This window comes from Vulpes vulpes, chromosome 8 (genome assembly GCF_048418805.1).
Source record: "Vulpes vulpes isolate BD-2025 chromosome 8, VulVul3, whole genome shotgun sequence".
Lineage (NCBI taxonomy): Eukaryota > Metazoa > Chordata > Mammalia > Carnivora > Canidae > Vulpes > Vulpes vulpes.
This window is the reverse complement of record NC_132787.1, coordinates 961,371-1,099,575: the sequence shown is the minus strand read 5'-3', so window position 1 is coordinate 1,099,575 and position 138,205 is coordinate 961,371. Positions and strand designations below refer to the sequence as shown.

The following is a 138,205-nucleotide window of genomic DNA, read 5'->3' as shown; positions in this document are numbered from 1 at the left end:
ATCCCCTCCCCTCCTGTCCCATCCCCTCCCCTCCTCTCCTCTCCCCTCCCCTCCCCCTCCTCTCCCCTCCCCTCCCCTCCTGCCCCATCCCCTCCCCTCCTCTCCTCTCCCCTCCCCTCCCCCTCCTCTCCCCTCCCCTCCCTCCCCTCCCCCTCCTCCCCTCCGCGGCTGCATCTCCGGACCCATTTAGAATTGCTGACATTTTATCTGCATTACATACATCACTCCGTCCCCAGCAGCCATCTCTCATGGATGGGGGGGTCCTGCGCTCGGGAACCGGTGGGAAGTAGGGCGGAGGTGGGGCGAGGAGCACTTCCCCCGCACCCCTGTCCCTGGGGGTCCCCGGGGGCTCCCCGCAGCCGCCTGGAGGTCAAGCCGGTGGGGACCCAGGGCAGGGGCCGGCAGGCCGGGTGGGCCAGGCTCCCAGGCTCCCAGGCAAGGCCCTGCTCCCTTACAGCATCGCAAGACATTTTCTGAGACCACACGGCCCTGAAAGGTCAGGTTGCCCGCCCCCCCTGCTTCCATGGGGCTCCCCCACAGCACACCCTGGAGGTGCTGCTACATCTGTCAGCCTGCGCTCTGATGTTCCCTTCTGGGAAGTCCCTCTGAATATCTAACCGCGGTGCCTCGTGCTGCAGTCATTATTTTCTTCCCGCTTGGTCCTTACAGGTTGAAAAGCAGTATTGCCTCTCAGATGAATTAAACCCTTTGTTCCAGTGCCCTGAGCCACCTAAATACCCTAAATACGGCCGCCCGCCCACACCCTCATTCTTATAAATGGGATAGGACGCAGAAGATGGGGCCACCCCAGAAAGGAGGGAACCGACACCCAAATCCCAGAAGGGGCAAAGGAAGAACCTGTCCGAGACCAGGAGGCCAGGACCCAGGGTCCCACAAGCCCCAGCGAGCCGTTTTGTCTCGCTGGAGAGATGGACAGGGCGGCCGCGATGACAGACGGAGCGGTCAGGACCAACAGACAGACGGCAGAGGGGGCGGGAAGGAGAAGCCGGAGAGAGACGGGCAAACAAAGAGACAAACAAACAAAGAGCTAGACAGACAAAGGGACTGTCGGCCAGGGACAGGCAGACAGGCCAGGGAAGCTGACCGCGGTGTCTCAGGCTGGACACACGAGGACGGCTCCGGCTGTCTGTCCGTCAGTCAGGGTCTCTGCTGGATGGCGTCTCTCAGGATCTCTGGGGCGCTGTGCTCACGGGCTCCAGGACCCCCAGTCCCCCACTGTCTGTGGTCCCAGCAGCCCCTTCGGCCTCGGGCCATCCTCCTGACCTGCCCCCCACGCCGCTCGCTCGGGGAAGCAGACAACTGCCCGAGGTGTGGGGGCTCCCGGGGGACTGGGCCAGTCCTGCAGGGATGGGCGGGGGGCAGGGCTCCGCTCCAGGGGGGCTCCTGGGCCTGCGGGAGGGACCCAGAGAGCCGGGAAGGTCAGGCCTAGCCGCTGCGGCAGGAGGGCCCTCGCAGGAGGGGGAAGACAGGGAGGTGACAGGACCCTCGGGTGCCCCCACCCTCCCCTAGCTCACCCCCCACAAACAGACCTCAGGCAGGGGTGTAGCGGGGAGTGGCTGGCTTGCATGCTGTTTGCATCTCATCTGCATGTCCCTGGTCCCCAGTCATCCCACACACCTTGTCCTCCAGTTCCAGGCTCCCTCTAGCTCAGTCTGGCCCCAGAGGGCTGGGGGCCGAGGGGGCTGGGAGTGCGGTGAGTCTTCCTCAGGCACCTCCTGCCAGCACAAGACACTTCCCTGCCCGCCCGGGGCACCTCCTCTCCTCCCAGCGTCCCACCCCCACGCACCAGCCATGCAGTGTCCTCCGGACTCTCACTGTCCCCCTCTGACCTTGTCCCCGCGGTTCCCCAGCCCTCGCCACCCTTCTCTGGTTCAACGTCAGCCATTCTTTAAGGGCAGGGCTCCAGGCCTTCCTCCCCCACGAAGACTTCCTTGGGCACCCAGTCCACAGTGGTCACCAAACTCCGGCTCTCAATCCTGGAAGGCACCTTAAGAATCCACACTCTTGGGATCCCTGGGGGGCTCAGCGGTTGAGCGGCTGCCTTCGGCCCAGGTCGCGACCCCGGGGTCCCGGGATCGAGTCCCACATTGGGCTCCCTGCATGGAGCCTGCTTCTCCCTCTGCCTGTGTCTCTGGCTCTGTGTGTGTGTGTGTGTCTCTTTTTTTTTTTAGAAAAAAAAATCCACACTGTTTTGTCTTGCGTACCTTCGGGTAAGTGATGCATCACTCTCCCCATTTTACGGATGAGGCAGCCGAGGCCCAGGGTCAGTTAGATAAGCTTCCCAGGGCAAGAGAGGCAGCAAGTAGGGAGAAAAATGGGAGTGCAGGCCACTCCTCTCAATGTCCCCTGTCCTACCCTGTCCTTGTCATTCATTTGGTCCTGAGCAAGACCCTGTTCTGCCCCCCCAGGTCTTGCTATCCGGCGGGCCAACCATTACATATCGTTGCTTAACTTCTCCTGGATTGGGGTTTCCGTCTCCCACAGGCTCCCCAGGATCCAACCCCACAAAATCACTGGCAGTTCCCTGCATTCTGTGCCCTTTCTTAGCAACAAGCCTGTGCCCAGGGGGGTCCTCCAGCAAGAGCACCTTTCTTCCCACCACCTCATGAACTGGGAAGGTTTCAGCCCATTCCTCAAAACCCAGCTCAACTGTGGCCTCCTCCGTGAAGCCTTCCCTGCCGTTCCTGTGAGCGCCCCCAACACACACCACACTTAAGCCTTGAGGGCAGGACTTGTCACGCTGCTCCTCGCAGCCCAGCCGCCCTGTTGGGCGCTTTCCCCAGAGCCCACATTGTTGAATCGGACCCAGTTTCATCACCACCTTTTTTTTTCTTTTTAAAATTTAATTTATTTATTCACGAGAGACACACACACATAGAGAGAGAGAGAGGCAGAGAGAGAAGCAGGCTCCATGCAGGGAGCCCGACGTGGGACTCGATCCCAGGACCCGGGGTCACGCCCTGGACTCAAGGCGGTGCTAAACCGCGGAGCCACCTGCGCTGCCCGCAGCTTGGTTTTCTAACAATCCCCTCCACCTAGCAATACTGAACGGAGGAAGGACGAGAAGAAGGCAGAGGAACAGAGGAACAGAACTGAAGGGGAGCAGAGGAGGAAGGAAGGAAGGGAGAGCAAAACCAGGAACGAGAGAGGTGGGGCAGGCAGCGGGGAGGAGGAGGGATCCTCCAGCAGAGACCCTGGCCTTGGGCCTTCCCAACACCCCTGCACCCCTGGCCCTGCTTTCCCGTCTGGGAAATGGGCGCACGGCTCCTTCTCCAAGGACGAGTGAGGCTGGGGAGGGCGGCAGAGGACGGAAGCCCCCGCTGGGCACGCTGTGCCACCCGAGGCCCTGCAACACGCTGCCTCGGGACACCTACCTGGGAGGCAGGGACCATCCTCCCCCACAGACGCAGGGGCCACGCCCCTCCTGGAGGTGGGGCTCAGTCCAAGACACCGGCCCCGGGCCCTCTCCGTTGAGGACAGACAAGAGGCAGACGACATCTGGGCCCTGCGCCCACTGAGCCCTGCCTCACGGGCTGGGGATGCTCAGCCTGACCCTGAGGACTTCCCGGGGCTCCGGAGCCGCTGGAGCGACGCGCCCGCCGCTGTTGGGTCGCCCTTCCCTCTGCCCCGTCCGCAGCCCGGGAGGGGGGCTCAGGGCTCCTTTTGAAAGGTCACACGGGCCTCTTCCTCATCCCCAGAACCCACAGGCCCGGAACATCCTCGGGCCCCTGAGGCTCGGCGCCGCGGCCGCAGGTGAATGTAGCGCCCTCCCCCCCCCCCAGGATGGGAGCCCTAGGGTGCTGGATCACAGGCGCCCCCACAGAGCCGAGCTCCACCCCGGAAACAGGCAAGTGCCCTGTGTGCAGCCGCTGTCAGAAGCTCAAGCCCCTCCTCTGTCGGGAAGTCCCTCCTGACGTCTAGCTCACATCTGTCCCGCTGCCATCAGTCCAGGCCTGAGCTGTGAGGCCGAGCAGCATGTGAGCTCTACGGGTTAGAGGATGGGGAGCGGGACAAATACTTTAGGCCTGGGGGTCAGGAGAAGGGGTCCTGGAGCCCCAGCCCTCCCCTGGTAGCAGGAGGAATGGAGGGGAGACTCCCCGACACAGAAGAGAGGTCCGTCTGGGCGGGAGTGTGACAGGCAGCGGCTGTGTCCCCGCCGGGGGGCCCCCATCAGGCCGGGGCGCTGGAGCCTTGGTGGCAGCAGCAGGGGCACCTCCGAAGCTCAGCTCCGCTGGCGGCTGGCGGCTGGGAACCCGCAGCTCCCCCGGGAGAAGGAAGCGCCTGGGCCCGGAGCCCCCTTGTGGCCGCGGGCAGGCTGAGCAGGGGGGGCGCGGGGCACCCAGGGCACAGGCCCAGCCTGCAGCCCGAGCTCAGGCGCCCCGGCAGGAACGGCCGCTGTCACCCCCAGCCCCGCGGACGCCGTCCCTGCGACCCGGATGGCTGGGGGCCGGGCACAAGGCCCAGAGCAGGAACAGGGCTGAGCCGCGGGAGGAGGGCGCCCCAGCATCGGGGGCCCAGGGCCCAGCCCTGCCCCAGCGGCCACGATGACCTCAGGGAACCCTGCAGTCACCCCAGACCCTACAGGGACTTGGAGTGTGTGGAGCAGCACCCAGAGAGGCGGAAAGGGTCAACACGGTGGACCGAGGCCAGGCCCCCAGCCCACGGCCTCCCTCCTGGCTCTTCCCTTTGGCCCTTTGGAAGTTCTTCCCAGCAGCTAACCTTAGTCCTTCCTGCTGGGACTGAGAGGACTCCTCCCTGGGGATTATTCTGGCTTTTTTGCCTCTGTTATAAACCGAACAAATCGATCTGAAACCCGACTGGGGATGGAAGAGAGGGAGGAGCCAGGTAAGACAGGTGATGACCAGAAAGGGGCCGTGTCCACCCTCTTTCCTCGCACCTGTGCGCAAGGAGCGGGGTGCGTTGGGCTGCCCTGGGGGGGCCGGGGCGCCTCACTGGGGACACTTCTCAGAGGAAGGCGGACGCTGTGGAGGTACGTCAGAGCTCCAGGACCCGGAGATGAGCGCCAGAGAGAGGAAGGCAAACCGGGGAGACACGGGAACGGACGTGTGTTGTCCCCAAAAAGCAGAGCAAGTGCACGGAGGGTGGGGCGAGGGGCCGGGCCTGCCGCGGGCTCCTGAGCAGCTCAGGGTTGTTCCAGGGGCCGCTCCGGGGCAACGGGGCCTGCGTGGGGGCTCAGGGAGTGCAGCCCCACGGCCGCCCCCCCAGTGCAGGGGCGAGTGAGCAGAGCGGGGCAGCAGGAGCCCAGGCGGCCCCAGCCCTCTGGCTAGCGGCTGCGCTCGGAGCCCCGGGCTGGGGAACGGGTCCGGGCTGACCCCGGGGGCTCCTGGATCAGGGGGGCCTGGGAACCCGGGCTCTGGCCAGCACCCCCACTGGCCCCCTAATGACTCGGAGTCCACGCCTGACAACTGCTGGCTTAGTCTCAAGCTATCATTTTTCGGGGGAGAGAAATGAGGCCCGGAGAAGCAGAGCCCCCGCCCAGGTCGCCGGCTGCACGCTGGACCCACGCGACTCCGAACCCCATCGCCCGACTCAGGAAATAGCTCTGGCCGCTCCCCCCAGGCGTTGGGGCCTGGCCCCCCCTCGGCGCAGGCACCGCCGCCTCCTCCTCGTGCCCGGGGCCCTGAGCCGCCCGTGTTCGCTGTCCATGCCCGCGGCGCCCGAGGCGGGAAGGGTTCGCGGCATCTGTAGGATGAAGGACCCCGTCCGCCCGTCCCTCCTGGCCCCTGACCGCGGGCAGCAGGTTCGGGTGAGTCCCTGGGGAGAGGCCGGAGCGGCCCGCTTGCTGCCTCCAGTGTGAGGCCCGCAGGAGGGGGGCCCGGACGCCCTGGCCTCGCTCAGCGCCCGGGAGCGGAGGACCCAGCTCTGCGCTGGGGCCCCGTGGACAGGCAGCTGGGCCGCTCGTCCTCCAGGTGCACGCGGGGTCAGCAAACTCCTCCGAGAGCAGGCAGTGGCCGTGCCATGGAGACACTGACAGGTGTGGGTGCCTCGCTGCACCCCCGCCGAGGGCCGGAGACACATGGAGCTGAATGTCGCCACCGAACGCAGGGTGACGCTCTGGGGCCCCCACCCAGCCTGGCTTCTGCGGAAGGCCCCTCCCCAGCCTGGAGGGGACTCACCTTCCTGCTCTGGACCCTCCCAGACACGCGGGTCCCCCGCCGGCAGCCTCGGGGTCCCTTCAGGTCTGCGGGAGGGAAGACGAGACTGAGCCCGGGAAACGGAGGCTGCAGCTCCGTGCAGGTCGGTCAGTGACCTTCCAAAGCCACACCTGTACCCGGTGCTGGCCGGCGGCCACGGGCATAGAGCAAGCGGACAGACAGCGCGGACGGAAAGAAGCAGCGAGGCGGGAGCGAAGGCGAGAACCGAGGCTCGCGGGGTGAGAGGAGGGCAGCCTGCTTCCAGGGGCCTCAGCTTCCCCTTTGAAGCTATTGCCCTTTTTTAAGATTTATTTAAAGAAAGAAAAAAAAAAAGATTTATTTAAAGATTATCATTTATGGGGATCCCTGGGTGGCTCAGTGGTTTAGCGCCTGCCTTTGGCCCAGGGCGCAGTCCTGGGGTCCCAGGATCGAGTCCCGCGTCGGGCTCCCTGCATGGAGCCTGCTTCTCCCTCTGCCTGTGTCTCTGCCTCTCTCTCTCGCTCTGTGTGTGTGTGTGTGTATCATGAATAAATAAATAAAATCTTTAAAAAAGATTATCACTTATTTGAGAGAGACAGTGTGTGGAGGGGCAAAGGGAGAGGGACAGAGAATCTTTTTTGTTTTTAAAGATTTTATTTATTCATGAGAGAGAGAGAGAGAGAGAGAGGCAGAGACCCAGGCAGAGGGAGAAGCAGGCTCCATGCGGGGAGCCCGACGCGGGACTCGATCCCTGGACCTTGGGGTCATGCCTTGAGCCAAAGGCAGACGCTGACCCGCTGAGCCCCCAGGTGTCCCGGGACACACAGAATCTTAAGCGGACTCTGCCGTGGGCGTGGAACCTGACGCAGGCCTGGATCTCTTGACCCTGAGATGGTGACCAGATCGCGACTCTCACTGAAAGACTCAGACGCCTAACCCACGGGCCACCCAGGCCTTAGTGAGAGCCCATGCAGAGCTTCGTGGGAGCCCCCCCCCCAGCTCTTCCACTACCCAGTGGTTCCGGCTCCCTGCGGATTCCTGGAGCACCCCAGGCCCCTTCAGGAGGAGCACAGAGCAGCTGGGGGGGGGGGGGTGGCAGGAGAGGGAGTTCCAGTTCCGCATCTGCCACCAATGTGCTTTGTGATTTGGAGAAAGGACCCACCCTCCAGGGCCTCGGCTGTTCCAGCTGTGAGAGCGCAGGGCCCAGCGCTCTCTGATCCCCTCCTCCTGCTGCCCCCCACCCCCGACCCCCGTGCCAGCGCTCAGGGCTAGTGTAAGTGGTGGAGGGGTGTGCGTGGAGAGACGCTGGACCAGGCTCTGCCGGTGGATCTTCCTCTTTTACAGAGGGGGACCCCGAGGCCCAGAGAGGGCCGGTCCTGCCAGGACAGGGGGGAGCCACAGCCCCCGGCGCTCTGAGAATGACCCAGGCACCAGGAGCAGCAGCATCAGGGGAAGGCCTGACGGGAAGGTGGCCTCCCAGCCTCCCCCCGCCCCCCCCCGGGTGGCCTACTGGACCCCAAGATCCGCAGGGGGCGGGAGGCTGGAGAGCCCTGTGCCAGCAGATGGCCGAGTGTGTGGGTTGCACGGGGAGCTGCAGCTCCCCGGAGCTCACGCAAAGGCTGGACTCACCCGCTTACTAGCTGAACTTCTGGCCCCGCATGGTGCAGGCCGCGTAACCCCCATCCCGGGGTTCTCGGAGGGGGAAGCCCCTGCCCGATGGGACGCGCTTGGCGCGTGGCGGGCGCAGGGCCAGCGGCCAGAGGAGCGGGGCTGGGCCTGCCCCGTAGGGCACACGGGGCTCAGCGCTCGGAGCCTCCTCGGGACCCCCTGCACAGCGGGCCACCCTGGGCGAGGCCTCGCGTCCTCCGGGGTAGGAGGCTGAGCAGTCCAGGGTGCCTCCCTTGGAAGGTTGTGGAAGGGTTCAGTGATGAAACGATCGGAGGCACGTGGCAATAACCACTCCACAAATGTTTTAACTGTTGTTATGATTATAAGAGCTCCAATCTCCAGAGACCCAGATTCTAGGGCAGAAGGCCAACCTTCGCCGAGCGGAGCCGGCGTGGAAGAGGGGGCGGCCGCAGAGCTTCGGGGCGGGGGAGCACGGGCCGCCTCCCACAGGCACCCCGGGGCCCTGGGAGCTGCGCAGGCCCTCGCTCTGGAGCCCAAGCTTGTGGGTTGGTTTGCTTTTAACTTATTTATTCATGAGACACACAGAGAGGCAGAGACACAGGCAGAGGGAGAAGCAGGCTCCCCGCTGGCACCCGATGCGGGACTCGATCCCGGGACGCGGGGGTCATGACCTGAGCCCCCAGGGCCCTGCAGCCCAAGCGCTGAACAGAACAGCACACAGGCCGCGGTCAGGCCGACACGTGTGCACAGTGAGGAGCCCGGGAGCCCCCCTCCCCGCCGCACCCCGCAGGCTGCTTGCCCCCTGGGGCCTGAGCCTCCTCCTCTGCAGAAGGGGATGGGTCTCCGAGGGCCCCCTCCGGCCGGGGCGCGGATTCCCTGGTTCCGGTGCATCCTGACCCCCGCCCTGCCCAGCCCTCCCCATCCCACCCCACCCGCACTCGCAGGGAGGCCCAGGGGCAGGAGGGGAGCGCCCCAAGCCCCCTCCCCGCGGGCCCAGGTGGCCGGGGCGCCCCTTCCCGCAGCTCAGAGCCGGGCGTCTGCTGCCCCCTGCCGGCCAGAGGCGGGACGGCGGCGCGGCCTGCGCGGCGGGGGCTGCACCGGTGGCCGGGCCGCACCTCCCTGTCCTTGTCCTCGGAGCCACCCCTCCGCCCCGCTTCCCTTCCAGGGCCCTCCGGAGCCCATGACGGGAAATGGGTAGAAAGCCCATTGGCCCCGGCTCCCAGGCAGGGGAGACAGCTGCGAGCAACACGCCATCCCCACTGTGCCTGCGGGGCAAGCCTTGCTGGAGCCAGGCCCCACCAGGCCCCTCCAGGCCCCTCCAGGCCCCACCAGGCCCCTCCAGGCCCCTCCAGGCCCCTCCAGGCCTTACACCCCCCATGAGCACCACTCCCCACTTCACGGGAGTCACACAGACACAGGGGTGGGTACCAATGCTCAGCCGGGCCCAGAGGCACAGGTAGAGGTGGAGACGCAGGGACACAGCTACGGAAGCGGGAGGAGGGGCAGGGCGGCCAGAAGAGGGAGGAGAGGGAGGCGGCTCCCCTTTGACCCCGGGGCCCCAAAGATGCTATCAGGCCAGACCCAGGCCGGAAAATCCTTCCTGGATCCCTCGCATTCCAGCCTCCGCCCGGCGGCTTTTACAGCCTCGGTGGCCGGACGCTGTTTATGGCAGCCCCATTCTGCAGCTCTTGTCTCCAGGCCCCAAAGGCATCTGGCCGGGCTGAGGGAGGCTTGTGGGGGCAGGGGTCCCCCGCCCAGCCTCCCAGCCTCCCAGCCCCTCCTTTGAACCCTGCTGGGTGCCGGAAGGAGGGGGCTGGGTGGGCGCCACAGGGCCCCTTGCAGGCTCCTCACCGCCTGTCTGGGGGCGGAGGCTGACCCGGGCTGCGGCCACCTCCCTCCCGAGGACCCCTGAGTCCTCACTCGGCACTTCCTTGCTTGTGACCTTGGGCACAGGCCTTGACGTGGTTTAACCTTCCCAAGCCTCAGTTTACTCTTCTGTAAAATGAAAATAATAGTACCTCATGCTTTTTTTTTTTGAAAAATTTTACATATCATAAAGTGCCAGCCCTTGGGATCCAGCAGTTTAGCGCCTGCCTTTAGCCCAGGGTGTGATCCTGGAGTCCCAGGATCGAGACCCACTTCTGGCTCCCTGCATAGAGCCTGCTTCTCCCTCTGCCTGGGTCTCTGCCTCTCTTTCTCCCTGTGTGTGTGTGTCTCTCATGAATAAATAAAATCTTTTTTTTTTGGAATAAATAAAATCTTAAAAAAAAAAAGTGCCAGCCCCAAACTGTAGCCAATATCATTAGCTATCATAGAGTATAGTAAATAAGGCATAAACTAAAGATTTCCACCCCATGTAATGCCCTAGAACCTTCCCGCCAGTTCCACTCCCGCTGGTGTGTGGCTGCGAGCTGCTCTGGGCCCAGGCTCCTCGCAGCCAGCACCTGGGACCCTGCAGCCCCGCAGCCCTATACCCCACAGCGCTGCAGCCCCACGCCCTGCAGCTCAGCGCCCGGCGTCCTGCAGCCCTACACCCCGCAACCCCACAGCTCTGCCACCCCAGACCCCCCTGTGCCCCGCACCCTGCAGCCCCGCAGCCCCGCCGCCCAGGACCCTGCAGCCCCGCAGCCCTGCACCCTGCAGCCCCGCAGCCCCGCAGCCCCGCCGCCCGGGACCCTGCAGCCCCGCAGCCCTGCACCCCGCACCCTGCAGCCCCGCAGCCGTGCACCCCGCACCCTGCAGCCCCGCCGCCCAGGACCCTGCAGCCCCGCAGCCCTGCACCCCGCACCCTGCAGCCCCGCTGCCCCGCCGCCCGGGACCCTGCAGCCCCGCAGCCCTGCACCCCGCACCCTGCAGCCCCGCAGCCCTGCACCCCGCACCCTGCAGCCCCGCAGCCCTGCACCCCGCACCCTGCAGCCCCGCAGCCCTGCACCCCGCACCCTGCAGCCCCGCCGCCCAGGACCCTGCAGCCCCGCAGCCCTGCACCCCGCACCCTGCAGCCCCGCAGCCCCGCCGCCCGGGACCCTGCAGCCCCGCAGCCCTGCACCCCGCACCCTGCAGCCCCGCAGCCCCGCCGCCCGGGACCCTGCAGCCCCGCAGCCCTGCACCCCGCACCCTGCAGCCCCGCAGCCCTGCACCCCGCACCCTGCAGCCCCGCAGCCCTGCACCCCGCACCCTGCAGCCCCGCAGCCCTGCACCCCGCACCCTGCAGCCCCGCCGCCCAGGACCCTGCAGCCCCGCAGCCCTGCACCCCGCACCCTGCAGCCCCGCTGCCCCGCCGCCTGGGACCCTGCAGCCCCGCAGCCCTGCACCCCGCACCCTGCAGCCCCGCTGCCCCGCCGCCTGGGACCCCGCCTTCCCGCGCCCCGCAGCCCCGCGCCCAGCCCCGCCGCCCGGGCGTGTGCGTGTTGCCCTCTGCTGGCCGCCGGGAGCACTGCATGCCCCGCTCCCCTCTGCCCCGAGGGACCCAGGGGGACCCACGCGAGGTCCCCTCCAGCTTTCCAGGGAGCTGGGCCGAGACGCCTCCTTTGGGCAGGGTCCCAGCCCGACAAAGACCGGGGACAAGGGCAGCCCCGGTGGCCCAGTGGTTTAGCGCCGCCTTCAGCCCAGGGCGTGATCCTGGAGTCACGCGTCGGGATCCCTGCGTGGAGCCTGCTTCTCCCTCTGCCTGTGTCTCTGCCTCTCTCTCTCTCTCTCTCTCTGTGTCTCTCATGAATAAATAAATAAAATCTTAAAAAAAAGACCAGGGACAGCGAGAACAGCATCAATGATGCTCCCCAAGACATAGGGAAGGGGGGCTGCTGAGGGTGGGAGGAGGGTCCCCCCACGGGCCACAAGGGTGTCGGTGAGTCTGTCTGCAGGAGGACAAAGATGCTGGCGGGGCTGGAGCTGGTTCCGGAGCGTGTTCCAGAGACCGCTCAGGACCTGAGATGGACCCCTCCAGGCCGGTGGGCAGGGACGGGCAAGGAGCTGCCTCCTCCTGTCCTCGCCGCCCAGGCCCTGCAGCCCCCGGGCCGAGGGCAGACAAGAGCAAGAACCCGGAACCTAGCCTGGGCTGCGATCCCCTTCCTGGCCCGAGGTGCCCAGAAGCCCCAGACCCCCCAGTCACCCCCCGCGCCCACCACTGAGCGGTTCCCTGCGAAGGTTCGTCAGTCCTTGGATGCTGGGCCTTCCCTCAAAGTCACCGGCAACGGGTCCTCGAGCAATGTCAAGGGCTGCGGGGCTGTGGTCCCCCTTTCTGCCCCCCAACTCCCTCCCCACCGCCAGCCCCTCCCCAGCACCACCACCCCCAGCCACCAAGAATTTCCAGCAGGAGGCTGGTTCCAGGCCCATGTTTGTGTTTATCTGAGGACAGGCCCTGTCCTGCCAGCAGCTGCCCCTGCGCCTGACCCCCTGCCCTGCCCCCGGGCTCTGCTGCGCCGACACTGAGCAGGGCCGGCTGGGGGCCGGGCAGCCTGCGCCCCGACGGCGTGGGCCGGGGCCTGAGGCCTCCCCTCGGGGAGCCAGGTGGCCCCTCGAGCTGCTTGTCCTCGCTCGAGTCCCTGCGTTGCGCCTCCGCAGGCCCGGTCAGAGCCCCCCTCAGCCGGTGTCCCCCCAAGCGGCAGGCGCCAGGGTCTGGACCCCGCCCCCTGCACCCTCTCCGAGCGGGGTCTGGGGAGACGGCGGGCGGCAGGGCCAAGGCATAAACACCCGGCGCGTGGGAAAGAGGCTGGAGGCCCGGCAGGGAAAGCGACCGGCAGGTCATAAACAGAGCAGGGGCTTCTGTAAACAGAGGGGAGCGCGGCATAAACACCCCGAGTGAGCGGCTGCCACGCAGGACGCAGACAAACAGCTCGGCTGACCCCCTTCCCACGCAGCGCTGACCGAAGGGCCCGGAGCCCCTGACCCGGGAGGAAGAGGCCTTGGGAGCGGGGGGGGGGGGGGGGGGGGGGGGGGGGGGGGGGACCGCAGGAACACGAGCCTGTGGCTGTGGGAAGGGGCCCCGCACCCGGGTGGGAGTGGATGGGTCTCTGAGCGGCAAGCAGATGGAGGTGACACTGCCAGGGTGACTCCCGGTGTCAAGGGCCAGTGTAACCTGCCGCCACCTCGCCTTTGCCTCATTCTCCCACCCCCTTCGCCAACCCCATGGAGTGGACCGAGGCCGGGCCACAGCCAAGGGGAGCGATCAGAGCCGGCCGCTCCGAAGGCCAGGGGAGGGGAGGTCCCGAGGGCAGGAGCATGCCCCAGCCGGAAAGCAGCGGGAGGGCCCGACCCAGCACCCAGCCGCACAGAGCCACTTCCTCCCCCCTTGTCCTCTGACTCCTCTTACCCTGCCCTTCCTCCCCGCTCTGCTTCCCCTCCCTGCAGGCGGCCACACCTCCCAAAGCATCAGGTTCAAAGGCGAGACTGTCACCCCCAGCACTGCTCCTCCAGGTCACCTGGGCAGTCACACTGAGATCCTTGGACACCCGGCCACTCAGCACCGGGCCCTGCCTCGTCTCCCGCCACGCCCGGCCCGTTCTCGCCCCGGCCACACGCACACGCACGCCAAGTGCAAGTTCTCACGTCCCTTCCACCTGCGTCTGGACCCGGAAGCCAGGGGAGAGGCATGAAGCGGGTGCCCCCCTGCCAGGGCTCCAGGTGGACCCTGGTCTGTTCCTGACCCCTAAGCGCGGGCGGGCGGGCGGGCCGGGAGGGCGAGAGCCGCAGCCTGTAAACCGTCACCCACCTCCCCAGGACCGGGGCAAGGTCCGGATGCCGCCAGGCCTAGAGCCATAACCTGCTCCACCTGCCCCTGCCACCGCCACGCAATTACTATTCATAGTGCACAGCTGGGTGATTAATGACCTGATTAATAATTACTCAGGCTAATAAAATAATTAATTAATTTGGCAAGCCATTATTTATCTGTTCATCCTCAGCCTGAAACTCTGCAACTAGGAGTTTGGGAATCTCCCCTCCAGGCTCTTTCAGAAATGTGATCATTAATATGGGTGGGGTGGGGGCGGGGTGGCGGTGGGGGTGGCGGTGGGGTGGGGATGTGTCTTCTCCATCCTGAGACCCTCGCAAGGTAGGCGCTGGGACGGCCCCAGGGCTTCCTGAGGATGCAGCTGGAAGGGCTGCAGCAGACTGACCCGGCAACCTCAAGCCCTGGAAGGAGCCGACCAGGGAGGTCTGGGGGGTGGGAGTGGGCTGCATGGGGGGGGGCACACCACAAGGAGATTGGGGGGATGGCTGAGCACCCAGGTTTGGGGAATTCATGGATGCCTTCTCTATGGCAAATGATTGATGACACCATTTTCAACAAATGATCTTTATCTCGCCTCTTGTCTCCCAAATTTATGATTTTGCCCCCAAGCCCCAGGCTAGACAAGCAAGGACCTGGTGAGTTCTGCAGTGGGGGTGGGCTGACTTGGGGTGGGGCCCAAGGGTGAGTGGGGGGATCCCTGGGTGGCGCAGCGGTTTAGCGCCTGCCTTTGGCCCAGGGCGCGATCCTGGAGACCCCAGATCGAGTCCCACGTCGGGCTCCGGGTGCATGGAGCCTGCTTCTCCCTCTGCCTGTGTCTCTGCCTCTCTCTCTGCGTGTCACTATCATAAATAAATTAATTAATTAAAAAAAACAAACAAACAAAGGTGAGTGGGGTGTCTGGGGTCTTCTGCAGGGGGGAGAAGCCTCCCCCGACCACTGGTTTCTGGGCTCTTGAGAAGCAGAGCTCTGCCCAGAACTTGGGTTTGAGTCTCCACGACCTAGAGGGCCTGGACGCCCCCCCCCCCAGTAGGGAGGGGAGCAAATAACAGGAGGAAAGAAGGGACAGCTGGTCCCCTGGGGTTGGGACAGGAAGCCGAGGCCCACCCGGTGGTGAGGGCAGGACGACGGGCATGTCCAGTCTGTGTAAACACGCGAGCGACCTCTGCTGTGTTCCAGGCCCCGGGGGCAGGGGACCGGGCCTTCCAGGGTCTGCAGGAGCCGGGGCGCCCCGGCCAGTCCCCAGGCCCGCCTGTTTGGGGGTCCCCGGCGTGCACCAGAAACCAGACCTTGCCCCGGAGGAGCTCAAGTACCTGCGGGGGGAAGAGAGACTTGCAAGTCCCCAGGATCAGGGCTAGAAAACAGAAGAGTGTGGAAAACTCATGGGGGCACAGCAACACCCGGCCGGGAGGGGAAGGGGGGTCGCAGGAAAAAGTCCAGGGAGCGGGGGGCATTTGAGCCGGGCTTTGAGGAATGCGTAGGAGCTCGCCGAGAGACAGTAGGTCTGTGCGGGGTGCGGAGGGCAGGGGTGTCGGGACCGGCGGGGCGGGGTGGGGGGCCCGGGGCGGGCGAGGCTCCCAGCGTCGGCAGGGGAGGGCCCCGCGCCCCTCCACGTTTTAGAAGATTCTGGAAGGTGCCGCGGGCAGGAGGCCGGCCCAGCGGCAGGTGCTCCCCGAGACCCGGAGCGGCGGCCGGTGGGGGCTGTCGGGCCGCGCCGCGGGGCCCAGGGTGCGGGACGGCCCCGGGGCGCGACTTCCACGGCCGCCCCACGGGAGGGGTCGCGCGGCGCGAGGTCGCGAAGTCGGCGGCCGGCAGAGGGCGCGCGGGAGGCGGCCCGGCCCGGGGAGGCGGCGGCGGGGCGGAGCGGGCCCGGGCGCCCCCTGCTGGCCGCGGGGTCTCCCGCGTGGGCTTCCGCGGCGCCCGAGCCGAGCCGGAGCCCGCGGCGGAGGGAGGCCCCAGGGTGCGCGGCAGCGGGTGCCCGGGGCCTCGGGGGTGGCGGGCGTCGCCCACGCGCGCCCCCCGCTGTGTGTCCTCGCCGCCGGGACCTCGCTCCTGCAGGAGCCAACGCGCGTGCATGTGTGTGTGTGTGCATGTGTGCGTGTGTGTGCATGTGTGTGCGTGTGCATGTGTGCGTGTGTGCATGTGTGTGCATGTGTGCGCGTGTGCATGTGTGTGCATGTGTGCATGTGTGTGCATGTGTGCATGTGTGCGTGTGTGTGCGCGTGTGTGCATTGAGTGTGCATGTGTGTGCACGTGCGTGTGCATGTGTGCGTGCATGTGCGTGTGCATGTGTGTGCATGTGCGTGTGCATGTGTGTGTGCATGTGTGTGTGCATGTGTGCGTGTGCGTGTGACCACGGGTGCCCATGCCCGCCCGGCGCGCCCTGTGCGTGGCTTGGTCCCCCCCAGCTCACAGCTTGCATACAGCCAAGTGCCATCGCGTCGTCGCCTCCGCCGCCGGGAAGCGGGTGATGCGGCGGGTGCACGGTCCCCTTCACCGGGGGCGGGGGGCGGGGGTGCCCCGCGGGCGAGGTCACGCGTCAGGAAGCGCAGGACCCACAGCCAGCGCCTCCCCGCCAGGCTGTACGTGGGGTCCCTGCTGGCCTGCTGGGTGCCCACCACGCTGTGGTCCCCGCTCTCAGACGAAGGCTCACCCAGGGGATTCAAGGCAGAGGAGCCAGGGAACCCGCAGGCCGGCCGGCGCCTCGGGGTGCGGAGTGGACGGGAGCCCCTCGGGGTGCAGGGGCCACAGGAGCCCCTCGGGGTGTGGAGTGGACGGGAGCCCCTCGGGGTGCAGGGGGCACGGGAGCCCGCCGGGGTGCGGAGTGGACGGGAGCCCCTCGGGGTGCAGGGGCCACGGAGCCCCTCGGGGTGCGGAGTGGACGGGAGCCCCTCGGGGTGCAGGGGGCACGGGAGCCCCTCGGGGTGCGGAGTGGATGGGAGCCCCTCGGGGTGCAGGGGGCACGGGAGCCCGCCGGGGTGCAGAGTGGACAGGAGCCCCTCGGGGTGCAGGGGCCACGGGAGCCCCTCGGGGTGCGGAGTGGACGGGAGCCCCTCGGGGAGCAGGGGGCACGGGAGCCCCTCGGGGTGCGGAGTGGACGGGAGCCCCTCGGGGTGCAGGGGGCACGGGAGCCCGCCGGGGTGCAGAGTGGACGGGAGCCCCTGGGGTGCAGGGGGCACGGGAGCCCCTCGGGGTGCGGAGTGGACGGGAGCCCCTCGGGGTGCAGGGGGCACGGGAGCCCCTCGGGGTGCGGAGTGGACGGGAGCCCCTCGGGGTGCAGGGGGCACGGGAGCCCGCCGGGGTGGCGGGCGGGGTGAGGTGCCCGGGGCCGCGGGCGGGCTCACGCAGACACCGGTGGCCGCACCCGGCGGGGACGCCCGGGTGGGGGGCCGAGGCCACCCGCGGGTGGGTCCCTGGGGGCGCGACGGGGTGGGAGCACCGGGCCGGCCGCCCGCGCCCGCAGCCCTCCCGCGGGGACGGCGGTCGCCTCACCTCGGCGGCTGCCTGCGTGCGTCCCCCTGTAAGTCCCCGTACTGGGCCCTGCCCCCACCGGCCCTGGCCGGGGTCTCGCCCCGGAGAACGACGCCGTCGTCCCCTTGCGCCGCCAGTTGGGCGCCTGACTGCAGCCGGGAAGTCCTTCTCGGCGTCTGACCACTCTCCCTCCTGCTGCAGGTGTGGCGAAACCAAGCAGCTCCGGCCTGCGGGAGAGCGCGGACGCGTCGCCGTCCCCCCTCCCCCCCCCCCCCCCCCCCCGGCCGCGCGCTGCCCCCTCCGCAGCCGGCAGGTCGCCCTCGCCCTGGGGCAGGGCCCTTCCTTCCCGGCCTTCCGCTGTCCAGGGCGCCCAGGGGTTGCTGACCCGCTGCCCGCCCCTTCCAGGCCCCCGCCTCGGCGCGCAGGGCCAGTCCCACGCGCCACGGCCACGCACGGCCTCAGTTTCCCTGGCGGGACGCCCCGCCTCGGTGGAGCCCTCCCGCTCCGTGGGGTCCCCCCGCCGCTGCGGAACAGGGCGGCCACATTCGGGCAGCTCAAAGCACTTATTGAGCGCCTACTGTGTGCGCGGCCGAGCTCGTCGCCTCCGTCCCAGACCTGGGGCGCGCGGGGCCCACCTCCGGGCGGGGCCCACCCCGGGAGGCCGCGCTGCGGGTGCGGGGACCGCCCGCGCCCGCCCGCTCGCGCCGCCGCAGCCTCCGATCCGCAGCGCGAGGCAGACCCCTTGTGGCCGCCGAGGGAAGGGCGGCCACGGCCCCGCGGTCCCTCCGTGCAGCCCTGCGCCCGGCACCCCGCGCCCCGCACCCCGCGCCCCGCACCCCAGAACCCAAGCCTGGGATCCCCGGAAGGAGCTTCTGTGCGAATCACGGGACAACCAGGAGCCGTGGGCCGGCGGCTGGGGCTGGGGCTCTGGAAGGGGCTCCCTGGACGGCTGGGAAGCAGGGGACAGGTGGCAAAGGCCGGGCAGGTCGCCGCGGGGACCGGGAGGGGCCTGTCGCGGTCCCAGCCGCCGTGGGGCTGGGCACACGCCCCCCACCCGGGCCTGGGGAGCCGAGGGCGCTGGCGGCATTTGCACCGGGCTGCACACCCAGCTGTGCACAGCTGCATCCGCCTTGGGGCCATAAATCCGGGCAGGGGGGCCCCACGCGGGGCGGGTGCCCTGCCCTTGCCCTCGCCCCCCACCCCGGTTCTCACAGCTCCGGGAGCAGCGGCCTGCGCAGCCCTGCCCTCCACCCCCCAGCTCGGGCCACCTCCCGGGCCTGAGAGCCCAGTTCCAGGTCCCTCCGGTGTGCGTCTGTCTCCCTCTGTCTCCCTGTCTCCCTCTGTTTCCCTCTGTCTCCCTCTGTCTCTGTCTCTGTCTCTCTGTCCGTCTCTGTCTCTCTCTGTCTCGGTCTCCCTCTCTGTCTCTGTTCGTGTCTCCCTCTCTCTGTCTCTCTCTGTCTATGTCTCTCTGTCTCCCTCTGTCTCTCTGTCTCTGTCTCCCTCTCTCTGTCTCTCTGTCTCTGTCTCCCTCTGTCTCTGTCTCCCTCTGTCTCTCTGTCTCTGTCTCTGTCTCCCTCTGTCTCGGTCTCCCTCTGTCTCTGTCTCTGTCTCTCTGTCTCTGTCTCCCTCTCTCTGTCTCTCTGTCTCTGTCTCTCTGTCTCTGTCTCCCTCTCTCTGTCTCTGTCTCTCTCTGTCTCTGTCTCTCACGCGGTCCTCCTCTCCTGAACGTACCCCCCTTTCCCTGAAGCCTGGGCCCAGAGTTTCCTGCGGAGCCCAGGGAGCGGCCTGGGTGGTGGTCCTGCCTGGGGCGGGGGGGGTCTCCTGCTGGTCACGGGCAACAGCGTGCAGCTCCGTGGACTCCCTCGGTTTGCCGAAGACACCTGATAGGGTTCACTCTTGCGCGTGAAAACCTCAGCCTCGCCGGCGCGTCTTCAGCTGCAGCCCGGGCCCCTGCCCTGCACACCCGGCGCCTCGGTTACCCCGCGCAGAAGGCCCCGGGTGCCCAGGAGCTCCGCGTCCACGCGGCCCTCCCCGGGCGGACTGCCCTTGCCTGTGGCTGGCTGCATCGGCGCCTGGGTGGGTGCTGCGAGCGCCGTCCTGGAGGTGAGGCCGGCTGAGGCCGTCAGCCGCGGGACCCCTGACGTCTACCTGCAGGTGTCTGGGCACTGCACCCCCAGGGGGGGCTAGGACAGGGCCGTGGGGCTCCCCGCTGTTTCCAGGTCCCAAGTGCAGAGTCTGGTGCCTGGGAGATGCTTGGAAACCCTGGGTGACAAGGGGGTGAGGCTTGCGGGGGCAGCACAGTGACCAGGGCGACACGGTAGGACGACGCAGGTGTGAGCCCACGCTCGGGTGGCCCCTGCTTCCAGCGCTCCTAGGGCGGTGGGCCGGCCCTGCGGGGCTGCGGCAGAGGGCACCCAGAGGGCACCCAGAGGGCACCCAGAGGGCACCGGGCCCCAGAGGCTCAGGGTCAAACTCTAGAGCCCGCCCTTGGACAGCGGCTTCCTCGGGGACGGAGGCGGACACTAGCACCCGCAGGGCCTTCCCAGGTGCTGGGGAGCTCGGGGACACCCGCCCGGCCACTGCAGCTCCAGCGCCCGTCCCCGGGGACAGCACCTCCCCAATGACCCACGCGAGGAGCGGGAAGGACGGAGCCAGCCGCCTCCCGCAGGCCGCTCATCCCCGCGTGGGGGCCCAGCCGCCGCCCCGCTCTTCCCTGAGCGGCTACCAGGGGGCAGCACAGAACCCCAGATCCCGGCTGCCAGCAGCTGGAGGCAGGCGGCCTCAGGGCCATCCTGGAACCTGAGCGGGTCGGGGTTCCCAGTCTCCCCACGGCCTCCCGCCAGGGCGCGGTGCCTCCCCGGGCCTCAGTTGGCCCGCCTGCCCTGGGCCCGAGCGGGCCGCCCCGAGCAGCACCCCAGCGCTGGGGGGTGGAGAGGGGACACTGGGGGCCCGGGTGCCAGGCCTGCTCTGCCGCCGGTGGTCGCCTGTCTCCCGGGCACATGGCCAGGGGCGCACCCCGAGCTGGGGAGCAGTGGTGCGCCGGGTGCTCGCAGGAGCTCCGCCGGCCGGGCCTGGCCCAACACGGCCATCGGACCCTGCGGACCAGAGCCTGCCTTCTCTTTATTATTATTATTATTATTATTATTATTATTATTATTATTATTTTGTATTCTAGAGCGAGAGTGAGCAGGGGAGGAGCAGAGGGAGAGGGGCGAGCAAAGGCCTCTCGGGGCACAGCAGAGCGCAGCTCGCGGCTGGACCCCAGGAGCCCGAGACCCCGACGGAGCTGGAGCCAGGACTCGGCCGAGACCCTTCGCTCCAGACGCTGACTGTATCCCCTCGGGGGCACAGTACGGATGCAGCGTCAGCCCCCCAACATGGGGGCCGCATAGGGTAGCAGCGCACCCCCCAGCCCCGGCAGCTTAGAGGCTGCAGCCCTGCGCCACAGCGGTTGTGCCCCTCACGCCCCCCTCCACTCCTTTACGTGGGAGCATTTGCTGCAACTGTCCCTGCTAAGACTCCTATCACCGTTTTGGGTGGTGGGGTGCTGTCCAGGGGGCCCCGGCACAACCAGGGCACCCCTCCTTTACGCAGTGGCCTGCCCCCCAGCTCACCTGTCTTGTTTCCTCTTTCCTTCTCCTCTCCCTTTATGCGCCCCACCCTTTCCACTTTCCTCCGAGCTCAGTCCCTTCTTCCTGACCCTCCAGAAATCCTATCCTTTGTCCGCCTCCAGTTCTTTCCTCCGCTCTCCCCCGGGAGCTCTCCATCACCTTCCTCCAATTCCCCGGCTGCGGCCTCTGTGTTCCCCCACCCGAGCCCGAGTGATTTGTGAGCCACTTTTTTGGAGATCCCAAACTCGGAAGGAGCCTTCCGGTGCTTCAAGGGATGTGATGCATAAACTCCACTGGGGGGACACCCTCGGCGATAAGGGTATTAGACCAGGGCAGGGGTGCAGGCCGGGGCCAGAGGTGGCCAGAGAGCCTGGGCAGCGAAGGTCTCGCCAACCGCTGTTGGCGTTCTCGGTGAGCTTCACCCCTGTTGGTGATGATGAAGACAAATCTAGTCTCCCCGGATGTCATATCATTCTTTAAATTATGTTCACATCCTTTTTTTTTTTTTAAGATTTTATTTATTTATTCATGAGAGATACACACAGAGAGAGAGAGACAGAGACCCAGGCAGAGGGAGAAGCAAGCTCCTCGCAGGAGCCCAACGTGGGGCCCTGGGCCCAAGGCAGACGTTCACCCGCTGAGCCCCCCCCCCCCCCCGCCCCGGGCTGCCCTGTAATGACCGCCCCCCCCCCAGTACCAACGTGTCTTAGACCACGAGCTCCGGAAGGCGGCAGGATGGGAAGTACCATCGCTAAAGCTCTGGGCTTGGAGAACTCTCCAGGAGCCTCCGGAGGCGGCGACAGGCCAGTGGATACGGGGAGACGGAGAAACAGCGGGGGTGCAGACGCAGATGGGGGGTCACGAGCCTTAGCACAGGCAGCAGCGGCCCGAGGAGAGCGGATGAGCTGCGGCGGGAGGGCGCGGCGCAGTGAGAGCGAGAAGTGGGAAGGGGAGCCTTGGACCTCCCCTGTGGGCAGAAGGGGGCCTCTGGGCCCTGCTAGAGCCTGCACCTCGGGCCTTCACCATCATTTTATTTATTTATTTATTTATTTTATTTTATTTTATTTTATTTTTATTTTATTTTATTTTATTTTATTTTATTTTATTTTTAAAAGATTTGTTTATTCACGAGAGACACAGGGAGAGAGGCAGAGACACAGGCAGAGGGAGAAGCAGGCTCCATGCAGGGAGCCCGATGCGGGACTCGATCCGGGGACCCCAGGGTCACGCCCTGGGCCGAAGGCAGGCGCTCAACCGCTGAGCCACCCAGGTGTCCCCTTCATGATCATTTTAAACAGTGACTGTTACAAATAAACGTGCTATGGGACTACTTCATGATGTTAAGTGGAAAAAAATACAAAATGGGGGGTGCCTGGGTGTCTTCCTTGGGCTGGGGTCATCATCTCAGAGTCCTGGGATGGACCCCACCTCGGGCTCCCTACTCAGCAGTGAGCCTGCTTCTCCCTCTTCCTCTGCCCCTCTGCTCTCTCTCTCTCAAAACAAATAAAATCTTTTTTAAAAATACAAAATGGGGGCAGCCCGGGTGGCTCAGCGGTTTAGCGCCGCCTTCGGCCCAGGGCGTGATCCTGGAGGCGCAGGATCGAGTCCCACGTCGGGCTCCTGCGTGGAGCCTGCTTCTCCCTCCGCCTGTGTCTCTGCCTCTTTCTGTGACTCATGCATAAATAAAATCTTTTTGAGCGTCTCTGGCTTCCCAACCCCTCTCAGGGCGCTTCCCTGCCGGTCTCTGAGCTCCCGGCCTCCCAGCAGCAGGCGCCCCAGGCGTCCTCGGGCTCCCTGCGTCCCCACCCGCACACGCGGCCTGCACGGTCTGCCTCGGCCCGCGCGGCTGCTTCGGTTTGCCTCGATTAGCGACCTCTTCCTCGGCCGGAGAAGCTCAGAGCACTGCAGGGGCCCGCGTGCCAGGCGAAGCCGCCTTCAGCCCCACGCCTAAGTGACGGGAGGATTCTCCGCTGCCCTGGTTACCTGGGCCGCCGCTTCTCCTCCATCAGGCTCAGCGTGGACTCAGCGGGTTTAATCCATACGAGCACAAAGGTCTATCGAGGGTCACTCTCAAATTCTCACCTGCACACAGACCTGCCATTTCTTCGGGAGGAAGGGGAGCTGCTTGTCCCGCCTCCCGTGGTGACAGCAGCAGCCAGTCCGCGGGGCAGCTCTAGTGCGCCTTGGGGGCCGTGCTGCCAGCCCCCCGGCTGCCCTCCCCTGCACGTCACTGAGACCACCTGAGGCAGGGCTGGGGACCGAGGAGAGAAAACAGGAGGATTCCAGGCCCTTCACCCGCCCCCCCAACGCCAGGGGAGAAATCTAAGCCGGTCAGGAGGCCGCAGAGGGCCCCGTGAAGTCATCAGAAATATATTTTGGAGTTTCAGGGCGCTCATCCAGTTCAGGGCAGAGACTACCCTAACTCAGAACACATGAGGGTAAATGCTAAGTTGATTCATGGCCCAGAGCTCTTCAGAGGTGCAGGGCAGCCGTCTGCGTCGGGGTGAGGGAGACGCGGTGCCTGCGGTCCCTGTGAGCCTCCGCACGCCCAGCGTCTGGGCTCGCGGACACACGTGCCCCGCGCAGCATCTGGTTGTCCGAGCCTCTCGCCTCCCACCCTTCCTCACTTCACTCCATTCTCCTGGCTTCTCAGGGTCGACCGCGTACCTCCTCCTTCCACGTCCTCTCTCCAACTGTCCTCCCGAGCCACACCTGACCCCGCGCCTTCACCCAAACTGGAAACCCTCTTCTCTGCTTTGAGAGAAAAGCAAGGTGGGGATAACCGGCCCGAGCCGCTCCTCGCCTCCCTCCATCAGCGGGCTGGGCCTGCCCTTCAGGGGTGGCGGAGGGAAAGCCGGGAAATGGTTCCTGCCTCGCGATCCCTTTGGTGGATGAACGGGGCAACGAGCCCCCCCCCCCCCCACCCAAGAAAGGAGTTTTTCTTCCTATGCTGAAAGGGAGCAACAAATTCGGACAGAAATAAGGTTTAGCTGGACAGTAACACCCCACACTCCAGTTGCCTCAGGAGGGTTATGAGATTATCCAACGGGATCATCTTAATTTTTACCAGAAAAATACCACGGAGAACTGACTCTGCTTTTGTGGGGACAAGGCTCTCTCTGATAGACAAAATCACGAAGAACCCAATTGAAAACAGAAGCTGTGTTTTTGAGCCCCCGTTCAGGAGTCCCTCCCTGCTGTAGACATCACTGCTGAGACCGATCGGGAGGGCCAGGGTGGAGAGACGCTCCGACCCCCAAGGACGGAAAGGGAAGGAGGGAAAAAGCACCTGTACTCTCCCTTCCCTCTCCATTCCTTCCCGTGAGCCCTCTTATTAGCTGCCTACTCCTAGAAACATGGACATAAAAACGGGGAGAGAAAATAAGGGGAAAAGGGACTGAGAAAGGACACGAACAGGAGAAAAAAAGGCAGGAAGGGGCAGAGAAAAGATGGAAAGAGGGAGCATCCTCTGTGTCCCGGTCTCAAAGAGGAAGAGATTCCCCGTCCTGGGCAGCACCTGCCAGCAGCAGGTAGGCCGGCCTTGCCCTCTGCTGGGAGCATCCCTGCGGCTCGGTCCCTCCACCTCCCAGCTCCTGGAGCACATAGACTCAACTAGAGGCGCTGGGGGGACCGGAGGAGTGGGGTGCGCGGCAGAGGGGCAGAGTCAGGCCCGTCCCCGGAGTTGCAAGTCGAGGCAGCAGAGGGCTCGCGGGCGCCGGGAATGGGCCCAGGCCCCCCAGGCCGTAGGGAGGCACCGCGCTGCGGGAACTGCAGGAAGGCGCGGGGTCCAGCGCTTCCGCAGCGCAGGCCTGGGCTTCAGCTCGCCGCCCTCCCCCGCGCTGCAGAGCTCACCTGCACCCCCGCCCCCTGCCCCTGCAGGCACAGCCGCAGAATTTCCTCGCTGCAGCCGCGGCAGCTGGGGCCCATCCCCCAGCTCACCGCCAGCTCCTTCCCAGAAGACAGCAGCCCCAGGAAGGGGGAAGAAAGGAGGGGTGCAATGATAACCCCAAACCTTTTATCTCAGCAGCCCCCAGATTTATCAGGCAGCACAATTCTCAGCCTCTCTTCCTCCCTCCCTGGCTCACAACCAAATGATCACACAAGGCTTTGCTGAGAAAAGGCAGGAGGCATCGCCTCTCCCCATCTGGGAGGGAGCATCACGCTACACACAGAAAGAGACGCACCTGTTTCCAGAGGTGGCATGGGGTAGAAAGAGCTCGTAAAGAGTCCCAGGTTGTTGCAAGAAAGATAATAATTTGATGGGGTTGAAATTAAATGTCCAAATTGAGGCTGCTTATGAAATTTAAACGGGGTGGAGAGAACATGGGGTGGAGGGACCAGAAATGAGAAGAAAAAAGACAAAGAAAGAGAAAAAAAAAACAATATAGTAGACAAAGGGGAGAAACCATAAAAAATACAGACACACAAATAAAGACAGAAGCTGAGAGAGGAGGGAGCTGGCACCTGGAAAGCAAGATGTTCCAGCTGCGGGGGGGGGGGGGGGGGGGGGGAGGCAGGAGGCAGGAGGCAGGAGGCAGAGGCCGGGAGGAGGAAACAAAGGCCGAGGAGCCCAGGGCCAGGCCCTTCCCCGCGCCCTCAGCCCTCAGCCGTCCCAACCTTGAGCAGAAGCGGCAGGCTCGGGAGGGTCGCACCGTCCTCACCTCCCCCATCCCCGCAGAGCAGCAGAGCACCCCAGCTCTGCCCCACGCTCCTCCAGTCGCCCTCAGGCTCGGGGCAGCTCGGGGTGTCCTGGGCCCCCTCTGCACACGCCCGCGGGCAGCAGCCCTCACGCCGGGGCTCCCGCTTCCCCCAGGTGCAGGCTGCGCGCCGGCAAGCCACCGAACCCCCACACCGGGCCCCGCTGCCCCCAGGCTGTCCGTGCCGCACCGATGGCACCAGCTCCTCTGCAGCTCCGCGGCCCTCAGGCGGAGACAAAGGGGAGGCAACAGCCCGGCTCGGACGCGCAGCAGAGGCAGCATCGCCCAGCATCGCCGGGAGAGGACTCGGGAGCGCCGATGAGCTCATCGGACGAGGGCCATGGGCGCGAGCCCCGACACACCGGAGGGCAACACAACCCACGGCACCGTCGTTCAGGGGTGGCTGTGCGGGGGTCAAACCCCGGCGCCTGGCCTTGCGCAGGGTGGCGTGAGGGTGAGAACCGGGAAAGGGAAGGAAGGGGCAAGCGGTCCCAGGCTTCGGCGGGGGAAATAAATAATGTCCAGAAGGGGCTGGCTCTGAAGTGGACCAAATGGCTCTCCTGTCCCATGTTTATGGGGTCATGGACCATTAAACCAGCCAACCTACAGATGTCTTCATAAGACTTTACGAGATTAGGCTGGGGAGACCCTATAACTCAGCAGCAAGAAGGGAAAACAAGAGGGGAGAATTGCAGATAAGAGATGTGGAAAAGAGGCTCGGCCTCCGGGGTGTTATCGACCGTGGGAGGAGGTCTGGGCTCTCGGCGCCTCTGCCTTCCTCACTGCTCTTCTCTGAGTTTCTGTCTCCACTAGATTCAAAACTGCACCAGGCTTTTTAATTAATTAATAAATTTACACATCTCCCTCCTCATCCAGCTTCCAATTGCTCCCCCCGCAACCCCGAGACACACCATGTTCCTGACCCACAATCATCAGGTCGTCAAAGACATGGTTTCTTTGGTATTTGTGAAGCAAATTGTTAAAGATAATTAAAAAAGCCATATTTGCAAGCCCACATATATTGGGATTTTTAAGCCTGATTTAGATTGTCAATGTGGTTTCCTGCAAATTCTAATAACCAGGGGCTGACTCCTCTGGGTCCCGGGGTTGCTGAAGGCTAACATTTATTCTCTGAGCCACTGGCAGCAGAGAGGAGTGCAGAGACCAGGAAGGCACAGTCTGAACAGGTTAAGGGAATGGAGTAGGGAACAGGATACGTGGGGTCTTAGTCCCTAGGCTTGCGCCACCCCGTGGCAAATCAGAGACCAGCAACTGTTAGAAAAAAAGCCCTTGTTCTGGAAGGCTCGCTGCTCTTTTCTTTCAGAAAGGCATGTGTGACAACTGGCTGACATTCCAGGGACCAAACTAAGGAAGAGGGTCAGACCCAGATCTTCAAACCACCACTCAGGATCCATATTTGAAAAGCAACCATTTATTAGAACCAATACAAGAGTATGAAAAGAGGGAAAAGAGGAGGGTGGAAGAGGGGGAGAGAATGAGGTCTGCATCAATGTCAGTTGTGGAAACACATAAATTGCCTACTTTTAAACATTTACATTTAAAAGGCGAACATATATATATCACTTATCCTAAAAAAATAAAAAAATGAAAAGCCGACATGTTTGGCTGAACTAAAACCAAGAAACACAACCAAAACTCCCCCACAAACCAAAAGGTCCATAGAGAATTCAATTTCCCATTTTTCCACTTAGAAATCTGGCTACCAAGTGTGATGTGTTTTCCTACACAGGATGAGACAGTGTGGAGAGCCCAGCCTCTTGAGTCCTTCACGTCCCATCCTGTGGGACGGGGCGGCAGAGCGGCCGGGCCACGGGTGAGTCAACTCCTGGCTACCTGGCAGGAGGCAGACTGCTCTCTCCATCCCCCACAACTCCACAGGACCACCTGGCGCTGCCCGAGCTGGGTGAATAGAGCAAAGTCCACAAAGCACGGAGAACCGGAATGTGACCACAGCAAGGGGCCAGAACCTTGTGCTTTTCCATGGGTTACACGTCTAGGGCCAAGGAGAGGGAAAGGACAAAGAGCCCTGTTGGGAAGAGGAGCTGGCTAAGCCCACATCTGGGCAAATAGAAACCGTGTCCAAAGTTTTCCCAAACTGGAGGGAAAACAGGTCAAAGTCAGGTTCAGACTGCGGACACAGAAAAAGATGACAAATGAGTACAGTAAAGTCGGATGAAGCTTAAAGAGTGTTAAACATATCTCTAAAAAAATTTTTTTTCCCAAGATGGCTCTTTTTTTGGTAGGGGATGGGGAAAGTGGTTATGTTTATTGAACCAGCTGGTTCCTGTAGGGAGGCAAGAGGGGGTGCGGTGACTCAGTTGGGGGGGCGCGCGATAAAAGCAACGATATAAATTAAGCCCACTGTGTTCACTTTGCTCCCGAGACAGCTGGAGTCTGTCCCAATCCCTTGGGGAATGGGACCTTGATTCCCAACCTGCAGAGAGAAACAAGCAGTAGCATCCCTGCCTCATAGTTCCCTAATCCAATGCTCCTGGGTCTGAGACAGCCTCTCTTTGTGGATGCAAGACATAGAAAATACTAAGTGCCTTCCCCCCATAACATCCTACGTCTGGACTATTAAGACTCCAACATTCACAAAAACACTGTCAACATCTGAACTAGCAGCTTTGAGGAGGGGTGGGGGGCAGAGAACTTGCCGAGGTCACTAGTAGTTCCAACCTTGGGACAGCTCAGTGAGGACTGAAGCCTATGTCAGGCCTAGACTTTAGACTTCGGCTCAAGGCATCCTCCGTCGAGGACCCTAAAGTGTTCTACCAACTTTGATTTGCAATGCCTCACAACACCCCTGTGAGGTAGGTCAGTATCATTAACCCCATTTGACAGATGGGGAACTGAGGCATTGAAAGGAGTGACTTGCCCAAGGTCAGCCATTATGAACCAGTTGAGGAGGTTGGCACACAGTCAGCATCCACTCACGTCTTGTTTCACTCCCTAGGGCACCTTACCTCTTAAGAGCGCATTTGCTCGCTAAAGGAAGTCAGCAGGTACGCTTCACTCTGCAAACTAGATGAACTTAGCCAACCCACAACTATTAACAGAGGGCCCATTCTTTATCCAGCATAACGCAATGAACCTTGGAGACACAAACTGCTTCTGAAAGTCATGTGTTAGTGATGTTTTGCAAATAAAATTACATTTTAAGCATTAAGGGCATGATTCTTTTGTAAAGAAATACACACTTTCTCTTAAAGAGGTGAAAGTTCTATACTGAGTAACCCCTATCCCTAAATCCTAAGACCCAAGAGCAAGACCTCATTCGAACAAGAACACAAGAACCCTATCCCCAGGGCCAGTCTCGGTGGTGTCCCGAGATGCAAGGCCGGGGGAGGGGGCGCAGGTCTAGCAGCAGCAGTGGCACCAATGGGAGGCACTCTCCCCAGGCTAAGCCAGGCCAGGTGGCAGGACGCGGCCCCCTCCTGCTGCCGCTCATCCCTCCCCTCAATGCCCACAAGGCAGCATCTTTCCAACCATTCTGCACCAGTCTAACTTCAGGAGTTGCCAGGATCTTCATGAATGGCTCTCGAGATTAAGGATACAAATGGTGACCCCTCCTTTTCCATTCAGAGAGGGGAATGAAGTGTTCTCTAGGACTAGCTGTAAGACTCTTGTAATATTCTTTAATACCCTGACAGGAGCATAACTCTTTGATGAAAGCTTGAAAGAAAGAAAACCTTCCCCCCTCTCTGGACTTACAACTGGATTCTGGTGGTAATCATTATGACCCTTATCCTAAAACTGGGGGAAAAAAACTAAAACCACAGTCAGCCCTAGTTTAGAATCAAATTCTAAAGCTACTAGAAACTGTAAAACACAGACTTTAAAAGTGCTGTGACATGACCGAACTCTATCTTCTTGGGTCTCCTTGAAGACTCTCCAGGCAGAAAGCCCCTCTTTTCCTCTGCACCCCCTTGCAATAGCCAGAGCAGCAGGACTCTCCATACATCAGAAGCTCAAAGAATGATCTACCAACACACGGTATAATGTCCACCAGGGATGCTCTCATTCCAGGAAGGACCAACCATCACAAGACCTAAATATTAACCTTTTTCCATTGATTGCTGATCACACTGGACAAGCCCGGGTGATGATAATGTTCAAGACATTAAAATGACAGTTTAGTCTGTTTGGAATTCCTCAAAAAGTGTGATGAACTGGCCACCGGCACCTAGGATCAACTATGAGGGTCACACCTGCCAATGCCAAGGGACATCGCTCGCCCGCTCTCACACACACAAACAGAATGGCAAGATAAAAAGTTCACTGCATTCAATTTAGCCTAATTTCTTGATAATAGTTTCCTATTAGATTTTCCGATTAATACTGATGGCTCTTACCTAGGCTGTGATAATTAGGTTTTGATCTATTGTGACATTAATGATCACAATCAGTTGACTTGGAAATTGTCTTAATTAATGGCTCTTCCCTCCTCAGCTGCCTCCAGTGCAGGTTCTGTCCCCTGCCCTCACCACCTTGTTTTAACTCTTTCCTACTGATCCCAGAGACAAACAGCATTGGAGGACCACTTCCCATAAGCCAAGATTTCTAACTATTTTAAAACAGTTCTCTGACGGAAGAACAATATGAGATGATGAGGATCAGGATGAGAAGAGAACATGCTGTCGAGGCATAGAAAAAAATTCCATGTTAGGAAACAATCAAAGTCAAGCATGATGTGAGAGTGGCAATGACAAGCCGAAGTAACTTCTAAAAAGACAAGATGAGGTAGTTTAAAATTCAAGAAATCCAGCGCAAGCACAAAGAAATTAGAATTATTTTTATGAAGCTATCCAAAGAACCTTCACATTTCAATTTTCCAGAACACTTACTCTTCATTCCTGGGAATTCTGACTTCTGAAGTTAGTCAACTCTCAATGATCCAGACAGAGAAAAGTACCTTTTTCTTGTAGTTACACAGTTCAGAATTAAGACATTTCTTAGACCGTTTCTTACTTAGCAGGGCTAAGGCCTCACCCTTGCAGATTAAATCTGCAACTCCAGGTATGTGCGCTTCCTAGAGAGGTTTCCACATAATTGACACACGTCTGCTTAGAAATCACCACGCTGCAGTGTTGAATGAAACTACACTGCACACAGTAGACGCTCATGTGTTAACAGGTGTGCCCGACGCCTTCTTTTTAGCAAACCTCTCATCATTGAAAAGTATGTCCTTGTTTTAAACTTAAAGCCAACCTCACGATAATTCTTCCAAAAGTGATGAGAAACTGAAAAAGGTGTGAGAGACTCTGATAAAATGTCCGTGAGGAATAAACGTCACAGAACCCATAGTAATGTAACAACACAAAGGTGGGTCTGCAACATAGATAATACATTCCACAAGCAAGGATTAACTAGACCATAAGTACTTTGGCAAAGAGCCCAAAACAGGGATCAACACGAGGGGCTTCTCAATCCACACTCATCAATCCCCACTCACCTGTTGTTTTCTCTCTCAGCAACAGCACGGCTAACCAACCTTCAGCTATCCTTATTTTCTGGAATAAAACAAGCCCTCGTTGTAGTCCACCTATGGCCAGTTAGCTAAGTTCATCCAAGGTCACAGGTCTATCCCCCTATGAACCATCACCCACCTACTGTCCCCAAATCAGAAATGTGTACCTATTTGTAGCACTTATTACATTGCACTATTAACACTCAGTTCATCCCACAACAGTATGAAAGTTCTTTGAAATCAGAAGAGTGTATCTTCTTGAACCGTGTACCCCTAAGGCCAAAAAAATGCTTGTGGAATAAAATGAGTGCTGCTGCACACTAATATGGTTGGAACATGCACAGCTCAATATAAATCCACTACTATTAATTGGATGAGAACATTGAATTCTAAGCATATCATGTACCCCTGGGTGCAAGGCTGGTGACATCTGTTTTTGAAAATATAACTTTTATGATTAGTGATAAAGCCAGCATGAAACTAGAATACACTGGATCCAAACCATTCCTCTTTCCACCTTGCCACAGGTAGGCTTGCTTGACAACTGCTCCCCAGCCCAGACACAAGATAGATCCCTCTGACCCCTTACTGTACTTTAGGTGAGCTGGACCAAACACAGATCCAACAAAATCACAAGATGAAAATCCCAAGCACCTTCCCAAAAGCCCTAGGCTCTGACCTGAACAGAAGGATAATGGACTGCAGGACAGCTACAGAACAGGAACAAAGAGAGTTAAGAAGAACCTAACTGCCCTAGCTACGGAAACAGGACTAACTAACCTTTCATCACCAACAAAAAGCAGTACACGGCCATGGCTGGGGGACAGCCAAGGACCGCCTAGATTCATATTAAGGAACACCAGAGGCCCAAGCGCTTCCTTGAACAGACCAAAACTGGACTGTGGGAGGAAAAATGATATGGCTCTCTCCAGGTTAAAAACAGGGGCTTCCATCAAGGCTGATGTTCCTAACAGCTAATCCTAACATGAGGGCTTTGGCCCAGTGCAGAGCTCAGAAAAGCAGCTACACTGACCTTGGTCAACTTTGCCGGGCAGGGCTCTGTGGCAGGGCTCTGTTACCTACGGTGGAAAGTGAGATCCTTGAATGGTGATTACTAAAAGAAATTCAGCATTAGAAAGATGTTTTGAAAGAAGACTACGTAAAAACAGGGAAAGCATGCTTGAGCACCAGAGACCTAGATGTTTAGGAGTGCTTATTTAGCCCAGGGCTACTAACTCTTCTGAGGAGAAAGCCCCATGAAAATAGGTTTCCTTCTGAGGCTGCAATTCTGCAAGGGCCAGGATAGCTACTCAGCACTAACAAATGCCAGAGGCACAGGCCAGTATGTGGTTTCCTTTTGCTGAGGGCTCAAGTCAGAATTCTGGCCTCTGGCTCCCTACATTCCTATAGAATGTAGGAATTCCTATAGAATGTGGGTAGGCAGGGAGAAAACAACAATTGTTCTGGCAGCATTCAGTACAAGACCATGATTCAATAAACTGTGAACAGAAAAGATGGAGTGAAGAGTAAGGTATTAAACAGCTGATGAGTAGTAGATGGTAACTCCTTTGTTAAAAGAAAATCAGATTTTGATAAATGTCTTATATATCACCTATAACCATGGCAACCACGTGCCCCAGGTTTCTCAGAACCAATCTCAGCATAAACTAATTCTTCTGTGTTCTTTGTCCACATGTTGATTTTGGTCTGAAAAATAGTCTCACTGTAGTTTATAGGCCCACTGCTCCTGGGAGACACACACCGGCTCCATGGATAAGCTGTCATTTTCTCCACCTGCAAATCAACAGGCCCAGATCCCCTCCTCAGGGGCTCTGGCCTACTTCTGACTTATTCTTGTCTACCCTAATTATATCCTTGGCTACTTGTATGACAAATCCGTTTCCTGACCATCCTTTCTTTCTTTCAGATGCCCATCAGATTAAGTACTAATCAACTGTCAATTATCTAGGCCTTGAATTCTTCCAGAGTAAAGAAAGAGATAAAAACTCCTACCCACTTGAGGTATGGGTTAGGAGTTCTCACCCAATCACATTACCATTCAGAAGGATTTTCCTGGATGACTTAAACCAAAAGCTTCATTGTTCCAGTCTGTCATGTCACTGCAGCAACAGCTGTCTTCTCAACTGTGCAGTATAATTTTTGACATAATTTATACAAGCACACAGAATTCAATCAGCAGCTGAGCAGGAAAGCAATGGTAACAAATGCTATGAATGGGTATATGATTTGCATATTATTCAGCTCATCTGTGGACTGGAGCAATCTATCCATTCCCCTGATTACTCTGAATAATCTAGAAATAGTTGAATGCTCCTGGCCAGACAGCTATATGTTTTAAAAATCAAAAGCACAACAAAAACCACCTCAGTGGCTAGTGACCTCTAGAGTTAAGGCTATTTCAAGCATTTATTCTTAATTCCTCAGCTTTGGACCGGGACACAGAGGCTCATGACCCTGCTATTTCCTTACTCTTTAGTCTTGATTCTCTAGCCCCCTCGTCAACTAAAAGGAAATGGCTAAAGAGAAGTAGGGCATTTCTTGGGGTCACGGATGGAAACAGAAGATCAGATAATGATCTCTCAATACAATGGCAAAGCAGGAGAAAGCCAAAAGGGAAATATTCTGAATAGGGACAAAAGGTTGTGTCAACATGCTAATGCCAGGGTCTGTATCTCTGAGGTGATAGTCTTCCACAAAAATGTATTTTGAAAAATAAAATACAACTGTGAGTTTGAGGGTGGAAAAAGGGAAGAGCAATAATACTTTGGAGCCTCTTGGTGGCAAATCCAGGAGTCAACAAAGCAGAAAATTTATGACTATAAATGCTATGAATACTTAAAATTGATACTGCGGCCAAGGGCTCCCCTCCAAGAATTCCCCACTGAAAATAATGGCATGGAGGGGAAACTTGGGTCCACTGAGAAGTGAGGGTCAGGTCTGAAGCCTCTTTGGTACCAGGAATGCTTTGGGAGGCCACAAAAGCTGGCAGGGCAGGAGGGTGCCTAGCACCTTGGCACAAGCAAGCACCAGGCAGTCACTCACACCTACATAAATATAGAGTCCAAATGTGAGGGATGGAAAGAAAAAATTCATATATACCATATGTGATCATAAAGACAACTGTATCCTACCCCATCATCCTCATGTACGAATAGCTAAAAAATCTCCGCAGTTCATAATCTTGTCATTTTATGACAGACTATACCACCTTGCAGAAGCAGAATCAGGGATTGCTAACAAACAAGGCCAAAAGTCCTGGGGCTAAGAGCGCCTTAACAAATATGAGTGTAAAATTTCAAGTCCTCCAAGGGATGGAGCTATTCTGGGAGGATGAGTGGGGATAAACAACAGAGGGTGGCCCAGAGGACCACACCAGGAACCCTGTATTCTACTGGGTAGAGCTGAATGAGGTTGGGAAAGCCCCAACAGGTAGGCAGTTGCTATTGGCTTTTTTAAAAGATGGGAACATCTTTTCCATCCCAACATCTCAAAACAAAAGCTAACTGGTCATCAACATGTTCTAAGAACCAAAGCAAGAAACCAAAATTCATCATCATTACAACAAAATCCCCCAATCTAAAAAGGAACCAACCCTGAAAAGATCAAGACTCTAAGGTGATTAAAAAGTTAAAACTCATCTTGAGGTCACAGGGGAGCAGAAGGAAGAGATCAGGGCAAAGGAAAAAAGTGTGGGAATTACACACAGTATGTAAATGCCTGGTCTTCACAGAGAGACACTTATCATGAATCAGACCATCAGTTATGTTACAAGAGAACCAATACCAACATTTCTCCTGTGGAGCACAGTGATAAGCACATTTTTTATGGATGTGTTTAGGATAGAAGGGGGTGGGCAGAAGGAAGAGGAGGCAGGGAGGTGAATGTATTATATACAAAGAGAAATGACAGAGACCACCCCCTCCTTTAGCTCTTTGCTGTTTCTTTCTCTTTGTTTTCCGCATCCTCAGGATATGCATGCCATGTCAGTCTCTCTTCATAAAATGCTATCACAATCTGTGGACATTTTACATTAGCTTCTTTTGCAAGAACCAGGTCTGCTTCATCTGTGTCTTTCCTGGAGAGAGAAAATATGAGACTTAGAAGGAGAGGAAGTAAGAGTGAGAGAGAATCTATCTAAACCAAGGTTTAGGGGATCCCTGAGTGGCTGAGCGGTTTAGCACGTGCCTTCGGCCCAGGGCGTGATCCTGGAGTTAGGGGATTGAGTCCCACATCAGGCTCCCTGCGTGGAGCCTGCTTCTCCCTCTGCCTGTGTCTCTGCCTCTCTCTCTCTGTGTCTTTCATGAATAAATAAAATATTAAAAATAAATACACCAAGGTTTATATTATATGGATTTAACCAACTTGATTTCCTCCTCTCCATCTCGATTTCAAGGTGAGGACGACCCTAACAGCTCCATATTTTCAAGGAGAAATTCAAGTAAATAAATTATCAGTGAGTATCATTTAACTGCTGCTACATCAGACAGAAGCGGAAGTCTTCAGCTAGAACTTAGATGGAAAACATAGCAGGCTTAATCAAAAGGCTGAAAATGAAGTTATATAAATTTTGCTCCTATAATTTTGATTTATATGTATTGAGTGAACATGATCAAATCTACATTCAGTCCTATTGATGATGCACAGAATGATCAATCCAGTTTCTGGATCATCTCAGTGAAAGGGTTAACCTTTCTCATCTTGTGGCCTTTTAAACACTCACTATCCTTTTGGTGAGAACTATGGACTAGAATAGTAAGAAAACAGAAATTTAAGTCTGCAACAGTACTTATACAAGGAAGAATAAGAGAATGTAAAATCCAGTCACTAAAATGAAATGTAGGAATTAGCTGCAAATTTCAATTGTCCAAGTTACAAGAGCTCTACCAACGTGTATAAATAAAATTTTAGCCCTGGGTGGCTCAGTGGTTTAGCGCCTGCCTTCAGTCCAGGGAGTGATCCCAGAGTCCTGGGATCGAGTCCCACATCGGGCTCCCTGCAGGGAGCCTGCTTCTCCCTCTGCCTGCGTCTCTGCCTCTCCCTGTGTCTCTTGTGAATAAATAAAACATACATACATACATACAAACATAAATAAATAAAAATCTAGCAAGTCCCTCAACCAGCATTCCAAATGGAGAAAGTATTATGGGTGAGGAAAGGAGGGGAAAACACACAGCTCAGAGCAGACACTCAAATTTGGACTGTGGTGGGAAAAAAAAGCTAGTTAATGTATGATTATAAATCATACGTAACACATATGGCTGAGTGGGGAAAATAGTCAATACAGTTCCTTACTTCTGACAGAGTATAATGATTCTTCAAATCTAGGCTTCTGGGTAATTTACCAGCAAAATTTCGATCAGATAAAATATTAAACCTTTTGATTCTACAACTTCAAGGTAAATAAGCTTCCTCAGTGGCAATGCAGCATGAAGCCTCTCTTTAGAAACCAAACTTAAATCACAAGCCCAGAACACTGGAAACAGAGAGGTAGTGAGGGCCACACCATAAATCACCCTGTCTTTACGAAACCCAATTGAGGGGAAGTAACTACACTTTCCTCTAAGAGACACTCCCTCCACCGGATGAAATAACTTATGCTTATTTACACTTTGGCTAGTATTAGTAAATGCTTTCTGTTGAGATTATTTTTCGCTTTTAGACATTATTCAGTTGTTTTGATCCTTTGTGATGCCAGAAAGCCTCACTCAACTCCTATCTCATGGCCACAGGCTCATGGTCTAACGGTAAATGATTCAGAACTGTGTAAATAAATGGTTAGGTCATGTCTATACATTTCCTGCCTCAAAGCTACCTTAGGTATTTGGGCTAAAATAATTTGGCTTAATACCAAGGCTTGAGAATGTCTTAAATCCACTTCCAACTGTAATTTCCATTAATACTAATGGGTGATAAACCAAAGATTCTTGACAATCAAAATTCTTAGTCGGGATATACTCTGCCTTCCTTCCCTATCTTCTATACAAATTCAAGCCACTGGCAAAGAAACACAACTGTACAGTGAAGCCCAATCTCTCTCACCATTTCATTAGGAACATTAAATCACCACAGGAATCTGTCGCCCCAATGATCTTTTCTGGTTCCAGTCCTCTCTCAAAGCCCCGAGCGATATCATTGCTCTGCTATAAATAGAAGATAAAGAAAAGGTTACAGTCTGGAGAAGAGTTAAAAAAAAAAAAAAAGTTTCACAGCTCAACAAAGCCCAACCTAAGTTCATTTATGTCACAAATTCAAAGAATTCTTAGAACTTAAGAAATACAATACTGGGCCAGCCAGTGACAATGACGCCAAGAAGTATTTTTGTTAGATGCAGTTGTCCTTCCACTACACTTCCACAGGATTATAAGCAGCCCCTAAAACTCTTTCATATTCCTTAAGATATTCTGGAGGCATCACCTAGGAACTCATCTAACCTTCTAATCTAATCTCCTTGATATTATGAATTGACTACTTCTCAATTGTTGCTTCCGAGATGATAAACAAGTCCATGCTTACCCGAACTAAACCCTTTTTCATTTTATAAACTCAAACGTACCACTTCTCCATCTTAATTTTTTAGACATTTAGTTTACCTTAACACTGACCAATATTTTTAATATTTTTCACAGTCGTTTATATTTATGAAAGAACAGAGATAAGAATGATTCAAGGCAGTATCATAAAATAGCAAATTTCTTTCAGAGCTCACATACTGCACAATACCCACACACTTGGAGAAGAGGCCCTGGTCTGTGCCTAACCCCTCCTGATATGCATGAGTTGTTAGCACTAGAAAACAGAACTGGAGAGTGATTTAAAACAAACCAGTAATTTTCTAGGAGATTATTCAAACTTGGTCAAAATGCAATCATGCAATCAAGACAAGGAGCACAGAGTCCTATTCAGGTGTGATGGCACTGATGAGAGCAAAACAGTGAAATTTTAGACAAACCAGGTAATTTTAAAAACCTTATTATGGAAGATAATGCAAGCTTATCTAGTGGCAACATAAAAAAGATTTAAAAAGACTGCCCAAATGAACCAGATCTCTGATATCTGATTTTCATAATAAAATCTCTTTGATCTGACATTTACTCTGCCCTTTTTTTTGAGAGAGAGATACAAAGTATTCAGGATCCAGGTGGTCCCCAAAGATACCAAAACCAACACTGGGAAGGAAATTCCATGCACGGATCAGGGGAGATACTGACTTAAAAACACTGCCTCTTTTGGGGGCGCTTAAGGGGAGGAGGTTCCCAGATGTGCACACAGCTGCTCACAGCTGGAATGCTGGCACACAAACTGAGTTGTAAATCATAGCTGGCGGCTGAAAACAGTTTGCCACATAGAGAGGGAAGGGAAGAAAAATGTTCAAGCTGCTGAAAAGGAGCCGAGGCGAGGAAAATGCTAAAATCATCACACAGGCAGTAATCTTAAATCAGGCATAATGCCGACTAACAAATTTCTTCTGCAGTGGTCTAAAGAAAGAAACGCAATCCCCTCCTGTACCTTTAAAACATACAATCACCTATCTTCCTGGCTGCCTACCTGACAGCCGCCAGCACTGCTGAGAATGCTGTCAGGGACCCCAGATGAACATTACAAGGGACGTGTGGGGGTTGTTTTCAAGGTCAGCAGCATCAGAACCTGGCCCAGGAAAGAAACTCTCTATGCCGGCCAGTAGGTCTAAGCCAGACTGCTCCTTTTTGAAAGGAGAGAAACCCTAGGTTGAGGAAATACACACCGTATGTCACAAATGGCTAGTCCCAAGTCTTCTGCTATGCTGTTTTTTGGTCTCTTTACTTAGCTAGAAAATGAATCAAACAACAAAAGCCAGAATACAAAGGACTAATAAAAAAGAAAGAGGAAACCAGGTCTTAGCTCCTTAGAGAAGGCATTCTCAAATTCCTTATCAGTACAGTATATCATAATGATATACATACCTCACCAAAACAAAGTAGTTTTAAAAATATGGTTGCAAAAAATAAAATTAACCAGGGAAACAAAGAGATAGACACAAACCTAGAGTGCACTTTCACTTTTAGCCTCCAATCTTTCACTCTTATTTCAATTCTTTTTGGAAAGCTGATCTCCCATTTTCTCTATCACTTGTGTAAGTCTTTTAAAATACTGATGTCTAGGGTCCAACCCAGAGAAGTCTGAATTTAACTAGTCTGAGGTGTATCTTGGGTACTTGGTCTTTTTTTTTTTTTTTTAAGCCCCTCACCCACCCCTAGCAATTCTAATGTACAGCTAGGGTTGAGAACTAATGTTCTAGAAAGATGGGTATCAAGTAGAATGAAGATAAATAGAGATGCTTATGGTAGGGACACTAGAAAATTCTGAAGTGGACTTATGCTTTTATTTTATTAAATGTTAAGGGTATGATACATCCTTCATCACAAAAGGCTTCATAACCTTGAAATAAATGAAAGGATTGGAAGCTGGGGGGGTGGGTAATATGTGTGTCTGTGTGTGTGTACAGATGGAAAATATACACATGAAAAAAAGAGAAGCAGGAACAGGATTTATGCTAGTTATTGAGAGCTAAAGATCAGAAGAATTAAAGTAACTAAATCAAACCAAACTTTCATAAATACACGTTTTAAACTTAACAATAGGGATGCCTGGGTGGCTTAGCAGTTGAGCGTCTGCCTTCAGCTCAGGGCATGATCCTGGGTCTAGGGATCAAGTCCCACAGCAGGTTCCCCGTAGGGAGTCTGCTTCTCCCTCTGCCTGTGTCTCTGCCTCTCTTTCTGCCTCTCATGAATAAATAAATAAAATATTAAAAAAAATAAACTGAACAATTCAAAAAAAAAGATGAAAATTATTTGGAGTATGTAGAAATAATAGACTCAAAAGAGAATATACATGCCACTGAACTGTACAACTTAAAATGGTTAATTGCGTCTAGGCTCAGTCAGTTGAGCATCTTGGTTTCAGCTCAGGTTGTGATCTCAGGGTCTTGAGATCAAGCTCCAGGTCAGGCTCCCTGTTCAGCAGAGTCTGCTTGTGATTCTCTCCCTTCTCCCTCTGCCCTTCTCCAACAATGTATGCATACGTGCTCACTCTCTCTCAAATAAATCCTTAATAATAAAATGAAATGGTTTATTGCATGCTATGTGAATTTCACTTCAATTTATAAAAGATAATTTTAAAGTTTGAAAAGAAGTGCTATCTTTGAAACAAAAAAAATCAGTAAATATTTTATTTTTTACTTTTTTAAAAAAAGATTGTATTTATTTATTCATGAGAGACAGACAGAGAGAGAGGCAGAGACACAGGCAGAGGGAGAAGCAGGATCCCTGCAGAGAGCCCAATGTGGGACTTGATCCCAGGATTCCAGGATCATGCCCTGGACCAAAGCAGACGCTCAACCGCTGAGCCATCCAGGCGTCCCATTAGTAAACACTTTAAAGCCCCTTTTCTACACTTAAAAACTTCACCAAGTCCCTCGCTCACTAAGATAACTTTGCCTATTTATGGAGAAGACAGGAAGTGGTTACCTGTTTTACAGGGATTTAATTTTGCCACTCTACTACAATTCAGTGGAATATATAGTATATTTCTCAATCAGCCAGGAGAGGGAGCTGTAGTTAATCAACCTACCTCCTTGGAAGCTCTTTTGTTCAACAATTTACCTTGCAAGCCACCCTTAGAACAGAAACCACCAAAATATTGCTTAGGAGGTTGGGGAGGTGGGGAAGAGGCAAAACAAATGTTTGTGGGGAAAAAGGGGGAAAGAAGCTTACCTCTCTCTTTTTTTTGGATTTGATATCATCAGCATTGTTCGAGAAATTGGATTTCCTCTTGTTACTTTCTGATTTCTCCCTGGGTTTGTTATTTTCACCCTCCTTCATCTTCTTATACTTTTTCATAAACTCAGAAATTAGCTCAGGACAATCCAAATTTTTCTCGGGTTCCCAAGTATTGTGCTCCCTGGGCACAAAGAATGGGGTGGGGGGGGAAGGAAAAGAATGAGGGGGGAAAAATCCAGTGCTTTCTTTCAAAGAAGACAAGTAGGCAAAAAGAAATAAGCCTTACACTTAAGAGATAACAAATTTGACCTTAGGAATCTATCTAAGAGAAATGAAAAAAATACATATCCACAAAGAAACTTGCACACAAGTACTCAGAGCAGCATTTTAATAGCTAAAGACAGAAAACAATTCAAATGCCCATCAACTTGTGAATGGATGAATAAATGTGGTGTATCTATACAGGAGAATACTATTCAGCAAAAAAGGGAACACAATACTAATTAATACATGTCACAACATGAAAGAATCTCAAAAATAATATGCTAAAAACCAGATGCAAAAGACCATATATTGTCTGATTCCATTTATATGAAATATAAGAAAGACACATTTAGAGACAAAAAGCAGACCAGTGGTTTGTTGGGTTTGGGATTAAATACAGATGAGCTCAAGAGAATCTGGGGAAATTATGGAAATATTCTAAAACTGGAATGTGGATTATAATGGTTGACAACTCTATGAATTTACTAAAATTCACTGAATGAATTTACTAAAACTCAACAAATGAATTTTATGGTATGTAAATTACACCTCAATCAAGTTTTCTGAAACTCAAAATAGGAATTCTGCTTTATAAAATAATGTGATTTCATACATATAATCATCTATGCAAATCCTGAGGAAAGAATACGTAATAAATTGTGCACTCCCAGTTTTCACTATCTTAAGCATGTTACTTATATTTTGAAAAAATGTCGGGATCCCTGGGTGGCGCAGCGGTTTGGCGCCTGCCTTTGGCCCAGGGCGCGATCCTGGAGACCCGGGATCGAATCCCACATCAGGCTCCCTGCATGGAGCCTGCTTCTCCCTCCGCCTGTGTCTCTGCCTCTCTCTCTCTCTGTGACTATCATAAATAAATACAAAATTAAAAAAAAAAAAAAAAGTCAATAAATTTTTGGAGGACTGGAAGTAATTATTAAGAAAAAAGGTAGTCGTAAGGGCTTAAATCATTAGAATATAGGCAAAATGTTAAAAAGACGACCCAGAAGTGGGGCTTCAATGCTGTGGATTCAAGTCTACTGTTACTAGTCAAAATATGTTTTCATATTAATTAAAAAAACCCAGGCTGAATAAACGAGTCTAATTAAGCTTGGATCAAGGGAGTTCTATTATGAGGAAAACAGTTATTATTCACAAAGTTGTTGTCTATTCCTGGCATGGGGTTTAGAAAACCAAACCACCAACTACATCATAAACTTATGCAACCAAAGCATGAAATGTACCTAACATGGGAAAAATCAGACCAGGAATGCTCTTCAGTCCTAGCCAGTGGCAAAAGTTCTTTTGGTTATTTGGTAATGGACTAATCTATATTAAAGTACATCTGAAAATATGTCATAGAAATGGTTTCTACAATCCTTTCATAGACTTGAGAAAAAATTATTTCATGTATGCACTATCCATTTTAAAAATTTTGTTTTTTAAACAAGGTATCTTTAGATGGGCATAGTTTGAACACACACCATAATAACTTGACTCAAATAAAAAGTAGAATAATGGAAAAATCTGATTTTACTCTAGATTTAAAACTTTCTGCAAAAAGAGCTTGAGAATGAGACAAAATTTATACTGAAATAATCTGAGCTAAAACTAGAAAATGCTTGCCTTCATAGCTCTTCTTTCAGCAAGACAGAAAAAACAAACAAAAAAAAACCCCACCTCATACAGTAACTTTCCCCCAAATCCACAAACCATATAGTTTACTATCCCAGAAGAAATTAAGACACCAAAAGCAAGAGGCTTGCCAACACTGTAAAACACAAGCAAGCAAACATACATTGGGGGGGCGGGGGGTCTCAAATGATAAGGAAAGCCAGTACTATAATGGCTTTATCTCTTTTCCTACCATATTGGTATGGCTGCTTTTACAATCAATTTTTACCCAAAAGATAGCATGGTATAATTTTAAAAGAGCCTGGGAATTAGGGCCAAAGAAATCTGATACTAGATCCTTGTGCCAGCACTTACCAGTTATGCTATCTTCAGCAAATAGCTTTGTTAAACCTCCTCATCTGTACATTCAAAATACCTCTAAAGGCTGTTATGAGAATTAAAGAGAATCCATGAGGTAGAAGAATCTGATCACTGCCTAGCAAGCAGCAGGTACAATGCTAATGGGGCAAAATTCGTTCCAGTCTGTAATGAATTCCCGGGCATTTCCAACACAGTAAGGACAAGTGCTTTTAATTCATCTGCCCCAAACTTTCTTTCCCTCTTTAATCAATGTAAGTTACCAGTTACTGTAACTCAAATACAGATATAGTCCTAAGTACCTTCAAAATGACCAACAACTTCCAATGGTAATTCAATGGGCCTAATAAACATCCTTAAAACCTTTTGGTGTTATTTTAAATTCTTATTTCTAGGTCTCTCAAACTCGTAATTTCTCATCTCTAAAGAATGCCGTGATACGATTCCTCTTTGGAATATAAAGGGCATATTCTGATTGCTGTGCTACCCATATTTAGTGCTGTGTGCTAGAGATGCTAAGCATCTTGTAGTGCATGGACTATCCCATCTAAAATGTCAAAAGTGCTCCAAATGAGAAACGTTGATTTCCGTAATGAAAGAACTTTATGTTCCAAAGGCTCCTGATTCAGACCTTTGTCCAAAGGTACTATCAACACTTGAATCTTTTACTACATTTAATAAGTCCTATACTTTAAAGCTGTGATATTCAATATGTTAACATATTGTGTGGCTACTGAACACTTGAAATGTGACTACTATGAACTGAGATGTGCTATAGAATGTAAAATATACATGAGATTTCTAAGATATTAAAAAAAGTAAGATATCTTAATTTTATATTGGTTAATGTTAAAACAGCACTTTGATATACTGTGTTAGATAAATTAAAATTAATTTCACTTTTCTTTAATGTGGCCAACAAAAATGTAGAATTATAGACATGCTTTGCATTATATTTCTATTGCACAGCCACTCCAAGAAGCCTACAACAGTTTCTACCACTGCACTAGGATTCTAGAAAATCCATTCTTTGTTATCAGGCATCCTGGGAAGATAATTAATCAGAAATTGAGGCAAAATGTCTAATGATTACACAGATTTCACCTTTCAAATTACCTCTTCTGTGCTTCAATGTGTCTAGTTCTATTTACTCCAAGGAAAAAGAATAATCACCTCTAGCACTTCAGCATAAAGCCAGTTACTTCCTAAGAGACATTCTAGTCAATACTCAGTATCATTCTTAAAGCTGACTTTTAAAAAACGGGTTTCTGAGGTTTTCAAAAACAAAAACAAAAAGCTAGACTATCTTAGTGTTGACTGCAGAAACTAGGTTGTGTGTATCTCAGTGTTTACTCAATTTCTTTTGCCTCGGCTGTAGATTTGAAATTAAAAAAATAAATACTAGGGGGAAAAATGTGGCCTCAGATTTAAGTTTCTCATTAAGATGAGTCCTTCATCCTAGGTCACTTGTAAGATCCAAAGATCATTTTAGAGAGGTATAGGCTATGGAATAGACAACTTCTGCTTAAATGTATATAATTTTAGCTTAGTTATATGCAAAAGAATATTAACAGTAAAAGTTTATGCTTTTAAAGATTTTGTTTTTAAGTAATCTCCACCCAGTGTAGGTCTCCAACTCACAACCCGGACATCAAGAATCACATGCTATACTGACTGGGCCAGCCAGGTGCTCCAGTAACAGTTTATACTTACACTAAGCTTACCTGTCAGGCTCTACATATACCCAACATCTCTATGACAAGTACCATTTCCTATTCCTGTTTTTTTGAGGAGGAAAAAGATGAAGGAACTAAACCAAGGTCACCCAGATCACAAGTGGTGGAACAAAATCCGGACCTAGGCCATCTGGCTCCACGTCTATGCACCTAGCCAATTCATTATACTCTCTCTCAAAAGCGTTATCATTAAAACACCAGCTCCAAGGGAGAGGAGACTCTTTAATTTATTGCTACGTCTTCAAACTCTCAGGAGGAGTGCAAGTGAGGAGGGAAAAAGACAAAGACGGCAGTGGCTCATGGGGAAGGAAAAAAGGTGTCCACCTCTACAGAGTCCTAAGGCCTAAAGGAAGGCACTTACTCAGAAAAGCCTTTCCACTTCAGTAGATATTCCACTTGCCCCTTAACTACACGCCTGTCTAGCACCTTCTCCACAACATACTCCTCCTCATCCTCTGAAGAAGAACTGTCAGCTGTCCGCTTGGTTTTCTTTCCCATGTCGCAAGCTGTTCCACCTGAAGGACTAAGGCCACCGGGTTCCTGCAAATAGGAAGGACAGTATGGTCAGAATCCATGCAAGAAGTTAAAACTCTGTCTCTTCTTGATGGAATGCAGGGGGTATAACACAAAGTTGCCATGTACCCTTCTCTTGGGTCTTGATGCATTCTAGATGAGTCCTAAGAATATAAGCAAAAAATGGGTCAATCACCACTTTCCCAACCACAACTTTCTTATCAGCTCACAAGGCCAACATCATTATTATAGACACAACTGTGTAACTTCTCTAATTTCAGATTCCAAAGACAAGTGGTGTGGTATATTACTCCTGAGTACTTCTATAACTGTCTTACAAGCCAGGAGCTCAAATAAATGCAGAAAACTATTAGTTAAAATAACAGTGATAGAATTAAAACCTTTCCCTATAAGGTGAATAAGGTTCTTCATAAAAATGAAAAAAGAGGGGCACCTGGATGGCTCAGTTGGTTTCAGCTCAGGTCATGATCCCAGGACTTCTTGTAGTCAGGCTCCCTGCACAGCAGGTAGACTGCCCCTCCCCCTGCTTCTCTTATGTTGCCTCCCAAATAAATAAATAAAATCTTCAAAAGAAAAAAAAAAAGCTCCAAAATGTAACCTCAGCCCGGAGAATCTTGTCTAGTCTCTTAGCAAGCTCAGGTATCTTTTACCACTGTCTTCAGTGACTTGGTATATCTCTCTCCCCCTTAAACAAACTGAGCTTGTCCCTACAGAGCACCCATCAGTTCACAAAAGCAAGGCTGGCATCTCAGATACACTAAGCCACCTTTTTCACTTGGGGATGGGAGGCAGAGAGAAAAAAAAATTTTTTAGTCCAAAAAATAAAAATTAGTTACTGGATTGTTCAGTAATTCTCATGGCTCAACTAATCCAAATAGTTGAGGAGGTACCTCTCTTAACTGGAGTTGACTTTGGGCCAAAGGAAGAAGAGGAGGAAAAAGAAAGAAGTCTGGCCCCAAACTCACATCAACATGAAGCCTCAAAGCACAGAGGAACCATTCATAGGCCCAAGGAAAGCTGAAGCAAGGCAACACAAATGGAAATTGAGTTAAGCTCAGAAATATGCACAACCAGGGGGTACTCAACACAGAATCTAGTTTTTTTAAATTCCCACATTGTTGTCTCCATAATCATTTTTAAGAATTCTTCTTTAACCATGTTAAATGGTGCCTACAGTCTGGAATATAGAGTAGCAGGAATTGTTTTCTTAGCTGAACTCCATTTTTATTTTTCTGTAAGCTTAAAGGATTTTTTTCAGCACTCTCTAAAAATATTTCCATCCTGACTAGAAGACGACTCCCAGGAACAGGAAAGGCCACCACTACTAATCTCAGAACTGTGTTCAAGTAACATAAAAAGTTGCATTTATCAATTTACTTCAAGTTAGCAAAATTTAAGGAATTATTCCAAGAACATCTAGTTGGAAACCACATCTCTAGAACCTACTAGCAATAGGTCTGCCCACCCAAAATACTGTCTGTATCCACTACTGCCCTGTAAAAAAAAACTTAAGTTTTTATTAAAGTACTTTACTTGGAAAAGGGGGTGGAGGGGGAGAATGTAGACAGGAGTTTCAAAATATTTTTTCCATGAATTTAGAAGAGAGTCCTAAGCTTCAAGAAAAAAAAAAATCTTATTTATTTAAAATAAAAACAGCCTCTAACCTCACCAGAGACAGGAAATGTCATATTCCAGGGAGAGTACCCCACCCCCACCCCCACTCACCTTGGAATTTCCGGGAGCTGAGCAGTTTAGGTCAGAGCGCTGGGGTTAAAACCAGCCCCGGGTTAGATGCATGCAGTTAAGCATTGTGGCTATGGCCTCCCCTGCCTCACGAGGAAAAACAAGGATTTACATATGTGTTCTTCAGTTTGAGGGAGGAAAGAGGAAAATCTCCCTTTATACCTTCATGCAGAAGAGGAACCCCAAAGGTAGAAGATGAATGGGGGGTTCCCTCCTTTACCTACCGGATCGCCCCAGTTCTTTCTTTCCCTCTGGGCTAACAGGAGGGGCCTCCCCTCCCAGGTCTGGGGCTTGGCGGGCTGGCAGCTCCCCCGCCCCCACCCAGCTGCCTGGGAGCCACTGCGCAGCTGTCCCAGCCCGTTGCCATGGCAACTGGCAGCAGTACTAGACTAAGGGGGGGGAGAGGCAAACGGAAAAGTTAAAAGGCTTAACTTTCCTTTTCAGTGAAGACTGGGTGGAGAAGTTGGAAGGTACTCCCTTGGTCTCAAAGCAAAGGCATTCAGAGCTCAAGGGAATTGGTTCTTGCGTTTTAAACCCAAAACCTGTGCTTATTCCTCTAAGAGCACTGGGAATTAATCAATAGCATTTTAAGATCATCTAACAGGATTATAGCTCAACTGGAAGGGGGAGGGGAAAAGCTAGGCCCTTCTACAACAGGATCAGTACAAACCACTCACCCCTAACCCAGCCCACCAGAAGCACTTTAAATAAGGCCTTTTTTGCCATCTGTCACTGAACAGTTAATTAAAATTGCTTGGGGGATGAGGGGATAGCAGGAAAGGGGGGAAGGGAAATATTTCAGGATACTATACAACTTTCCTTCTTTGGGGGATTACTAGATACAGAAACACAATCCAGACACTTGAAGCACTATTAAAGAACCTATCCACCGAAATTAACAGGTAGGAAAAAAAATGTAATCCTTATGTAGTTCTTAAAAAAAGAGGGGAGAACAGTTCAGCCACAACTGTTATTGAGTTAAAACCACTTTTCATTAATTGTGACTGTAACATTATGAAACAAATTTTCACATAACTACTACCCACCTGAAGCATTAAGATATAATAGTTTAAAACTCCGTATCAATAATCCCTAATACCTGAAATAAAGGATGATAAAGAAAAAGAGCTACTTAGAGACCTGCAGTCCCATAAAGTTTCTTCTCTCTTGACCCTAAAGAACATTTTCAAGAGCTCTAGAGCCTTCTGCTTTACGGTTCAGGTCTTTAGAGCCAGAGGTTGCTGCCACAGGAGAGTAAGAACAAGGGATAATCAAAAGCAAAGAACCCAACTGAGGAAAAAGCAGAAAATAGTGATTAATAACAAATTATCAAATAGAAGAAATTTTAGGGTATAAAAGTAAAGTAGACAGTTCTTAGCTACAGAAGGTTTCCTCAAATTTGAGTGGAACTGTCAGAAAATGTTTGGGTAAAAACTGCCTTTTTGGACTTTTTCCTATAACTTTTTAATACTTTTTGTAATTAAAGGATATAAAAACAATGCCAACGGGATTAGATCAGGGTTCTAACTCTGTGATTAACTTGCCATGTGTGATCTTGAGTAAATAATTTGAGATTTAATCCCAGAATCACTAAAATGGGCCAAATCCCCATGGCCTACCTCCTAGGGAAGTTTATAAAGAGACGAAAGAGCTGGTAAGTCCCCCAAAGAGAAGCTTTTATAAAAATATAGGGCCAAATACATCAGCAGCAGGAAATACTTGACCTTCCAAATTCCTAAGCCGTTAAACCCTATCACATGCAGTAACTCCTGCAGCTCAACATGTTAGTAGATAGCAAGAAAGAAGTAGCTGTTAAACTAGGCACTAGTAAACTAATAAGGCTTCAGAGAATAAGCAGCAGGTACATTCTCTCTTAAGGGTAAAAATACTTATTCTTACTCCTTAAAACTCAAAAGCACTGGAGATAGCAGAATGAAAAGACTAACAGTAATTCTGTGAAGAGATAAAGGACAGGAAAGGATGACAGCAACATTAATATTTTGGTGAAACCTTTCAGAAAAAAAGAAAAGTAAAACCCACAAAGAAAAGGACAAAAATACTCTGGTGTCTACCCCTTCCCTAAAGCATCCGGAAATAATGTCAGATCAATTTCCTCCTTCCCACTCCTTAAGAACTACCTAAAGGGCACCCGGCTAAGGTCCCTTTCTCTTTGGGAAATGGGTTTTGTAACAGCTGACAAATCAAATTGGGCCTGATGCCAGGAGTCAGAGTCCAACCATAATATTCTGTAAAGAATGGCACGCAACTGTCTTGTAAATCTCCTGGACAGTCACAGATCAGAAGCTGGCAAGGATGACGACATAGTTCTGATGGAATGTGTCTTATCTTAACCTTGAAGTTACAGATCTGCTCAGGAGCAGCAGTAAGAAATGAGAAATGCACTCAGACATTGGAGGGGATATAATTCTCTTTTAGACACTGCGACCCAGAGTATTAGGGTCAAATGAAACACAAAGCCAGACGGACAATTTAAGACCAGCGCCTGGACCAGATAAAGCATCAAGAATGGTGGTTCACGCTGGGCTTGAGAGGAGGGAGCGCTCAAGTAGGAGAAATGAGACATGGCTGGCAGGATGATGGAGTGATTAAGGTAGAATCCCGATACCATGACGAAGGAAGAGAGGATGAGCCTCTGAGCGCAACCCTATCCTTGTGGAAATCTCCATAGGAAGGGGTAAAGCAGCTTCTCAGGTTTCTAGAGTCTCTCAGGCAAAACAGCTCTCAGCCCTTTCTTGACTACACACAGTAACTGGTAAAGGCATCAACAACTATAGACAGATGCCAGCAATTCAACTGCCCATCAGGACATGAGAAAAGAACAGGCCCCACCAACTGTTCGTATCAATGATACAAGGCAAATTCACCTTACAGGCCTCCGATGGCTGGGCAAAAAAAAACCTAAACCAGGGATCTGGTGAGAAGTCAGCATTGGAAAAACATCAAAGAGCTTTGTGGTCAGGCACAGTCAGAACCCACATTCCAAGTCGATGACAGGAGACTTCTTTAACAGATAAATCTTCCAGGAAAAAAAAAGGGGGGAAGAGGTGAGGCAGCAAAGCAGAAAGAGACCAGAAAATCCCACTCAGTATAAGGGGGGAGGGGGAACCATTAAAATCAGTCCCCCGAACTTAGGCCATTAGAGAAAACTGGGGCAATCCAGAACAACAGAGGTAATGGATTGCATTTATCAATCCTGGAATCACAGAATCACCCACACAGGGTTTCTGGGATCTGTTTGTCCAGTTCAGGCTCTGCTCTAGTCCCTCCAGTCACTACTTTGCAATGCCAGCTGTCTTGGTGTCTTTTCTTAGATCTTGGTGTAGCACATTTTATTTTCATCACTACTTACGAGAAAAAGTATATATACAACATAATTCTAAATCTTTCTCTGAGCTTGCTTTGTATTTTTAAAAAAGTAATGAAAACCAACTGGTAAACTGCTTCACTGAACCACCCACTGAACTATTTGGAAGTGGTAGTCAGACCAAATGTCAAAACACATAATCAGTGAGCTCTCTCTTCATTTTAGAGTTTCTTTTTTTTCCCCAAAGATTTTGGGTTTCTTTTTTTAAGATTGTATGTATGTATGTATGTATGTATTTGAGAGAGAACAAACATGAGCAGGGGGAGGAGGGGGTGCAGAGGGAGAGGGAGAAACAGACTCCCTGCTGAGCGGGGAATCCAATGGGGTGGGAGGGGAGAACTCCATCCCAAGACCCTGAGATTATGACCTGAGCCAAAGGCAGATGCTTGACCAACTGGGGCACTGAGACACCCCCCCCCCAAAGATTTTATATTTAAGTAATCTCTACCCCATTGTGGGGCTCAAACTTAAAACCTCAAGATCAAGAGACACATGCTCTACCAACTGAGCCAGCCAGGCACCCCTATTTTAGAGTTTCAGTATAAAATCTATAAGCCCAGTAAGAAGGCAAAATTCTCCAGGAAGAAAGGCATTCTAAAGACGGGAAAGGTGTGAGGGCATATGCAAAGCTCCCTGTCACATGTATTAATTAAATATTCTGCTGATGAGTGACTTCAGTTGGCCCAGGCTTGAGACATTCCCATTTCTCCCCCAAGGAGCTTTGGGAAAGTTAGTGGCTTAAGTGAAGATTAGCTTGTCAGCTACAGCACCGTCTTCTGGGCGTCCTCTATATAGCCTTATTGTAATAAATAAAACAGATGAAAAGAAACCAAATTTACAGAACCATTTTAATCTGGTCTATATTCTTTGTTCTTTATGGATCTAGCAGCACCAATGATTTTAAGTTTGCAACACACATAGCATAAAACTAAAATACCCTCTATAAAAATGTTTTCTTCTACTAGATTTATGATTTCCAAAGTATTAGCCATGTGGCATTTTAACAAAAACACAGCATAGAGATACACATTACAGCTGTCCTGGCTGTCTCAGGTTTTGTTAAATGGGCTGATAACTATCACTCCACCTCCACCAAAAGCCCATGAGCACCCAATTCAAGAGGAGTTAAAAGCTTTTTAAATGTCTATTTAAGAGACTGGATTAGGAAAGAGTTGAGGAGGAAGATTAACTGTGGTCGTTAACACCCCTATCATTAACAAGCCACATATAGACAACACAAACTTTATTAATAGAAAGGAGTGTGGAGAGAGGAAATGCTCTCCCTTTGGCTAGTGCAGTTCCAGTTTGTGATTCTTTAAAAATCAGGCCAAAGCACTGCCTCAACCAGTCACAAAATTATTCTAGGGCAAAGTATTGTTTGTTGATTATCCAAGCCTCCTGCTCCAGGGAGCAAAGAACCTTTTGTTCTTTTAGATTAAAACATATACATTATAAATAGAGATAAAGACTGCCTTATAAATTTTGTTCAGCTGTACTCTCCTCCAAGCTCTGACCACCATTAAAAAATCTAAATGAATGTGTACTGTAGCAATTCCCAGAACTGCTTAAAGTTATCAGTCTGGTTCACTGGCATATTTAGCAGTAACACAAATTCTTGAAATCTTATTATGAGAACACAATCCCACAAAATAATTTTAAATGGGATTTTCTGTCCTTTATTAAAATCTACTGAATTTCTTCTCTCAAGTGTCAGTCGTCTTTAAATTTAGTTAGGCCACACCTAAATCCATCACTGGGCAAGGTTAGATATCCAATTGTTCCAAGATTTATGAGAAAGTAGATAATTTGGCATCACTATGGGCAAATGTCTTCCAGATGGTGCTTTCCAACAATTCCATCCTTGCAATGGACTGAACTCCTCTGAAGGCACCAGTCTCATATGGGTGTGATTCTCACAACCACTCCTCTCTTAATTAAATGTGAAGCATGAACTAGGAGATCCAGTCACCTTTCATGAAGAACCTGGCAATTTCACCATAAATAAATGTTAAGAAAAATGGGTAAGAGCAATGTCGGAGTAGTTACTGTGAATCTTAGATTTTTACATACCACTTTGGCAGAGCATGTTCACAAAATACAGAACAGTTAAAAGAGAACTAAAGTATCTATGGTCGTATTTTTCAAAGAGCCATAAAATTAAGACATAGTGCTTTATCTGGCACCATCCAGCTTGTACAGATTTTGGACATCAGCAGCTTAAGGGTTACAAAGACCCCTTAAGGTTACTCCAACAGATCCTCTAATTTAAGGAAAAGCCTCTGCTATGCCAGACAATTTATAACCTTAGTTTATTATTTTTTTAAGACTTTATTTATTCATGAGAGACGGAGTGAGAGCCAGAGACACAGGCAGAGGCAGAACCAGGCTCCCTCCAAGGAGCCTGATGCGAGTCCTGGACCCCAGGATCACATCCCAGCTGAAGGCAGATGCTCAACCACTGAGCCACCCAGGCGTCCTCCCTCTGATAGGCTTAGTTTAGAGAAGACATTCAAAACACATAAAAACTAATTTGCGTAAGGACGCCTAGGTGGCTCAGTGGGTTAAGTGTCTGCCTTCAGCTCAGGTCATGATCCCAGGGTCTGGGATCTAACCCCACATCAAGCTCACTGCTTATGTTCACTCTCTGACAAATAAATAAATAAAATTTCTTTAAAAAAAAAAATCCATTTGAATACCATAAACTAAAAAATTTCCAAAATATCTCTAATTTAACTGCTGAAATGCTATAATTTAAGTTAATATGCTAAAATCTGATTAATACATGCTGACAAAAAAAAGGAGTTTTTATATATTTGGAGTTAGAAAGATATCTCAGACTGTAAAAAACTTCACGGAGTAAAAGAGAGCATTCCTTCAATATATGGCATAATTTTGTGCTTTGTCATTACCTTGGTATATTAGCAACATGAATTATATTGAAGTCATAGCCTACAATTTAGATAAATAAAATCAAGGCAGTATTGAACTTCTTCTCATCCCATGCAACGGTATCCTTGGCAGCTCCTTGGCCATCTATTATGATCCTGACCAATTCCTCTCTGTGGCAATTTAAAAGCTGTAAAAAAATACATAATGGGTGATGACAGGAGAAACAAACCCACACCAGAAATTATTGAACCTTGTAGGTCTTTGCAAGTGTCTCTATTGACATTTAAGTGTGAGTTACTATGCCACAATATCATAAAAGTGTGTTCTACACTTCAGATATATTGATAGTTAAATGCAAAGAAAGGCCACCACCAGATTAACGGCTAAAAGAGAGCCAATCTCAGACCACCCAGCTCTTCCACTGAGTGTTCTGTTTTCCTTAAACCAAGTAAGAGGTTTCTTTTTGTCCACGTTCCAACCACAATCCTAATTTAAATCCTATGCCAAAGGGATGATTGATACTGCATTTCTAATCCTTGTTCTGGGGTATTTATTGCATAGGTACTGAGTCTAACCCAGTCTTCAACTTAAGGGCTGAGGATTTCTCCTTGGTGAAGTCAGCACTTGTTAGTCCTGTCCCAAGGGACAGTCCTGTTACAAAAAAGCTACTAAAGGGGCAACTTGTTAACAGTAGCAAAAATCCAGGACTAGGAATAAGATGTGGTCCTCTCCTAAATTAGGTCACTGAAAGGTCAAACTAGACAGTTCACTTCATCTTAATGGTGTTATTTGCCCTACTTATAGGTCTGCTATGAAGGGAAGAAAAAAACCCTGTAAAACACTTTTAAAAATATAAAGGGGGGGGGGGCGACTGGCTGGTTCAGTCGGTGAAGTATGCAGCACTTCATCTCAGCGTTGTGAGTTTGAGCCCCAGCTTGGGTGCAGAGATGACTTAAAATCTTGGTGGGCAGCCCTGGTGGCTTAGTGGTTTAGCCCCATCTTCAGCCCAGGGCATGATCATGGAGACCAGGGATCCAGTCCCATGTCAGGCTCCCTGCATGGAGCCTGCTTCTCCCTCTGCCTGTGTCTCTGCCTCTCTGTGTGTCTTATGAATAAATAAAAATCTTAACAAAAAAAAAAAAAATATATATATATATATATGGGAAATAAAAGTTTGCTTGATAATAGATGAAGTTAAAATAATGAATGCCTTAGTAATCGCTCCTCCCTCACCTATTTTCTGGAAGTGTTTGTAGAATTGGTAATACCTCATCCTTAAAGGATTGGTGAGAAAAAAAAAAAAAAAAAAAGATTTGGTGAAACTTACCAGTGAAGCCATCCAGGACTGGAGTTTTCACTGGGAGAACATTTTCAATTACGAATTTCATTTCTTTAATAAATATGGGGTTAGTGAGGTTCTGTATTTCTTCTGAAGTGAACTTTGGCAGTTTGTCTTTATTTTTTTTTTTATTTTATTTTTTTTAATTTATGATAGTCACAGACAGAGAGAGGCAGAGACACAGGCAGAGGGAGAAGCAGGCTCCATGCACCGGGAGCCCGATGTGGGATTCGATCCCGGGTCTCCAGGATCGTGCCCTGGGCCAAAGGCAGGCGCCAAACCGTTGCGCCACCCAGGGATCCCCGGCAGTTTGTCTTTAAAGGAGGTGATTCGATTCATCTAAGATACGGAATGTACTGGCATAGTTGTTCGTAATATTCCCTTATTACTTTTTCAATGTCTCTAGGATCAGTAGTGATATCTCTTTTCTTGCTCCTGATAGTAGTCATTTGTTTTTCCACACCCCCCATCAGATCTGCTTTTTTTTTTAAGATCTGCTTGGTTTATTAATTTTACTGATCTTTTCAAAAACCAACTTTCACTTTCATTGATTTTCTCTACTATTTTGTTTTATTCTTCACCAACTACCTACTGCTTTTAATATTTTTCTTTCTTCTACGTAATTTGGGTTAACTTGCTCTTCTTGTCCTAGGGTTCGTAAGATAAAAGTGTAGGTCACCAGGGCCCCTGAGTGACTCCGCGGTTGAGCATCTGCCTTTGGCCCAGGAAGTGATCCCGGGATCCGGGACTGAGTCCCATGTCGGGCTCCCTGCATGGAGCCCGCTTCTCCCTCTGTCTAGGTCTCTGCCTCTCTCTCTGTGTCTCTCATAAATAAACAAAATCTTAAAAAAAAAAAAAAGTTAAAAAAAGAAAGGTGTAGGTCACGGACTCTAGACCTTTCTGCTTTTTTAACTGAACCATTTAATACCTTTTTAAAAAATATATTTTATTTATTTATTCATGAGACACAGAGAGAGGGGCAGACACACGGGCAGAGGGAGAAGCGGGCTCCCTGAAAGGAGCCCGACATGGGACTTGATTCCAGACCCTGGGATCACGACCTGAGCCAAAGGCAGAGACACTCAACCACTGAGCCACCGAAGTGCCCCTGAAACATTTAATACCATAAAATTCCCTTTAGGGATTCCTACGTATAGCTCAGAGCCCACTTCTCCCTCTGCCTGTGTCTCTGCCCCTCTCTCTGTGTCTCTCACAAGTAAATAAATAAAATCGTTAAAAATAAATAAATAAAATTCCCTTTAAGCACTGCCTTAGTTACAGCCCACAAATTTTAAGGTCATATTATCATTTTTATTCAGTTCAAAATATTTTCTAATTTTGTGATGTCTTCTTTGATCCATGGGTTACTTAGAAACGTGTTAATATAATGATATATATATTTCAGTTCCAACATTTTTTTCTTTCATGTATTTTGAAGTTTTATTATTAGTTGTGTAAAACTTAGGGTTATGTCTTCTTGATGAATTGATTCTTTTATCGTCTAATCTGGTGTTAGCTATCTGTCCTACCTACCTCCTGTGTCTGTTATGGAAAAAGAAGAAAAAAAAAACCTCTTTGGAAAGTATACAGCAAACAGAAGGTAAGATGTCTGATGATAAAGTTAAAATAACTCTAATGAATTTCCTGAACTATCTGTAAGTTAGATCTATGCTTGTCTCCAGCTATTCATATAAATGGGGTTTGCCTATGTTTTATCAGATCCTTAGATTTATTGTTGTGAAATACTGAACAAATTAACAGTATATTACCCTCCATAACTTCCTGTGAGGTAAGTGAGTCTCACTGATTTAGGGATGAGAAAGAATGTACACGGAGTTCAAGGATCTGCCTCAGACACCAAACTTAAGATAGATTTCCCAGCCTGTTGGTTGACCTCTTTAGCAGGGCATTTTATTCCGACATAATTATGCCTGTTGACTCAGATGTGAACTTGCTTTATTCTAAGAAATGGAGATTACAATCGGAGAAATACTTGAATTCAATTTGGTTCCTCCTCTTCCTCTACATGTAAGAAATAAATAATGACAGTGTATAAAAAAATCAGATCTTTGAATAGTCTTTTCAACAACACCATCTCAATCCCATGTTTTCTAGTGTCGTTTCTAGCAACGAAGCGTGATAGAATAAGCACTCAGTTAAGTCTGAAGAATAAGACTGCATGTGAAAAAATTTAAAACTAGTTCCACGACCTAGTTTCAGGCAGAAAAATCTGTCAGTGTTTAATTTTGACAAACTACTCTTACTGGAAAAGAAATCCAGACTATACATTAGGATAAGAGTGAAAAATGGCCCAACCTATCCATTATACCCTTTTTAGAAAACCACATACAATTAACAAATTTGTTATCCTGTGTTAATACCCCAAGGATCTGACAACCAGCCAACAAGTCAGTCCTCAAATCCTAGGCAAGACCTCCAAAGGCCTATACTGGCCCAAAATATTAGAATGAGTTCTTCATTCACATTTAAAATCATTGACTTCAAAAACAAAATCCAAGACAGTTCAGGAATCATTTCATGAAAGTCTTTAGTCTAGAAGGCTAGTAGCAATCACCTAACCAATTCTTTCCGTATAAGATGGAGAAACTAGGGACCAAGGGGGCAAATGGCTTACCTAAGGTTGTATCAGTAGTTAAAGACATAAGTGGAAAAAAAAAAAAAAAAAGACATAAGTGGGAAGAGAATCTAGGTTTCCTAAACTTTAATTTCCATTTGCCTCTCATTTTTAAAATAATTTTTCCTTTGGGCGCCTGAGTGGCTCAATCAGTTAAGCATCCAAACTCTTGATTTCAACACAGGTCATGATCTCAGGGTAGTGAGATGGAGCTCCCTGTCAGGCTCCATGCTGGGTATGGAGCCTGCTAAAGATGCTCTCTCTGGGGTACCTGGTTGGCTCAATGACTGATTGTAGCATCTGCCTTTGGCTCATGTTTTGATCCCGGGGTCCTGGGATTGAGTCCCGCACTGGGCTCCCCACAGGGAGCGTGCTTCTCCCTCTGCCTATGTCTCTGTCTCTGTGACTCTCATGAATAAATAAACAAAATCTTAAAAAAAAAAAATTCTCTCCTTCCCCCTCTGTCAAAAAAAAACAACCTTTTCCTGAAACCAGAAAAATTAAGTAACTTTTTCCTTTTTTATTTTTATTTTTTTTAATTTTTTTTTTAATTTTTATTTATTTATGATAGGCACACAGTGAGAGAGAGAGAGGCAGAGACACAGGCAGAGGGAGAAGCAGGCTCCATGCACCGGGAGCCCGACGTGGGATTCGATCCCGGGTCTCCAGGATCGCGCCCTGGGCCAAAGGAAGGCGCCAAACCACTGCGCCACCCAGGGATCCCAACTTTTTCCTTTTTTAAAAAACACTTTTTATTTGAGACAGAGCGTGCCCATGCACGTACAGAAGCTGCATGAGTTGAGGGAGAGAATCTGAAGCAGACTCTGCACCAAACACATGAGGCTTTATCTCATGACCCAGAGATCATTACCTGAGTCAAAACCAAGAGTCAGGGGATCCCTGGGTGGCGCAGCGGTTTGGCGCCTGCCTTTGGCCCAGGGCGCGATCCTGGAGACCCGGGATCGAATCCCACATCGGGCTCCCAGTGCATGGAGCCTGCTTCTCCCTCCGCCTGTGTCTCTGCCTCTCTCTCTTTCCGTCCTTCATGGATAAATAAATAAAATCTTTAAAAAAAAAATTACATAAACTTGGATAAGAGTTGGAGAATTAGGGCAGCCCTGGTGGCTCAGCGGTTGAGTGCCGCCTGCAGCCCAGGGTGTGGTCCTAGAGACCCCGGATCGAGTCCCACATCAGGCTCCCTGCATGGAGCCTGCTTCTCCCTCTGCCTGTGTCTCTGCTTCTCTCTCTCCTCTCTGTGTGTTCTCATGAATAAATAAATGAAATCTTTATTAAAAAAAAAGTTGGAGAATTAGGGTGTAGTGGTCTGACTGATGACCGCTCCCCTCCCAAGACACCTAAGCCCTAATCCCTTGAGCTTACAAATATTACTTTATATGGCAAAAGGTGTGACTAAAAGATGTGAAAGAAGAAATCTGAAATTTACCCCAGAGTATCTGGTTGGCTCTTAAACAGAATTCCATCTATCCTTGTAAAAGGCAGGAGTTCTGAGACAGAGACATGGAGAAGACAATGCAAAGACAGAGCAGGGAAAGATAAGGCTGACAACGATCAGAAGCTGGAAGAGGCAAGGAAGGGCCTCCACTCTAGGGCCTTCAGAGGGGGCTCAGCACCTTGACTGCAGACTACTGGCCTTCAGAATTTTAAGAATAAATTCCCACTGTTTGAAGCCACTAGGGTTGTGGTAATTTGTTCTAGCAGCTACAGGAGACTAACATACAAGGGAAATAAAATTTTAAAAATCATAAACTGGACATATATAAAACAAATTACTGATCCAAAAAGAACTGTACTTCAAGTAACCAGAAGAATGCCTAAAAACCTTAATCCCTGATTTCAAAGGTTAAGTTGAGGCAACCAGAGACTGTAATTTATCCCCCCAAATCCTGGCAGATCCAGGAAGACAAACTCAGCAAGGTCTAATATTTACATAGCTGCTAACAAGAACAGTGTAGGTTTTTCCCCAAACATGTTAGCTAGTGGAGCTCCTGGACAGACTAAACATAGGCACCAGTTGTCGCTGTGGGTGTTCTGCCAACACAAGTGTAAAGTTGTCATCAGAAATGAATATGTGGCTTCGAGTAGCTTACAGAAATCCAACAAAGCTGTATCTTGGACTCTGCACAAGCCAACTCTTCTCAGGATGACCTGGACTCCTTCCCATTAGTACAATGATCAGCTAAAAGGCATCCTCTATAAGAAGGAAAGGAAAAATCAAAGTTTATGTTAGGGAAAAAAGGTAACTGCCCAGAGTCCAAGTTTATGAATAACAATGTATAAACAGCAGCCACACCAAGTCAGTTACAAGTGATACTTCACATTGCAATTTACTACTTTTAATATCAATATTCACAGCACACAGCTCTAAACCCAATTTCATGTAAGGTAAATGGAAACAAAAACAGACCAAGCAAAAGAACAAGAAAAGGCATAAGAAATTCTTTACCAAGGATTGTTAAATGTACTATTCCCTTTATTTATTTATTTATTTTTTTGAGATTTTATTTATTCATGAGAGACAGAGGCAGAGACACAGGCAGAGGGAGAAGCAGGCTCCATGCAGGGAGCCCGATGCGGAACTCGATCCCAGGACTCCAGTATCACGCTTGAGCTGAAGGCAGATGCTCAACCGCTGAGCCACCCCGGCGTCCCTAAATGTGCTATTCCATAAGATCCATAAACCATGCTGTGTGGTTAAATAAAATACCTAAACAAAAGTAAAAATTATTAATCTTCCTCAGAAAACCTCTATACCCTGGATACCTTTCTCTTTTCCAGAGCATCTGCCAAGGGCTCTGAAAACTACCAAAACTTTCCTAGACATATAAAAATTCAGCCTCTGTAATGTTCTTTTTCTTTCTTTTTGCCCCAACATTATCCTGCTCACCTGCTATCCAGATAGCTTTCTACTTACTGGTTTTCAGACAGACCACTGAAGATATGTTATGTTCCCTTTTAGTGAACACTATCCTTTTAAGTACAGTAAATTTTTAAGTTGTAAACAGAAGTATTCGAAATTTAAATTCCTAACACAGCCAAAACATCTTGCATTGTTAAAAGATCAGTACAAATGAACAACCAAACCAGGTTCTCCAAAAGGCAAGAAATAAGTCTAAACTTGAGATTTGGGGGACATCTGGGTGGCTCAGTGGTTGAGCGTCTGCCTCTTGCAGTCCTGGGTTCAACTCCCATATCTGGGTCCCTGCTGGGAGCCTGCTTCTCCCTAGGCCTATGTCTCTGCCTATGTCTTTTCCTCTCTCTTTCTGTCTCTCATGAATAAATAAAATCCTAAAAAAAAAAAAAAAAAAAAATTTCAGTGTGGGGGTCCCTGGGTAGCTCAGTCAGTTGAGCATCTTGATTTCAGCTCAGGTCATGATGCCAGGGTCCTGAGATTGAGCCTGCATCCACCTCCAAGGGGAGTCCGCTTGAGGATTCTCTCTCTCTCCCTCTGCCCCTAACCCAGCCCCCTTTTCCTGCACACATGCAGGTGTGCTCTCTCTCAAATTAATAAATTTTAAAAAATAAAAAAAGATTTTCAATGGAATAGCCTCAGAACATCCATGAAAAATAACCCACTAAAAAATTTCCCCACCGGAGAAAAATGTTCATCAGACCTACTAACTCTAACATTGCTAAAAAAAAAAAAACAAAAAAAAACAAAACTCTAACATTGTAAGAGAATTCACAAAAAAGCAATGTGTACTTGCAAACCACAGTAAACCAAGAAACCTATGTTGAAATCCTGAAATCTTTGAAATTAAAATCATCAGATAAGGGGTCACAGTTAATTTTGTTTATAAATCCAAAGAGCTGGGGCTGGAGATGGGCAAAATCCATTCAGATACTCCAGGGGCCTTGATTTGTTTACCTATTCTTCAGATCAGTTTTCTTTTTTCCCCAAACACAGCCACAAAATCAGCAAAAACTGATCTGCATTTTTAAGAAAACGAAATAATGTACTATAGATGAGAAAATACCAGAGCGCTTTACACACGTATTTATATAACAAAACTTGTTTTGTGTACAGGGTTAAACAGATTGCCTAGTAAGGGTCAAGATCAAAAGTTTGAGACACACTGATCCAAAAGAATCCCCAGTAAAGGAAAGAGGCTAAAGCAGGTAAGAATCTAAGATGCATCTAATCCAAAGTCCACCATTCCATTATTTTCGGCAAACAAAAGATGCAAACAATCCTGTTACACTGCAAGAAATAATAAAAACTTAATGAAATTCTCCTTTCTATCCAATGGAACAAAGAGCTCTTTATATCTGAAGAGATTACCATTAAGATTTAGCGATCCATTTACCAAAGGCTACTTCCTAAACACTTCATTCACCTTCTCCCACTAATTTCCAATTATTAAAATAAAATATTTTGACAAGATTATCAACTCTAGCATCTGTCATATTATTTATCTTTTGTAAATTTAAGTAATCTCTTCACCCAATGTAGGGCTCAAACTTATGACTCGAGAGCAAGAGTTGCATGCTCCTCTGCTGAGCCAGCCAGGTGCCTCCAGCATCTGTCAACTTAAATCAACGTTGCTTTTTAAATTTTTTTATTAATAGTTAATTCTTTAGCTGCCCTCCCAACGTGGAGCTTGAAGTCACCACCCTGAGATCAAGAGTCACATTCCTCAGACCCAGCCTGCCAGGCACCCCTAAATCAACAGTTCTCAACTGAGGAAGATTTTGCACCACCACCGCCACCATCACTACCACTGACATCCCCAGGACATCTGGCAATGTGTGGTGAGATTTTGATAGTCACAAATGGGTGTGAGGGAGGAGGTGAAATGCATTTATTAGCTTAAAATGTCAATAGTGCTGTAAGAAATCCTGTAAGTCAAGAGTGTATTTCTTTTGAACCTAAATAAATTAAGGAGAACCGTAATTTAGATCCCTTTAGTTCTTATAAACTCAGCAGAAGCAGCTGATTAGCACACCTACAGTTTATAAGGAAATACGAAATCAAGTTGTCCTCTTGCAAGTGTCAGAGAACACAAATCTCTCCAGTCTTCATTATATGGAACAACTAAAATTAACCTTCCTTTGTATAACGTCACAAAGGTCTATAATCAGAAGTGTCCTTCATACGTAGTTAAACTTATTACAGCATCTAAACATTTTTCTGTTAACCTTATGCCATTGATCAAGAGTGCAATTTAGATTCTGATATAACCACTATGTAACACAAACGTCTTTATTTTTACTAAAACATCTTCAAATCAGCTGAATGGGTGTTACCAACAGGTGATTACAGCGCCTGTAAAATAAACACTTTGAAGAAAATACAATGCAGGCAATGGAATAATCCAGGTGATGGATGAGTCCTCCTACCCCTAACACCCTAAATATCATCCATGTTAAGCAATTTGTCAAAATTCAGACATCCTTAGAGGAAGAGCAGGAGGAGGCTCGGAAACTTTTTAATGGATGGGACGCCTGGGTGGCTCAGTGGTGGAGCGTCTGCCTTGGGCTCAGGGCGGGACCCCGGGGTCCTGGGATCCAGTCCCGCATCCGGCTCCCTGTGGGAAGTCTGCTTCTCTCTCTGCCTCTGTGTATTTCATGAATAAATAAACAAAGTCTTAAAAAAAAAAAAAACAAAAAAACCAACCTTTTAATGGTGTAAAGAAAGATACAGAAGTCCACAGAAGAGAGTGAGGTAAAGGCGTGGAAACAAGGAAGATGCGTGTGAAGGGTTTACTTACTCAGCACAGCGTCTCCCTGGCAGGTACTAAGTACACAAAAGAAAGTCAAGTTTTTAAAATTCGTGTTTTTATTCTGATCATCACCTTATTAGTTCCCCGGGCGCGGGGGGGGGGGGGGGGGCAGCACCCTCTCGAGGCGTAGGGGTGACCCAGGGGGAGGTGAGGAGCAAGGCATCAGGCCTGCCACCTCGGGCGCCGCCTGTCCCGTCCGCCCCTAGTCACAAACTGCGGGCCCTGAGAGGACGCGACCTGCCCGGATCCCGCCCGGCCCCAGGCAGGCGGCCCTCCGCAAACTTCTCCGGCGGGCCCTCAAGGATCCACCTCCCGTCCGGGGAGGCCGCGGCGTGACGCGCACACGTGGGTCGGGCGCCCCCGCCACGGCTCTTCCGACGCGCGCGGACGCTGCCGGCCCAGCGGGGTCCCGACGACCGGCCGCGCTCCCCGGGGAGCCTCCACGCGCGGAGCGGCCGGAAGCCCCGGGGCGCGTGCGCGCGCGGGGACTGTGTGGCGGGTGCGCGCGTGCGTGTGCGTGTGCGTGCGCGCGCGGAGGGGTTAAGCCGAAGCCTAAGCGACCCGCCAGTCAGGGTCTCCCTACCGGAAACGCGTGTGGGGCGAAGGCCCGAGCGCCGCGCCGGGGGCCACTGTGGAGAGAACGCGCGCCCGCCCGCCCGCCCTCGCGCCCGCTCCGCCGCAGCCCGCACCGCTGACCGGGCCGCCCGCCGCCGGCTCCACTCGGGGCCGTGCTCCCAGCCTCCCCCTTGGAGTCCGCCCGCCGCCTCCGAGGAGCCCAACCTACCGCGCGCTCCGCGCTCATTGGCTCGGCGGGACGCCGCTCAGGGGCGCAGGGCCCGCCCCCACGTCCCGAGGGCCCGAGGGCCCATCCGTCGGCGGCCGAGGGCGGACCCCATTGGCCCGCGCGCAAGCCAGTCAGACTCGGGCCGCGGACCCGGCCGGCAGACATCCCGCCCCCGCCGGCCATTGGTTGGCTGAAGCCAGCGCTCCCCCTTTACGAGCCCCCACCCCGCGCTCCATTCATTTCACACAATAACGGGCCCAATTGGAGTCAGTTCAACACCTCGTACGAGTAGGCGAGACGATCCGCCGCTTACCCGGAATCGAGACCGGTCACTCGCGCCAACGTCTCCCCTGTTCCTCTGCGGCGAGGCCGGACCACGGGACGCCGCCGCCGCCGCCTTCTGCGCAACGCCAACCGCCCGCCAAAACGGATCCTTCCCTGCGCCTGCGCGACCAATCCTGGGACCGGACCCTTTCTCCGCCCATTACGCCTGCGCAAAGCGGGGCGCGACTCCCGCCACTACGCAGGCGCCGTAGATCCGCCGCCGTCTCCCGCCCGCCATTTCACGTGCTCCAGGCGCCGAGCGGAACTTGTTAGTGCGCCTGCGTAAACTCGCCATTTTACTACACATGCGCCCGGCGGGCGGTCGTTGCCAAAAAAAAAAAAAAAAAAAAGGAAAATCACCTGATAACCTCGTTCGTAATATATAGTATTAGCGGTGCTTCGCCAACTGAGCGGAACATAATTTCGGGGCCGAATGGATTGAAAATTCATTTAAATACCTTAGGTTCGTTCAAATATGAATGACTGGTTGGCGAGCCAATCGCAGGACTGAAGAATAATATTACCCGGGAACCAATAGACCTTAAGGGGCGGAGCCTGCGTAGAACGCCCAGGCGGATGACGTTGCGCCCCAGTGCGGGACTATAGACCAATAGCAGGGGGAGGCTATCGCAAACATCCAATCAGAGGCGCTCAGGGGCGGAGTCTACCAATGCCTAAAGCGAGGAGGCGGGATAAAAAAGCGAGGCCGAAGGTAGGCTGGCAGATACGTTCGTTAGATTACTCCTTTCTGCCCCTGGACGCCGCCGAGTAAGCATCGTTAAAGTCTCCCCTCCCACCGCCGTCATGTCTAAGTCAGAGGTGAGTAACACGCTGTCTCCCGCCTAGTTTCCTTCCTCGCCCCTTCCCTGGGTCCCGTAGGACGCGGCCTGGCGTGGCTGCTCGCGCCAGCCCGTTCGGCAGCGCTTCGGCGGCCGCCAGGGCCTTCCCCTCCCAAAGTTGAGGTCGCCATTTTGTCCTCGTCGTCGCCATGAGGCCGCCGTCCTGCAGCGCTTGGCTGTCGCGCCGGGCTGCGCCCTCCCGGCAGAACTCGCGGGCGCATTCGACGGGTTTTGCTTCATCGAGTCTCCGGGAGCGAGTTTCTTCCAGAGCAGCCGTAGTTCCCCGCCGCTTAGGCGTCCGTCCAGCCTAGTCCTTTTGTTGCGCGTGCGTCGGAGGGAGAGTCGGGGCGCATGCGCCCGCGGCCTCCCAGCCCCCACCGCCCGGTCCCCCCCGAGGGGAGAAGCACGTGGCCTCCCGTAACCCGAGGGAACAATACGTGCCCTGTAACGCTGCTGTCGAGGATTTTCCCCCCAACGGGACGGGGCTGGGCGTTAGGCGCGCCACGTAACGCGCTGTGTCCCCGCTCCTAGTCTCCCAAAGAGCCCGAGCAGCTGCGGAAGCTCTTCATCGGAGGTTTGAGCTTCGAAACGACCGATGAGAGTCTGAGGAGCCATTTTGAGCAATGGGGGACGCTTACGGACTGTGTGGTAAGACGTGCCGGAGGCGGAGGGCCCGGGGAGCGACGTGGTGCGCGACGTGGTTTCCGCTGCTCCGACGGCGGTTCACGGGACTGGGGCGGAGAGCCGGCCGGCGCCGGAAGGGGTGGTCCCAGCCGCGGAGGCGCTCGCGGGAGGGGATGCACGTGTGGCGGCCCGGGGGAGCCGGAGGGCGTCGTGGGGGGGGGGGGGGCGCTTTTTTTTTTTTTTTTTCCTTTTTTTAATTTGTAACTCAGCGTGAGGAGTTCCGGGGTTCTCAGTATTCAGGGAGTTCACTTTTCAGGTAATGAGAGACCCCAACACCAAGCGCTCCAGAGGCTTTGGGTTCGTCACGTACGCCACCGTGGAGGAGGTGGACGCGGCCATGAACGCCCGGCCGCACAAGGTGGACGGAAGAGTCGTGGAACCAAAGAGGGCTGTCTCCCGAGAGGTGAGCGACGGTTGTTCCTTCTTGGCAGACGCAGAAGCAGGCCGCCAACGAGACCTCGCGTTTCGGGCTCCTGGCACGCTTTTTAGTGATCTTGGTTAGGGGTGACTTGGTCGGTGTAAATAACGGAATTGGGTTTTTTTTTTCCTCCCACAATAGGATTCTCAAAGACCCGGTGCCCACTTAACTGTGAAAAAGATTTTTGTCGGTGGCATTAAAGAAGACACTGAAGAACATCATCTAAGAGATTATTTTGAACAGTATGGGAAAATTGAAGTGATTGAGATCATGACTGACCGAGGCAGTGGCAAAAAGAGAGGTTTTGCTTTTGTGACCTTTGACGACCACGACTCTGTAGACAAGATTGTCAGTAAGTGTTGGGCATGCTCTTTGCTACGCTTCTGAAGTCCGTGTTACGTTCTAAAGCCTGAGATCATGTTCTCTTGGATTTTTTTTTTTTTTTAGTTCAAAAATACCATACTGTGAATGGCCACAACTGTGAAGTAAGGAAAGCCCTATCGAAGCAAGAGATGGCTAGTGCTTCATCCAGCCAAAGAGGTGCGTTTGTTCGATTAACCCGTACAGGTAACTGAGTGATTCTCCAATCCGTATAATGTAACATTTAAAACTTGTGTTTTTTTAAGGCCGAAGTGGTTCTGGAAACTTTGGTGGTGGTCGTGGAGGTGGTTTTGGTGGGAATGACAACTTTGGTCGTGGAGGGAACTTCAGTGGTCGAGGTAAGTTTACCACTAAAAGTTAACAATAAATTTATAATTTGATTATCCCCAGGTCCCTTTTTCCTCTGCGATCTGTGGTAGATTAACTCCTGGCTTAAATTTTATCCAAGTGTAGATCTGGCTTTTCACTAACCAGAAAGCTAAAATCAACATTGGGATCATTTTTGTAACGCAGGAAGTATCTTTATAGAATTCAGCTTTAAGACAACGGTACACTTCACGGTGGTTTAAAACTCTACTTTCTTCCAGGTGGCTTCGGTGGCAGTCGAGGTGGTGGTGGATACGGTGGCAGTGGGGATGGCTATAATGGATTTGGTAATGACGGTAAGTTTGTTTTAAGGAATATATAGGTGAAGTTTCGTTTGGCAACTTTTAGACTAGGTTAGAGCTAAACTAGTGCATGATAAACAGCTCTGATAACAGCATGCTGTGAGCAGGCTTTTAGGCATTACACTTGCACAGGTTTTGACTGTGAAATACTTTTGTCTTATTGAGAAGAATTGTATTCTTGTAGGTGGTTATGGAGGAGGCGGCCCTGGTTACTCTGGAGGAAGCAGAGGCTATGGAAGTGGTGGACAGGGTTATGGAAACCAGGGCAGTGGCTATGGCGGGAGTGGCAGCTATGACAGCTATAACAACGGAGGAGGCGGAGGCGGCTATGGCGGTGGTAGTGGTAGGTATCCAGTGATCCAAGTACTTGGTGCAAAAGCTAGATTAGCCCTTTAGAGTTTATGTCCCTAAGGGGATTTAATGCTCTTAAAAAGCATTATGTGGTACGATGCATGGTATTTTTTAATGGGCTTGCTAATGCTACCTCCTCCTAGCTTTAAGCTGGGGCCGCCTCACTCCCAAATAAGATAGATGGATAAGTGGATAGTGGTGCCTTTAATCAGAATTAGATTAGTTTCCAGCAGGATTTAGTATATGACTCCTTTGGGATCTTAGGCACTTAGTTGATAGATCCAGCCTGTGTTTGCAGTGCCCTGGATGGGTACAAGCCTTTGAGGCTAGAGAATATGATCTGTTAACGCCATGATAATTTATTTGTGGGTGAATCTTTTTAAAAACACTGGATTATTCAACTTAGTGCCTTGCCCAGAAAAGGATGAAATAGGTGATTGGAGCAACCAGAGTTTGGGAGGAAGGCAAAGCAGATCCTGCAGCTTTTTTTGTTTGTTATGAGCACTAAATAGAATTCAGAACTACCATCTTCAAGTAACAGGCCCTCTTTCCATTCCTAGGAAGCAACTTTGGAGGTGGCGGAAGCTATAACGATTTTGGCAATTACAACAATCAATCCTCAAATTTTGGACCCATGAAAGGAGGAAATTTTGGAGGCAGAAGCTCTGGCCCCTATGGTGGTGGAGGCCAATACTTTGCCAAACCACGAAACCAAGGTATCGTATATATGCGCTGTTGGGAGTGTTAGGTATTTATAAATACCAGTAGAGTATGTTAAAGCCTTTAGGAAATTTAAGTGACAGGCAATTTGCAATCAAATTGGGAAAGTCTTGTGAGCTCAGACCTGAAAATTTGAACTTTTACTGCCCCTTATATTAAAAAAATCTTACTGTTGGTGCTTCCAAAGCTTAAAGGGGCAAATTATGTTTTAGGTGGCTATGGCGGTTCCAGCAGCAGCAGCAGCTATGGCAGTGGCAGAAGGTTTTAATTACTGCCAGGTAAGTAAACACCCTTTTATGTTTTAAGTTAATTTTTGTAAATGATATTGAACCCAGTAACCCTAATGTAGCTGAGCAGTGCAACATAGTTAACATTATAATTGCAGTAAAATTGTGGATGTTAATATTCAGATCAGCAAAATTTGTGGGAAACAAAACTTGCTATTGGATTGTAGCCTTGAGTCTTAATATGTTTAGATTAACAACTTTATTCCATATTGTTCAACAGGAAACAAAGCTTAGCAGGAGAGGAGAGCCAGAGAAGTGACAGGGAAGCTACAGGTTACAACAGATTTGTGAACTCAGCCAAGCACAGTGGTGGCAGGGCCTAGCTGCTACAAAGAAGACATGTTTTAGACAATACTCATGTGTATGGGCAAAAAACTCGAGGACTGTATTTGTGACTAATTGTATAACAGGTTATTTTAGTTTCTGTTCTGTGGAAAGTGTAAAGCATTCCAACAAAGGGTTTTAATGTAGATTTTTTTTTTTGCACCCATGCTGTTGATTGCTAAATGTAATAGTCTGATCATGACGCTGAATAAATGTGTCTTTTTTTAAATGTGCTGTGTAAAGTTAGTCTACTCTGAAGCCATCTTGGTAAACTACCCCAACAGTGTGAAGTTAGAATTCCTTCAGGGTGATGCCAGGTTCCACTCGAAATTTATTTGCAACCTGCTTGGGCACAGAAGCCATTGTTTCCACAAACCTTGGTGTGGTTGAACTGACAGTTAATGTGTTGTGACCTGGAGTTCACCGTTAAAAGGGTCACCCAAGCAAAGTCCTGGAGTTTATTTGGTTATTATGATTGTTGGCACATCCTATGCAATATATCTAAATTGAATTATGGTATCAGATAAAATTATAGATGGGATTAAAGCTTGTGTATCGTCCATTATCATGTGTAATCAATAAACGATTTAATATTCTCTTGAATGGAATGACAACTGTATGGATTTGGGACTGGCAGAGCTTTGGACTTTTCCCTACCCACTACCCCTCATAATGTTGAATGCTTCTATCACAATTCAAGTTCAAAACTCTGCCAGAGAATAGAAACCAGCTGCTGGCTAATGCCACCCCATAAGTCCACAGATTAGAAGTGTTTGGGAGACCTTTTTAAACTGACCAGCACCAGTAAGAATATCTTATTTTTAATACAAAACCAGGTTTACATTAAAGGAAAACAGCAGTTACATTTTGTTCTGGTGGGTGGGTCCATAATTGAGGTTTACAAATAATCCCATACTACTTAAACCTGTTTGGACATTAAAATTCTGCAGATGGTGAGGAACCTTATTATATTCACGTTAACTGCAGTTTTCCTTTAAATATGGTACATCACACAACCATCCTAAAATGTTAATTGTATAGAAAATGATTTCTAAAGCCTTTTACAGTTAATATCCAATCATTGTTATTTGTTACATAGGTTCTTTTGAGCCCTCCCTTTGGTACCCTCAATTTCAGTGCCATTGTACCTGGTAGCATAGAGAATTGTTTATCACTAGGATTGTGTATTCCATCCCGTGGGTGTGTTACTTGGAAGTTTGGGGAGGAGGGTGGGTGTGGAGTGGGGGGGAGGAGGGTGGGAAAGCATGGGTGATAGTTCCATGAGTTTGATATTGGCTGAGTTTGCAATGGCAGGTGGAACCTTAACTATTGAGGGAGTTTGCAGATACCTCAGGATTCGTGACAATGCCTTTAAAGATCCAGGAGAGATGTTCAGCTTCTAGGAACTGCTAGCAAGTATAGCGCGAATGGCTCCGAGCTCAGACACTCTACAGCTGAGAGTAGACACTTGTGGTATGTGGAGTACAGATAAGCCAGGGGCAGGCCACGGCACGCTCCATGAAAGCTAGGAGGGAGTGAAGTTTCAGTGACCATCGCCAGAAAGGAGGCAGACAAGAGTAAGGCACACCTGACTCTTAGGACTAGCAGTCAGAACCAGGAGAAAAGGTTTTATTGCTATGCTGGTAGGTAAGAACAGATTTTACTTACATCCATATAGTGTTACTTAAATTCCAGTTTTCTGTTACATTTTCCTTAATATATTGAGCCAAAACTAGTCCAGTTAAGCTGAACTGGCTTTTCTGGAGATCAGTTGTTTTAAATGGACACCCTAGACTTGGCTCCCAAATGAAGGAAGTGAACACTTAATTCTATTGTGACAATATATTTTTGCCCTTTTAATTTTATTTCCTACCTTCCTTTAACCCATTTCATTAAAACAATGGCTCAAAGTAATGCATTATAATCTTCCCCAAAACATGGTGGGAGGGAGGGTGGACCATTAATTTTGGGGGGTGGGGGATTTACCCTGATCTGGGAGTTGGTCTCAGAAAAGCTAGTTCTAAAGGTTGTTTACTTTTCTAGGGAGGAGTCTGCTACTCCAGGCTAATCAACTCTCTTTAAAAAAAAAAATTTTCAGAAACTCATCCATACAAATTTATGGCTAAAAGGTAAGCCTTTTATAAACTTAATTGTCAGCAAGAGTGCTTGGTAATTGCCAAAGTAGAGAATGACAAATTGTGCCTGGGAACCCAAAAAATGGGATCTGTCTCCCGTAGCTGGCAAAAAGTATTTAAAGTAATTGGGTTCCCATTAAACAAAATCTGACTATAATTGTAGAATTTTTCAAGCGCTTCTGTAAACACTTAATAACTTTTTTTTTCCTTGCAGGAACATCCTTAATGAGGACAACCTTTAATCTGAGCCACTATGCACCTCATTTTCACTGCCATGCAGTTGTTAGCTGCTCTGCAGCTTGAATTAATCATTCAGTTTTGTGAATGGACTTTTTTAATAAATACTTTGTAACTTGGTTCTGTCTCTTGTTTCCTTCCCCCCCCCCCTTCATAATATGGCAAATCAATTTTTTTTTTTTAGAATTGAAGATTTTTCTCCTTCATACCTTACTAATGCTTCCTTGGATCCTTTTAAACCTAAAGGAACAACTAAGATCTTGGGTATGTAAAGAAAGGTGGGACAACATAAATTCCTTAATCAGGTTGAAGTTGAGATCAGGGAGGAACAGTTGGGTTGTTGGGAGTGCTCCTTTTTTCCAAAAATAGGTAGCATTCAGCGTTTTGGAATGGCAGTGGTTCCTCTCCCCCGCCCCCCCCCCGAAATTTTATTTATTCATGAGAGAGACCGACAAAGGAAGAAGTGAGCTTCCTGCAGGGGAACCCAATGTGGAACTCTGATCCCAGGATCCCCTGGGATCACAGCCTGAACCCAACTGGGTGTCCCAAAGTGGTTCTATTTATTTTTAAGATTTTATTTATTCATGAGCGACACAGGCAGAGGGAGAAGCAGGCTCCATATAGGGAGCCAGAAGTGGGACTCGATCCTGGGACTCCAGGGTCACACCCCAGGCTGCAGGCAGCACCAAACCACTGCACCACCGCACCGGGGCTGCCCCCAAAGTGGTTCTAATACTATGTTAAAAGATTATCCCATCAGCAGCATGATTAGTGAAACCAAGCTGGCTCTAAACTGTAGGGGTAAATCTTGGCCTAGTTAGAAGTAAGCTGTTTACATTTGCCCCACAAGTTGTTTTGTTTTGTGTTTTTTTTTTTTCCCCCAAAGATTTTATTGGAGACAGAGAGAGACCCAGGAAGAGGGAGAAGCAGGCTCCATGCAGGGAGCCCAGTGTGGGACTTGATCCCGGGGCTCCAGGATCACACCCTGGGCCAATGGCAGTGCCAAACCACTAAGCCACCGGGGCTGCCTTCCACAAGTATTTATTGGCCAGCTATCTCTGATTTCAAAAAATCTGAAACAAAGTTAAGGGGAATCTGCAGAGAGCAGGAAGTTTTAAGGTTTTGGGTGTTTTTGAAAGATTTATTTGAGAGACAGGCAGAGGAAGAAGCAGGCTCCATGCAGGGGACCCGACACAGGACTCGATCCTGGGTTTCCAGGATCACACCCTGGGCTGAAGGCAGCGTAAAACCACTGAACCACCTGGGCTGCCCAGTTTTTAAATTTCTTAAAAGTGATCCAAAAATAATGAAGCAGTAATTCAACCACCTGGTGAATGCTTAACCCTTCTGTCTTCAAAAAAGGATCGTCCAGCTTCAATTTTCAACTTAGGTGTGCATGTGTAGGTGATCTACCACTGTAAGAATCTAATTCCCTTTGTGACTTGAAGTTACTAAGTTTCTCACAATAATGGTTTAGAAGGACAGGGCCACTAGAATAAAAGGTCATGCTTCGGTTACATTCCATGTCCTTCACTACGTGCTTTACAAGTAAATACAGGATGTTAGTAAGTTTGCTTTATTCATGGGAGACACAGGCAGAGGGCGAAGCAGGCTCCCTGCAGGAAGCCCGATGTGGGATTCAATCCTGGAGCTTGGATCATACCCTGAGTGAGGCAGACACTCCACCATTGAGCCACCCAGGCGTCCCAGGTTCTGTACTTTTTAAATGAAGGTGACCTGGCTCCAGTTCTTGCAACCTCCGGAACAGAACCCAGGTCCTACAAAACCCATGTTCACCTTTAACTTTAGGCTATGTAGGTTCTGTGTTTATGGTGGTCTTACTCGCTTCGATGTATCTTTAGAATGGAGCATTTTCCCCTTTTGTATCTCCAGTGCCTAGAACAGTTCTAGAATAGGTGCTCAGGAAGCACTGAATAATGGTCTGAACTACCCCCTTGTGAGCTTGCCTAGAAGTGAAAACTTGGCTTGGCATCCCTAAGTGAACTAACTGAGTTGCTAAACAGCTCACCCAGGCACTGCCCTTTGCAACTTGATCCTGCATTTTCAATTTTTTAAGAAAGTAAGGTTGACAAGTTGAACTTAGCAGATCTATTAGGAATCTGAGGCTTTCTGTTGCTTTCATTCCCTAATCTAGGAGACCACATTTTGAGAACCTTTTTTTTTTTTTTTTAAAGATTTTATTTATCCACGAGAGACAGAGAGGCAGAGACACAGGCAGAGGGAGAAGCAGGCTCCATGCAGGGAGCCCAACGTAGGACTCGGTCCCGACCCCAGGATCACATCCTGAGCTGAAGGCGGCACTAAACCGCTGAGCCACCCGGGCTGCCCCATTTTGAGAATCTAAGCATAACAATTCCACACCTTTGATGTCTGATTTCATGTCTCAAAACTACCAGAATTTGGACGTTTTCCCCATTGGAATGGAGCTAGTAAAATTGAAGTGTAAATAAAAGTAAAATACCCCAAAGATCTATTGCAGTGACTGAAAAGATCAGGAACCACCCAACGCCAACCCGGAAGATTAAAGTGTAGGGTCTGAGAAGTTTGATTGGACTTGGATTTTGGAACTTAGTCATGTTCTGCTTCAAGGAAAAAATGCCCTAGTTCTTTGAGGCTCTAGAAAAGGGAGGCCCCCAAACAATGGGGTAGTGCATCTACTACAACCAAGAGAAAAGTTCACCAAAAGGCATATCCTACACCAGGGAGCAGGGCTTGCCCAGACTCGGGTTTGAAATCCCTTGAGGGGCACCTGGGTGGCTCAGTCTATGAAGCGTCTGCCTTCGGCTCGGCTCATGGCATGACCCCGGGGTCCTCTCTCTGTGTCCCTCATGAATGAATAAATAAAATCTTTATTAAAAAAAAATGCATTCCACTTAAGAGCATCTCAGTCTTCCGAGAGCTCTAGTGCACGAGGACGAGCAAGTCCTACAAGTGGGCGGGAGGGAACAGGAAGAAGGCCCGCGGTATCCTGGACTTCTCTGTGCTCCGGAGATTGGGAAAGGAGAGGCCTGAGCTTCAGGATCTTGCACAGGGGGTAAAGCCAGCTTTGGCAGCAGCCCCCACCCCCTAAATAGTGGGTCGCCAGGGAGTGGGCCCCTCAGATCATGCGTGACCCCGGCTCTGAAGAAGGAGGGGAGGGGGTGGACCGTGCTGCCCAAGCCCAAAGGTCTTGCGCACCTGTCTCCCAGAGGTGCAGGGGCAGCAAGGAGCCCGGCAGGCCCCCTCTCCACCACTGCCCGGCGCTGAGCGCTGAGGGCTCCTCCGTCTCACCGCCCTCTCCTGAGAAGAAGACACAGCGGAAGGTTCGTGTGCGTGTAGAGCGCTTTATGTAGCGAAGCTCAAACAGGACGTGGAGGCTGGAGATCCACGAAGCCGGATCACGGAAGAGAGTCCAGCCCCCCGCAATCACTGCCCCTGAGGCAAGCCTTGCCGACCCGCCTCGGACCTCCAAATGCTGGGTTCCCCTCGGCCCTCCTGCTCTCGAGCGCTCCTCCTGCTAGGGAGCACCCTCGTCGGAAGGGAGTTAAGACCTCCCGGGCCGGCCCGCCCTCAGTCCGCCGCCTCCACCTTGGTCCCCCGGGGCACCAGGAAGATGGCCCCGTCGGCGGCCTGCTGCAGGGCGTACTCTTCGGGGGAGTAGCTGTTGCCTGCCTCGTCCCGCAGGTGCTGGAAGATGTCCCGGTACAGCTCCGTCAGCTGCTGGCGCATGACCTCCAGGGTCCGGTCGGCCTCCCCTCTGGCGCGGAGCAGCCGGTCCCGCTCGCTGCCCAGCCGCTCCAGCTCCCGCTCCAGCTGCACGATGGTCTCCAGCTTTCTCTTGCGACAGTTCTGGGCCGCCACCTTGTTCTTGCCCCGCCGTCGGATGTCCCGGACCAAGGCCAGCTGGCTCTCCGTCAGCGGGTACCGGGCCAACAGCTCGTTAAAGTCATCCACCGGCAGGTTGACGATCTTGTCCGTCGGGAAGGGAATCTTCATGGCCAGGGCCCGACGCTCATCCCGACTCCCCGCCTCCCCCCGGGCCGTGGACTTGGCCCTCACAGGGCCTGCGGAGGGTTCTAGGGCTAGGGGGGTCTCTGCAGGTGGCAAGGCATAGTTGGGGTGAGCCAAAGAGTTGGGCATGAGTGAGTAGGGATACTCCACTGGGTACATCTCTACATACTCGCCGCGCCGCCGACCAGCCTCCGTCCCCTCCAGCTCTAGAGATTCAGCGTCACTATAGTTGAGGGATAATCCCGAGTCAGATTCTGGGTCTTCTTGGGGCTTCGGGGGCCCCGCTGGCAGGCCGATGTCCAGGAGAGCCAAGGGATCTGGGAGGGGCTCACTGAGCAGGCCCGAGAGGCTCAGGGGCTTGGAGACCGGTATGGCCATGTTGCCGTAGGAGTACGACGGGTCTGGGACATGAGAGGCGGCTGCTGGGAGCTCGTAAGGTGTTGGAGGAAGGGGGAAGCCAGCATCTGGATGGATCGAGCAGGGGCAGTAAGTCGGGGGCGGCGGGGGCCCAGGGTATGGGGCTGGGGCTGGGGTCTCAAACGACGGCTCACTTGGAGCATTTAGGCCCTGCAAGAAAACACGCAGAGGTTTGAGGACAGGCTGAGGAGGAGAACCAGCTGGGTCCTCCTGAAAGGTGCGGTGACATAACGGGAACAGAGAGGTGCAAAACACCATGCAAAGCCTCTCGTAAGGCTGCAGTGCCGCTATTCCAAGTAGAAAGCAGCTTTAAAAAGCTTAAACAGGAGCGGCAGTCCCCAGGTCAGACTCCGGGAAGGACTACCTAACGCCGCAACGCTATGGAATCTCCCGCTCTTCAGGGGAAGTTCTCACCCAAGTTTGAAAAGGCTCGTTTTCCTTTCTTTCCTTCAAGAAGACAAGACAATTGTTATCTGTGATGACCCCCCCAGAACCCTTTCCTGCTGTGGTTATCTAGGGTCAAAGGGTCAAGTTCAGACGCTGGCCATGCCCTTGGCACCCGGCAGGGGGAGCTGCTGAGCACGAGGAGGGTTTAGGGCAGATGGCAGGGCAGAGAAGCGGGGGGCAGAGGGCTAGGTCTGGGGGCTGAGAGGCACCTTGGGGAGCCGGCACTCGCACTACCCTCTCCTCCCCAGGCCCTCTGTCCCTGCCCAGGTGCAGAGAGAAGGAGGGAACATGCTGGAAACAGGGCCCCCAACCCACATCGAGGAGCCACCGTGCTCCAGCCCAGCCGGGGACAAAGGCATCATTGTTAGGCCAACAGACACCCCTTTGTCCAACTGGCAGGAGGCAAGGACCCTGTCATAGTCTGACCCCCTCCTTCCCCAGGCCCCTGAACTACTGCTCTGCTACCTGAGGGAAAGGGGCCCAGCATCTGAGGGCAGGGGGAGGCAATGAGGGGAGAAGATGGGCAGGGCTGGAGGAGAGGGAGTTCAGAAGGGACGAAGGTGAGCGAAGGCAGGCGGCCCAGGTGGGCTAGAGAGATGGGAGGGGAGGGGCTGCTGAGAGCCTACGCGGCCAATCAGATCCTTCCTTCGCCACCACTCCTTGCCCTGCTCTTCCGCACCTCTGGTCCAGGTCGCCCTCCTACCCCAGCCCTTCCTTTTCCAGTGTCTGGAACATTCCCCGCTCGCTCCAGCCCCCTGCTCAGCCCCAGCCAGACTCCCTGCTCCTCAGCTCTCCCCTCCCCTGGGTCCCCCCAGTCACCTGCAGCTCAGTGATGGACATGATCTCTTGCCAAGTCAGCTCCATCTCGCCCAGCTCTGGAGTGGGCAACTGTGTCCCCCTGTCCCTGCTCTGCTGGGGAGGACACGGGGGCATCCTACTGGGCCAGGGCCTGGTCCAGCGTCCTTAAAGCCCAAAGTCCCCAGGAACCTGTGTCAAAGGAGAAACAGGGTAAAGAATAAATAAGTTTTAAAAAGGAGAAACAGGTTAAGGCCTCTCGTGCTAGGGACCAGCCACTTTGTCCTGGCTCCACGGAGAGCTCCCGCAGCCTCGCGGGAGAGAAGGCGCGCCCTGGTCCCCCAGTCGACCAGCCCCTTGGGCTGCAGAGGCTGTCCGTGTGGTGTGGTCTCCACCTCACCTGCTCTGGCTGCAGACAGGTCCTTGCGAGCACAGCAGGTCTGTACCTTCCTTTTCAGGCAAGGTGCCTTCCCTTTCCCCTTCTTCTTACTCCCTAAAACTGTATCACTGGCCAGGGCAGAAGTCAGATCTTCCGGGGGACTTTTTTCCCTATTTTCCGGGGCGACATCAGGGATCACTCCTGCTTTCCTCCTCTGTCCTCAGTTTTCCTCCTCTGTCTCATCTTCCCAAGATGAGAATGAGCACTTGGGGATCCCCCAGGAGCGTGTTGTGGGAAGAGCCAAGTACACAGCCCCTCCTCTGCTCCGAGATATGGCCCGGGCCTGGTGGCTGATAGCAGCCCTGCCTTCTCCTCCTCTCCTGGCTCTGGGCTCCCCTGCTTGGGCCTGATAAGAGGTTTATCAGCTGGAGGCAGCAGAGGAGGAATGGTCTCTGGAGACACTGGACCTCTGTCCTCTGTCCCTGCAGGGTCATCTCGGCCATACCCCAACCCACACAGCCAGGCGGCCGGGGTTCCTAAGGTAATAGGACAATCGTCGCGGAGGCCTAGACGCGCTGTCAAGAGTTCAAGAGCGGCGGTTGTCCTGCAGGCCTGAGTCTGCGACTGGCTCCCACACCCGTCCCAGGAGGTCGCCCGAAATGCAGCCACGGCCGATAAGCCGGGCCACGGCCTGTGCCCCGCCGCCCCCCGCCGCCCCCCGCCCCGGCCCGCACTGCCGGCCCGTGGCCCTCCTCCTCATGCAGTTCTTTCCGCGGAATCTCTTCTCTCCTCTTCTCAGAAAGGCCTCTCTAGAGCCTCAAAAGCACTGTCCCTTCGGCTCGTCCCCGCCGACCTTCCCTGACCTGGGCTCGAGCTGCCGCGGCCCCGGGCCTGAGGCCGGCAGGCCAGGCCGGGCACTGCTCTCAGCCTGTTCCGCATCCATGAAGCCCCGAGGTGCACAGCTTGAGCCCCGGGTCCTTTTCCGCGGCTGCTCTCAGGCGCCCCCAGCCCTCTCCGCGTCACCTGCCCTCCAGGCCCTTCTCAGCCCACCTCCCGGGCCCGCTCTCCCTGCCCCTGGGAGGGATCCAAGGGGTTTTCACGGGGCCTCCCTGAAGCTTAGGGCCAGACACGGCCCCCATCGCTGCCCCAGAGGAAGGGCAGGCAGGCTGGGGGGCGGGATCGCCCCAAGCTGCAGCACCTTGATCCCCACTAGGATGGCCCATCCCCGCAATCTACTGTGCAGCCCGCTCCTTGGTTTCCCGCAAACTCAGGGAGAGAAGCTATCCTGAGGGGGCCGCCCCCGCCCCCCGGCCCTACGGCCCCCCAGAGCTGGGAGCGGGGTGGCGCGGCCTCGCAGTGGGCAGAGTGGGTGGGGTGTGTCCGTCTGCCCAGGATGCCATTTCAACACCGGAACCCCGCCCTCCCCCACCCAGGTTCTGGAGGAAATTGCCCAAAGGCAAAGTGAATGGAGAAGGGGTTCAGGGGGCAGGGACAATGACTCTTGCCTCACAGCCCTTCACCCTGCACCCCTCCCTTGGTCCCTCCTCGGGTCTTCCTGGATCTGACCCGTAGCTGCAGTACCAGGAGCCTGCCCTAGGAGGCAGGAGACCAGGTTCTCGCGCCTCCCGAAGGTTGCCTTGGGGCAAATCACTTCCCCATTCAGCCTCTTCCCGGACCTGGACTCGGACCCGGGACCAGAGGCGACCCTAGCTGAGGGAGGCGGTCCGCGGCACCCAGCTCGGGCAGTCACCAGTTTGATTGTGCGCCACACTCACCTGTTGTGCCTGTGGGAACTCGGGCTCCCGCAAGGCACCCCAGACCTCCTGAATGGAATTCATAGGTGCAGGTACCCAGTGGTGGGCTCCTTAACAAGCGCCTGGTGCTTCTGATGCACAGCCCCACCCCACCTAGAAAAACCCTGAACTAGTCCAACCTTCTGTGTTTACAGGGAAGAACACGAAGCCAGAAAAGAGCCTGGCGAATTACCCCTAGACGCCTCCTAGCTTCAAACCCAGGACCCAGGCAGGCTGCCCTCGGGGCTGCCCCGGTCTCCGAGACTCCGTATCAGCCCCTTCTCATGGAGACCAGGAGCTCAATCTCTCCTGAACCTTTGGGACAAGGAAATGAGAATCCACAAGGGTCCCCGGGGGGACCTGGAGGCAGGAAGGTCGGGAAGGAGGGAGTTGATGAGAATCTCCGGATTAGCTCTAACGGCCGGTGTGGTGCAGGCCGTGGACCAGCCCCAGGGGAGCGTGTGCTCTTCCCCAGCCACTCAGGGCTTGGTGGTGGTCTCTCCACCAGCACAGGCCTCTCCGGCTCTTGGGAGCCTCCCTGTCTAAGGAAGGGGCCAGGGCACAGGGGCTGGCAGGTACACAGCAGGGAGGAGGCTGTAGTCAGAACTGCTCAGACCACCACCGGGGACGCACGCATGACGGCTCCCGGGAAAGCGAGCGGGCCTCCCTGCGTCCCTTTAGCTTTACAGTAAACTGTTCCCACTTTGCAGTGTGACCTGCACTTTGAGGTCACACAGCCCTCTTCCTCCCCACCAACATGTTCCAGGCAGGACGGGAGCCATTTACAGGGACTATACTCCCCCCGATGGTCCCACCCGGAGAGCTCGTACCGCAGGGTCCGGGCACTCACAGAGTGACACAGAGCCTTATACCCAAGGATCCCAGAGGAGGACCATCTGCGAGCAGATGCCTTGACGGGGAGAAGGGGACAGAGAGGGTGCTGGCCTCTGGGATCCTGCTCTGAGGTTTATTAGACCACCCACCTCTCCGGGCATCAACAGAAGCCATGAAAGGATGGGGAGGGATCGGCGAAACCTGGGGCGTGGAGTGGCAGGTGAGCAAGCTGTTTAGAAATAGTAGGAACAATCCCAAAAGAGGGGGAGGCACATGAAGGTAAATAGAGAAACAGAACAGAGGAAAAGGGGAGAGAGAGAGAGAGAGATCATCAGTGGGAGATCCAGACTCCAACAGGTGTATAGGAACGAGGGAGAAAGGGACAAGTGTGTGCCATCCCCGTTCGGTCCCTAGAAACCAAGCTCCAGCCGTTTGGGGGCCAAGGAGTAGAGAATCCCAGGCCCCAGACCGGCCGCCCCCCTCTCTCTTCGGCTGCCGCCGGCCTCCTCCTTCCCGAGCTGCTGGACCTCCAGGGTGAAGGGCTGCCCTGCCGGCTGCAGCGGGGGGTGGGGGCAGGAAGGCCACGGGAGGCCAAGCCCCAACAGCCCCCCCCCCACGGCGCATCCTGCCCGTCCTGGCGCCTCTCGCCCCCCAGGCCAGCGGCGGCCCCAGCTCCTCGCCTCCCGAGCTTCCCGGCGGCCACATGGGACAGCAGGATGGGTACCACGCACCTGAGCATCGCTCCCCCAGGGCGGCCGTGCCGTGGGCTGGCTCCGGGTGCCCCAGCCCCACGACCGTGGCCCAGAGGACCACCGTGCCGCCCCCCGCAGCCGGTCACCCTGAGGGTCCCCGGGTGCTCAAGGAGCCATCTGGGTCTTCTTCCCCCAGATGAATTCCTGGATGTCCACTCCTAAGGGGGGCCGCTGGGGAGGCCCGAGGCCCTTGGGGGTGTGTGGGGAGCTGCTGAGTCTCTGGGCCGCCACCTCCACATCCCCAGCTTGTCCCTGGCCCCCGGGCACCCGCCTCCCGCCCCACCCCGCAGGCACCTGTGGCAGGGTCCGAGCCGGGTGAGGAGAGAGCCGTGGCTCCGCGCGGAGGCTGGGGAGGCTGGGCCTGCGCTGACACCTCCGGGGTGACGATCCCCGCTACCTCGGGAAACAGGGGAGGGCTGCGCCCCGCCCCCGGGCCATCACTGAGCGCTGGGTGCCGAGGCCTGGCCTGAGCACTGAGCACGGGGAGCGCGGCGGCGCCCCAGCCTCCGCTCTGAAGACCTGGGCCTGAGCTCTCCGTCCTTCCTCCAACCCTCCTCCCCTCTCCCCGTGGCCCTCCTCTCCTCCTGCCCCTTCTGGCCAAGAGAGGAAACTTGAGCCCGGTGTGGTTTCTGCCCACACCCCGCCCCCACGGTGCTCGGGCCAGCGGGGGCACTCGGGGCTCCAGCGCCCCGGCCCTGGGGAGCCCAGGAGGCCCGCCAGGCCTGCGTTTCTCCGGGGCACATGATGAATCCCAACCTGGAGGCCCTCTCCCGGGTGACCTCTCGACTTTATGCAAGTCGTAACCTCCTTCCTTCTGCCCCCTTGACTCTCTTCGGGGCAGGGAAACCGAGTCATGGCAAGGTGAATGGCAGCGGGAGATAGGGACCCAGTGTGTTGCATCCCAGCTGTTTGGGCAGCTGGGCATTTAGGGCATTGCTTTCATTTAAGGAAAGCCTGGGTTCCGGGAGAGAGGCGAGGGAGCTGTTTTGGGGAGGAGGGGCAGTGCTGCTTTGATGTGTCCTTTCACCTGCAGCTTGTCCCCTCCCCCAGCAGCCTCAGATGTCCTGGGACAAAGGCCTCTTTCTTGGCCCGGTTTGTTGCCAGTGTGTGAGGGGAGTTAGGTGTGCGGGGGGCGCCCAGCAGGGACATTATGCACCCCTCTTACAGGGGCCCTGGGTGCCCTCTGTCCTCCTTTCTCCCAGGCGGGGCACCCCAGACGCATGGCCGCCACACACCCTCCGGGCCGGCCGGCACATGTGCGCGGGATATCAGGTTCATCCCCAGCACCTGGAGCGGCTCCGTCTCAGGCCAGCAAGGATCCCCAGAAATCACTCCGTCACCCCTCGGCCTCCAACACGCACCCTAGGCCCAGGCCAAACATCTCTCTCCAGAGACTGGAGGAGGCTTGCTTCCTCCTAGCTTCCTTTCAGTGGCTCTCAGCTGTAAGGAAAGTCCTCCCCAGGTCTAGCTTCAGTCCTTGCAGCTGCAGCTTAGACGTTTTCTCTATTTTTTCTTCTTAGAATATTCAAGTTCTATTGGAAACAGTTAAAGACTGGGAGGCAGATGGGCGGCGCTGGCCCCCAGCGAAAGGGGGGCCATTCTCCGAAAGGATCGTGCTCACTGTTAAAATGACGAAAATATTCTGTCCTGGTTGATAAATAAGAGCTCCTCCGAGTGTTCCCCCCGCCCCCGCCGCCTCCACATCAGCACCCCGGTTCTCCCTCAGGACCTTCCACAACCAGCAACACAACCGAGCGACCCAAGAGGCCTCCTTGAAGCCTTGGCGAGGGGAGGAGGACGGGTCAACAGCCACCCAACCCCGAGGTCAAGTGCTTGGGGCTCCAGCTCTGTCCCAGGAGACCATGGTCCTGCTCGCATGATGCATGTAGAGCCGGAGGGGACGCGCGGCTTCAGGGGCGCTGCAGGTGGGGCCGCAGAACCCCCTGATGAGCTGGGCGTGAACGTGGGCCGCACACCTGGCACCTGGGCGCCCAGATGTAGCTCTCAGTGGTGTGGCGGGGCGAGGGGTGGTGATAGTCACGCCTGTGGCTGATGAAGTAGTGATATCAGGTTGCAGCTAGTGGACACACACGGAGTGAAAACTGGCTCAGGCCCCTGGTGTGGCCGCAGACGCCACAGTGGGTAACCAGCCTCCGCAGTCATTAGTCCGCTCAACGGGGGCTTGGGGGCTTATCGAGAGCCCACGATGTCGCGTACTACAGGGACACAGGGAGGAGTGCCGCGGGCCACGTCCCCACTCACAGCCTCGTTGGGAAGTTGCGCCGGGCAAGGTCTATACTAGCAGCTTCGCAGGTGAATTTCCGCAGGTTCAGGAAAGGCTTCCCGGAGGAGGCGGCAACTGGGCTGAGCTGTGGAGGATGATGGGGGGTAGGCGAGGCGGGGAGGCCCGGGCTGGGTGGGGGAGCGACCCGAGAGCACGGTGGGGGGGGGGGGGGGCGTTGCACCCTGGAGCACCGGGCTCATGGAAGCGTTCGCAGGGGTTCACTGCTTGTTTGGGGGGACACACGGATCGGGATGGCGCGGGCTGGGCCGGGGGAGGAGGCCTTCGCAGGCCAGCGCTGCCTCTCCCACCTGCCCCAGGAGGGGCCTGCCTCCGTGACACCTGCCTCGGCGACACCTGCAGCCCCTGGGCCCCTGGGCGCGGGCTGGGCCCTCAGCCTCCCCTGGGTCGCTGCTGTGCAGAGGCAGCGGCCTTCTCCGTCCCTCCGTCCCTCCCTGGCCGGCGTGGTCAGCAGGGGCGGGGAGCCTGGACGGCCGGGCCCCACCTTCTCCCAAGTCTCCCCTCTGCCGGGCAGCAGGCAGAGGGGGAACCACGCGGCCACACGTCCCCTCCACGCGGCTCCCGTGCCCCGAGACGCTGGCCTGCGGGCCTGATCCGTCCCCTCACCCCCGGGGCGCACACCACCAGGCCAGGCCAGGCCGCAAGCCTGTTGCCAAACGCCCCCGGTTACGCAAGCGGCTTCCCGAGCAGGGCGGGGCGGGTAAAGGTGGAACCGGGTCCGGGTCCCCAGGGCAGGGCCGCCCCTGGCCTGCTCCCCGCTGCTCTGACCGCAGCGGCCCCGGGGGCGGGGGCGGGCCTGGCCCTTTATCAGTGCCCTGCAGGCTGGCCCCCGCCACCCCCTGGCTTCCTCTCCCAACAGACGGAAAGGGGAGGCAGCCACAGGAGGCCAGGGGAGGGCCGGGCGTTATCCTGGGCACCAGGGCCTGGCGGTTGCCCCGATGGCTGGGGGAGGTAGAGGCCGGCGGGTCCTGGGAATACTTGAGGCCCCTCTTCCTAAAGCCAACTGAGGCCCCGGTGTTAGAGCCAGCTCTCCCGAGCCATCACCGGGGGTTCCTCGTGCTCTAGTTTGCGCAAGGAGAGGACAAAAGAAGTCTTTGAGGGGGTTGCTTTCCAGGGATAAGAATTCTTAGAGGATTCGGACGCCTGGGGGCTCAGCGGTTGAGCGGCTGCCTTGGGCCCAGGGCATGACCCCGGGTCCCGGGATGGAGTCAGCATCGGGCTCCCCGCAGGGACCTGCTTCTCCCTCTGCCTGGGTCTCTGCCCCTCTCTCTCCCTCTTTCTGGATCTCTCATGGATAAATAAATAAAATCTTTAAAAAAAAAATTGTTTGAGGATTGACTGAGGAGTTGAGGGGAGCCTGAGCCCCACACTGAGGCCAAAAGAGCTTGGGGCTTAGAGGTCCAGGGATGCGGGTAAGACTGAGGTTCCCAGACTCTGACGTCCGAGAGCTACGCCCTGCTAGCAGAGCCTAGCGCTGAACCCAAAAGGATGAAGGCTACTAGAGGAGTCCAGAGTAGCCCGAAGAAACCGCCCCTAGGGCTTCATTCTAAACCTCGAAAGGGACGTGGGCATGGTTAGAGCAGAATGAGGGAGGACCGGATCCTCAATCCTTTTTTTTTTTTTTTTTAAGATTTTATTTATTTATTCATGAGAGACACAGAGAGAGGGAGAGGCAGAGACATAGGCAGAGGGAGAAGCAGGCTCCATGCAGGGAGCCCGACGCGGGACTCGATCCCGGGACTCCAGGATCACGCCCTGGGCTGAAGGCAGATGCTCAACCGCTGAGCCACCCGGGCTGCCCCTGGATCCTGGATCCTGGATCCTGAATCCTGAAGCCTAGGCTTGAGTCTCAGCATTTCCTGGCTATGTGGCTTGGGCAGCCCAACCTTCCCGAGCTTTCTCTCCTCACCTGAAAAATAGAGACGTAATGATAATACCTGTTTAGCGGTGTTGAGAAGATGAAAAGAAGTCAATAGGGAAGTGAGTCTGGGAGCGCCTGGGTGGCTCAGTTGGTTAAGCGTCTGGTTAAGCACCTGGTTAGTTAGCATCTGCCTTCGGCTCAGGTCATGATCCTGGGGTCCTGGGATCAGCCCCGCATTGGGCCTCCTGCTCTGTGGGGGGCCTGCTTCTCCCTCAGCCTCTGCTCTGTTCTGTCAGGTGAATAAATAAAATAAAAAAAATCAAATAAAAATAAATAATATTAATAAAAATAAATAAATAAAATAAAATAAAATAAAATAAAATAAAAGGAAAGGAAAGGAAAGCGAGTCTGTTATTATTAGGAGATGGAAGCTTCAAAGCCTGGAGGCCAGAGCACCTCAGGGGCTTGAGGAACAAGAACAACGTCCCTGGAGGCCACACGCCCATGTGCGAGGCACCTGGCACAGAACCGCAGCCAGCAGGGCAGCCTGACTCTGGAGGCATCAGGCCTAAGATGCAGCAGTTTGCGGGGCAGGTGGCAGCTAGACTTCCAGGAACCAGCCCTCAGGCCATGGCTCTCCCACCAGCACTGATGGGCGGGGCCTCTTTCAGCCGCACAGTGGCACAGGGCCAGCCTTATGGGGCTTCAGCCACCTTCCAGGAACCCCAAACCCCTACCCCCACCTCACTGTGTTGCAATCCTCTGCAGGGGTGGAGCTGCCGAGGAAGCCTCACCCTCTGCTCCTTAGAGGAGGAGACCTGATGCCTACTTTATTTTTTATTTATTTATTTATTATTAAGTAAGCTCTGTACCCAATACCCAATGTGGGGTTTGAACTCACCACCCTGAGACCAAGAGCCGCATGCTCCATCAGCCAAGCCAGCCAGATGCCTATTTATTGCTTTCACAGCCATCCTGCTCATTCCAGCCTCCTTTTTTAAAAATAAAAAATATATATATTATTGAGTTATTTATTTATTCATGAGAGACACAGGGAGAGAGAGAGGCAGAGACCCAGGCAGAGGGAGCAGCAGGCCCCATGCAGGGAGCCGACGCGGGACTCGATCCCGGGTCCCTGGGGTCACGCCCTGAGCCAGAGGGAGACGCTCACCCCTGAGCCACCCGGCTGCCCTCGTTCCAGCCTCCTTATCTTTGCTCCTGCCCTCCCCTCCACCAGGATGCTCTGCTGGGCCCTTCCTTCCAACCCGAGGCGGTGTCGAGTGGAAGAGAGATGGGGTTTGAGTGTCCGCTCAACCCAGCACTGGGCATTTGGGCAGATTATTTAAACTCCTCTAGACTCTTAAATGGGGAGACTAGAACTCCCCACACAGGCGATTATGAGGGATGATTATGACGAGACAATGTATGTAGCGTGTAGTCCATGAGTTCCTTATATGTACTGAATAATTAGTAACCTGATTTAAATGTTTTATTTACAAATCGAACCATACGATTTTGTTTTATTATTAGTGATGATTATTATTTGTTTTGTATTAGTGATGGTATAAAACTTAACTCGGAAAAAAAAACTTGACTCGGGCACTGCTATAGCACAAAGGCTAAGAGCATGAATTTGGGGGGCCCCTGGCTGGCTCGGTTGGAAGAGCATGAGATTTTTGATTTTGGTGTCCTGAGTTCAAGCCTTATAGTGGGTGTAGAGATTATTTAAATAAAAAAAAAATCTTTAAAAAAATTTTTTGAGAGCATGAATTTTGGAGTTGGAAATGCCTGTACTGGGATGCCGGGGTGGCTCAGTGGTTGAGCGCCTGCCTGCCTTCAGCCCAGGGCGTGATCCCGGGTTCTGGGATCGAGTCCCCCATGAGGCTCCCTGCGGGGAGCCTGCTTCTCCCTCCGCCTGTGTCTCTGCCTCTCTCTCTGTGTCTCTCATGAGTAAATAAATAAATAAAATCTTAAAAAAAAAAAAAAAAAGAAATGCCTGTACTCTGATAATCACTTTGAGGTTTCAAGCAAATTCTTTAATCTCTCCAAGCCTAATTTTACCCACCCAGCAATTTGAGGATAATAACAATACTTTATATTACTGTGAGAAGTAAATGAGGGGCGCCTGGGTGGCTCAGTGGTTGAGCGTCTGCCTTCGGCTCAGGTCATGATCATGGAGTCCAGGAGTCAATTCCCATATCGGGCTCCCTGCATGGAGCCTGCTTCTCTCTGCCTCTCTCTCTGTGACTCTCATGAATAAATAAATAAAATCTTAAAAGAGAGAGAGAGAGAGAGAGAGAAAAGTAAATGAGTTAAAAGCCAGGTATGTATGTTTAATTCAGTGAATCATCGCCTGAGATATAGTAAGCACTATTGAGTGGCACATCTAATATTATTATTAAATAATTAAATATATTAAAGTATTAAATTGTTAACTAATATATAAACTTATTGAAAAGAATTGTATTTTATGTTTTGTCTTTTTTTTAATATTTTATCTATTTATGCATGAAAGACACAGAGAGAGAGGCAGACACAGGCAGAGGGAGAAGCAGGCTCCATGCAGGGAGCCCGACGCAGGACTTGATCCGGGGTCTCCAGGATCACGCCCTGGGCTGAAGCAGGTGCTAAACCGCTGAGCCCCCCGGGCTGCCCTGTTTTGTCTTTTTTTTTTTTTATTTTTATTTATTTATGATAGTCACACACAGAGAGAGAGAGAGGCAGAGACACAGGCAGAAGGAGAAGCAGGCTCCATGCACCGGGAGCCCGACGTGGGATTCGATCCCGGGTCTCCAGGATCACATCCTGGGTCGAAGGCAGGCGCTAAACCGCTGCGCCACCCAGGGATCCCTGTTTTGTCTTTTTTATACATACCTTGAGGTGTCTACTTCTGAGTATAGATACTGTCACTATCAACAAATACTTACAGAATATTTGCCAAATTGCTAAGTTTGGAGGACAGCAAGATAGCTAAGTTGTGATCTTTTACCTTTGGGCATTCACAGTCTAATGGTGCAGACACATGTATAAACCGGTAAGTGAATATGGACAGTGATGTGAGAATAGATAAATTTGTTTTGGGGGTAACAAAGGAAAAGGAGGAACTGTCTCAAGGAAGGCCTCGGAGAGGAGGTACACTTTCAACTAGTCTTGAAAGATGGAAAAATCTGAATTATCCAGGAAGGAAAGTGGAAGACAACATTCTAAGCAGAAGAAGCAATATCTATAAATGCATCGTTGTGGGGGGAAAACCTGTAAGATTTGACCAGTTACAGTGTATGGGAACCCCAATGTCGTCAAAAGGGGTTTGGGTGGAGAGGAGGTTTCCTGAAGTTTCCTGAGACAGCAGAGTAGGTCTTGGTGAGGAGGCTCAGGGTCCACTCCCTGCCTAGAGTCGAGTTGCCCATCAAAGTTCCCGGGCAGGTCGCTCCCTCCAAGTGCACTGGGGTAAACTGGGATGACCTACGCTGGGAAACCTTAGCAGGGCTTTCCTGAGCTTCTTCCAGTCTCTAGGAGTGACCATCTTGGCCAGAGCTGACAAGGGGGTTCTCCTCACTGTGGCGAGCTGGGCCCCACCTCTGTGGAGCATATGGAGACACCTATAGAGGTTGTCTAATTTTCTTTCTTTTTTTTTTTTTTTTTTAAGATTTTATTTATTTATTCATGAGAGACATACACACACAGAGAGAGACAGAGAGAGAGAGGCAGAGACACAGGCAGAGGGAGAAGCAGGCTCCCTGCAGGGAGCCCGACGTGGGACTCAATCCCGGGTCTCCAGGATCCTGCCCTGGGCCCAAGGCAGACGCCCAACCGCTGAGCCACCCAGGCGTCCCAAAGGTTGTCTAATTTTCTAAGTGCCTCTGGGCCCCTTCCCAAATTCTCGTGTGTGTAAAGCTTCTTCCAAAAAGCCCATGTCTGGGATCCCTGGGTGGCGCAGCGGTTTGGCGCCTGCCTTTGGCCCAGGGCGCGATCCTGGAGACCCGGGATCGAGTCCCATGTCGGGCTCCCGGTGCATGGAGCCTGCTTCTCCCTCTGCCTGTGTCTCTGCCTCTCTCTCTCTCTATGTGACTATCATAAATAAATAAATTAAAAAAAAAAAGCAAAAAACAAAAAACAAAAAGCCCATGTCTACACCAGGGCCTCACACGCTCCCTGTCGGCTATCCTTGTCCGGTTCTCTCTGGCTGCAGCTGAAACCACGCTCATGAACTGGTTGCTGCTCCGCTGGCAATGTTTTCCCCAAAGAGATCACTTGGCAGAGAATGAGACACCCACAAGAAGGAAGGTGCCGATCTCCTGACCTCATCTTCCCCCAACTATCAGCTTTCCTTCTCCGGAGTGAAGAGACAGAGATCCATATAGAGGATTGGTGGAGAGCCAGCAGCTCGGTTACCCAGGCGAGAAATGAAAAGCAGCTTCATTGTTTCTTACTCTCTGGTGGGAGGAGAGGTGGAAAGAAGAAATAAGGAAAGACCAAGGGTTGGCATAGAAAAGAAAGTTGGAGCAATTTAATCCAGATGAAATCCTCCGAAATGTCCCAAGGACCTTAACTTCTGTTCACCATTTCTTCTCACACCCTACGCCACTCCTCCCATCCAATTACCCCTTTTCCATCAAGGACCCTAAACTATTGATGCTATTTTGTTATTTTATTCTTTAAATGATCCATCCACTCCCTTCATATCCAGAACTATAAATTTGCAAATACCGTTAACTTCCTTGCCCCTTTCCCCCTCCATTATACTTTCCTGAGGGGAAAAAAAATCAATTCTGGGGCACCTGGCTGGCTCAGTTGGCAGAGCATGTGATTATTGATCTTGGGGTTGTTGGTTTAAGCCCTTGTTGGGTGTAGACATTGCTTAAGGAAACTTAAAAAAATCAATTCTGGTTAAATCCAACAATTTAGCTTCTCCACATCTATACCTGGGCAGCTAAATCTTGCTAGAGAAAGAGTCTCAGATTCTTGCTGGCTAATATCACTTTAAATGCTCGCCCCCCAAATTCAGCACTGCCTAGTACTACATTTCCCTGGTAAGTTCTCATTTCTACTCTCCTCAATAATTGTTTCACCTTTTCTCTCTTCTAAAATCTCCAACACCCCTTCCACTTCCCTCTCAGCAGATGACCTCGCCTCATATTTCTTTCTTCTTTCTTTCTTTCTTTCTTTCTTTCTTTCTTTCTTTCTTTCTTTCTTTCTTTTATGATTTTATTTATTTGGGATGCCTGGGGGGCTCAGCGGTTGAGCACCTGCCTTTGGCTCAGGGCATGATCCTGGGGTCCTGGGATCAAGTTCCCCATCGGGCTCCCTGCAGGGAGCCTGCTTTCCCTCTAACTGTGTCTCTGCCTCTCTCTCATAAATAAATAAAATCTTAAAAAAAAAAAAAAAAAAAGAGTATCCCTGCTCCTAACTAAGGCCATTCCCTGTGAGCTCTGTAAAGCATAGCTGACATTCAGTTCTGCACCACACACAGCAAGGCTGCTCTCTGCACAGCTGACTACGTGGACCCAGTCCCGAGGAGGAGGCTAATTCAGGGGTGGTGGTGGTGGTGCTGAGCTGCAAAATAGCAGCCCTGAGAGTTCATCCAGGTAGAAGTCCCCATTCTCCTGGATGCAAGCGCAGCTATATAATCCCAGAAAGCTTCCTCTTTGTGGTCTTAAATGTCATCATAGTCATGGGTGGTTGGGGAGACACTTCCCACACTTCAGAGACAAAGCCAGACTGCTGTTGGGGCAGAAAGATGCGACCTTCTCTTGTCTCCCCAGGACCTGCCTCACTGTCCGAAAGTGCCCCTAATGAGCACTAAAGATTGAGGTGTCCTTCCTTGTCATCTTGTGGAGGGGATGTGCCCACATCTCCAGGTCATCAGCTACGGCCGCTGTCCCCCTCCTGTCTGTAAATCCCACTGTTTGTGCTGTTTCCCATTCTGTAGAAACAATGATTGCTGTAGCGAGAGGCAGAGCAAGCCCTGGGCTGGGAGCTGGAACATTCAGCACCTAATCTACGTGAGCCATGTGTGGCCCTAGGTGACCTGAAGCACTTTCTAAGTTTTCTTCCACTCTTAAAATGGAAAAACAAACCCCCCCCCCCCCCACACACACACACTACCTCTCTGACTACATGAAATACGTAAGGCTCCTTCCGTGCCTGGGTTGATGTTAGAGTGACAAGAGACAGAAACACGGTTGAGTTTTCTTCTTTAGGAGGATCAGAGGCTCAGCTTGAATGCCCAGAAGTTGATTTGTCAAATTAATTCATCTTAGGAGAACTCATTTATGCTGACCAAACTCAAAAGAGCATGAAATATAAGCCACATGGTTGATTTAATGTTCCACATATAACTTACGGTGGCCTAGACAATCCTATTGGCCAATCAAAACACTTGACAATTTTGGAAGTCAAGTATTACAACTAGAAGGCTACTCAGTGAACAAGCGAGAATTAGTTGGATGATTTTATTTATTTTATTTTATTTTATTTTATTTTATTTTATTTATTTTTTAGTTGGATGATTTTAATGGCTAATAGAACTACATCCATCTTCTTTATAAATAAATAAACATGATACTTAGGTAGGCCAAACAAGGAGTCTTCTTCCCTAAATGTCACTGGGGAGAGGCTGGCAACCTATTTTTGGTTGGGGAGGGGGAATTCTATGCGGATGATCTCCCCTTTTTGTGAAGACAAGGTACAAGTCAATTGATTGGGTCTCAGCTCCAGCCAAGTTAATATAATTGATTCTGTTTATGTTCACTTCAGCCATTTTATCATAATTGATTAGGTTAGAGTTTGATTGCGTTAGGGCTCCAGCCATTCTACTTTAAGTGATTAGGCTGCTAGGGCTTCAGGAATATTGATAGAATTATGCTCTCCTGAAACTACACCAGGTCATTGGCTACTTTTACAGATGGCTAATTTTATCCATTACACTTTGACTTTTCCTAATTTCGGTCACTTGTGGTACATCATCTTTTGGGGGTACTTTGCCATTATTACTATTCTGTGTCCACTGCAACGTGAAGAACTACAATGGCTTCCTAGTTGGTCTTTCTGCCCTGCATTGCTCCGGGAATCCTTCCTATACACACGGTTTTCAAATTAATTATCTTAAAATTTCTTCCATACAACCTACAAAATAGGAGAAAATAATTGCAACTCACACGTCTGATAATGGCCTAGTATCTAGAGTATATAAGAAACTCTTCGAGGTCAACAATAAAAAGACCAACAGTCCAATTTATTTATTTATTTATTTTTTTTTTCAACAGTCCAATTTAAAAAATGGGTAAATGGGGATCCCTGGGTGGCTCAGCAGTTTAGTGCCTGCCTTCGGCCCAGGGCGTGATCCTGGAGTCCCGGGATCGAGTCCCACATCAGGCTCCTGCATGGAGCTTGCTTCTCCCTCTGCCTGTGTCTCTGCCTCTCTCTCTCTCTCTCTCTCTCTCTCTCTCTCTCTCTCTGTGTCTCTCATGAATAAATAAGTAAAATCTTTTAAAAAATAAAAAAATAAAAAATGGGTAAATGGGAGCTCGGGTGGCTCAGTGGTTTAGCGCTGTCTTCAGCCCAGGGCGTGATCCTGGAGACCTGGAATCGAGTCCCACGTTGGGCTCCCTGCAGGGAGCCTGCTTCTCCTTCCGCTGTGTCTCTACTTCTCTCTCTGTGTGTCTCTCATGAATAAATAAATAAAATCTTAAAAAGAATGGGTAAATGACTTGAATAGAAATTTCTCCAAAAAAGATTTACAAATGGCCAACAAGTACATAAGAAGATGCTCAGATCATTAGTCATTAAGGAAATGCAAATCAAAACCACAATGAAGCACCACTTCACATTAACTAGGATGGTCATTTAAAAAAAAAGGCAAACAACAAATGTTAGTTATAATGTGGAGAAACTAGAACCCCTGTACTTTGGAAAGTACTTCGGTACAGCTGCTGTGGAAAACAGCTTGGCGCGTCCTCAAAAAGCCACACATACTGTTAACACAGGCCCTAGCAATTCCACTCGTAGGCATTTAAGCAAAAGAACTGAAAACAGGTACTCAAATGCTCGTGACGTGACATGAATGTGCATAGCTGTCCTATTTTTTTTCTTAAAGATTTTGTTTGTTTATTCATGAGAGACACAGAGAGGCAGAGACACGGGCAGAGGGAGCAGCAGGCTCCCTGCGGGGGCCCGACGACGTGGACTCGATCCAGGGACTGCGGGGTCCAAAGCGCTGAGCCGCCGGGCGGCCCTAGCAGTACTGACTATTCTATACACAAGAGCCAGGAGGTGGGAACAACCCAGATGTCCCTCCACTGAATGGATAAACGCAACAGGGCACAGTGAGCAATGGGTCATCACATGGCCGTGAGAAGAAATGATACTGAGGCTTGCTGAGGAACGTGTGTGTCCTGAACACATTAGGTGACAGGAGCCAGATACAGAAGGTCACGTATGAGGACGCCCGGTGGCTCAGCGGTGGAGCTTCTGTCTTCTGCTCAGGGCGTGATCCCAGGGGCCCAGGATCGAGTCGCGCTCCCTGCAGGGAGCCTGCATCTCCGTCTGCCTGTGTCTCTGCCTCTCTCTGTCTCTCATAAACAAATAAAATCTTAAAAAAAAAAGTCACGTATGGTATGAATCCATTTATCTGAAATATCCATAGAGATAGAAAGCAAATTAGTGGTTGCCCGGGGCTGGAGGGAGAGGAAAATTGGGAGCGACTGCTTTTGGGGCGCCACGTATTTTGGGGATGTAATGAAAATGTTTTGGACCCAGATAGAAGTGGTTGCACGACGTTGTGAATGTACTTAATACCACTGAACTGTGCGCTTTAAGATGGCTAAGGGCACCTGGGGGCTCAGCTGCTTGAGCATCTGCCTTTGGCTCAAGTCATGATCCCAGGGTCCTGGGATCAAGGGGAGCATTCGGCTCCCTGCTCAGGGAGGGGTCGGCTTCTCCCTCTCCTGCCTGCCCTCCGCCCTGCTCATGCTCTCTCTGAAATAAACACAATCTTTAAAAAATGATAAAATGGCTGCTTTTTTGGTATATGATATTGCTCCAGTTAAAAAAAATTGCCTCCATAATCTCAGGCCCCTGCTCAGAAGTGTTCAACGGGTTCCAACTCTGTATGAGGTAATGAATAACAATGGTAGAACATTTAACAGTTTTTACATATTTTTATTATGTCATTTAATCTTACACATTTATCCTCATTTTGATGTTCATCTTTTTCTTTATTAGTTTTTAATTATAAACACATGCTTGTAATAAAGTCAAATAATACTGACATACATAAAGGAAAACTATTTAATAATCCACTCTTTCCATCTCACCCTTTAGGGTAACATATATATATTCAGATTTTTTCTTTTTTTTAAAGAATATAGCTTTCTTTATGTATGTATGTATGTATGTATGTAATCTCTGCACCCAAGATGGGGCTCGAACTCATGAGCCTGAGATCAAGAGTCACATGCTCTACCAACTGAACCAGCCAGGTGCCCCTATGGGTAACATATATTCATACTTTTCTTCCACATTTCCCCTTATATGCTTTCTCTCTTTTTTTTTTAAACTTAATTTTTAATTTTTTTATATATATATTTTTAAAGATTTCATTTATTTGAGAGGAAAAACAGACCATGAGCCAGGGAGAAGGGCAGAGGGAGAAGCCAGGGAGCCCGATATGGGGCTCAGCTCAATCCCAGGACCTGAGCTTAGTAGATGCTTAACCAACTGAGCCACCTGGGCTGCCCTTTTTTTTCTTTCTCTTAAGATTTTATTTTTAAGTAACCTCTATATCCAACATACACTTTACAACACCAAGATCAAGAGTCACATGCTCTAGGACCAAGCCAGCCAGTCATCCCCTCTTCTATGTTCTCTTTGCCTGGAGTGCTCTTCCCCCAGATATCTACATCATTCATTCTCTTACTCCTTTCAGATCGTTTATTAAATATCCCCTTTAAAAATAAATAAATAAATAAATAAATATCCCCTTTTGGGGATCCCTGGGTGGCTCAGTGGTTTGGTGCCTGCCTTTGGCCCAGGGCTTGATCCTGGAGTCCCGGGATGGAGGCCCACGTCGGGATCCCTGCATGGAGCCTGCTTCTCCCTCTGCCTGTGTCTCTGCCTCTCTCTCTCTCTGTCTCTCATGAATGAATGGATGAATGAATAAATAAATAAATACAAAAACAAACAAATAAAATTTAAAAATAAATAAATATCCCCTTTTTAGTAAGGTCTTCCTTGATCACCCTACTGAATTTCCTCTCTGTCCCTCACTTCTCCCCAAGATGAATGGTATCACTTCAAATCGTGCAACATACCAGAGTTGCCCCCAGTGTCTTCAATTTTAATTTTATCCCTAACAATTTAATTTTCTCCCTACCTAAACTCCTATATAGTTTATTTGTTCCTTTAGTTATTTTTTATTTATTTATTTATTTATTTATTTATTTATGATAGTCACAGGGGGGGGGGGGCAGAGACACAGGCAGAGGGAGAAGCAGGCTCCATGCACCGGGAGCCCGACGTGGGATTCGATCCCGGGTCTCCAGGATCGCGCCCTGGGCCAAAGGCAGGCGCCAAACCGCTGCGCCACCCAGGGATCCCTGTTCCTTTAGTTATTATCTGCTCCTGCTCTCCAACTTGAAGGCAAGTTCCGTGAGGGTAGGGAGACTTACTTGTTTTGTTCATTGCTATATAACCGGTGCTTAGAGTGGCTGACCACGGTGGAATTCAATACATATTTGTTGAATAGAATAGAAACATTTACAAATATAGTTATTCATAATTAGAGTCTTACATTGTTTTAAATCTTAAAAATGCAGGGGCGCCTGAGTGGCTCAGTTGGTTAAGCGTCCAATTCTTTGGTTCAGGTCATGATCTCAGGGTTGCGTCCAGCTCCGTGCTGGGCGTGTAGCCTGCTTGGGATTCTCCCTCTCTCCCCCTCTCTCTCCCTCTGCCCTTCACTCCCTCTTAAATAAATAAAATGCGATCATACCTCACAAATTCCTCTGTAACTTAATTTTTCACTTAACATGCCACTCCACTACTTCTCCAGGTTAATGTATACAGCTAGAACATACTTTTTCTTTAGTTGCAAGTTATTCCCCAATCTGGATGTACAATAATTTATTTAACTATTCCCTTACTTATACACAATATTATTTTTTGTCATTGTAAACAATGTCGCAATAAGCGTTCTTGTATTATCATTATGTACCGGGTTATGTGTTTATTTCTCTAGGTGAGGATGTACTTACATTTAATTTTACAGGATATTGCTGTAATACTTTCCAAGAGACTGTAACAGTTCCATCTCCCACAATCGTCTGGTCCCACTACAGCAGCTACCTAAGCTTGCATTCAAGGCATTTCCCAATCTGGCCACAAAGTACTTTTCCAGTTTTATCTCCATCCTCTTCTGTATTTCTTTATTTGAATCCTTTGTGCCATCAAGTCAATCCCTCAAACATTTCTTACGCAACCATGAGGACATTTTTGCTTTGCTGCATGAAATAAGCCAGACACAAAAGGACAGATATTGTATAATTCTACTTATAGAAGGTACTGGAATAGTCAAATTCATCCAGATAGAAAGTACAATAGTGGTTACCAAAGTCTGCTGGAGGGAAGAGGAGAATGGGGAGTTATTGTTTAATGGGTACAGAGTTTCAGTTTCGGATGATGAAAAAGTTGTGTAGACTGATAGTGGGTGATGGTTGCACAACGTCAATGTAATGTCACAGACTGTACACAGAAAAATGGTAAGATGCTTGTTATGCATAAAATAAATTATTTTACTTTAAAATTAAAAAGTAGGGATCCCTGGGTGGCGCAGCGGTTTGGCGCCTGCCTTTGGCCCAGGGCACGATCCTGGAGACCCGGGATCGAATCCCACGTCGGGCTCCCGGTGCATGGAGCCTGCTTCTCCCTCTGCCTGTGTCTCTGCCTCTCTCTCTCTGTCTCTCTCTGTGACTATCATAAATAAATAAAAATTAAAAAAAAATAAAATTAAATAAAATTAAAAAGTAAAAATCTCTTACACATTCAGACCTCCGTACTCTCATTCTTACCGAACTCTACCTGGCATTTCAGCAATGCGTGGATGAGTTAACGCCTAACTCCGCACCTCCTCTTCTCCCAGACCTGGACGACCCCATGCCCCAATCTTGAGGGCTCACTCCCTTTTCAGTAGCTGTGCTCCTTATTAGTCTTTTCATCCTAAGCTTCTCTTTGACACTGTTCATTCCTCTTTGTATCTTGCATTTTCACAAATGTTCATTCCACTCAGTAACTACTGATTGAGTGTTCCCGCTCGAGGGCTAGGGGCCGAAGGAACAAAATGAGTGGGACATAGACGGCAAGTCTAGTGAGTTAGGTCTATGTGGTACAACGTGGCTCTAAGTAGGGTCAACGATGGTAACGAAGGGGAAAGCATTCAACTCCACCTGTGCACATCAGAGAAGGCTTCATGAGAATAAGTGGCTTTTGTCCTTTAAAAAATAGCTTATTTTTTTCCTTTTAAAATAGCACTCGCACATTTTGGAACACCCAGAAAATATGGAAACACTGAGAAAAGTCCTAGCACTTAACAAAACAAAACAAAACACTGGTTACATTTTGGTATAGTCTTTCCAACCTTTTTCTCCATTTTTCCCCCATATATATGTATTTTTAAGATTTTATTTTATTTTTAAAGATTTTATTTATTTATTCATGAGAGACACACAGAGAGAGGCAGAGATGTAGGCAGAGGGAGAAGCAGGCTCCATGCAGGGAGCCCCATGTGGGACTCCATCCCAGGACCCCGGGGTCACACCCTGAGCCAAAGGCAGAGGCTCAGGCAGCCCTGGTGGCTCAGCAGCTTAGTGCCGCCTTCGCCCAGGGCCTGATCCTGGAGGCCAGGGATCGAGTCCCACATGGGGCTCCCTGCTTGGAGCCTGCTTCTCCCTCTGCCTGTGTCTCTGCCTCTCTCTGTGTGTCTCTCATGAATAAATAAGTAAAATCTTAAAAACAAAAACAAAAACAAAGGCAGATGCTTAACCACTGAGCCCCCCAGGCATTCCCATTTGATCAATTCTTAAAGGTTTTCCAGGTGAAGGGGAGGTGAAAGATAAGACTTTAACTTTAGATAGGGCTAGTCTGATTAAAAAAAAAAAATTTTTTTTATTTTTAGGAAATGTCTATCCCAAATATGGGGCTCAAACTTATGACCCTGAGATCAAGAGCGAGAGGCCCTAAACTGAGCCAGCCAGGTGCTCCAGAGGCTCCTGCTTATTAAATCCAAGTCACAATAAGAAATAATGTTTCGGTACAGCCAGTTTTCTTCCCCCTACAGCACAGTCACCTACAGGCCCGGGAGCTAAGATTGAGGCATTTTCCGCAACAATACCTGACTGCTAAAACTTGTTAGTTATTCTATCAGAGAAAGAGAACACCCCCCGGCCCCACCCCTCACACATTTTTCCTCTTCATGGTCCGCATGGAACATCTGGCTCTGGTGTACAGTACTTCAGGTAGGAATGGAACCCACAAGAGGCTGCACCACAAGTTAGAAGACTGGATTTTGGGGAAGAACCAGACCTCCTATGCTTGAATGTATGGCTGCCAATTGCTGTATGGCCTTAAGTAAATCATTTAACTGCAGTGAGCTCTACTTTCCTCATCTATAAAGTGGGAGTAATAACCATCTACTTCGTAAATGTCTTCCAAAAATGTTCAATAACGGGCCCTGGGGTGGCAGGCAGCTGGGGGTGAGGGGGCGGCCCTGGAGTAGGGGCTGTGGCTGGGCATGGGGACCTGGCGAGGTAGCTGAGGTGGCTGCGGTGGCTGTAGGGCTGGTGAGAAACTACTAACATTCCTGTGGAAGTAAATTCAAATTTAATAAGAACATAATGGTTGGAGAAAACCTATGGTGGCTGTGAAGGCCCTGCTGCCATGTATATCAAATTGGTATCTTCTGATGGTCATGAATTTATTGTAAAAAGAGAACATGCGGGATCCCTGGGTGGCACAGCAGTTTGGCGCCTGCCTTTGGCCCAGGGCGCGATCCTGGAGACCCAGGATCGAGTCCCACGTCGGCCTCCTGGTGCATGGAGCCTGCTTCTCCCTCTGCCTGTGTCTCTGCATCTCTCTCTCTCTCTGCATCTCTCTCTCTCTCTGTGTGACTATCATAAATTAAAAAAAAAAAGAGAGAACATGCACTAACGTTGGGAACAAGAAAAGCCATGTTGAGTGGCCCAGGTCAGCTTGCAGAGAACAAAACTAATGAGGGGCGGGAATCCCTGGATGGCTCAGTGGTTTAGAGCCTGACTTTGGCTCAGGGCGTGATCCTGGAGATCCTGAATCAAGTCCAATGTCGGGCTCCCTGTATGGAGCCTGCTTCTCCCTTTGCCTGTGTCTCTGCCTCTCTGTGTCTGTGTGTGTCTCTCATGAATAAATAAATAAAATCTTAAAAAAAAAAAAAACCACAACTAATGAGGGCACCTAGGTGGTTCAGTTGATTAAATCTCTGACTCTTGATCTCAGCTCAGGTCCTCATCTCAGGGTTGTGAATTCAAGCCCTGTGTTGGGCTTTACTCTGGGCCTGAAGCCTATTTTAAAAAGAGAAAAGAAAGGAAGAAAAAAAGTAATGGAGTCAGTTTTAGACAGATTCCTTTAAAAAAATAAATAAATAAATAAGTAAAAAAAAAAGATAAATAAAAAATAGAGAGATCCCTTCATGTGTGCTATCAAAAGCATACACCTATTTTACCTACAAGTTTTGCTACCCTAACAGCTCCACAGTGATTCCTGAATTCCCAATTGCACCTGAAACTGCACTGGAGCTGCTGATGACTGTGACCTTTCTAGATCGTTAAATAAAATAAATTATAAGGATATCCCTGGGTGGCTCAGCGGTTTGGCGCCTGCCTTTGGCCCAGGGTGTGATCCTGGAGACCCGGGATCCAGTCCCACATGGGGCTCCCTGCATGGAGCCTGCTTCTCCCTTTGACTGTGTCTCTGCCTCTCTCTCTCTGTGTCTCTTTCATGAATAAATAAAATCTTAAAAAAATAAATTATAATAGATTAACTTTTTTTAGTATTTAAAAAATAAATAAAAATATTAAACAACCCATTCAAAGATTTAGCATGTGCCTGGCACAGAGCAGATTGTCATTAAATGTTAGCTTTATCATTAAGCTGCCAAGCCAAGGACAACCTTGACACAATGCTAAATGTCTGAATAACTTCCCATTCAGAACAAATAAAGGCTGAGCCCTTTACTTCCTCCAGATACAAGGCTTGTCACCTGGGACTTTACCAGAAAATCACATACCTTCCTTCATACCAGTTAACTCTTTGGTTTGGTTTGTATTGTTCTATACTCCTCTCTAAGGCCCTCTGACTCTACTCTGCAATCAAAAAAAAAACAAAAAACAAAAAAAAAAAACAAACTCCTGGGTAGGTTTGGATGCTCTTCTTGGAGAGTTCCTGAAGATGTAATTGTCAGAAATGGGGGAGAAAAAAAACCACCTCTTTAGAGACAATATATGGCAAAGAGGTGTCCCTGACCTAAGAGGAGTTTTGGGACCAACAAACCTGGGGAGGGGGTGGGGGAGGAGATTAGGGGAAAGCTAAACTTCATAAAAAAAAAAAAAAAAAGAAAAAAAAAGAAAAAAAAAAAAACCTTCCATATTGTGAAATCCCTGCATTCTGTAAACTTCTCTTTTCTCGTTTTGCAACAGCTCGTCCCTACTGGAAAACCGCAGACCCTGCTCCCTGCACCCTCCTTGTCCTGGACCCTCTGCTCCTTAGTCTCCTACTCTCTCAGGCCTCCAAGCTCTAACAACATTCCTTCCGTTTCACGTCTGGTCAAAGAAAATCTGCTTTTATTTATTTATTTATTTATTTTAAAAGATTTTATTTATTTATTCATGAGAGACACAGAGAGAGGCAGAGACACAGGCGGAGGGAGCAGCAGGCTCCCTGCAGGGACCTGAAGCGGGACTCGATCTCGTGACCCGGGGTCACGCCCTGGGCCGAGGGCAGGTGCTCACCCGCTGAGCCCCCTCCTCCCCCCACCACGGGCGACCCCTGAAAATCTGCTTTTGGAAGCCCCGTGGCTTCCCGTGCTTCCCGGGCCCCCCGCGGGCTCTCGCAGCGATGCTCGGGGCCGCCGCGGGTCCGGAGCCGCGCGCGCCGAGCGCCAAGGAGACACAGCGCCCCCTAAAGGCAGCGCGATCAAAGTGGCGAAATCGGGCCGCCGACACCACGTGCTCCCCGCTCTGCCAATTGAAGATTCACAATCGCTTCCTCCGCTCCCCATGGAAACAACCCCGCCCCCTGACCCTCCCGCCCCCTCCAGCCGTGACGTTGTGGCGTTCTACTGAGTGTTTAGACTGGCAGTCAAAGGCCCGCGCCTTCTGGTTGGACAGTCCGCTTCCGCTCAGCAAGCGAGCATTCTGATTGGCCAGCGGGCCGAGCGCCGGTAGGACACCATCCAATAGTCCTCGCCCTGGGCGGGGCCTAGCGGGGAAGCAGGGCCAATCAGCGGCGGCGTTGCTTTTGCGGCTCCACGTCGGCACCAGCTGCGGGGCAAGATGGAGGCGCTGATCTTGGTAGGAGCCGGAGGGGCGGCCGAGCGGCTGCGGCGTCCACGGGGGCCGGGAGCTGGGGTTCGCCCGCGGCGGGCGGGGGTCGCCAGGGCACCTCCGGGTGGCCCTCGGGGACCGACGCTTCCGCCGGCCCGCGGGCTGAGCGCGCGGCCTAGTCCAGGGGCCGTAGGCGCTGAGGCCGCGGGGGGCGGGGGGAGCCCTTCCGGGAGGGCGAGCCCGTGGGAAGTCGAGGGCCGCGGGCGCCGTCCACGCGCGGGGCCGCGGCCTCTCGGGGCGCGCCCCCTCGGCGTTCTGGGCGGCGGCCCTGCGCGCGGGCCCCGCCTCTGGGGCCCTCGGGGTCGCCACGCTCGGCCTCCGTGGGGGATTACGTCACAGCCCCGAGACGCCTCCCTCTGACGTCATCCCTCCGACCCCGCGGTGTAGGTGTGTCGTCACGGGCGTGTCCCACCGCAGCCCTGGAACGCCTGGTGCGCCCGGCGCGGCCTGGGGACGTGACCCCGGAGCCCCCCTGCTCTTCTCCGGTTTGGGGGTGGTTTTTTTTTGTTTGTTTTGTTTGTTTTCCGCTCCCCACCAAGAGTTCAGGAGCCCCCGGTGCAGGGTGCGCGGTGCTCACGCGCCCTCCGCGTGCGGGACAGTCTCGGGGGCTAAAGGGGCGCGGGCGTTCCTCGCCCCGAGGATCCCTTCTGCTTCTTAGAACCAATAAAATACCGTTGCGTCTTCCTGAGAACTGAGCCGGAGGATTCCTGCGGGGGCTCCGCGTCACGACCCGGGACGTCATGCCCTGGCTCCTCTAGAGGCCGCGGGCGCCTTCCTTCGCCCTTAGGATCCGGGGTGAGCGCCGGGTGCCCCCGTGATGGAGCCGAATTCCAGCCGCTTCCCAGAGACGGTGTCTCCCGTGGCTGTTCCTCCAGCCCCAGCACATGCACACGTCCGGAATGACGGGCTTTAGTTCTTCTCCCCCAAAAGGGCAACGATAGGGATAGCTCCTTCAGACTGTACGGATCGGTCAAGGCTTGGAATCTGAGTCTTGCAAAATTCTTAGATTTAACTTTTTTTTTTTTTTTTTTTTTTTTTTTTTTTAAGTAATCTCCACACCCAGTGTGGGGCTCAAACTTGTGACTTGCAGGTCAAGAGTCGCGGGCTCCACCAAGGAGCCCAGGCAGGCCCTGAGTAGTTTTTAATAAGATATTTTTTTGCACCAGGCAGTTAGCCAGTATTCCCTTTTTTAAAGATTTTATCTATTTATTCATGAGAGACACAGAGGCAGAGACACAGGCAGAGGGAGAAGCAGGCTCCACGCAGGAGCCTGATGGGGGACTCGATCCCGGGTCTCCAGGATCAGGCCCTGGGGGCCCAGGGCGGGTGCTCAACCGCTGAGCCCCCCGGGCGTCCCCCGAGCCAGTGTTGTTTACACACAGTAGGATATACTCCAGGGAGTTGATTTCTTCGGAAATCTTTAGAAAATTTTAAAATGCGCTCGTCCATCTGTTTACAAGGGAGCCTGCTGAAAGGTGCGAGAGTGAGGACAGGGTCCTGGGAGCCCTCTTAACGAGGGATCGGTGTGTAGTGGTGAGGGGAAGGAGGCGTGTGTGAAAGCCTCACGTTTTCCCTTACCTCGGTTTTCAGCCTCCGCTTCCTCCGTGAAGTCTGCAATCTGCTGCTTCCTTAGATCCATTTTGATCTGTACCTACGACGCCCCTTTACACATCCCTTCGAACCTCCTCAAGCATCCCAGAACTTTGGTTCTAAAACCACACTGATGCTTCGTCATGGGAAATCTACGTAATGGAGTTAGGGGAAACCGAATTACAGGGGAAAGGGATTGCTCAGGGAAGCACGTGTCAAAACTGGGATTAAATTTTGATTCGTCATCCTCCCAGACTGTCTCTCTCTCTCTCTCATGTTACTGTAGGTGTTCTCATCGTGGACTTTGTACCTCTTTAGTATGCAGAATCGTACTTTTAAACCTCAGTTACGTAAAGCTTTTGTTGGGGACAAAGTACTAATAGGTATCAACACGTGTGCTGGTCTTCAGAGGTCTTACGATAATAAGCCAGTATTTTCCCTCCTCTGGGTTAGCCTTTCTCCAAGACTTTTTTTTTTTTTTTTGCTCTTTACAATCTCATTATAATTTTGGCCTCCAATTAATAATTTATTGATCTTTCTCACTGTTCCAGCCTTTTCTCAACCAGAGTTCTAGGAGAGAATGAAGCCCTAAGGCATTCATTAATGTAATGAATCAACTTCTCTGTATCCACAATGGTACTAGTTTGTACCATCCTTGGGAGAAGTTAGAAAAAAGTAGTCATTTAAATAGTTTTTAGGATTCGGTGCTTCGGATGAGGAACCCTAGTTGAAAATCAGGTGATACTTCCTAAATTTTTATTTCTCTTTACATTCACGAATTGGCCCAAGAAATTGAGCCCCATTGGACTCAGAATCACCCTCCTGCATTGGTCCTTTTAAACCTCACCCCCTCCGCTGTTTACCCAGCAGCATCTGATTACTTAAATTCCCATCTTCATTGTGAAAAGTATGAGGAATCCATGGATCTTACCTTAGGTCTCTCCTGAACTAGAGTTTACCGTAATGTGATAATATTTAACAAACCACTCCTCAAACAGGGCAGACACCTTCTAAAGTTCTTGTCGGCTTCCTCCTTTCACATTTGTTTCCAGGTTTCTGGACCTCTGGGGAAATCTCATCAAAGTATATTCTTCTTTCCCCACCTCTGCGAGGCTCACAGCCATAGGATATTGAGAAGGGAAGGGAAATCTAGAGGGGGTCAAGAAGAAACATCTGCCGAAATTTGATCTGATTATGGGGATTTCTAATTACCAGTAGGTGCCCTTCATTTAGGTACTTTACAGTGGGTCACGTTTCTTTCTTGAGTTAGGTAACCTGGCCCTAGGTTTCAAGCAGATTTGTCTGATCTTTTCTCAGGTCCTCTGGTGGTCTCTAAGGAAAGAGACCCTTTCATCGCCTTCTCTTCCCAGTGCTTTATAGGGCTCCCAGCCTGCATCTTTGGACTCGGCTTCCTCTCTCCTGCTGTTTTCTGCTGGTTCTTCCTTTCTTCGCTGTGAATGGAGAGGGATCTCTGCGGGTCACCATTCTCCATTAATAACCAATGAAATCTTAAAGATAATGACTTACCCCTTCCTCCTCTACCTTTTTTTTTTCCTCCAATGAATTACTCTAGCAGTCTAGATCCTTAAATCTTTCCTCAGAGGTTTCATTTTTCCTCATCCTCTCTAGATTCACTTTGAGCGTTTTTCCAGTGTTTTTCAGACCAGACTTAGTTCTACCCTTTCTCTCCCTTTAGTAACATTTTTTTATTCTACAGTGGCCAAATCCCGAATTCTAAGCCTCATTCAAAAATCAGGGCATCCAGAGTGCACAAGAGGGTGCGTATATATGGAGGAGGAAACTATGCGGAATACATCAATGACTTAAAGGTTGATATTGCTCCGTGGCCTTCGCTTCCTGAATCATCTTAATGGGGCTTTTGTTAAATTCCTTTGGCACTAACAGTAGAGGTACTTGGCCTAAATGCCCCCTCCCCCTGCTCTGGGCAAAGGTATCAATTACATTAAGCCCCCAAAGCACTCCCATCTCGTTCCTGGCAGTCCCCTGTGCCCCTCTCCCAGCTGCGTCCTTGCCGGTGCCTGGCCCCTCCATTTCGTTAGAAGAAGCAATCTCCTCGTTCCTGCACTGTGGAGATATATTTCTCAGCGAGGGCGCAAGCAGTGCCAGCACTGCCCCCGGTGAGGTCCCTGGCAGCCATAAAAATTTTTATTGTGATTATGTTGGTGTCGGGGTGTCCATCTGGGTTATTGCACACCTAGTTTAATTGATTGAAGTTTAATTTATTGACACTTCAAATTAAATGATCAGAATAAACTGTGCTGTTACTCTGGCCGGCTTGTTTTAATGGTTGATTGCTGGAAGCAGACCTCGGCTTGAACTAAAACCCCCAAAGAGCAATTGACGCTGCTTCTAACTCTCTCCATGTCTTGCCCTCCAAGAAGACCTCGTTATAGATTTCCGACGTATTTATATATATTTTTTCCCTCTCCTTCACAGTGGTGGGAAAGAGTTGGTCCCTGGCAAGGTATAAATTATATCAGAGGTCTAGGGGAGCTGTCACACGGTCGAGAGAGGAGGAGGGGGTCTCCATGTGAAGAAAGCCAGGTCTTTGAGAAGCCAGGTCTTCCCTGTGAGGCAGAGGATGAATGCAATGATCCCGTTATTTGAGGGAGGCTAGTGGCAGGCTTAGGGTCTTTTTCATCTAGATATCTGCTACTGTTTTTTACTCCACTGACCCGACTTGGTTAGGGTTAGGATACTGACAAGACGACTAGTTACGGAAAGGGGAGGTCGAGAAGCAGATAAAGGGTCGAACAGGAATAAGGAATCTGTGCCTGCCGGTCCTCCTGTGCGGGAGTGATGAGGCGGATGAGCGCAGAGGGCCCGCGGGCCGCTGACCCCGCTGGGCCGGACCTGGGGAACGTGCGCATTAGGAGGTGCCAGGCCTGGCAAAGGCCTTCTCACGTCTGTCTTGCCTGATTCCCCACAGAAGAGGCTCGCTCTCAGGTCACATTATTAGAGGAGTTCTCTTCTCCTTACATTTCCTAGCTTTCGGGGGTTTTCTGGCGTTAGACCACGCCCATCGCTTCAGAAGTCTTTTCTGCCCTGTGACCTAAATCACAGGCTGCAGGTGAAGCGCACGTCTCTCCGGCTGTTTCGTTTTCACACGGGCAAGGCAGATAGTCCCCACCTAGAGCCACAGCTTTGGGTCGCTCTGCCAACTTCCTTCAACTCCGTTTGTTATTTGTGGATGTCTCAGAGGGTGACAGACCGGGGCAGAGGGTAGCAGTGACCCCTCCGAGTGTGACTTGGAATTCTGGGTTGGTAGACGGTAAGGTGAGCACAGAGGCTGTCAGCTCGTTCTCAGACCAGCAGACGGGGCGGGGGCACGGATAGCCTTAGACATGATCGTAACCAGGACTAACCAGGACTCGGCAGAAGTACATCTAGTTCCACTTGATTTTTCCCTTTACCGAATGGTATTTAAATGAGGGCGCTTGGGTTACAGACCTGGGAAGGCAGGAGGTTCCAATGTTGCTGTCAGGCCCCGGGTGCGGGTACTTTGATTTCTGCTTGTTCACCTCCTCTTGCCAGTGCTGCGTTTCTGTAATTCTTTCACCTTCATAGTAGTTGGAGATTTTACTGTGTGGCCCCCGGGGAAAAATCCTGCAGATCGACTTTCTAAAAAAAATTTTTTTAAATCAGTTCTCAGCCTAATGTGGGGCTCACACTCACAACCCTGACACTAAGAGTTGCCTGCTCAACCAGCTGAGCCAGCCAGGCTCCCGGCTTTTTGAATTTTAAGAGAGGACTTGAGATTTTGCATTCCTGGGCAGCCCGGGTGGCCCAGCGGTTTAGCACCGCTGCAGCCCAGGGCGAGATCCTGGAGACCCGGGATCGAGTCCCACGTCGGGCTCCTGGTGCATGGAGCCTGCTTCTCCCTCTGCCTGTGTCTCTGCCTCTCTCTCTCTCTCTCTCCCCCTCTGTCATGAATAAATAAATAAAATATTTAAAAAATTTTGCATTCCTGAAGAGCTTGGGCTTGGTTATCTTTGTCCTTCCTGTCTCATAGCCGCCAAATTTAGTCATTGAAAGGTGCTGACCTTTGCTCCCCCTGCTGGCTGCGTTGGTTTTCTCAGTCATATTCATTAATTTATGAAGGCCACACACATATTTGTTGAAATCATGATTTGGTGCCAGGCAGAGGAAAGGGGGGTGATTTACAAAAGTATCACTCATTTCCCCTTATTTTCCCCTCCCCTCTCCACATGATCTTATTATCCTCACCAAGTATCATATTTAATTCTGAGCTCCATGAAATCATAAAAATTTGTGAATGTATATTTTTCTGGGAACAGGGTGCATAGATTTCACCAGCTTACCCAAGAGGTCTGCTGTAACTTAAGGTATTCACTTTAATTGATCTGGGTCAGGCCTCTCGTTCTCTGATGAAGCAGTGGAGTCCCAAGAAAGGTAGAATTTGAGTTAATGGCGGACCCAGATTATAACAAAGGATTTTAAGTGTTGAGAGACATTTTCTCCTGTAGGTCATGAGTTGTGGGCAGTCGCTGCGCTTTCACGTTTTGTATCTGTGTCAGGTAGGAAGATTCTCTAGGTGTCTCTTCCTGACGTCACTTCTTCCTTCCTAAGACTCGTGTTCGGTTTCCTCTTTATAGCCAGTACCTGGTCTCATGGCATCTGGGTTCCGTTCTCTGGTACCTGTGGCTCCTAGTCTCTCCTGAGTTGTGCTTGAATCCAAGCAAACCTTTGGGTAGTGTGTAAACACTGTGCTTCCTTGTCGAAGCCTTGAGCTAATTCTTTTCGTTTGAAGTCCCTTGGGTCGTGGCTGACAAATTGAAGCCCTCAACCCCAGAGGAGCTTTTCATTTTAAAGAAGTTGGCACAGAATCAGGGAGCAATACCTGCTTAGCTCTGTGGAGCTGGGAGCGGTATCCTGTCTTGGTTTTACGTTATAAATAGGGTCGAGGGAAGAGCATCTTGTTTCTTGTTGTTTAGGACCTATTGCCAAGCCAGGGTATTACTTTTGGCATGGCCATAAAGATTTCTTTATAAGTGGAAAATGAAGAACTTTCTAGGAATCTCAGCCGGATTCTTACTTGTGTCCTTTCAGCCGCTTGGATGGCATCCTCTAACTCCACAGAGGCTTCTTGGTCGTACCCCCCCCCCACCCCACCCCCGTGAATTAAATGATCAGGCTTAGCCCTCAAATATCCTGTCTGCCTGCTGCAATCCCAGGCCCTTCTGGTGGCGTTTCGTGATCTTATCCCAGGGTGCCCTCTTACTGTGTACGTTGTGAACTGACTTAATTCGGTGCTTTTTCAGAACCCATCTCTCCTAGTTTGACTTAGGAGACACACAATTAGAGAGCTTTTATGCAGAGCTGCCTTTTTAAGATTTTTGCTGTTATCCTGAGAAAGCTGCAGGTCATTCGAGGGCCCCCAGGGGGCAGCACTGGGAACGGCGGCCCCGGCTTGTCCCCTCTGCCGGGGGCGGGGGTGCTGGGAGATGATGTTTTCCACCAGGCTTCAGAAAGCCTCCGATTGAGATCAGAGAGGCCTTTGCAGCAGGCTGGTTGCTTGTTCCGTGTTGTTTCAGCTCTCCTGAGGAGCCCGGTCTAGTTCTCTTGATAATAAAAACATACAAGGAAATCTGTGTCTGAGCCGCCCAACCTCCCACAAGCCAGCCTGCCTGCCTGTCGTTCCCAGGCACAATTAGCATTTGAGGTGAAGTTCTGTTATACACTCAGGCTGTGGCTCTCTGAAAGTCAGTGCATCACAGAACTTTGTCTCGAAAGCTTTCTAGCAGCTACACATTGGGGAATGGGAGGGAAGAATAGACCTTTAAGGTCCTTTGAACATGGCCCTAAGCTTGTAGGGTCTTTTTCAGCCATCGGCATTTAATATGTTACAAGGTCGGGCCTAGTCCCTTGTCCGGGAGGCCCATTTCTCAATAGCCAGGAGTTATTTATAAACTTGCCCTTTGCAAAAACTTAAGATGAAATTACATTATCAGTAATGGCTTCTGGGGCCTTTAAACTGGCTGGTTTTATGGTAGGAGAGGAACTCGTGGCCTCCCCACCCCTGAGAGGTGGCGGCCCCCCCGGCGGCAGTCGGGACGTGGCAGGAGAAGGAAAGGAGAAGCTGCTGGCTCCCGCGGTGCACGGTGGAGAACTGGAGCAGCTTCTCCACTCAGGGCTGAGTTCTCGGCTGTGTTTCGTGTGCTTACTCCTTTGAAGTTTGAAATGATCAGCCTTTTCTCCAGCGCCTCTGCCCTCCTGAGAGCGCTGGTAGGCTGGGTCTGGTCTTCCCCTGCCTGCCTTTGCCCGTCTTTCATCCTTCCCACAGAGATCCAGTTCCTATTTTGGGGTTAGCCCAGGGATCTGTTTCTGCCTTTGCCAGCAGTTGTAGGCACTCGTACCCCATTGGCTAAGAGAGTCTTTCTTTTCTTTGGGATCCATCCCATTCTTTCGAGGGATGCCAGAGTCTGTGGCTGCAGGAACCAGTCACCGATGCCAGATCAGTGCCCAGCGTAAACCTTTAGGAAGCTCTCCAGTGTTCCTGTGAATGTGGAGAGAGGAACAGAGCCAAGGATTTCCAGGGAAGAGGTTGTAGGGAAAATGATCTCTTGTGAATTTCCTTCCCTGTGGGCTTCTTTTCCTCTTATTAAGGACACTCGTTCCCATTGGTGTCTCCCTTTTTGATGAATTGAGGATCCAGTTGCTATAGAATCGAGCCTGCTTTATGGGAAGAGCTTTCTGTGGGGTTCAAGAGTTAGGAAAGCTCCTCTACTTGTGACCTTTTAGATGATCCTCTGGGGGACTGCCCTCTGCCAGACGCAGAGTTCCTTAGTCAGACAGTGTATTTATTCCAGCGGGTAATGTGTATAGGTGGGCGTCTCTGAGGAGTGTTTATCAGAGGAGAGAGAAATTGGTAGTAATGTCACCCAAGATGGCCACAGCAGAGTGTCTCCCTGTATCTGGAAGTCTCCTTATAAGAGGGTCCCCTAGATGCTTACTGCTTCAGGAAGTTTTTCTTTATTCTCAAACTTCATTAATTCTCTTAATCATTCAGCAGGTACTGAGAGTTTAGTGTATGTCACACATTGTTCAGGACACTTGGAATAAATCAATGAGCAAAACACAAAAATTGCTATTCTCAAGAATTCCAAGTGGGGAAAGCACGCATTCTTCATCACCCTGTTGTCAAAAGACTGGGTTCCCTTTACTCTCATTCTTAACTCCCCGAGGTACGGTTGATTCTTTTCGTGGAACCATAAACCTCCTGGAGCCTCATGGGACAGTTTACCTTTGTAGAGGTTGCAGTTTCAGGATCCTTGGCAATAATTCTTCCATCTTCACTCTTGGGTCTTTGTTAAACACATGCTTGGAGGTTATATTTAGCCCCTGTGAGGACTGCGGGTTTCCTAAGTAAGGCCAGGAAAGGGAGGCAGCAAAGCAACAGCCCTGTCTCATAGCACAGGGGAGGGATAGCAATGGTAAGTAATGTTGATTAGAAATTCAAGGAATGTGAGGGGCACCACCTGGCTCAGTTGGCAGAGCATGCGACTCTTGATGTTGGGGTTGTGAGTACACTGGGCGTGGAGCCTGCTTAAAAAAAAATTTTAAAAAGAAAGAATGAAAGAAAGAAATTCGAGGAATGTGAGCCTGCAGACCCTTCATACACATCACACTGCCTCCCTTTCCTTCCTCTTCCTCTTCTGTTAGCCGGTTCCCTAGAAGTTGCAGGAGTAGAGGAGCTTTTGCAAAGTGCTATGTTTTGCATTTGTTTGAGTGTAACCATTAAGGCTGAGGCTGCAGTTCCTTCATGAGAGCTATTATCCTCAAAATTTGATTTTTGGTAGTAAAAGAACACTCCCCTCTTGCTCATTATATCCAGGCTCCAGGCTTCGTAGATCCTTTTCTTACTACTTAATTCCTCCAAAATTCAGATTGGTTTTTGTCTTGGCAGGTTAAGTGGTAGTGGTTGGGGGTGTACTAGAGGACTTGGGATCATAGGGGAAGTCTTGGAAGATGGATGTCTCACTGGGCTGCATTCAGAACTGGTGTGTTTGTGTGTATGGGTGTGTGTGCACGCATGCGTGCTCGTTTCCCTCTGCTCGGTGTGTGGGTGGTGTAGGGAAGGCTTGCTTTATGCCTCTGCATTGCTACTGCATTGGGACTGCAGAAACTTCAAGTACACTAGGGCATTCAACCCTATTTTCAGATAGCCTCGTGCGGTGCCTACTAATTAATCTGGTCGCATTCCATACCTACCTGCACATGGGAGACCAGGGAGAGAGGGTAATTTGGAAAATAACTGTAGCATAATACTTGAAAATAAGAGCATGACCTACCTTTATTAAACCCTCTGTGAGTCTGGCTCAGAGAAACTGTTTCTCTGATGCTGCTTGCTTTAGAGTCCTTTGTTGAAAGCCCCCCCCCCCCCCCATTCAGTTCATTCACCACTTGATCGTTCTCCGTGGGGATTGTCTAATTGTAACCATTCGGGATAGGGGATAGGGGACATACTACGGAGGCACCTCTGTATCCCCTTGCAGCCCCACTGGGACTAGGGGAAGATACGTGGTTTGCCAGGGGTGGCAGGAGCCTTCAGGACTGAAGGTATGTTCATATCTCTTCAGGAACCCTCCCTGTATACTGTCAAAGCCATCCTGATTCTGGACAATGATGGAGATCGACTTTTTGCCAAGGTGAGATTCCCTTTGAAATTCATTTAGGAGCAAGACAAAGACTTATTTTGAAATTTGGATTTGGGATTGCCCCTGTTTCATAGTCCTTGATGCTATAATTCTGAGAATTATTCTTTCTTGTGCCTACTCCAGATAAAACCGTTTCTGTGTCTTGGTTGCCCTGCTTCCATACTTGCCTCCCACAGATTCTGACCTCCTTTGTTGTACCAGAGCAGGGAAAAGCTTGGGAACCTTGGTTTCTGAACAATACAGTGTTTGGGTGTGAGAAGCAGGTTGCCCAGGCCCGTCACTCCTGTCCCCTCTCCTCCTGCTTTGTCACCCTGCCTGGGTTTTTCCAGGAATTCTCCTGGCAGTTCCAGAGTTCCAGCCCTAGGTCTGCAGTCACCACCAGGCTTGTTACCTCCTGACGTTCCCAGTGTGATGTTTCTAACTTTGGATCTATTGAAAGAGAGGAGGAAGGACACCCCTCTCCTCTCCCTCCATATTCTCCCCCTCCTGTGGAAATTTTTTCTGTCCCTGGTGTATTCACTCCGGGCGAGCACAGCATAAATCAATCAGCAGGTAGAGATTAGTTTAGAATTCACCAGCTGTTCCTCCCTGTAATTGGATGTAACTATGCAGGACACCTTTTGAAACAGTTATCCAGTTACTAAATGCCAGACCTGTCATAGGTCTTCAGCTGACTGCGACGGATTAGCCCCTAAAGAGCAGAGCGATTTAGCAGCCTGTATCTCTACCCCTTGCCAGCCAGGGAGAGCTTGGGAGTGGGCTCAACAATGTGCTCGACTGTCTCCTGCTTCTTTCAGTTTGCAGAAAAGAGAGCTGAGATCTGCGAGAGATTGAGTCGGGTTTGCCTTTCTTTAGAGGAGCTTCTTGCAGCCTTTCCCCATTCCCATTCCTCAGCTTCATAGTGTGAGTGAGGGTCTAAAAGGCGTGTTCTGTGCCCTAGTGCCTTTTGTGTTCCCTACTCCCTGCCATGGGGTAGCCCCTAGGAAGCACTGGATGAGAGTGGCCTCAGGCTTGCTCTCCCAGAATGCAGACAGGGGTAGAGCTTCATCACAGGCCTCCGTCCTTAGGGTCTTAGGGATGTGAGGTGGGCATGCTTATGGCAGGGTCTTTACGAGAGTTTTGTTTTTGTTTTTGTTTTTGTTTATATTCAGTTACTCACTGACCATTCCCTACCTCCGTAGTTCTTCCTTCGTGCCAGTATTTTTCCCTCACCCCATGCCTTAAAGGCGAGAAATCCAAGATCCAGGGCAAAACACAGTCACTAATCATTCTGGGCTCCCAGCTCTAATGACCCAACCCATCTCCTTTCCCTCGACCAGTACTATGACGACACCTACCCCAGTGTCAAGGAGCAAAAGGCCTTTGAGAAGAACATTTTCAACAAGACCCATCGGACTGACAGTAGGTCATTTTCCTTTCGCTGCTCCCTGTGCTGGGGGAACCATAGTGGGCAGGGGGTGGCAGCAGGACTGCAGAGAAAGGATAAAATGACTGCCTCCTTTTTCTCTTTTTTCCTCCTCCCCTCATATAATAAACTCTTCAGAATGTAATGGGGAGGTGAGTGTACCTCACGCGGGAATACCGTGCTGGAAGGTTGGCTGTTAGCTACCTGTCTAGTCCCTGGATTTATGAGCCTCACTTGACAAATTTAACTGCAGCTCTGCTTATTGTACCGCATCCATTAGGGCAGGTAAATGGAAGTCTGTAAAGGTGACCGCTCTGCATTTTCACCTCCGAAGGATCGACTAGTATCCTGTCTCCTATACAAGGAGGGAAATAAGGGTAGTTGTTGGGGAGGTGGTTAGGAGAAGATACATTTTGATTCCCCCAAGTTTGTACTTCCCTTCTTGTGCTACCACTCAGAAGGAAGGAGCAGGCGAACTTTGGTCTTTGGGGGCTGTTAGGACTTACCTTACTTAAGCCCAAAGAGCTGGGTACCAGGGGTTCGTGGCAACTCCTGTCTTACTTCCTGATCTCAGGCCATCCACTATTTCCACCTTCCCTTTCTCCCCCTCCCCAGGTGAAATCGCCCTCTTGGAAGGCCTGACGGTGGTGTACAAGAGCAGTATCGATCTCTATTTCTATGTGATTGGCAGCTCCTACGAAAATGAGGTGAGAATCCCACTCCTCTTCGCTCTCTCTGATCCCACTTCCTAAACCAAAGGCAGGACATAGTCATTGGGTCTGGACCCCAGGAGTGCCACGTCCCTCTGGGGTAAAGAAGTTGTCAGAGATCACTGTTGACCTCACAGATGTGGTCTAGCAAATCAGCCTAGAGTGGACGTTTCCCCCAATTGCTTGCTCGTTCTTTTCTTTTCTTTTCTTTTCTTTTCTTTTCTTTTCTTTTCTTTTCTTTTCTTTCTTTTCTTTTCTTTTCTTTCTTTTCTTTTTTCTTTTCTTTTCTTTTCTTTTTTCTTTTCTTTTCTTTTCTTTTCTTTCCCTTCCCTTCCCTTCCTTTCTTTTTTTTCTTTCTTTCTTTCTTTCTTTCTTTCTTTCTTTCTTTCTTCTTTCCTTTCTTTCTCTCTTTCTTTCAGTTTTGTTATTTAAGTAATGTCTACACCCAGTGGGGGGCTAATATGAGGTTTTTAAAAAGATTTTATTTATTGAGAGAGAGAGAAAGCGAGCGCAAGTGGTGGGGGTGTGGGGGGCAGAGGCAGAGAGAGAGGGAGAAAGAATCTCCAGTAGACTCTGTGCTGAGCACTGAGCCTAATACCGGGCTTGATCTCATGACCCTGAGATCATGACCTGAGCCAAAATTGAGAATTGGACACTTAACTGACTGAACCACCCAGGCATCCATAAAAGATGGATTTCTGAGGTGTGGTCAAGGATGGAGGGATGCTTCCTCCTGCTACATAGGGTGCACACCTAACTGAGTTTGGATGAGTTAGACAATATTTGAGGTCATGTTGAATGAAGCCATACATCCTGAATGGATCAAATTGAGAAGACTGTGGGTACAGTCCTAACCTGCTGCCTGTGCACAGGAAAGGCTACTTACCTCAGGTGCAACGTCTGCAGGAGTAGATAAGTAGAAATAAGCCCCCACATAATTTGAAGCAAAAGTTAAAGTTTGAGAGAACCAACTCTTTTGACGCTCTTACTACTTTAAGTGCTTTGTTACTTCTATCTTATGGCACTTCTGGGTTATGGGCATTTGTGCCCTTTCTTTTTTGTTTTTAAGATTTTATTTGGGACACCTGGGTGGCTCAGTGGTTGAGCACCTGCCTTCAGCTCGGGGCGTGATCCCGGGGTCCCAGGATCATCCCACATCAGGCTCCCTGCGTGGAGCCTGCTTCTCCCTCTGCCTGTGTCTCTGCCTCTCTCTCTGTCATGAATAAATAAATATTTTTTTTAAAAAAGAGTTACTAGGGTGGGTCAAATTGGGGTTAATATATTTAAAAATTGTTATTTGTTTATTCGTAAGAGATACAGAGAGAGAGAGGCAGAGACTTAGGCAGAGGGAGAAGCAGGCTCCATGCGGGGAGCCTGATGCGGGACCCGATCCCTGGATACCGGGGTCATGCCTTGAGCCAAAGGCAGACGCTCCACCGCTGAGCCACCCAGGCTGCCCTGTGCCCTTGTTTTATAGATGAGGCAACCAAGCCATGAGGAATGTAATGAAATTCCGTGCATATGGCCACTGTTGAACTACAGAAGTGGCAGTTTCATATGGTTCAACCTAATAACTTTCCCGGGGTCACACATTTAGAAATGGCTCAGCTGGGATTTAAGCCCAGATCTATCTTACTCCAAAAGGCCATGCTCCTTCCACTGACTCTGAGCTGAGCTATTGTTTGGTCAATGACTTCTTTACCTAAGATACTGGGTGACACATATAGAGTTGGTAAAGACGTGTTAGGGACTATGATAGGAAAGTTTGAACAGTCTGGCCAAAGACAGACCTCAAATTGTGGGATCGTATAGCAGAATTTATTTCTGTGAGAACTCACAGGTCCTCTTCTGTTTTGCTCTGTCTTCACCTTATGCTTTTGGTCCTTTGTGAAAGAAAGCCTCTGTCTTTTGACGCTTAATGAATTAGTGAGTTTTGTGTTCAGGTAGCAGTTTTCAGGGCCTTGAACCTTATCCTTCTGCTTCTTCTGTCTCCCAACAGCTGATGCTCATGGCTGTTCTGAATTGCCTCTTTGACTCATTGAGCCAGATGCTGAGGTGAGCAGGCCATTCTTGACATCTGTTGGGGAGAGAAAGTCATATTCATCAGGCCCAGGGATTTGGGGGGGAATTAGCAGAGGCTCCCGGGAATTGATTTACCTTGAGAAGTGAGGCTTATTATTTCAGAGTAATTCGCACTGATGGGGAGGACTGGATGGAAAGTATGTCCCTCCTGTGGGATAATTCTCCTAAGAACGGGGACGGGGAGGAGCAATGTCTGTCTACTCTCATGTTACCCAGTGGCTCTGTCAGAGTCCTGAGCACCCTTATGGTGCTTTCCTAGACCTCATTAGAGGGTAGGGAAAGGGCAAGCATAGAGGAATGTCCCAGATGTAACATCAGTACCCTGGGAAAGGAGGCAGCGCTCCCACTTTTTAACTTTAGCCCTTAGATTTTCCCTTCTTTAAAACAGGAAGAATATGCCATTTACCTTCCCCTCCCTTTCCACCTCCCCAGCAGCCCTGTTCCCCATGTAGATGGGCAACAGAGGAGATATAAGATACTTTTCCTGAAAACATCCAGGGCTCTGAACTTCATTCCCCCAGCAGCTCCCAAGTGAACCCAGTACAGACAGCCATCCGCCATCCGGAGCAGAACAGCAGGCGCTCTCAGCCCCACAAAATCAGCAGGGCGAATGGCTCAGATTTCCTCAGGAAGGGGATGATTTATTTCTTAGCCAGGTGAATGAATAGACTTCATTTCAGTGATCTAGTGAAAGAGTCAGACTGACGGATGTGACTGGCCACATGCACAACCACCGGATCTAAGGCTGGTGGACGAGGGCCCGACTGTTCCCAGCCCCCTAGTTGGGCTTCTTTTCAAGGCCTGAGAGGAGCTGGTGAGGGAGGAGGAGGCGGGGGGAGTGGAGCGAGGCTTAGAAGGGTTGTCAGAGCTGAAGTACAAATAGACTTTGCACTCAACTCCTCTCCACCCTCCCGCCACCTCCAGATTGAGTTTAGCTGTTTATTTCCTTTTTTCCACCCAGTGATGTCAGTGTTTACGAGCAGTGTCACTAGCAGCATCGCGGTAGGTAGGGAAGAAACTAGCTGGATAATCAACCCTTGAATAGTCAGAAATTGCCTATATTCTTTGAATCTCTTTCCTGACATTCCTGATCCTTACTTATTAGCAACTAAGAGTAAGAAGAGGTTTAGAGTGGATAAGCCAAAAAGTTCTTATTTACTTTTTAGTCTGTGTGGTTGGTGGAGACATTTTATAGGTCTAGTTTTGGATCTCCAACTCAACAATGTCCTAGGGTTCCTTTTACACACAAGCTGGTTTTTCTCTCTTCTCTTGGGGACTCAGGAAAAATGTAGAAAAGCGAGCTCTGCTGGAGAACATGGAGGGGCTCTTCTTGGCCGTGGATGAAATTGTAGATGGAGGGTGAGTTTTCTGACCTGCCTTGGATCTAGGGTGAGGGGATGGAGTAATTGCCTCTGTCCTAAGGCGAGTGGCCTGAGTGACCAGAGTTTCCCTACAGTGAATGAGTTTGTCTTATAGGACAGAGTGAATGATGGTCTCTTCTTTATCTTCTTAGGGTGATCCTAGAGAGTGATCCCCAGCAAGTGGTACACCGGGTGGCATTAAGGGTAAGCAGGAGTGTGCTCCCCTTCTTCCCCCATCTACTCACCCTCCAGGGCCGACCTGCTAAATGCCTACGAAGGTTAGGGCTTATAGAATCCATATGGCCTCCTCCTTCCCATTCAAATTCTCATGGTCTCAAAGAGAGGAAGCAGAAGCTGCATACTTTTGCCCCTTTACCTGATACCTAGCGTCCCTTACAGTCTTTGCACAGAGGGTCATTTAATACATCCTTAAGTGACTCAATGATGAATAAAAGAAACTTTGATATTAATGCGTCTGGAATTATAAAGGAGCTTGAGGTTGACTTCTACTCCCTTTAGGGACGGATCCCAGTCAGGTGAGGCAGAGGAGTGTCTTCCTTGTCTTAAACTCTTACGTGAGGACAGCACCTCTCTCTCAGGAAGCATTTATTTGCCAGAACCTCAGTCCTCTCCTGGTAGTAGTAATCTCCAAAAGGGGCCTCTGAGTTAACCACAGACGTCTCCAAGTCCACTGGGGAGATAATGGTGGGTATAGGGAGAGCCCACCAGTAAATTTTGGGGTGCAGAGGTGTTTGAGCAAAGCAAATCTCCCCATTCATGGAATGTCCCAGCTCTGACCTCCACAGAGTGAAGGCTGACAGTGCCGGGTAATGGGAAATCTTCTCCCTTAACTGCCGTGGGCTCCATTTGCATAGTTTAATCTTCTCCTCTAACATATGTCTCTATGTGGCAAGAGAGAGGGTCCCCCCCACTCCCGCCTTCCCCTTCTCAGGCTGCTGTTGCAGCAGTTTATTTCTTCAAATTAACATGCTGTCGTTACCCATCAGGCCTTGCGGGATCCATTAAATTACCCCTGGCTCCCCCTCATCCTTTCCCTGGTGATATTGATATTCAGGGAAGGTCTTCTCTGACTAGGGAATCAGGTCCCCCACCCCCAAGTTGAGGATCAGATAACCTGCTGATTACTTGGAATGGAATAAATCTTTTAAGAAGTCCTCCTGCCTTAGAGGATGGATGAAATGACCCTTTCCTGCTCACAGTCCCTCTGGCCAAGAAAACTGTGGCTCTCCTACCTAGAAGGGACTCAGAAGTCGGGCATCTGCCTCCTGCTACAGTTGAAAGGACCACCTTTTCCTTCTCCACTACTGACTCCGGTCAGGTCTTACTCCAGCTTTCTCCCGTGCTAAATGTTTGTCTCTCTGTGCCGTAGGGTGAAGATGTCCCCCTCACGGAGCAGACCGTGTCTCAGGTAGGACTTTCTCCTTTCTTCCTCTCCAGGATGGATGGGGCCACTAAAGAGGCTGGAGTAGCATTCCATCCCAGCCCAAGTCTGAATGAGTCTAGAGACTGAAGACCCATCTTTCTTGGCTCCCTCGTATTCCAGAGGACTGGGCCTTATCCAGCCAACACGCCCTGCCCACCAACTCCTGTCCCACTTTGCTGTGAGCAGTGGCTGTCAGCCTTGCTCTGTACCCTTCAAACCCTCCCTGCCTGATGCCTCATTCAGTGATTTATTCCCCAGCAGAGGCTTGCCTTAAACAGATGGTCTGTGTGCGTGCGCGTGCACACACACACACACACACTCTCTCTCTCTCTCTCTTTTCTTATTATTCAAATGAGGCTAAGCTGGAAATGCATATCCTAGAATAAGCAGGTTTGCAGATCCATCCTGCTCCTTAATGGATAGATTGCCTACCTGATGCGGGAGGCAAGGGAGGGATTCTGTTTTCTATTTGGAATTCTCACCAAGAAGTCCATCTGGATGTGGTAACCCCTCCTTTCCAACATATGTCCAGTAACCCCCAGTTTTTTTCTTTCCTCCCAGGTATACCTCTTCTCTCTTCATCCCCCCAGTGGATTTGAATTTTTTTGGAATTTCCCAAACTGACAACCCTCTAGGGCCTTAGAGAGCTTCTTCCCATCCCTCTACCCTTGGGGATTTTGTATTTGCCATTCTCCTCTAAGGACAGGGAAGGCAAGTGAGGGGAAGGAGAGCCCCGGTCTCGGACCTTGCCCTGCCCCAGGCAAGCCCCTCACTGCCGCCCTTGTCCCTGCAGGTGCTGCAGTCAGCCAAAGAACAGATCAAGTGGTCACTCCTTCGGTGAAGACCTCACTGTTCCTGGCTCCTCACCCCCTCAAAAAATCCACATGTCTGCTGTGACTTCTCATCCAGTCCCCCAACTGATGCTCTCAGGGTCATCTCGGGGATCACAAGGGATCCTTAAATCTCCATTCTGTCTGTGATTGCTCCCCAAACCCCCACGTATACTTCCTCTTCTGTCTCACTGTTTTTGCAGTCTGGGAGTAAAGCTCCCAGCAGATTCAAGCGTAGGGTAAGGGAAGCACCCTTTTCCTTTTTACACCAGATTTTGCTCTCATGCTCTCCTACCCCCCATATTTTCTTCTCAACTCCTGTGCCCTTTGCTGCAGTTACACTTGAGATCAAAGCAGGAGAAAGAATGTGCTGAGTGTTTTCCTCCCTTTGCCTTTACTGGGCCTTTTTCCCAACAGCCCATATGTTAGCAAGGGGAGGGGGAGAGAGAATTCTTTTCTATAGGATGAGTGGGGGTGGCATATCCCGGCTCAGCCACAGCCCCACTTAGTGGCCTCAGCATTTCCTCCCTTTCCTTCTTACTGCCCTGTCCTCCAGCCTTGGAAAAAAAAAAAAAAAGATTGCCGGTTTTCTCATGGGCAGGGGACAGAGTGGAAGACGCAGGGATTTACATTTTATTGGATAGGGCTTACAGAATTCTGTATTTCAGTCGCAGCTGCATTCTTTACCCTGATCCTGGCTCATAGCTTCAGAGCCACTGTGGTTTGTGAGTGTTCACTGCGGCGTCTGTCCCCTGGCCCACTCCCTCGACTCTCCAGCGTCACGACCTGTGGGATCGACCCGTGGGATCCCGGCCTGGCTCGTCCTTACTGTGCCCTGGAGCAAAGCCAGTCCCCCGACCTAAAACTCCATTTTAGTCTTGGGAAGGAGGGTTTTTGCTCAGAACTGGGGTGGGGGACGGATTTATGACTGGGCCTCTGGCCTCTGGGCTCTGGCCCCCGGCTTCCCCACATGCACTTCCCCTGCCTCGGGTCTTCCTCCTCTGTGCCTCAGCCGTACATCCAGGCAGTAGGTCTGGGCTCTTTCCCTCCCTAGGCCACTGAGAGAGGTGCCTTCAGAAAACCTTTGGGATTTGGATTTCCCCAGGAAGATGGAGGCTGGAACACCCACTCTTGGGTCTAATCTTTCCCCTTGACCCAAACCTTCCCACAAAAATGTCTCAGAAAAACCCTCCTGAGACTTCAGCCTTCCGTCCCACCCTCTACCTGCCAGTTCTCCAAGACTGAAGTGGGCGAGTAACGGGGCTTATTTGGGGGGGCGTGTTTGGGTCAGAGAGGTCTGGAGTCGGCAGATAGTAGCCACCTTCACATCCTGCTGTGTGCAGAGAGGAATAAAACCGATTTCTTCTTCCAAACTGCCTTTGTGTGAGGTTTCTGTTCCTCTTCCTCTCTTTTTGGCAGCTGCTTCCACTCCCCTGCCCCCCATCCCTCCCCGCCTTACAATATTTCTTCCCTCCTACCTCGGAGACTCCCCGGCATTCCACCCGGTCCCTAATTTACGGGGCTGTTTGCCTCCTTGGCATCTCTCCGTCCCCTCGCCTGGAAATCGGCGCCAGGGGTGGGGCGCGGGTGCGTTCGCGCGGTGGGAGTCCCGGGAACCGAGCGCCCCCCGCCGCCCCCGAAGCCAGCTGCCGGCTCCCGCCTCGGCCATTAGTAACCCGGAGACGCGCACCTGCGTGGGGCCCGCGCCGGCCCGGCCCGGCCCGCGCCCCCCGCGCCCCCCTGCGCCCGCCCGGCGCGGCCGTTATTTATCGGGCGGGGCGGGGCGGGCGGGAAGGTCAGGCCGCGTGTAAATAAGCGCCCCCGCCGCGGCCGGCGCCCGCCCGCCTCCCCTCTGCGCGCGCAGATGAATGTGGCCGGGCTGGCGCGGAGCCTGGCCCTGCATCCTAATGGGCGGTGAGCTCACAAGATGGATTTCGGGGCTCGCGGTTGCCGCGGCGACCGGAGGGCCTTGGCGTTCTCCCGGCCCGGCCCCGGCCCCGGCAGGGGGGGAGGGGGGAGGGGAGGGGGGGCGGTGCGGGGAGCCCTCCTCTGCGCCGCGGTCGGCCCCTCGCCAGCCCACGCACGGGCCGCAGCCCCGGGAGAACGCAGGAGGCGCCGTGGTGGGGCCTCGGGAGAGGAGGGAAGGTGATGGAGGCGGGAAGAGCCTCTCCAGCATCACCCGAGCCCGGCCGTCGGGTCTTCCCCGCTGTAGGAGGACCGGGCAGGAGAGCTCAGCACCTGCGGGGAACCTGAGCCCGGAATGCCCCTTAGCGGGTAGAAAAAAGGACCTTGGGTTATCACCCCTGTCGTCTGCTCTGAAAGTCGGGGTGCAGGGGTGTGGAGGAGGGCCAGGCACCCCGGCTTTAGCCTGCGGCCCCACCACCCTAGTCTTCCTGCATCACCAGCCCTGACCCCGGCTGCGGGAGGGCTGCGGGAGGGCACGTCCGCTGAGAGCGGCTGCGGTGCGGGGACAGAAATCCTCTGAGCTTGTTTCCCGGCCTCGGCCTCGCCTGCTCTGGCCCCTCCTGCCTCTGTTTCCCGTGAGGAGGGGAACTCTGGCCTGTCCAGCCCTCCGGCCAGCGGGTTTCTTTCAGGACTAGGAGCAAACCCTCCTCCCTCCTCCGGCACCGACTGAAGCACAGACTGGGGAGCAGGGTCTGACGATCTCCCTCCGTCCGTCTCCATCTGACTCTGGGCCTCTGGGCGTGTTTGCAAGCTCTTCCCTCTTCCCCAGGGGCCCTGGGAAGCCCCTCCTCCCGTCTCCGCGTCCTCCCCTTTGGCTGGGAAAGTGACTGCAGCCTGAACGGTGCCAGACACCTGCCTGCCAGATGTGGCGATCCCCCATTCTTCTTTCCCCTCCTCAAATGTCTATCCTTTACCCACCCCACTGAGCTCAGCCAGAGAGAGCCCCCCACAGTGTGATTTAGTGCCGCAGCCCCTCTTCCCCAAGTGCCCCCTTCCAGCCCCTCTCCCTCCCCCTGGTGCCCAGGCCCTCCCCTTTTTCCCCACCAAGTCCTGCAGATGGCTTCCTGGTACAGCCCGCCCTACTCCACCCCGGGGTGCTGGGGTGTCTAAGCCCCAGCTCCTGGACCGGAGAATGAGTGGGTGGAGCAGGGGCGGTTGGCCTCGCTTTCACCCATGGGAGAGTACATCAGCAGGGCTGAGGACAGCGGCAGCCAGAGCTGATGTCATTCGCACTGGTGGCAGGGCGGGTGTTAGGGGAGGAGGAGGAGAGTGGGGAGGGACCCGGCACTCCACGACTACGGCCCGCAGGCCTGCAGGCGGGAGAGAGGTCCGCGAGCCCTGGGTAAGCCAGAGAGCCCAGAACCGGCTGCCTGGTGGGCATCACGTCTTTGTTTCTCTGGCTGAGTCTCCGGGCCCTGTTGCCGGGTGCTTCTCTCTCTGACTCAGGAGATGCCCCTCAGCTCCTCCCATTCAGACGGACCCAAAATATGCTTAAAGGGAACCTTTAGTCCTTACCCTCCCCTCTTTACTGCTTGTTCTTTTTGTTTTTGTTTTTTTAAGATGTTATTTATTTATTCATGAGAGACACAGAGAGAGAGAGGCAGAGACACAGGCAGAGGGAGAAGAGGGGGCAGCGGGCTCCATGCAGGGAGCCCGATGCAAAACTCGATCCCAGGACCCCAGGACCAGCCCTGGGCCGAAGGCCAAGGCTCAACCACTGAGCCACGCAGGCGTCCCTACTGTTTGCTCTTCTGTCTTTTCTCTTCCATCCTCTCAGCTCTCCTCCCTTGGTTGAGCTTTTGTCCTGGTCGCCTGGCTCCCCTGCCCCCCTACAGCCCATACTGGAACGCAGCATGGCCCCAGGCCGCCCAGCAAAGCAGGGGCCCATTCATGGCCTCTTTTCTCCTTCCCGTCACCCTGAGGCTCCGGTGGCCGCTGAGGAGCAGGAGAGATGGAGAGTCCAAGGAAAGGGGGGGGGGGTAAGGTGGAGGAACTGAGGGAGAAGAAGAGAGAGACAGAGGCCGCCAGAAGCAGCTGGAGAGGGAGAGAAACTCGGAGGAGGGAGCCGCAAGCCTGGGGACAGCAAAGGATGGAGAGATGGAGAAGGAACGTCCAGCAGGAAGGCCGCTGGGGAGGGGCTCTGCGGGGCTCCCTCCTGCCCTCGCCCCGGAACCTGGGATGTGGCCCGTGTGTGCCCGGGCGCCCACACAGAGGGTCTGGTGGCAGGAATTTGCTTCTCAGAATAGGCCCATTCCCCCACTTCTTTCCGCGCTCCCTTCCTCCGGGACCCCCACCCCTACCCACCCCCCAGGATTCCTGACTCCCAGGGGTCATTCCCAAGGTGCCCTGGTCTTAGGAGTCTGCCCGCCCGCAGTGCCGCCCTGCAGGAATGTGCAGCGGGGATGGGGATCTGAAGGATGCGGACGTGGAGCCCGCCCACGCCCCTGCCCACCCCCTGCCCACCCCTGCCCACCCCTGCCCACCAGCTGCCCCTGTCCGTCCTCTCCCCCCTCTCCTGGGGCTCCCCTCCCCGCTGCGGCCTGACCCCTCCCCGCTGCTGACCCCCAGCCGCCTGGGGCCGCTCCGAGGGGGAGACAAAGACAGGATTTATGGTCGGAGCGGGGCTGAGGGCCCTGGCTGACCTCCCTGGGGTGGCGGGGGGCGCTGGGCCGGACACCGGGCGGCGGGAAGCCTGGGTCCCCGTGGCTCGGCCTCACAACCCCCAACTTTTCTCACCACGACCTCGACCTCGCTCGCTCTCCAGCCCCGACACTTAGGAAACGGAGGGCGGCCTCGAGGTGACTTCAGGGCCCTGAAGGGAGCCTGGGGAAGGGGAGAGAGGAGGCGAGTCTTCAGGTCTGTCCGTGTGGACCCTGAGGAGGATTTGGGGAGCGGGGAGCCCGCAGGCAGCGGGGCCCGGGACTGGAAGGCCACCAGGTCCAGCGCTGCAGCCGCTGCAGCCGGAGACGCAGGGAGGACAGGGGCCTCCGGGGGGCCTGCGGGGCCAGAGAGCCCAGGACTCCCCTGAAGGTGACGCAGGCGCGGAGTCCCCCGGGGCCACTGGCCCCCGCCTTCCGAGGCCTTCCTCGCTCAGACCCCAGCTGGACCTGCCTTTCCCATAGACTATGGGCCCGACCTTGCCTGCTCGCAGGCGGGGGACGTGGCCGGGGAGGGACAGCGTGGGCCAGGGCTTTCCGGGAAGCCAGGCCGAGTATCCTGCCGTGGACAGCTCGCGCAGCCTCCCCGGGTGTCCCAGGCCCCACGAGCCCAGCCCTGCAGCTCCCGGCCCGCTCCCGGCGCCCCAAGCGTCCCCGGCTGCCTTCACTGTCCAGAAGCTGCTAGAGCCCCCTCCGCGTGAGCAGACGTGGAAGGAAGAGAAACTGAGGCAGCCGGGAGCTGCCTGCCCTGCTGGCCTCTCTCCACAGCGCCCCCGGCCCTCCCTTCTGGTGGCCTCCTCCCGCAAGCTGAAATCACCACCTCAACTCCTGAAGGAAAGCCAAAAATCAGAAATCTTAGTGGAAAGCAGTTCTGGATCGGGAGAGGACAAAGGAACGGGGTGGGGGATGGCGCAGGTTAAGGAGAGCACAGGAAGAGGGAAGAGAGCATCTCCTCCCCGTCCCCCTTCCCCCAGTTGAGAAGGCAGATTTACAGCCCGGGTTTGGGGGGAGCGTAAGGAAGACGGATCTGCGGGCCTGCCCTCGGAGCGTCTGGGTACTTAGCTCTAACTCCCCCATTAGCATCAATCCCCATCTTGCCGCCCATCCGTCTTCTGACATCAGCTCCTTCCCCGTCTGGAGCCCAGGCTTTCTGACCCTAAGTGGCTCTTAAAGGGCCAGCCTAGGAGCCCCCCCCCCCGCCCCCTGCCGCCAGGCCCCCCGGGCAGCAGGTCTGGTGCGTGAGCTGCTGCGGCCTTCCCAGTGGGTGTAGGGCACGGTGTGGGGGGGTGTGTGGGGCGGCAGCTCCCCCGCAGCTCGGTGTGCCCTTGGACGCCCCCATCCCCGCGCCCTGCGCCCCGTGCCCCGCGTGTGTGCACTGCCCACCGGAGCCCAGAGCGAGTCCCCCTGGCGGGGGCGGGGGGGGGGGGGCACAGACACGCGGTTCTTGTGGGGGTGGGGCTGCAGCAGGCGCTGGCCCTCCGTCGTCCTGGAGGCCGGGCAGGGAGCATCAGCACTACTGGCTGCTTTTAATTCCCCGCGGCGGCGGTGGGGCTGCACAGGCGGGGGGGTGCACAGGTGGGGTTGCACAGGCCAGAGTGCACAGACCAGGGGTGCACTGGCTGGAGTGCACAGGCCAGGGGTGCCCATGCGGGGGGTGCACAGGTCGGAGTGCACAGACCAGGGGTGCACAGGCCAGAGTGCACAGGCCAGGGCTCCACAGGCCAGGGGTGCACTAGCTGGAGTGCACAGGCCAGGGGTGCCCATGCGGAGGGTGCACAGGTTGGAGTGCACAGGTCGGAGTGCACAGACCAGGGGTGCACAGGCCAGAGTGCACAGGCCAGGGGTGCCCATGCGGGGGGTGCACAGGTCGGAGTGCACAGACCAGGGGTGTAGAGGCCAGAGTGCACAGACCAGGGGTGCACTGGCTGGAGTGCACAGGCCAGGGGTGCCCATGCGGGGGGTGCACAGGTCGGAGTGCACAGACCAGGGGTGCACAGGCCAGAGTGCACAGGCCAGGGCTCCACAGGCCAGGGGTGCACTAGCTGGAGTGCACAGGCCAGGGGTGCCCATGCGGAGGGTGCACAGGTTGGAGTGCACAGACCAGGGGTGCACAGGCCAGAGTGCACAGGCCAGGGCTCCACAGGCCAGGGCTGCACAGGCCAGGGGAGCCTAGGCTAGGGGTGCACAGGCTGGAGCGCACAGGCTGGGGCTCCACAGGCCAGGGGTGCACAGGCAGGGGGTGCACAGGCTGGAGTGCACAGGCTGGGGCTCCACAGGCCAGGGGGGTGCAGGTGGGGGGTGCACAGGCTGGGGAGTGCACAGGCTGGGGGTGCACAGGCCAGGGCTGCACAGACCAGAGTGCACAGGTGGGTGGTGCACAGGCCTGGGGTGCACAGGTCGGAGTGCACAGGCTGCGGTGCACAGGCCGGGGGTGCACAGGCGGGGGGTGCACAGGCACAGGCCGGGGGTGCACAGGCGGGGGCCTGGAGCTCTGGGAGACGCCCTGAGCCCCCCACTCCTGGCCTGCTCCTTAGGAGCCCCCCACTCCTGTGCTCTGGGGCGTCGGGGGCCTCACGTCTTCCTGCCCCTCGAGGGGGGCGGGCCACAGACACCCGCGTCTGAATCCCGGCCCCTCTGGCCTACCGTCCGCCCGCCGAGGCGCCCCTGGCGCTCCCCCCAGCCCTGCTCGGCCCTCCCGGCGGCGGGGAGCTGCCCGCGGGGCCTGCAGGTGGAGCCCTTCGTCCTTCCTGACCCGCCCACTCCCGCCCCGCGGCGCCCCTTCCCCGCTCGGCCGACGGGTGTGGGCGGCCCGGGCGTGGGCTCGCGGAGGAGGGCGCCCCGCAAGGAAGCGTCAGCGCCGCTGACTGCCGAAGGCCCGGCCTGGACGCAGACAGTGGGGGGCGGGGAGGGGCGTGGGGGGCGGGGAGGGGGGAGGAGGGGAGGGGGCAGCCGCTGGGCCCGTCCCCGCCGTCCCGTCGCCGACCCGCGGGGCTCCGTCCCGCCCCTGCCGCTGTCCCCGCGCCGCCGCGCCCCGCTGCTCTAGGCCTCCCCGTCCTCGGGCCGCCGTCGGGGCGGGGTCTCCCCCCGCCTCCCCCCTGCCCCAGGCCCCGCACCCCCAGGCCCGCGCCCCGTCCCGCGGCCGCCCCCTCCCTGCTCCCCCCCGCGGCCTCCCTTCGCCCGCCACCCCGTGGTCCCCTCGGCCTCCCTGGGCTCCTCGGCGGGCTCGGCCGCCCTCGCGCTCCCTCCACTCCCCTCCCCTGCCCTCCCCGGGGTGACAGGGCGGAGGCGCCGCAGGGACAGGCACCCGAGGGCGGCTCGCGAGGCGGAGGGAGGCGGCCGCGGAGGGGGGGAGGGGGAGGGGAGGGAAGGAGCGGAGGGGAGGGGCCTCCTCGGGCCCGCCGCCCCCTCCCCTCCCCTCCCCTCCCTCCCTCCCTCCGCGGCCGCGGAGCCGTAAATCAGGGCGCGGGCCGGGCGGCCAATGGCAGGGCGGCTCGTAAATCGGGCTGTCAGGCTCCGCCAATGGGGGGAGGCGTTAAATCAAGCGCTGTCAGCGGGCGGCCAATGAGAAGCCCTGGGCGGGCCATAAATCTGCCCGGAGCGACGGCGGGGGCGAGCGGGGGGGCGGGGAGCGGAGGGGAGGGGGAGCGGGCGGCCTGCGGGCGGACGGACGGACGGACGCGGGACAAAGGGAAGCCGCGGGGGCGCCGGGGCTCGCGCGTGGACCCCGCGGCGGCCGCCGCCAAGCCCGAGCCGCCGCCTGGGCGTCCTTCCGCCCCATTTTCCTAAGATTTTAGCGAAATTAGAGGCGGGGGTGGGGGGGCGCGGAGGGTGAGAGCGGCGGGGGCTGCGGCCTTGCGGGGATCGGGCCTCTCTGGGCGCGGACTCCAGTTTCCTCCTTGTGGCCCGTGAGTCGTTTTCTCCAGCGGCCGAGAACTGGGAAGTCCCTCCTTAGGTCTAACTCCAGTCTCTGCTGCTGCTGCTTTCCGCGGGCCCCAAAGCTTCTGGACTGCCTTCGAGGGGTGTGGAAAGGGAGCCCTCTCCCCGCCCCCGGGCCGGTCGCCGGCTCTCAGAACCTAAGCGGGGCCGCGCGGAGGGACTTGCAGGGATTGCCTGTTGGCTTGATTCCCTTGTAGGACCGCGGCTGTCCTGCCGGCCCGTGGTGACGGGGACCCCGCCCTCCAGCCCCGCCGCCCCTTAGGACGTCCTGCGCTTTGCACGAAGCCGCAACCTCTTCGTGCTTCCACTTTTTTCATTTGCAAGAACGAGGCCGTAATGAAGCCTCCTCGGTAAACCCCGTAAGAAGCCCCGGAGACCGTGTATTCACGGGGCTCGGGCCGCGCCCCCAAACCCGGTGCCCAGGATAGAACCCGTGGCCCAGGGGCACCTGTGGGGTCGGTGGGTCAAGCACCTGCCTGCCTTCCGCTCAGGTCCTGAGATGGAGCCGGCTTGCGGGGCTGCCGCTCCCTCCCCCCCTCCTCTCCTTCTCTCCATCCCCCCCACTCTCTTTCTCTCAAATAAATACAAATCTTTAATTGAAAGCAAAAATCAAAAAAACAAAAAACAAAAATCAAGCCCCCGTGGTCCAGAGGCTGGGGGGGGGGGCCCAGGCCCCAAAGCTAATTACCAGGGCGCCCCGACTAGACCCGTCGTCCCCGCTGCTCACCCCACCTGGCTGCGCCCCTGCCTCAGTGGCCTGAGCTTGCCTCAGTTTCCCTGGCTGTGGTTTCTGTGGAGCACGGGCTCCCAGAAACACGTGTCGTGTGATTAGGCCGCGGGACTCCAGGGCCTCGAGGCGCGTCGAGTGTAGGGACATCGATGTCCCCCCGACCCGGCTGTCCCTCTCCTGTCCCTGGTCTTCGCCTATTCCCTGGGGCCCTGGCCTAGGAGCCAGAGGGGGCGGCGGGCGGCCTAGTGGCCTCGCTGCCTGCACAGCCCCACGTGGGTGCCCCTCGTGCGCCCTGCGCCCCTCACCCCAGCCCGACGGGGGCAAGTACCCCAGGAATGGTCACGTCCACTCCGCCAAACCTCCCCTCCTGAGCTCTGGGGGAGAGGCCGCGGGAGCCGAGTCCCCACCCTGCCGGCCTGTGGCCTCCCCGCCCCCCGTCCCGGCTGCAGCAGGGACACCGAGGAGCAAACACAGAGAACCAGCGTCACCTGGTGGCCACAGGTACCTTAGGTTCGCAGAGTGCGTGGCTGCGGCGACGGCCGACGGAGCTGGAGGGGGAGCCCTGGAGTGTCCCCCAGCTGGGCCCTGGCCGCCGCGCTCACCCAGTCTCTGCTCCGCTCTGCCCACGCAGGGTGCCCAGCAAGTCGGGGGAGCGAGGCCTCCAGTGGTCAGCTGTGACCCGAGCGCCGCGAGGGCAGCCCGACCCTCCCCGTGTGCCACTGCTCCCGGGGCGCGGGGTCCTGTCCCGGAGGCTCCCTGCCTGGGGCCGGGACTGGGCGCGGGGCTTGCCAGAGGGCTGTCAGAGCTGGATCCCAGAGCTCTGGGGAGCTGAGGAACCTGTTTGCGGGGGCGGGGGGGTTCCTGGCGGCGCCACTTAGGGGCAGGGGCCATTTCTGGGAAGTCACACAAAAAGACGGGGATCCTCTTAAGCCAACTCGTGTTTTATACCCGAAACCCCTCAGCTGAAGGCTGCATCCTAGGCCCACTGCCTCCTGACCCTGCAGTGACCCAGCCCCCCCCCAAAACTCTCAACTCTTAGGGCCAGCCGCAACCAATCCTGGCCTATCCGTCCCCAAAACCACACCTGAGCGTGGGGACAAACGCGTTTATTGGTGACCCACCTCGGGCAGCCTAGGGCCCAAGCGTTGATCAGGGGACGGGCCGGTTGGGGCTAGGAGGACAGTCGCCTGTGAAAAGGCCCCGTCTGCCTGCACCTCCTGCCCCGCACCCGGCCACCCGGCCAAGCGGCCACGCGGCTCTGGAGGAGTCGGCCTCGGGGTCTGGTGACTGGGGCCGGCTCTAGTGGAACCTGCGGAAACTCCGGGGCCCTCGTCTCAGGAGGGAGGCGTAGGCTTGGCGGAAGTGCCGGTTCATGGCCGCGTAGAGCAGGGGGTTGATGCAACCGTTGAGCCAGGTGAGGTTGGCAGCGAGCATGTGGGCAACCCGAGGAGCCTCGGCCTTGGCATCCAGGATGTTGAGCAGCAAGAAGGGGATGTAGCTCAGGGAGAAGCAGAGGAACACAGCAAAACACATCCGAGTCACTTTCCCGAACTCCGATGGGGAGTCCTGCGTTCTCGGGGCTCTTTGGGCTGGCCTGGTCCTGGCGGGTGCTCCTGGCCGGCCCTTCTCTGCCCTCTGCTGAGCTTCCTCCCCGCCGTGCTGGTCCCCCAGCTCTGAAGGGGCCCATTCCAGGGTCTGGGCCGTGGCAGAGCTGACTGGCTCGGACGAAGTGCCCTCGCTGGGCCTCTCTGACGCCACCCCGCTGTCCAGCTCCTGGAAACGGCCGGGGGTCGCCTCTATCCCAGCCACATGGTTGGAGCGGACGCTTGACTGCTTGTACCGATCCAGCGCCTGGGCTGCTCGCTTCACCTGGCGGTGGATGAGGCAATAGAAGACGCCAACGCTGCTGAGACCCAGCACGAAGTAGATGCCCATGAGGATGGTGGTGTAGGGCCGGCCTCGGATGCGGTCAAAGCTGCAGGTGCAGACCACGGGCACCAAGACATAGACGGGCCAGAGAGGGGCAAAGCTGCCTACGGCCACCACCCAAGTGCTCACCAGGGCCAGCAGCATGCCCTTGGCACTGAAGACCCGGGGAAAGAGCTTAGGGTGGGCAATAAGGAGGTAGCGGGCCAGGGCGATGAGGCAGAGGGTGAGGATGGACACAGAGTTGGATGCAAAGAGGAGGAGCCCGAAGGCCCTGCAGAAGGTGGCGCCAGTGCGCCAGCGCAGGTGGAGGTAGGTGTCCACAGAGAAGGGCTGCAGGACGGTGCAGTAGAGCAGGTCGGCCACCGTGAGGTTGGCGATGAGCAGGTTGAAGCGCGTGCGGAGCTTGGGCTGGATGGCCAAGGCCAGCAGGGTGAGCGCGTTGCCCGCGGTGCCTGTGACAGCGACCACCACCCCCCACACAACTGCAGCGTAACGGTAGCCCAGAACGGACTCATGGTAGCAGGAGAAGTTGGCATCGGAGGTGTTCCACATGACGGAGGCTAAAGAGGTGGGTACGGGGGGAGAAGGAGTCAGAACCTGGTCTCGAACTCAGCTCTTGGCCCCTGGACACCGAACTGGTTTGGAAGCTCGCCAGTCTGCCCAGCCGCGGCCAGGCCTCTGCATCCGCACCCTTGCCTGAGGCTCTCGGAGCCCTTTCCCATTCTCAAAGATTTCCCCCAATTCTCATCCAAATATGTCTCGGCGTCCGTCCCGTCCAAGCTCCAGGCCCCTCCACTGTCCATGTGGATGTGCTCCGTGACCCCAGCAGCCTCTTACTGTCTAATCTTCGCCCTTTCCCCTTTCTCTCTCCGGATGCTACTGTCGCCCCCTCTGCCCCTGTCTGCTGCACACACAGGCCTCAGGTTTGCTTTGTTTTTCTATTTTTACCACCTGGGAGATGAGACAAGGTAAAGGTTCACCCACGGCAGAAGGACTCACCCGAGTCTCCCAGGCTTCAATTCTCACGCCCGTGGAAGGAGTCCAGCCCGCTCGGAGAGCCGCCTCTTCTGGTGGGCCGTCGGGCTTCAAGACATGATCCCATACGAGCCCGAATGGATAAGAAACTCCCCGATTACCCAACGTCAGCCACTTCCTCCCTCACTTCCCTCGCCCTTGGCTAGTGCAATTGGGGCCTCTCTGTTGAAAATCCCCCTACTACTTACACCAAAGCTGTTTCACCCCTAAAGACCCAAGTTGTTTCCTTCCTCTCGTTGCACAGCAGGACACGTATAGGTTCATTGCCAAGAATTGTCCCGACGTGGAGACAGACCGTCAGAATGTCCGGGCCGCTTCTCTAGGGGCCGAAGACAAGACCAAGCTGCAGGAGCAGCTCCGGACACCCAGGAAGCCTTTTTTTTTTTTTTTTTTTAAATTTATTTTTATTTATTTATTTATTTTTTTAAAAAAAAATTTTTTTTTGAAGCCTTGAGTTTATTAGGAGGGAGCACTGCCTTTCTTCTCTCCAGGGTTCAAAGGTGGTTCAAATTAGGGGGTCCCATAGTTGATAGTTGATAGCATAGTTGATAAGAGGAGCCAGATGAGGAAAGGTGGCAGAAGAAGCATCCAGGATTTTGGTTTCACTCCACACGGGGGTGTGGGCCACTGTTCAGTGGTTCATTCATTCCCCTGTTCATTCAACTGACGGAGGTGACGTGCTGCACTCTGAGCTAGACCCTGGGGATACAGGGGGGTATGATACGTGCGCTTGCATGGGTCCAGCAGGGGACACACATATGTAAATATTTAAATGCTTAATTGATTTTCTTTCTTTTTTTAAAGTATTTATTTATTTATTTATTTATTTATTTATTTATTTATTTATTTATGATAGGCATAGAGAGAGAGAGAGAGAGGCAGAGACACAGGAGGAGGGAGAAGCAGGCTCCATGCCGGGAGCCCGACGTAGGACTCGATCCCGGGACTCCAGGATCATGCCGTGGGACAAAGGCAGGTGCTAAACCTCTGAGCCACCCAGGGATCTCCCTTAATTGATTTTCTAAAGGAGGGGTCCGCAAACTCTGGCTTATGGACCATCAGCAGTCCTGTTTTGTTTTTTTACAGTAAGGTCTACACCCAACATGGGGTTTGAACTCATGACCCCTGAGATCAAGAGTTCCAGGCTCTCCCAACTGAGCCAGCCAGGCACGCCCACCCCCATCCATCTGTTTTTATATGGGCCATGAGCCAAGAACGTCCCCCCCCTTAAAATGGCTATAGAAGTACGTACTCTGTGGTACTCTCCCTCCGTGTTGCCCCTCAGTGAGCAGGACCTGAGATAGTTACCATCTGGCTATTTAAGAAAAAGTTTGCCGACCCTCACTCTAAAGTGTATCGGTGCGTAGAGAAAAGGAGTGAGACGGCTGAGGAGGAGGTCAGGGGAAGGTTCACAGAGAGATATCCGCGCCGGGTTTTGGATGATGAACAGGAGGTTTTTGGGGAAGGGGGTGGAAGAAGAAGGACATCCTAGGCAAAGGGAACCGGATTCATAGAGTCACAGAGGTCTAGGTGGAGATTAACAAGGAATGGGAGGGGAAAAAAAAAAAAAACAAGGAATGGGAGGTGGGGGGACACCTGGTGGCTCGGCGGGAATGACCCCGGGGTCTCTGCCTCTCTCTGTCTCTCATGAATAAATAAATAAAATTCAAAAAAAAGAGGGAATGAGAGACAGAAAGAAAGAGAAGCAGAAAGAGATGCAGGCAGAGGGAGAAGCAGGCTCCATGCAGGGAGCCTGATATGGGACTCGATCCTGGGACTTTAGGGTCATGCTCTGGGCCAAGGGCAGCCACTCAACTGCTGAGCCACCCGGGCATCCCTCTCTGTGTCTCACATGAATAAATAAATAAAATCCTAAAAAAAAAAAAAAATAGGGAGCAACAGAGAAGATCCTGGACAAGTGAGCAGGGCGGGGAACCGAAGTCCTGCGCATCGTGCTGAGGAGCTGGGGTTTTATCCCGAAGGCCAGGGAAGACTTGCACTCCAGGAGCTGTGAGTAAGGCGCGAAAGCACGCAGGCCAGACGTGAGAGGCCAGTAAAGTGCCTCCAGTTCAGACAAGAGTGAGGCAGGGCTTGAGCTGAGGCCAGGACTGGCTTCCTGGACATGCTGCGTGTGAAATCGCGTAGGGCCCCGCACTGCACGGGGCCGGGCTTGGTTTGACACTCGCACTGTCTGAAGATTCAGTTTCTTTTCTTTTTTCTTTTTTTTTTTTTAAGATTTATTTATTTATTTATGAGAGAGAGAGAGAGGCAGAGACACAGGAGGAGGGAGAAGCAGGCTCCATGCCAGGAGCCCGACGCAGGACTCGATCCCGGGACTCCAGGATCATGCCCTGGGCCAAAGGCAGGTGCTAAACCGCTGAGCCACCCAGGGATCCCCCCGAAGGTCCAGTTTCAACAGGTGGCCCTGCTTGTTCATTTGCACTGGGCCCACACGCTGTAGCCAGTCTCGGTTAGGGCAGCGGTTGTGGGCATCGAGAACAAGGATGAGGATGCATGGGGTCATTAAGAGGTCGAATAGGATTCGTCTGGTGATTCACTGGTGACCGGTCAGGAGAAGGAAAGACTAGGATGACTTTTGGTTTTCCCTGTGGATGGTGGTGCATCAGAGAGAGGGAATGCGCAGCACGGCAGGGAACGGGGAGATCAAGAGTTCAGATTTATTTATTTATTTATTCATTCATTCATTCATTTATTTATGATTTTATTTATTTACTCATGAGAGAGACGAAGACAGAGAGGCAGAGACACAGGCAGAGGGAGAAGCAGGCTCCATGCAGGGAGCCCGATGCAGGACTTGATGCCTGGACCCCAGGATAGGTCCCTGGGCTGAAGGCAGGCGTCAAACCGAGCCACCCAGGCATCCCCCCCAGAGTTCAGTTTTAAACCAGGTTGGAGGGCAGCCCTGGTGGCTCAGTGGTTTAGCGCCACCTTGAGCCCAGGGCCTGATCCTGGAGACCCCGGACTGAGTCCCATGTTGGGCTCCCTGCATGGGGCCTGCTTATCCCTCTGCCTGTGTCTCTGCCTCTCTCTCTGTGTGTCTCTCATAAATAAATAAATAAATAAATAAATAAATATCTTAAAAAAATAAAATAAAAAAAAAAAAAACAGGTTGGAGGTGTGTATCCCAGTCCCTCTCACTCAGGTTCCTTGTAGTCGCTTTCTCTATCTCCACATGTGACCCAGCCCCTGCTCTGCACCACCCTCTCCTAGAGGGCCACGTTGCCCCTCAGACTTCAGATCTCCAGCCTTTGCCTTTTTCTTTTTTTCTTTTTTAGCTAGGTAGACCTGAAAAAAATCTGACGGCCCCCAAACTCCTTGTGGGGTTGCATTTCTAAACTCACAGTGAACTCCTATCCTCAGCTTCATGACTTACAAACCCAGGGGGCCCATTTCCCCTCCTTCCTCTTTAACAGACATCATCTCACCTTCCCTCCTCATTCCCTCTGAAAAAGGGGGAAATGCGTGGAGAGGGGGAAGTGAGCAAAGGAGATGCAATTCAGGGGGGCCCTGGGGGAGATGCCACGTTCCGGTTTGGCCTTTTTTTTTGAACTTTCTTGCCACCTAGCAGGGCTGGAGGGAAGGGGTCACAGAGAGGTGTGTGTGGTTGCCCTGAATTCCGGAGATAATGAGGAGCCCCTTGCCCGGGGCGGGGGGGGGGGGGGGGGCAGCCGAACAGAGTGTGCTTCTCTGGGGCCGTTTATGGGACCAGAAGAGAAGGTCTAGTGTATCTGCGCATCTGTAAGCAGCACGGCCCCAGTCCTTGAGTCTTGGGACACGAAGTCTCAATGCACTTTGAAGAGACCCAAATCTCATTTTCCCTATGGGGAAACTGAGGCCCAGCCAGGGGAAGGACTAACTCAAGGTGACCCCGGCAGGGCCCAGCAGGGCCTGGAGTCAGCTCCCTAGTCTCTGCGCCCGCTGCTTCTCCCCACGCCTCGCGTGTTGCTGGGGTGGGTTTTCCATCAGGGAGAAGCACAAGAGCCTGGATCGTGTCCTTTGTCCGAGGGGGACCTGCACCTGCTCCCGCCGCAGCCCCGGGGGATGCCTTTTCCAGGTCGTGGGTGCTGCCTGGAGGAGCCAGGGGAGCTCCCGTGGCCGTGACCCGCTCGGGGCAGAGGATGCCCGGGCCGCTTCCCGTGGGACCTGCCGCCGCACCTGCCGGGCCCTCCCCGCGCGGGCATCTCCCACCGGGCCGGCCCGCAGTGGGGCCAACATTGAGAGTCGGAGCCTGGGGGACGGAGGGCAACGAATCCAGACTTTATTGTCAAGGAGAGGAGGAGAGGACGTGGGGGGGCCGGGGTTGCTACATCGTCAAGCGTAAGAGTTGGTGGGGACGGGAAGGCCAGTGGGGCCCGTCCCCCTCCGGGTCGGCTGCTGGCGGGGCTGACGACACGGAAACCACGGGGGGCAGGGAGGTCACGCCCCGCCCGAGTTGTGCAGTAGTGGGTGTCTGGTGGGGGGACAGCCACGAGGTCTAGGAGCTGGGACGGGGGAGGCTACAGACTCAGCGAATCCTGCGGAAAGGGCCGGGGCGGGGGCGAGGCTTCTATTGCTTTTTGCTCACAGTTTTGCGGAAGGCGAGGCGGGGGTGGGCTTGGACTGGACACCCCTTGCCCCCCTCGGTACCCCTTGGGCGATGGGTGCTGGTGAAAAGAATGGAATCCAGACTGGGTGGGGAGGAGGAGGTGAGGGAGGGGCCTGTGGGGGCATCTGCTTGGTCCCACCCAAGTGCCGGAGATGCCCCCGAGCGGCCCCGTGGCCCCGGGGCCTGGGGCGGGCAAGGTGCGCCGGGCACAGTGAGGTTGCAGGCGGGGACACCGAAGTGCTTTGGAGGGACCCAGGACCCCGCCTGCTCCCCTCCCCCTGCGGAGGACGGGGGTGTTCACGGAAGCGCTTCAGTTTGGGGGCAGGGGGCCGGAGTCCCAGAGTCCGCTTATTGCCAAGAAAATCCATTTCTGCCCCCCGGACTCCGACCATGGCTTGTGAACCCCGTTTTGTGCTAGGTTTGGGGGGGAAGGGCTGAATGGACATGGCTTTTGGGAGGGGGGGTGTCTCCGAGGGGGCTCGGGGGTGAGACGGCCCCCCCTTTTCTAGGGGAGAGGGAAGGGCAGGGGGCGGGGTTCCCTGAGATCTGGGGTGTTCCCCCCCTTCTGAAGCCCCCCTCCCCCGCTACCCCTCCCCTTTCCTGGAACCCCGTACCTGGGGCGGGGGGCAGGAGAGAGATCATTCAGGGAGTGCCGGGAGTCGGGGCAGGCTTGGAGCCCGGAGGCCTGGGTCCCGGCTGGAGGTGGGGGGTCGCACGGGAGGGGGCTGGGGGTTCAGGTCAGTAGGGGGAGAAGAGGATGGGTCCGTGCGCAGTTCGGATGGGCCCGGGGGCCGGGTGGAGCAGGGGGTGGGTGATGGGCGGTCCCTGGAGGAGAGGCGCGGCCGGGGCGGGGCGCAGGGACAGCGGGGAGCCCGCGGCCGCTGCCATCACCGCAGCCACCGCCAGGGGACTGGGGAGCAGGCCGCCCGCCAGGGACTTGGGCAGCTCCTTGGAGAAAGTCAGCGCGCCCTGCAGGGGGGAGAGGGGCGGGGCGCAGGAGTCACCCCGCGGCCGCAAGCCGCCCGCCCCCGCCCCCGCAGGTCCCCTCCCCCCGCCCCCCTGCGCCCCCCCGCCCCCGCCCCCTGCGCCCCCGCCCCCGCCCCCCTGCGCCTCCCGCGCCCCCGCCCCCTGCGCCCCCCCCCCCCCCCCCCCCCGCCCCCAGGCCTCACCGCCAGCTCCGCGGCGCCCCTAGGCTTCTTGTGACGGCTCAGGAGCGGGTTGGGCTTCCCGGCCACGCCGTCTCGGTGCCGCCGGCTGGAAATGTGCTGTGGGGGTGCGTGGAGGGGGCCGTGAGCCCGGGCAGACCCTGGAGGTTCCCCCTTCCCCTCTGTCCTCAGGGAGCAGCGCTCCCCGAGCCCCTGGGGACGGCCTTGGGCCCACCTGTTTCAGCTGGACCTCCGAGTTGACCTTGACATTGCAGATCTCACAGTGGAAGGTTCGGTCCTGGGCAGGGGCCTCTGGTTCCCCGGGAGTGGGCGGCCCCAGGCGAGGGTAAGCTTTGATGGGGCCCAGCCCACTTCGGGCCTCCAGAATGGTCTTGTGCTTAGTACCTGGGGCGCGGAAGGCTGAAGGTGAGGGTGGAGGAAAACCCTCCAGGCCTACCAGGTGACAAGCATGTTCCCAATTAAAATATGAGCCGCGGGGGGATCCCTGGGTGGCGCAGCGGTTCGGCGCCTGCCTTTGGCCCAGGGCGCGATCCTGGAGACCCGGGATCGAATCCCACATCGGGCTCCCAGTGCATGGAGCCTGCTTCTCCTCTGCCTGTGTCTCTGCCTCTCTCTCTCTCTGTGACTATCATAAAAAAAAAAAAATATATATATATATATATATATATATATATATATATATATATGAGCCGCGGGATCCCTGGGCAGAGGTTTAGCAGCGGCCTTCAGCCCAGGGCAGGACCCCAGGGTCCCGGGATCCCGGATCCCGCATCGGGCTCCCCGCCGGGAACCTGCTGCTCCCTCTGCCTGTATCTCTGCCTCTCTCTCTGTGTCTCATGAATAAATACATAAAATCTTTAAAACAAAATACGAGGGAGCATCAAG

General features: G+C 52.5%; 6 protein-coding genes, 1 long non-coding RNA gene and 1 pseudogene across 33 annotated transcripts in view; 3 read left to right on the top strand and 5 right to left on the bottom strand.

The window, feature by feature from the left end:
- Positions 1-26,704: 26,704 nt before the first annotated feature.
- Positions 26,705-64,061, bottom strand: CBX5 (chromobox 5). Of its 10 annotated transcripts, none has more exons than XM_072765140.1 (6): positions 63,908-64,020; positions 59,178-59,280; positions 44,906-45,084; positions 40,550-40,736; positions 36,840-36,940; positions 26,705-34,875 (listed from the first exon to the last, which is right to left on the bottom strand). In XM_072765140.1, exons 3-6 carry the CDS (start codon positions 45,040-45,042, stop codon positions 34,725-34,727), a joined length of 576 nt encoding a protein of 191 aa, XP_072621241.1. In that variant the 5' UTR covers positions 45,043-45,084; positions 59,178-59,280; positions 63,908-64,020; the 3' UTR covers positions 26,705-34,724. The 10 variants fall into 10 exon arrangements, with proteins under 10 accessions (XP_072621241.1, XP_072621242.1, XP_025843547.2 ...); XM_072765141.1 differs by lacking the exon at positions 63,908-64,020 and adding an exon at positions 62,799-62,825; XM_025987762.2 differs by lacking the exon at positions 59,178-59,280 and having other exon boundaries at positions 63,908-64,061.
- Positions 63,779-71,081, top strand: HNRNPA1 (heterogeneous nuclear ribonucleoprotein A1). 6 transcript variants are annotated; one of them, XR_012002836.1, is made up of 12 exons: positions 64,604-64,737; positions 65,289-65,405; positions 65,698-65,844; positions 66,001-66,211; positions 66,307-66,399; positions 66,486-66,578; positions 66,828-66,902; positions 67,093-67,251; positions 67,820-67,975; positions 68,192-68,257; positions 70,634-70,719; positions 70,940-71,081. XR_012002836.1 is itself a non-coding variant. In XM_072765133.1 (10 exons), exons 1-9 carry the CDS (start codon positions 64,723-64,725, stop codon positions 68,245-68,247), a joined length of 963 nt encoding a protein of 320 aa, XP_072621234.1. In that variant the 5' UTR covers positions 63,779-64,722; the 3' UTR covers positions 68,248-68,257; positions 68,487-71,081. The 6 variants fall into 6 exon arrangements, 2 of the variants coding, with proteins under 2 accessions (XP_072621234.1, XP_025843528.1); XR_012002835.1 differs by having other exon boundaries at positions 68,487-70,719; XR_012002838.1 differs by lacking the exon at positions 67,093-67,251 and having other exon boundaries at positions 63,779-64,737.
- Positions 71,082-72,522: 1,441 nt separating this feature from the next.
- On the bottom strand, positions 72,523-80,985 carry NFE2 (nuclear factor, erythroid 2). Of its 5 annotated transcripts, none has more exons than XM_072765134.1 (3): positions 80,685-80,985; positions 76,657-76,824; positions 72,523-75,540 (listed from the first exon to the last, which is right to left on the bottom strand). In XM_072765134.1, exons 2-3 carry the CDS (start codon positions 76,768-76,770, stop codon positions 74,533-74,535), a joined length of 1,122 nt encoding a protein of 373 aa, XP_072621235.1. In that variant the 5' UTR covers positions 76,771-76,824; positions 80,685-80,985; the 3' UTR covers positions 72,523-74,532. The 5 variants fall into 5 exon arrangements, with proteins under 5 accessions (XP_072621235.1, XP_072621236.1, XP_072621237.1 ...); XM_072765135.1 differs by having other exon boundaries at positions 74,290-75,837; XM_072765136.1 differs by having other exon boundaries at positions 74,290-75,437; positions 80,685-80,926.
- A 3,483-nt stretch (positions 80,986-84,468) lies between these two features.
- LOC140599859 (uncharacterized) lies at positions 84,469-102,891 on the bottom strand. 2 transcript variants are annotated; one of them, XR_012002842.1, is made up of 4 exons: positions 102,754-102,891; positions 85,455-85,545; positions 84,726-84,842; positions 84,469-84,601 (listed from the first exon to the last, which is right to left on the bottom strand). It is a non-coding gene; the product is annotated as an uncharacterized lncRNA (long non-coding RNA). The 2 variants fall into 2 exon arrangements; XR_012002841.1 differs by lacking the exons at positions 85,455-85,545; positions 102,754-102,891 and adding an exon at positions 85,071-85,182.
- LOC112911313 (elongin-C pseudogene) lies at positions 98,480-99,402 on the top strand (annotated as a pseudogene).
- COPZ1 (COPI coat complex subunit zeta 1) lies at positions 100,913-120,669 on the top strand. Its single transcript, XM_025987742.2, has 9 exons — positions 100,913-101,142; positions 111,387-111,455; positions 112,784-112,865; positions 113,485-113,576; positions 115,579-115,634; positions 116,943-117,020; positions 117,175-117,226; positions 118,413-118,451; positions 119,260-120,669. The coding sequence occupies exons 1-9, from the start codon at positions 101,125-101,127 to the stop codon at positions 119,305-119,307; spliced, it is 534 nt and encodes a 177-aa protein (XP_025843527.1). The 5' UTR covers positions 100,913-101,124; the 3' UTR covers positions 119,308-120,669.
- A 9,098-nt stretch (positions 120,670-129,767) lies between these two features.
- Positions 129,768-131,120, bottom strand: GPR84 (G protein-coupled receptor 84). The gene has a single exon (XM_025987734.2). It carries the CDS (start codon positions 131,063-131,065, stop codon positions 129,884-129,886), a length of 1,182 nt encoding a protein of 393 aa, XP_025843519.1. The 5' UTR covers positions 131,066-131,120; the 3' UTR covers positions 129,768-129,883.
- A 4,683-nt stretch (positions 131,121-135,803) lies between these two features.
- ZNF385A (zinc finger protein 385A) overlaps positions 135,804-138,205 on the bottom strand; it is a 20,386-nt gene continuing 17,984 nt past the window's right edge. For all 8 annotated transcript variants that reach the window (XM_072765125.1, XM_072765127.1, XM_072765129.1 and 5 more), the window contains 3 exons: positions 137,535-137,704; positions 137,324-137,419; positions 135,804-137,123 (listed from right to left, as the gene is read on the bottom strand). In XM_072765125.1, coding sequence (XP_072621226.1) covers positions 136,893-137,123; positions 137,324-137,419; positions 137,535-137,704 — 497 coding nt within the window. In that variant the 3' untranslated portion in view covers positions 135,804-136,892. The remainder of the gene's footprint in view (positions 137,124-137,323; positions 137,420-137,534; positions 137,705-138,205) is intronic.

Bases quoted from the DNA above. Each gene is read 5' to 3' on its own strand.
- CBX5 (XM_025987762.2), bottom strand. From the start codon at position 45,042: ATGGGAAAGAAAACCAAGCGGACAGCTGACAGTTCTTCTTCAGAGGAT. The intron at 40,737-44,905 runs GTAAGTGCCTTC...CTTTGTGCCCAG, and splicing joins AAGTGGAAAGGCTTTTCTGA to GGAGCACAATACTTGGGAAC. The intron at 36,941-40,549 runs GTAAGCTTCTTT...TTCTATTTATAG, and splicing joins AATCCAAAAAAAAGAGAGAG to CAGAGCAATGATATCGCTCG.
- HNRNPA1 (XM_025987743.2), top strand. The intron at 66,579-66,827 runs GTAAGTTTACCA...ACTTTCTTCCAG, and splicing joins AGGGAACTTCAGTGGTCGAG to GTGGCTTCGGTGGCAGTCGA. The intron at 66,903-67,092 runs GTAAGTTTGTTT...GTATTCTTGTAG, and splicing joins TAATGGATTTGGTAATGACG to GTGGTTATGGAGGAGGCGGC.
- NFE2 (XM_072765134.1), bottom strand. From the start codon at position 76,770: ATGCCCCCGTGTCCTCCCCAGCAGAGCAGGGACAGGGGGACACAGTTG. The intron at 75,541-76,656 runs GTGACTGGGGGG...GTTTTCTTGCAG, and splicing joins TGTCCATCACTGAGCTGCAG to GGCCTAAATGCTCCAAGTGA.
- COPZ1 (XM_025987742.2), top strand. The intron at 117,021-117,174 runs GTGAGTTTTCTG...TTATCTTCTTAG, and splicing joins GATGAAATTGTAGATGGAGG to GGTGATCCTAGAGAGTGATC. The intron at 118,452-119,259 runs GTAGGACTTTCT...TTGTCCCTGCAG, and splicing joins CGGAGCAGACCGTGTCTCAG to GTGCTGCAGTCAGCCAAAGA.
- GPR84 (XM_025987734.2), bottom strand. From the start codon at position 131,065: ATGTGGAACACCTCCGATGCCAACTTCTCCTGCTACCATGAGTCCGTT.